Source organism: Rhinoraja longicauda, chromosome 1 (genome assembly GCF_053455715.1).
Source record: "Rhinoraja longicauda isolate Sanriku21f chromosome 1, sRhiLon1.1, whole genome shotgun sequence".
Lineage (NCBI taxonomy): Eukaryota > Metazoa > Chordata > Chondrichthyes > Rajiformes > Arhynchobatidae > Rhinoraja > Rhinoraja longicauda.
The window spans coordinates 19641683-19785861 of NC_135953.1; the positions used below are offsets into that span (position 1 = coordinate 19641683).

General features: G+C 41.9%; 1 protein-coding gene across 5 annotated transcripts; it reads right to left on the reverse strand.

Moving 5' to 3' along the window:
• Positions 1 to 27335: 27335 nt before the first annotated feature.
• LOC144598767 (protein FAM53A-like) lies at positions 27336 to 118268 on the reverse strand. Of its 5 annotated transcripts, none has more exons than XM_078409165.1 (5): positions 118216 to 118268; positions 99388 to 99641; positions 85349 to 85403; positions 81763 to 82559; positions 27336 to 28346 (listed from the first exon to the last, which is right to left on the reverse strand). In XM_078409165.1, exons 2-5 carry the CDS (start codon positions 99538 to 99540, stop codon positions 28011 to 28013), a joined length of 1341 nt encoding a protein of 446 aa, XP_078265291.1. In that variant the 5' UTR covers positions 99541 to 99641; positions 118216 to 118268; the 3' UTR covers positions 27336 to 28010. The 5 variants fall into 5 exon arrangements, with proteins under 5 accessions (XP_078265291.1, XP_078265299.1, XP_078265306.1 ...); XM_078409173.1 differs by having other exon boundaries at positions 118021 to 118262; XM_078409180.1 differs by having other exon boundaries at positions 118008 to 118262.
• Positions 118269 to 144179: the final 25911 nt, after the last annotated feature.

A 144179-nucleotide genomic window follows, 5' to 3' on the forward strand; every position in this document is an offset into this window, starting at 1 on the left:
CTCTCTCTCTCCATTTATCCCCACTCTTTACTTCCTGTCTGCCAACCAATTCTCTATCCACATCAATACCCTATCCCCAATACCATGTGTTCTAATTTTGCCCACTAATCTCCTGTGAGGGACCTTTCTGAAAGTCCAGATGCACGATCTCCACTGGCTCTGCTTCATCCATTTTACTTGTCACAACATCAAAAAATTTAAACCAGCATCTGCAGGTCTTTCCTACACATGTTACTCACTTTATTCCCTTTATCATGTATCTGTACACTGCATTCATTTTATTGTCTTTCCACTGGCTGGTTGGCACACAACAAATGCTTTTTCACTGCACCTCAGTACATGTCACAATAAACGAATCTAAACGAAAACTAACTTCAGATCTCACAGTAGCAATTTGAGTAAATATTCTCCAAGGTCCTATTCTTTGTGGCGCAGTTTTTGAAGAATATGGGAGATATTCCTGCTGACCCCGATGGCCAGTGCTTAACACAGAACATTTTCATCAGAAGCAGATGATCTGGTCAACTTCTCAATGGTATTTTTTTTTTGCCGTTCCATTTTCCTACTTTAAAATTGTGCACAGGACTTGAAAAGAAACTCATTGCCTGCAAAAGGCTTTGCAGTGTGCTCGGATTATGAATGTCTATAAATAAGGGCAAGCTGTTTCTTTCACACGTATGGGGCGTGTAGCGTTGATGTCTCTGTTGTCACTCTATGTTTCGTTATGAACAAGGAAGGATTGCAAGTGTGATACTCAAGTAACATATACAACATTCCACATTCTGGAATAAATGTGCCCACAAATAGTACGTTACTGGAAGGAGCCAGCGAGTACTACCACTCTATTCCAAGACTGAACATTCATAGCAAAAGTCTATCTTAATGCCTCTTGGGTGGGGATAGGATTGCTGAATTCCAGAGATGAGGTTGACAGTAACTTCCTTTGGCCTTGGCAGCACTTGATTGTGGGATCAAGGGAGCTCTTGATAAAGCAGATGTCAAAGGGAATCATCTCCACTGGCATAGGTTGGTTCTGCTTATTGGAGCTCAGCCCAACCCTGGAACACCACTGCAGGAGCTGGTCAGGACGGTGTCCTTTAGCTTAGTTTAGTTTAGTTTAGAGATGCAGCACGGAAATAGGCTCTTTCGGCCCACCGGGTCCGTGCTGACCAGCGATCCCAGCACATTAACACTGTCCTACACACACTAGGGACAATTTTTACATTTACCAAGCCAATTAACCTACAAACTTGCACGTCTTTGGAGTGTGGGAGGAAACCGAAGGTCTCGAAGAAAGCCCACGCAGGTCACGGGGAGAACGTACAGACAGCACCCGTAGTCGGGATCAAACCCGGATCTCCGGCGCTGCATTCGCTGTAGGGCAGCAACTCTACCACTGCGCCACTGTGCCGCCCAGTAATATAAAAACTGCATTGATATCCATCTCATCTACTCAGTGACTGAGACTAAGACTAACCCTCTTGAGTTCAATGGTTCAATTGTGCTTTATTGTCACATGTGCAAAGAGCAAACGCACAGTGAAATTCCTTTCTTACAAACAGTCCCGTAGAGTATCACCATACCATCCCCGATTAGCAATTGTACAAAAATTGTCCACTGAGGCTGCATGCAAGAGGAGCCATGTTTTGGTGCCATTTTCCAAGTCCAGTCCATGCTCCAGTTGTTAGGTAGAGAATTCCAAAGACTCACAACCCTCTGGATTAAAAAAATTCTGCTCATCTCAATCTCGAATGGATGTCCCTTTATACTGAGATCACGATCCCTGGTTTGAATCCCTGTGAGAGTTCTGTATGTTTCAATAAGATAACCTCTCATTGTTCTAAACTCTTGAAAGTATTGGTCCAGTCTTCATTATTTATCCTCAAGGGATGATCGTCCATTCCAGGAATCAACCTGGGAATCCTTGCTACACTCCCTATTCAGGTATATCCTCTCTGTGGTAAGGAGACCTGTTTGCAATTCTCTGGGTGTAGGTCTCACCAAGGCACTATATCATTGCAATGAGATGTCTTCTGATCTCTTCGGAAGCAACGCGGTTCAATAGCTGGCAAACTCCAACGTTGAACCCTGATAGAAATTGTTGTAATATATAAGACAAGGGGGATGTTGTGATATTGCTGGGACTACTTTGTGTATCCAAGAACTACTTTGTATGGCTGTGTATATAAGTGATGGGTGTGATTAGGCGGTCACTCTGGATCCAGGCGGCCTTGGAATAAACAGCCTGGAGTACAAGCTGCACCATGATAACATCTTAAACATGTGCACTCGTGGTCCGTCCAGAGTCACAACAAAGGTACAACAGGTACCGGACCACAAAGAACAACATGGTGGCAGCGGTTTGGGTGTTTAGCCTAGAAAAGGAAAACAACAAAAACCCCAAGAAAAAAAGTTAACAAGTGCGTAAGAAAGAAAAGAAAAAAAGAAGGTTAACAAAAAGGAACCCAGCAAAAAGGTTAACAGGAAGATAAGATAGAGCCCTGAAGAACGAAAAAAGTTTCCCGCTCGGTAAGGGGCCAATATATGTAGGTATACTTACCTGCTCAGTAGTCAGCGGCGAGCTGCCGACGTGACGTTGCAAGCTGCTGAGGGCGGTGTGTGAAGGCCCACATCGCGCCCCAGCACCTGTGCAGGCCCGAGATTGGGAGCCTGCGACTGCTTCGCGGGGGAGAGACCGGAGGCGACCGGGAGACCCGGCACCCACGGAGGTGTGCGGTGACCGGGGAAGACTGACACCCACGGAGGTGTGCGGCGACCGGAGGCGACCGGGAGACCCGACACCCACGGAGGTGTGCGGCGACCGGGGAAGACCGACACCCACGGATGTGTGCGGCGACCGGTAAGACCGACACCCACGGAGGTGTGCGGCGTCCGGGGGAGGCCGACACCCATGGAGGTGTGCGGCGACCGGGAGAGCCCTGGAGGAGACCAACACCCATGGAGGTGTGCGGCGACCGGGAGAGCCCTGGAAGAGACCGACACCCACGGAGGTGTGCGGCGACCGGAGGGGGTCGGCGACCGGAGGGACCGACCATCCGCGGAGGTGCGGCGGCCTGTAAGGCCGAGGCACTACATACTCACCCAGGCGCGTCGACGGTAGAGTCGGGACGGCCCTGGGCCCGAGGCAGCGGCAGCGTGTTGGAATTGCGCGGCAGCTGCCGGTAGCACCTGTGGGCGGGGCCGGGAAGCACCTGTGGGTGGGGCCAGTGCACCGCGGCAGCGCGTTCGAAAAGTTGAGTGGCAGCTGCCGTGGAGCACCTGTGGGCGGGGCCAGTGCACCGCGATTACAGCAGTGGCAGCCCAGCAGTGGCAGCCCAGCAGTGGCAGCCCAAATCATGGTGGTGGAGCATCTAGAGCCTACACTACGTTTGATCTACACAGCACGTCTTCTTGAGGGGAAGATATGGAACAAAATGAATATTTTGTGTTTAATGACCTGTGTAGTGATCTGTGTAATGAAAGCTTAATGTATTATATTTGATGCTTTTGTATATGTATATATCTGTGGAGTGACCACACGGAGTGAGTGACCACACGGAGATGAGTGACCACACGGAGTGAGTGACCACACGGAGTGAGTGACCACACGGAGTGAGTGACCACACGGAGTGAGTGACCACACGGAGTGAGTGACCACACGGAGTGAGTGACCACACGGAGTGAGTGACCACACGGAGATGAGTGACCACACGGAGTGAGTGACCACACGGAGTGAGTGACCACACGGAGTGAGTGACCACACGGAGATGAGTGACCACACGGAGTGAGTGACAACACGGAGATGAGTGAAATTCCGCAGAGGAGTGACCACCATGATGGCGAAAAAAGCAATTGTGTTTAATTGTGTTTAGTTGTGCTATTGGTTTTGTTTGCAAAAAGCAATGGTGTTTTGGTTTTGTTTGTTAAATATATTTTAGCCCTCGAATGGTAAATAAAACAATTTTATATAAGACAAGGGGGATGTTGTAATATATAAGTCAAGGGGGATAATGTTGTGATATTGCTGGGACTACTTTGTGTATCCAAGAACTACTTTGTATGGCTGTGTATATAAGTGATGGGTGTGATTAGGCGGTCACTCTGGATGCAGGTGGACACGGAATAAACAGCCTGGAGTTGAGCTCCAGCATTGTAACCTTTTATACACGTGTACTTGTGGTCCGTCCAGAGTCACTAAAGGTACAACAGGTACCGGACCACGAAGTACAACAGAAATGATCTAAAGGTGGGCGGCACAGTGGCACAACTCATAGAGCTGCTGCCTCATAGTGCCAGAGACCCGGGTTCAATCCTGACCTTGGGTGCTGTCTCTGTGGAGCTTGCACATTCTCCCTGTGACTGTGTGAGGCTTCCTCCGGGTGCTCTGGTTTCTTCCCATGTCCCATAGATGTGCCAGTTTGTAGATTAATTACCCCTAGTGTGTGGGGTGAGTGTGTGCGAAAATAGGATAACATAGAACTAGTGTGAACAGGGGATCAATGGTCGGCGTGGACTCGGTGGGGATCTGTTGCATCTCTAAATGGCTCTGTTGCATCTCTAAACTAAACTAATATCTGAGGCTGATGGCGTAGTGGGTGGGGAAGAGCAAATGAAGAGTCAATTACTTACCTTAACTGCTCATTTAGCGCAGCTAAACCTCTTAGTGCACTGCACTCAGCCTGCGAACTTGATTCAAAGTGGCTTAGTGATAGAGTTGCTGCCTTACAGTGCCGGGGACCCAGATACGATCCTAGCTATGGGTGCTGTCTGTACAGAGTTTGTGCGTTCTCCCCGTGACCGCGTGGGTTTTCCCCGGTTTCCTCCCACGTTTGAAATTGCCCCTCGTGTGTAGGATAGTGTTAGTGTATGGGGATCGCTGGTCGGCCCGGACTCGATGGGGCGATGGGCTTGTTTCCACGCTGTATATCTAAACCGAATCTTCCAGAGCAGATTCTCTTCCTGCACCATGCCTAGCACATCTTCAACCCACATTATACCTCCATGTTAAAACGAGCTCATCAGCTTGAAGTCATGCAAGCTAGTTTAAATGGAAGTAAACCTCTCTTGATGTGGCCCTCTTGTTCATGCCCCAGCCGATGAGCAACATGGTTTTGTAGCCCTCAGCTGCAGAAACCATTGAAGTCAATCAGCAGCAAATGTTGATGTATCACTTGCATTGCCATCAGTAGGTGTGAGCTGGTGGGCATAGAGTGAATGTGGAGAGGATGTTTCCACTGGTGGGAGAGTCTAGGACCAGAGGCCTTAGCCTCAGAATAAAATGATGCTCTTTTAGAAAGGAGATGAGAAGGAATTTATTTTAGATTTAGATTTAGAGATACAGCGCGGAAACAGGCACTTCGGCCCACCGAGTCCGTGCCGCCCAGCGATCCCCGCACATTAACACACTAGGGACAATTTTTACACTTGCCCAGTCAATTAACCTACATACCTGTACGTCTTTGGAGTGTGGGAGGAAACCGAAGATCTCGGAGAAAACCCACACAGGTCACGGGGAGAACGTACAAACTCCGTACAGACGGCGCCCGTAGTCAGGATCGAACCTGAGTCTCCGGTGCTGCATTCGCTGTAAGGCAGCAACTCTACCGCTGCGTCACCGTGCCGCCGTTTGGCAGAGGGTGGTGAATCTGTGGAATTCATTGCCACAGACGGCTATGAATGCCAAGTCAATGGATACTTTTAAGGCTGAGATTGACAATTTTTTGATTAGTACGGGTTATGGGGCGAAGGCAGGAGAATGGGGTTGAGAGGGAAAGATAGATCAGCCATGATTGAATGGTGGTGTACACTTGATTGGCTGACTGGCCTTATTCTGCTCCTAGAACCTATGAACTTATGAGCTAATCCTCTCTCCACAGTTAGGCTCCCGAGTTTCTAAAGTAGACCAAATTTATTTTCAAAACAGTATCAGTGCCTCTCATTAGGAAGTGAGCCCAAATCCGTTCATTTCAGTAAAAAGTGTTTGACAGATCATTCCACTCGTAAAGCTGGCAGTGAGCTCACTGTGGATCAACATGTGCTCCTCTAACACAGAGCACAAAATAATCTCTTGCCAACACCTGCATCAGTTAGACTTCAGGCTGGGAACGAATTCTCTGATAACCCCTGATGGTTACACTAACACAGCGCTGTCTAAAAATACCACATGATTATAATTTTCCATTTTCCACTGAGTTAATGGGCACCTTGTTGTATAGAATTGACAATATTACAACTGGTTTCTTTAAAGATTTTGCAGAATATGGTGGTAAAACAAGGTTTACTGTTTCTGACCCGGAAAGTTATAATTGCTATTTTCCCAGCCCTCGATCCTATCGACGTATATTTGTTTGAAAGTTTGAATTTCTTGACTCAGTGCATGGGTATTTGTTTATTAATGAAATGCACGTAGGTTTGTTTAAACTCACTAAAAACCTTCCTAACATTTCTGTGTTTGAATGATTTTCAAGAACAGGGTGGCACAGCGGTAGAGTTGCTGCCTTACAGCGAATGCAGCACCGGAGACCCGGGTTCGATCCCGACTACAGATGCTGTTTGTACAGAGTTTGTACGTTTTCCCCGTGACCTGCGTGGGTTTTCTCTGAGATCTTCGTTTTCCTCCCTCATTCCAAAGACGTACAGGTTTGCAGGTTAATTGGCTTGGTAAATGTAAAAAATTGTCCCTAGTGTGTGTAGGATAGTGTTAATGTGCGGGGATCGCTGGTCAGCGCGGACTCGGTGGGCCGAAAGGCCTGTTTCCGCGCTGTATCTCTAAAACTAAAAAAAAAACTAAAGTCAAGGTGATCCTGAGTGATATTAGCAGAACAGTAGGCCAAGGTTAAACAACTTGCTCAGGTCTGGTTCCAGAGTGACCACCTAATCACACCAATCTCATATACACATTACTCCACAGGCAAACAAAGTAGTCCTTGGAATACAACAAAGTAGTCCCAGCAATATCACAACAGATGCCTGACCTGCTGACTTCCTCCAGCACCTTGTGTTTTGCTCAAGATTCCAGCACCAATTTATAATTACTCTAATCAACTTCTTTACATCCATTACTTCAATGTCTAAATTTATGTTCCTCGGACCATTTACCAATGTTTAGCTTAGTTTAGTTTGGTTTACTTTAGTTCAGTTTAGTTTATTGTCACGTGTTCCGAGGTGCAGTGAAAAGCTTCCCAGTTGGGAAGCAGCTCCCCTGCCCAATTCTCTCGAAGTGTTGAGCACCTTCTCCTCATCTTCTAAGGATGGCGCCACGGTGGCGCAGCGGTAGAGTTGCTGCCTTACAACGAATGCAGCGCCTGAGACTCAGGTTCGATCCTGACTACGGGCGCCGTCTGTATGGAGTTTGTACGTTCTCCCCGTGACCTGCGTGGGTTTTCTCCGAGATCTTCGGTTTCCTCCCACACTCCAAAGACATACAGGTTTGTAGGTTAATTGACTGGGTAAAATGTTAAAAAAGAATTGTCCCTAGTGTGTGTAGGATAGTGTTAAAGTGCGGGGATCGCTGGGTGGCGCGGACTCGGTGGGCCGAAGGGCCTGTTCCCCAGTCCAGTGAGGCTATGCTTTGAATGAGAGATTGAACTGAGAAGCTCTCTCAAGTGAATGTAAACTTAGAGCACTTAGCTTAGTAACTTAGAGCAAGAAAGTGCCCCCTGTTGTGAAGGGCAATAATTAGAACTGAATCAACATTAAAAAAAGCAGGTTATCTAGTCAGAATCACATTTTGTCGAAAACATTGGTGTACCCACATTGACTATCATTTTTTCTGACAGTAAAATAATGACAACACTTCGAAGGTGCTTAATTAGGTCAAAGTGCTTTGAGCCATCCTAAAAGAAACACAAAAAATGTGATATAATGCAAGATTTTCCACTCTTTCAAAAAATCCTTAATATTTAACAAATTCACAAGTCATGCTAAAGATACAGCGTGGAAACAGGCCTTCAGCCTTCAGCCTGCTGACCAGTGACCACCCCTGCACATTAACACTATCCTGCACACCAGCGACAATTTATAATTTCTACTGAAGCCAATTAACCTACAAACCTGTACATTTTGGGAATGTGGGAGGAAATCAGAGACAACCCATATGGTCACAGGGAGAACATACAAACTCTGTACAGACAGCACCCGTGGTCAGGATCGAACCTGAGACTCTGGTGCTGTAAGGCAGCAACTCTACCGCTGCACCACTGTGCCGCCCTTTCTCCTTCACTGGATTTACCTTTCCTCATTTTAGTTTTTAGTTTTAGTGGTACAGCATGGAAACAGGCCCTTCGGCCCACCTAGACCACCCTGAGCATCGATCACTCGTTCACACTGGTTCCATGTTATCCCACCTTCTCATCCATTCCCTACCCAGTAGGGGTCAGATTACAGAGGCCAATTAACCTGCAAACCCACCCATGTCTTTGGGATGCGGGAGGAAACCGGAGCACCCAGGGAAAACCCACGTGGTCACAGGTGGAACGTACAGACAGTACCTGAGATCAGGATCGTACCTGGGTCTCCGGCGCTGTGAGGCAGCAGCTCTACCAGCTGCGCCACTGTGCTGCCAACTGTGCCAAATAAGCTCTCATTTCATCTGCCCTTGCCATGCCTCATGCTAAAAAACTGAGCTGCTGATAAACTTGTCAGCTTGTTTATTTTTGGTTCTCAATTTCTTCACTTCCCAAGTTAACGATTTCTGCTCTGTTTCTCACCCACTCCATGTGTTGCTTTGATCAGTTCCGAGTGCAACAAGACTCATCTGATGCCAAGGGATCGAGATAGATTGGGTTTAGAAACAACATTCAACTTCATGCCAACAAAAGCAAAGTTGATTAGCCTGAATCAAGTAGAATGTTTGGAAACCATAAAGATTTCGTGGAAACCTGAGGGGTAACTTTTCCACACAAAGGGTGGTGGGTGTTTGGAACGAGCTTCCGGGGGAGGTAGTTGAGGCTGGGACTATCACAACATTTGAGAAACATTTAAACAGGTAACATTTTGCTTTATGTTATTAATCTGCGTGGAAAAGAACAGAACGAGAATGTGAGGAGACTGAGGAAAGACCTAGCACATTACCTCAGGATTCAACTCACATTTAACAATTTCAGATAGATTAGCATTGAGCCCACATTTCCACTATTCATTTTGTGTGGGAAGGAAGTGCAGATGCTGGTTTAAACAGAAGATAGACACAAAATGCTGGAGTCGCTCAGCGGGACAGGCAGCATCTCTGAAGAGAAGGAATGGTTGACGTTTCCTTCCCTCCAGAGATGCTGCCTGTCCCGCTGAGTTACTCCAGCATTTTGCGTCAGTCTTCTACTATTCATTTCAGTCATTTTCCTTTACTGTTACTTCAGATTTCATCTCTCTCCTCCTACATGTACTTCCTCTAGACAAAATGGATCATCTTCTTTCATCCAGGACCGTCACTTGCGACAGTCAATCTCCCCTGTTCTCCATCCTATCACCAGGTCTTCTTGCCCCTGCTGCCCTTCATCCCTGCCAGAAAAAGTAGCATACCAGAGGACTGGGAGAAATTCAGAGTCCAGCAGAGGAGGACAAAGGGCTTAATTAGGAAAGGGAAAATAGATTATGAGGGAAAACTGGCAAGGAACATAAAAACAGGCTGCAAAAGCTTTTATAGATATGTCAAGAGAAAAAGATTAGTTAAGGCAAATGTAGGTCCCTTGCAGTCGGAAACAGGTGAATTGATCATAAGGAACAAGGAGATGGCAGACCAATTGAACAAATACTTTGGTTCTGTCTTCACTAAGGAAGACATAAACCGTCTGCCGGAAATAGCGGGGGACCGGGGGTCTAAAGAGATGGAGGAACTGAGGGAAATCCAGGTTAGTCGGGAAGTGGTGTTAGGTAAATTAAATGGATTAAAGGCAGATAAATCCCCAGGACCAGATAGGCTGCATCCCAGAGTGCTTAAGGAAGTAGCCTCAGAAATAGTGGATGCATTAGTGATAATTTTTCAAAACTCTTTAGATTATGGAGTAGTTCCTGAGGACTGGAGGGTAGCTAATGTAACCCCACTTTTTAAAAAGGGAGGGAGAGAGAAAACGGGGAATTATAGACCAGTTAGCCTAACATCGGTAGTGGGGAAAATGCTAGAGTCAGTTATTAAAGATGGGATATCATTACATTTGGAAAGTGGTGAAATCATCGGACAAAGTCAGCATGGATTTACCAAAGGCAAATCATGTCTGACGAATCTTATAGAATCTTATAGAATTTTTCGAGGATGTAACTAGTAGAGTGGATAAGGGAGAACCAGTCGAGGTGTTATATCTGGACTTTCAGAAGGCCTTCGACAAGGTCCCACATAGGAGATTGGTGTACAAACTTAAAGCACACGGTATTGAGGGTTCAGTGTTGAGGTGGATAGAAAATTGGTTGGCGGACAGGAAGCAAAGAGTAGGAATAAACGGGTCCTTTTCGGAATGGCAGGCAGTGACTAGTGGGGTACCGCAAGGCTCAGTGCTGGGACCCCAGTTATTTACAGTGCATATTAATGATTTGGACGAGGGAATTGAATGCAACATCTCTAAGTTTGCGGATGACACGAAGCTGGGTGGCAGTGTTAGCTGCGAGGAGGATGCTAGGAGGCTGCAGAGTGACTTGGATAGATTAGGCAAGTGGGCAAATGCATGGCAGATGCAATATAATGTGGATAAATGTGAGGTTATCCACTTTGGCGGCAAGAACAGGAAAGCAGAGTATTACCTGAATGGTGACCGATTGGGAGAATGGGAGATGCAACGTGACCTGGGTGTCATGGTGCACCAGTCATTGAAAGCAAGCATGCAGGTGCAGCAGGCAGTGAAGAAAGCGAATGGTATGTTGGCATTCATAGCAAGAGGATTTGAGTTTAGGAGCAGGGAGTTTCTGCTGCAGTTGTACAGGGCCTTGGTGAGACCGCACCTGGAGTACTGTGTGCAGTTTTGGTCTCCTAACCTGAGGAAAGACGTTCTTGCCTTAGAGGGAGTACAGAGAAGGTTCACCAGATTGATCCCTGGGATGGCGGGACTTACATACGAGGAAAGACTAGATAGACTGGGCTTGTACTCGCTGGAATTTAGAAGACTGAGGGGGGATCTTATAGAAACATATAAAATTCTTAAGGGGTTGGAGAGGCTAGATGCGGGAAGATTGTTCCCGATGTTGGGGGAGTCCAGAACCAGGGTTCACAGCTTAAGGATAAGGGGGAAGTCTTTTAGGACCGAGATGAGAAAACATTTCTTCACACAGAGAGTGGTGAGTCTGTGGAATTCTCTGCCACAGAAGGTAGTTGAGGCCAGTTCATTGGCTATATTTAAGAGGGAGTTAGATGTGGCCCTTTTTGCTTAAGGGATCAGGGGGTATGGAGAGAAGGCAGGTACAGGCTACTGAGCTGAATGAAAGATGTACAGGTATGTAGGTTAATTGGCTGGGTAAATGTAAAAATTGTCCCTAGTGGGTGTAGGATAGTGTTAATGTACGGGGATCGCTGGGCGGCACGGACTTGGAGGGCCGAAAAGGCCTGTTTCCGGCTGTATATATATGATATGATATGATATTGAATGGCGGTGCAGGCTCGAAGGGCCGAATGGCCTACTCCTGCACCTATTTTCTATGTTTCTATGTTTCTAACTTAACATCTGTCACATGTCTAACTTCTGCTAGATCTGATGGAAGGTCATTGATCTGAAATATTACGTCTGAGTTTCCCCCTCCATAGGTGCTGCTTGGCCTGCCGAATATTTTCAGTATTTTCTGCAAATTTCCAGCTTCAATAAATTTGGGCGGCACGGTGGCACAGCGGTAGAGTTGTTGCCTTACACCGCCAGGGACCCGGGTTCGATCTTGACTACAGGTACTGTCTGTACGGAATTTGTATATTCTCCTCGTGACCTGCGTGGGATTTCCCCCTGGATTTCCGGTTTCCTCCCACACGCCCAGATGTACAAGTTTGTAGGCTAATTGGCTTGGTCAAATTGTAAATTGTCCCCAGTGGGTAGGATAGTACAGTATATGGGGACTGCTAGTCGATGCAGACTTGGTGGGCCAAAGAGCCAGTTTCCACGTGGTATCTCTAAACAAATCTAAACTAAACTAAATTCCTTCAAAGTATCCTGTTGGCCAACCCCAGGAAAACATTACATTGCTGAAATCCAGAAGGTTAGGCAAATAAAGGTTATTTTTTGAGGATCAGATATTGATATCAAAACATAACAATGGGGGAATAATTCACAGTGCATCCAATGCAAAATGTTTTGGTCTGAAGAAGGGTTTCGACCCGAAACATCACCCATTCCTTCTCTCCAGAGATGCTGCCTGACCCGCTGAGTTACTCCAGCTTTTTGTGTCAACCTTCAATGCAAAATGTTCCTCGATTGACCATTGGAAATGATGGCACCTCTATTAATAAACACTTTGCTGAAAGGTCAAGATTTTCTGTTGAAACCTCCTTGTTTTTTTTCTTTGTATTTGCTGGGAACTATTAAGTTTTTTTTTTGTCCTTATTGCTACTGAGGCAGCAGCCCCTATCAAATAAAAAGGGACACAACTTTTACCTGAAGCAGGGTCCCGACCCAAAACGTTACCCATCCATTTTTTCTCCAGAGATGCTGCCTGACAGAGATACTCCAGCGCTTTGTGTCTGTCAATTTTTATCAAAGTTGTGATCAAAATAATATGCCTGCATATCTGTTTGCAAGTCATCAAGATTTTTCTGACAGTACTGACAGTACAGTACCTCCCACCACCATGACCTTTACATCAAAAACAAAAGCACCAATTCATTGCAGCAAAGATATTGCCAAATTACACACTGTGTAGGAAGGAACAGCAGATGCTGGTTTACACCACAGGGAAACACAAAATGCTGGAGTAACTCAGCGGGACAGGCAGCATCTCTGGAGAGAAGGAAGGGGTGACGTTTCGGGTCGAGACCCTTCTTCAGACCCAAATACACACTGTTGTGATGAGCATGTAATCTGCCATTCCTTAAGGTCATAAGGTCATAAGGGATAGGAGTAGAATTAGGCCATTCAGCCCATCAAGTCTACTCCGTCATTCAATCATACCTCTCCCTCCTAATTCCATTCTCCTGCCTTCTCCCCGTAACCTCTGACACCCGTACTAATCAAAAATCTATCTCTCTCTCTTAAATACCCTGGAACCCCTGAGCACCACAGTAATCCTGGGATAGGGCACAACAGCATAGTCCCAGCCTTACTAGAGTTCAGCTATCAATGTCAAAGACTGCAATGCGCTACAATGCTGAGAATTATATCCTGCACTCTTTATCCTCCCCATTCCTCTATTGTACTTGAGTTTGAACTGATATTATCTATGTATGGTATATCTGTACCTCGGTACATGCAACTAAATCAGCTGAGCCAGATGGGGACCCACTGTGAAGTGATTCATATGTAGAGTTCAACGCAGGAAACCATTGCATTAAAAGTTTCAGATGCACATAAGGTCATAAGGTCATAAGTAATAGGAGCAGAATTAGGCCCATCCGCCCATCAAGTCTGCTCCACCATTCAATCATGGCTGATCTATCTCTCCCTTCTAAACCCATTCTCCTGCCTTCTCCCCATAACCCCTGACACCCGTACTAATCAAGGATCTATCTATCTCTGCTTTTAAAATATCCATTGAATTGGCCTCCACAGCCTTCTGTGGCAAATAATTCCACAGATTCACCACCCTCTGACTAAAGTAATTCCTTCTCATCTCCTTCCTAATCACAATCACAATAAAACTTTATTAGCCAAGTATGTTTTGCAACATACGAGGAATTTCATTTGCCATACAGTCATAACAGTAAAAAGCAGCAGGACACACAAAATACATTTTAACATGAACATCCACCACAGTGACTCCTCCACATCCCTCACTGTGATAGAAGGTGAAAAACAGTTCAATCTCTCCCTTCTAAAGGAACGTCCTTTAATTCTGAGGCAATGACCTCGAGTCCTAAACTCTTCCACTAGTGGAACTATCCTCTCCACATCTACTATATCCAAGCCTTTCACTATTCGGTACGTCATTACCGGTGGACAACATGTAGCTTAAATATCGTTAGTCACTTGGAAATGACCATAACTTACAATTGGGCAGGTGGACAGGGAAGTTGTGTTTTTGTGAATCCAGTCAAGATTACTGGGATAGACACAAGATGCTGGAGTAACTCAGTGGGTCAAGCAGCATCTCTGAAGAACATGGATTGGTGACTTTTCGAGTCGGGACCCATCTTCAGCAGACCAGGTTACCCAAGTTGGTCTGCAGAAGGCTCCCAACTCAAAACGTCACCTGTGCATTTTCTCCAGCGAAGTTGCCTGACCCATTAACTCCAGCATTTTGTGTCTACCTTTGGTATAAACCAGCATCTGCAGCTCCTTGTTATTACCAAGATCACTGGGCATTGATCACAGCCAGGGTGCCAGACATGGGTGCCAAATAAAGTACCATTGTAAACATGTAGCATACTTAACTCATCGATCCTCTAGTTTCCTTACTCATGAACACTGAGTGCTAGGCTATAAGATAACACACTCACTCCCCTGAGCAATCCAGCAGGACCAGTAACTTGACCTTGAGTAAGCGGCCAGGTGGTGCAACAGTAGAGTTGCCTTACAACACCAGAGACCCGAGTTCGATCCTGACCATGGGTGCTGTCTGTGTGGAGTTTGTACATTCTCCCTGAGACCGCGGTGGTTTTCGCCAGGTGCTCCGATTTCCTCCCACACTCCAAAGACGTACAGGTTTTTAGATTAATTGGATTCTTTGAAAATGTAAATTTCCCCCAGTGTGTGGAATAGTCCTAGTGTATAGGATGATCGCTAGTCGGCGTGGACTCACTCGGTGGGCCGGAGGGCCTGTTTCCACGCTGTATCTCTAGTCTAAACTAAAGTCTAAGCATCAATTGTGAATGTCAGTGGGAACAGGGACACTGGTGATGTGGGATTCTGCGGATGAAATTCCAGAGCTGTCAGAATGGATTGTGCCATGCCCACTCACAGATACTTTGATGACTTGGGTAAACAACCAGTGATAAGAAGACAGTCCGCTTTTGGAATTTAATCCCAAATACTAAGATAAGTCCTGAGAATGAAAATGTCATCTGAGAATCAGAAAAACCTCATAAAACAAAAACCATCTCATCCCCCCTGCAAGTGAGTCATTTTATCATTTCTCTCCGGTGATTTCCCAATTAAACGCGGCAGCTAGTATCATTTCTAAAAAAAAAACTTGAGGGGGAAGGATAGAAGTCAGTGGGCTGTAATCACACAAGGATGTTAGTGACGAGCTGAGATGAAATTCTTCTGCACATTGAAATAACTAAAGCGTTTAACTCCTTGCAGCCAGACCATATGTCAATGCAGTCAAAATTCAGAGCCGAGAGCTAACATTGCCTATCAGAGTCATGGAGCCATGCAGCATGGAAACAGGCCCGCCGGCCCAATTGTCCAGGCCGATCAAGTTACCCGAGTTAGTCTCACTCGCCTGTGCCTGGTGCACACCCCTCCAAACCCCATCCCCTCCCCTTCAATCCCCGCCTCCCCATGCACGGACCTGTCAGATGTATTCAAGGGCGAGTTAGATATAGCTCTTGGGGCTAACGGAATCAGGGGACATGGGGAGAAAGCAGGAACGGGGTACTGAATTTGAATGATCAGCCATGTTTATATTGAATGGCGGTGCTGGCTCGTAGGGCCGAATGGCCAATTTCTGCACCCTATTTTCTATAATATAAGGGCAGCATAGGTTGGGTTTTCTCCGGGAACTCCGGTTTACTCCAAAGACATACAGGTTTGTAGGTTAATTGTCTTGGTAAAATTGTAAATTGTCCCTATTGTGTGTAGGATAGTGTTAGTGTGCGGGGATCGCTGGTCGGCGTGAACTCGGTGGGCCGAAGGGCATGTTTCCGTTGTATCTCTAAAATAAACTAAACTAAATAAGCACATTGTTAAACAAATAGTCCCTTTATTCTGTGATCTTCAGATGATAAACACAAGTCGAAACCTATTGTTATTATTCCTTAGTAATGCAGCAAGAAAATTTCAGTAACACTTGCGGAATAATAAAAAGTAAACATAAGTAAAGTATGATTTCATTGGTGTTTATGACCATCTTCTTTGAAGCAGGGCTGACTCTCACTGTTGGAAACCAATAATGTCGGCCTGGTTGAACCACCCGCTGGATTTTCTTTGCCAAGCTGAGGAAGACCAGGTGCATCTCTACAGCCAAATGACCCATAACACCAGCTTGAAGCTTTGCCAGTGAGCTGATCGCAATCCCAACAGTGCCATATTTACACCGAGCTCTAGTACCGGGCAGCAATGCTGTTTGCAGGGCACGGTCGGTGCGGAGGTACCGTTTGGCTACTGTGGTGTCTCGGCCGGGGTCTGACATTGCCTTCCCCTGGCACTCATGCCCAGCCAACCTCCAGCAGGTACAGGGCAGCTTAGTGGATTTTACCCCGCTCCAGCTCAGGAGCGCAGATGTCAATAATAAGTGTCCTTGCATGGCTGCTTTCAGTCCAGCTGAGATAAGCTTGCTCAAGTAATTAGGAAAGCAAATGGAAGGTTGAGTGTTATTGCAAAGGGACTGGTGAGCAAGGGCAGCTGTGGAGTACATTGGTAAAAGCGTGCTCCTGGAGTCGTGTTCTACATTCTCCCCACCACCTTGCTGCTACTGAAAACGAACTTGTTTTCTCCCTTTCCCATTTCCCAAGAAGAGTCCAGGAGCTGAAATTATTATTCTTTCCTCTTTCCACAGATGATGTCTGAGCGTTGAATGTGTCCAGCAATTTCAGACATCCACCATCTTCAGATTAAAAAAAAGATTTAATGGGTTTTGAAAGAAAATAACTGCAGATGCTGGTACAAATCGAAGGTATTTATTCACAAAATGCTGGAGTAACTCAGCAGGTCAGGCAGCATCTCAGGAGAACTCTGAGATGCTGCCTGACCTGCTGAGTTACTCCAGCATTTTGTGAATAAATAATGGGTTTTGAAGATTGAATAATTTGAAGATTATGGCTGCAAGGCCAGGCAGTAAAGTTGAGGCCAAAGGCCAGGTCATCTGTGAACCTGTGCCCCACCATAGCCATTCTTCTTATGATCTCTGCCAGACCTGGAAACAATATAAAACAGAACAGCACAGGAAGAGGCTCTTTCGCCCACAAACTCTGAGCCGAACATGACGTCAGGTTCTTCTCTGTCTACACGTGATCCACATCCCGACATATCCATGTGCCTATCTGAAAGCCTCTTAAATGCTAATGTCGTATCTGCCACCATCGCCTCCCTTGACAGCGCGTTTCAGACACTAACCACCCTTTGGGCATAAAAGTTGCCCTGCACATCTCCTTTAAATTTTGCCTCTGCTTAAAGCTATGCCCTCCAGATTCTGACTGTGAGAATCGAGCCTGGAAGATCCATGAACAGCCACGGCATGAAGCCATCAACCATTTACTTTCATTTAATCTTAAGTACAGTCACCACTCTAAGCTTGTTTTTTGTTTAAATTGTGGACATAAATTTACTTTAGACTTTCTACATACAGCGTAGAAACAGGCCCTTCGGCCCACCGAGTCCGCGCCAACCAGCAATCACCCCGTACACTAGCACTATCCTACAAACTAGGGACAATTTACAATAGCAAACCTGCACATCTTTGGAATGTGGGAGGAAACTGGAGCACCCAGAGAAAACCCAAGCTGTCAAAGGAAAAGCATACAAACTCCATACAGACAGCACCCGTAGTCAGGATCAAATCTGGGTCTCTGGCGCTGTAGGGCAACAATTCTACCACTGCACCACCGATTGGAAGAGATTCAAAGAGGAACTTCCCTGTCAAGCCCCGGGAATGGTAGCAAGCCAACAATTTGAAATGTAAAGAAGGGTCCCCACCCGAAATGTCACCCATCCACGTTTTCAGGGATGCTGCCTGACCCGCTGAGTTACTCCAGCACTTGGTGTTTTCCAACATTATAACGTCTTGATTGGCTTGAAAACCATACTTATGTTCTCAGGTATCATGGTGGCAATACCAACTTTGAGGTAGCAATTAGGAAATATTAATAATAATAATCCTTTATTCGTCCCACAACAGGGGAATTTGCAGGGTTACAGCAGCAAAGTGGATAGCAAAAATAAATAAGCATTCAATAAAAAATAAAATAACGGTAATTATCTTTATTTACTGGTCTGCTGGGAGCAGTGCTGGTTGTGCAGTCTGGCGGCAGCAGGAAGGAAGGACCTTCGATATCTCTCCTTCACACACTTGGGGTGAAGAAGTCTGTCACTGAAGGAGCTGCTCAGCACAGTGACAGTGTCCTGCATGGGGTGGGAGGAGTCGTCCAGCAGTGATGATAGCTTTGCCATCACCCTCCTCTCTCCCACCACCTGCACTGAGTCGATTTAGCAATATATCTTACTTTGAATGCTTATGAGACCAATGTAAAATTGAGACTTCTCTATACAATGGTGTGCCATAAAGGTCAGTTCTCGCTAATGGTTTCTGACTTTCAATCATGCTACAGTTCCTGTCCATCTTTTGAGAAGCGTCTTGCATGGTAAACCAAACAGCATCACTTGTGAAATGCACCCTGCCATCCCTCTAATGTGGACGAGCACTGATTATTGTGCCAGTGCTTGGTGCAAACTGTATCGGAGCTGTCTAGAATTCTGAATTGGAGGATGACTCATCTCTGCAAGCTACTAACTGCAATTCAAATTGTCTTTCTAAGCTTTTTACTTTCATTTCTGTCAAAAAGAAAATGAAGAAACACAAAAATCAATCAAATGATAAACTCAGTTGCTAATATTGAAAATCTTACATATGTATTTATTTTCTGGGACATGGGTGATATTGGTGAGTCTGGCATCTATTTCCCCATCATAAAAGACCACAGGTTCTGGGAAGATACTCCCATGGTGCTGCTGTGAGGGGAATTCTAGGATTTAGGCCAACTGGGCAGCACAGTGGAGCAGCGGTAGAGTTGCCACCCGACAGCACCGGAGACCCGGGTTCCATCCTGGGTGCTCGTCTCTACGGAGTTTGTACGTTCTCCCCTTGACAATGTGTGGGATTTCTCCGGGACTTCCAGTTTCCTCCCACACTCCAAGGACGTACAGGTTTGTATGTTAATTGGTTAGTATAATTGTAAATTATCCCTAGTGTGTGTAGGATAGTGTAAGTGTGTGTGGATCACTGGTCGGCGCAGACTCAGTGGGCCAAAAGGCCTGCTTCTCTAAACTAAACTAAACTGACAGTGAAGGAAGAGCAATGCACTTCCAAGACAACATGGTGTGCAAATTGGTGGGGGGGAACTACAGGTGGTGGTGTTGCTGAACAACTGCTGCACATCTAACCTGGTTCAGTTTAGTTTATTATTTGGCACATGTACCGAGGTAGAGTAAAACACTTTCCATTGCATACTATCCAGTCAAAGAAAAGATTACATGGTTGCAATCAAGCCATCCACCGTCTGCAGACACAGATAAAGGGTATAACATTTAGTGCAAGATAACGTCCAATTAAAATTAGTTCAAAGGTCTCCATTGAGTTAGATGGGAGGTCAGAATTGCATTCTAGCTGGTGAGAGGACGGTTCAGTTGCCCGATAACAGCTGGGGATAACCTGCCCCTGAATCAGGAGGTGCGCGTTTTCAAACTTCTGTACCTTTCACCTGATGATAGAGGGGAGAAGAGGGAGTGACCAGGGTGAGACTGGTCTGTGATTATGCTGACGGCCGTGCCAAAACTGCATGAAGAGTAGATGGAGTCCAATGTATGATGGTTTAGGTTGTGTCTACAACTCTACAATTTCTTGCGGTCTTGGACGAAGTTGCTCCCAAGCCTGGGCTGCGATGCATCCTGATAAATTGTTTTCTATGGCACATCTGTAGAAGTTGACGAGAGTTGTTGGGGACATGTCTAACTCTCTGAGGCATCTAAGTAGAGGCGTTGGTGAGCTTTCTTGGCCATTGCTTCGATGTGGCTGGTCCAGGACAAATTGCTGATATTTATTCCTAAGAACCTGAAGTGTTGACCATCTCTACTTCTGTGTCCTCAATGTAATGTACTAGGGTGTGTGGTGGGAGAAGCTCATGATGGTCGTCTTTGTTTTTTGGGGGGTGGGGGGGCGGGGGGTTCGCTGTTATTGGAAGCAACTGAGTAACCCCAGTGCATTTTGTGAATGTCCACTACTCTAAACTCATTGCATTGGCGGTAGAGGAGGGTGTGAATGAAGCTGCCCTTTTTACCCCGAATATTGGCATCTTGAGTGTTGTTGACACTTCAATTCAATTCTTGATTCAATTTGAGGTACTAGCTACCAAGACAGATGTGTATAGCAATTCATTCTTCCCTCACACAATTAAAGCATGGAATAGTCTTCACCCTACTATAGTTATTCAACAAGACGCAACTAAATTTAAGGTAGGTCTTCTTCTCCAAGAAGCCCTTCTTGCTTAAATCCATACTCCACCACCTCCAGTTTAGATTCCATTTGGAACATTTTGGAGGACCAAGAACCAAGAAGGTGCATGCATCCCTGGTAAGAATTATATTCCATCATCCTCTTGACTGGTGCCTTATAGAAGATGGAAAGCCTTGTGTCCAGGGTTATGGGGACAAGGCTTGAGAATGGGGTTGAGAGGGAATGATAGATCAGCCATGATTAAATGGTGGTGTAGACTTTATGGGCTGAATGCCCTAATTCTGCTCCTAGAACATATTAACTTTTGGGTTTCAGGTACTGAGTCACTTGCCAGATGGTAGTCAACCTGTGATTAATTCTTGTTGCCAGTGTTATGGCATAAGGTCATAAGTGACAGGAGTAAAATTAGGCCATTCAGTTTAAGTCTACTCTGCCATTCAATCATGGCTCTCTCTCCCTCCTCACCCCATTCTCCTGCCTTCTCCCCATAACCTCTGATACCTCTACTAATCAAAAATCTATCTGTCTCTGCCTGTTAAGTTTCTTGTTAACAGTGACCCACAAGGATGTCAATACAGGGAATTGGGATGCCTTGCATTTTAAGAGCATTTGGTTAGACAGTTAGTAAAGATGACCATCACAAGGCATTTGTATGGCATGAATACCACTATGTAGCCTCTGCCCAACTGGCGATGAAGAACAGATTCATTGGCTCAAGAAATGCAACTGGATGATAATCCAGTCATCAGAAATCAGAGCTACCTCTGACAAGCTATTGAGGTAAGCAAGTAACCAGAGAGTGAAAAACAACTTCCATCACTTAGAGGGTTGAATGTAGAAGAGTTAAAAGCCAGATTGGAATGGTCCCAATTTCGTGTGTAGGATAAATATGGGCTATTTTCTCTGTTGTAATCATACAGAAACGATAAGGCTCCAACCAACGTTAGTTCTGGAGTGCATAATCTTCAGCATAGCTGAAATATGAAATGTGGTATGATGTTTTCCCTTATTATTAAATGGCCATCACGCAATTCAGAAAACCAATGAAGTCTGCCAACTGTCTTCTCAATGCATTTATTAGATATGATATGTTACTCAGGGTAGTAAGGACAGAAACCATGGATATCGAGGCAAAACGTAATCTGCAGCTATGCAAGCTGCTGAACGTTGACCTGTTTGCATTATTCAAGAATTGAATTATATATCTCCTACAGCACATTAGCACCAAGTCTTGTTAACAGTGAACAAAAACAACTGGTGCACTGTAAAAAGCACCATTATAGACAAGAAGGAGCATATTATCTTAAAGCTTTATCTGAGCAAGTTTCTTTAGTTATCGTCATATAATATGGAAAGAGGCCCTTCAGCTCAAGTTGTCCATGCCAACCAAGTTGTCTTCCTGACGGTGTCCAATTTGCCTGCATTTGGCCCATATATCCCTCTAAACCTCTCCCATCCACAAAAATGACAAATGTCTTTTCAACGTTGCAATTTTATTTGCCTGTTTTCTGACAACTCATTTCATATACCTACCACTTAAAAAGTTGTCTCTCAGGTCCACCTTAAATCTTTCCCCACTCACCTTCAGCCTGTACCCTCACGTTTAAGACTCCCCTACACTGGGGAAAAAAGATTGTGACCATCCACCTTGTCGATGTACCTCATGATTTTATAACATTTCAAGGTCACTCTTCAGCCTCCTATTCTCCAGGAAAAACCAGTCCCATCCTGTTTAGTGTCTCCCCCATGATTCAAGCCCTGCAGTCCCGGCAGCATTCTTGCAAACCTTTTGAACTCTGGACGAATCACATCCTTCCTAAAGTATGGTGTCCAAAACTGCACACAATATTCCAGGTACGATCACAGTAATGTCCTATCATGATGTACCAACTCCTGTACTCGATATCCTGTCTGACGAAGGCAAACATGCCATATGCGTTCGTCATTGTTGTTTCTACATGTGTTGCCACTTTCAGGAAACTACGTGTTTGCATCCTCGCTCTCATTATTCTACAATCCTCCTCAGGGGCCTGTCATTTATCATCCAAGTACTGCCCTAATTTAACTTCTCAAATTGGATCAGTTCATATTTGTCTGCATTTAATTCCATCTACCATTTCTTTGCGCACTTTCCAGTTGATCTCGATCCTGGTGCAACTCTATAACAACCTCCTTCATAGTCAAGCACATCATCAATTTTAATATTATCTGCAAATACTTTTTACCTCATAAATTTGTTCTGACAATGAATAAATAGGATTAATGCAGGATTAATGTAAACATTAGGTTGATGATCAGCTCAGAGTTGGTTGAATGAAGGGCTTGTTCCAATCCTGTATCTCTCTGTGACCTTAAAGAATGATGTTCCAAGCAGTTGTAGTTATTAGCACCCTCACACCAGATCTGAGAAATTACGCACAGATTAAATATTTTATGTCTGTATGACTGATATTGTAAAGTAATACTGAACAAACATTGATACTTCAAATGAACGCAATGGCCGCTCAATCTATAATGCATAATTTAATTGCACTGATATAGATTTTACTGGTTCATTTATAGCTTATCCTTTGCCATGCTCCATGTCAACGGCATATTTACAGTGTTGAAAGGACATAGCATGACGTGACCCCTCTGCTTTCTCGTGTTTTCTTCCAAGACATACATGAGACTGTTCTTCCTGAAGCCCAGAGATGCTATGCTAAACTGGGTGTTCACTGATATCTATTTTCCATTGCTCATATTTAAATATAGGCCACCAATTGCTCAGAATTGCTCCAGTTGACCAATTTCAACCGCTGACTAATTGAGACGTGCGTATATTGCCATTAAAAGTACAAGCTTCCACTGTTCACCGCAATCATTTTACTGCTCCATAACACCAAGCCCAGTTCATGAGGTGAGAAATCTTGATTCAACTCAAATCAAATTTTAGTACAAAGATTCTGGAGTATAAAAGTTGTGTCGTTTGTAAACTTCTCCATGTGGAATTCTGTAACATTGTGGAATTGAAGGATGCAAATTAAATCAAAAGGAAAAATTATTCCTACCATCAAATGATAAAACTAAGGCAAAGATGCACAATCTGAAATATGTGATCACTGTTCACCTTAGGCTAAATGGGCACATTCATTATGTGCAGTGTTTGTGAATTAGAACATTCAGCCCACATCTGTGTCGATTATGTCCATTTAAACTAATCCCTTCTGCCTGCATTAGCTCCGTATCGCTCCATCCTCTCCATTCTACCCAAAGGCTTGTTACAATGTTACCTAGGCCTTCATAATAACTTTGCAACTCCATTACAAATGATGCACATAAGTAACCACAGATTAATACCCAAAAGAACAAAGGTTTTATAAAAAACCAACACAACTGTCAATAATATCAATAACGTAAAATAATCAACATCAAATAACCTCGACTATCTCACTCCTGTGGTTCGGCTATTGCCTGGAATTTTGAACATTCTTCTCCTGTTCCTTTCCAATTGTTCATTTTATCTTTATCCTACTCCAAGCCATACTTGACACTTGGTCTGATCTTCCGACTCCAACCTCTTATGTAATTATCTCTTTTCAACGCACCACTGATGATCTGCTTTCAACAATCTAGGTCAGTGTTTTGGATTCAGGCACTGATTGCAGAAATTGAAGAGTGGATAGAAACATAGAAAATAGGTTCAAGAGGAGGCCATTTGGCCCTTCGAGCCAGCACCCCCCTTTATTGTGATCATGGCTGATCATCCACAATCAGTATCCCGTGCCTGCCTTCTCACCATATCCCTTGATTCCGCTAGCCCCTAGAGAACTCTAACTCTCTTTTAAATTCATCCAGTGAATTGGCCTCCACAGCCTTCTGTGACAGTGAATTCCACAAATTCACAACTCTCTGGGTGAATTTTTTTTTTCTCGCCTCAGTTTTAAATGGCTTCCCTTTTATTCGTAGACTGTGCCCCCTGGTTCTGGACTCCCCCAACATTGGGAACATTTTTCCTGCACCTAGCTTGTCCAGTCCTTTTATAATTTTATACATTTCTTTAATGGGATGGCACCCATATGTCCATTGTCTCCCCGCCAAACTAAGAACCGCTCAGTCATTCGACCTCCATCTCTCACTAGGATCCTGCATGATGAGGTACATCAAATGCAAGTACATTTTTTAATGACAGTTTCCCACCTCCTCACCAATTTGAATGACTATTTTTCCAACTCCCCTCAGATTACATTAAATCTATATTCACTTGTTATTGCCCACTCTGAAGGGAAATTAATCCATCCTTGCTCCCATTTGAGGCTCTAAATACCTCAATTAATTCAATTCCCAGCCTCCATTATTCTAAAAACACTCCCTGTCTAATCAGGCTTTCCTCAGATCCACACTTCTGGAAACAATGTTCCATCGAATACTATCCTTCCTGTAACATAACATGAGCTGTACTAAAGCTGAGAGTCACTCAGTTCTCTCATCTTTCACTCTGTTTCAGCATCACCCACTATCCTTTCCTTACACCTCAGGCAATGAAATAAAGTGTCTTGAATGCCTCGTTAACTTCAGAGGATACTGTTCCTCTACAATTCTCAGCATCCTATTAATTATCATGCATACCTTACCCTTTTTTGCCACTTTCAAATGAACCTCTCTCCTCACCAGACTGAAGTATATTTACTTTTGTCTCTCTTCCCTTTCAGATATCAGAGATTGCAAACTTTGATAACTTGAATTCTAATACTCTGGACCTTTTCAAAACATTTTTTTTTTCCCATCTCCATCTTTCTCCCAATATTATCCCTTGCCATATTTTCACTGTTCTTTCTAATCTTCCCTTTTCTGAATCCAAATTACATCTTCAACTTTATCCCCCATTTCAATGAAGCCCAAATACAACAGGATGCTAAGCTCTTCTGCAAACGTCACCTCTGCCCATTTCTCTGGTCAGAAGTCTTCAACACAATCTGTGGATCTTATCTCCTCCCATCAGAGACCCTGTTCAGCTGGACGCTGTCCCATCTATAGCTACTTGTCCCTTCATCAATTTATTGCTAACCACTGATGTGAAATTACTATCTCAATTTTTCCACGGCCCTTATTCACACTAACCTATCCTGTCTCCTCCCCCCGCCCCCTCGCTTTACATTAACTATCTATCTCCATTCTCAATCCACGGTTTTGACTCAAAACGTCGACCATTCTTTTCCATCCACAGATGCTGCTCAACCTGCTGAGTTCCTCAGACAGATTGCTCATTGCAGTCTAATGTGTCTCCTGTTTCTTGGATTTAATAGAATCCCCAATTTTTCCAGCTAGCCAATGTTACATTATGTTACCTGCTGAATTTCTGCTTTAATGGAATATACTGTTTTTTTGCAAATGATGCATTCTTTAATGCTGAAAATACAATCATTTAGAAAGTATGACTAGAGTATATTCCAATTGCTTCACATAAGTACCTCTTAATAAATGGTTAGTTTAGTTTATTGTCACGTGTACCAAAGTATAGCGAAAAGCTTTAAAATGGCTGTTAAAATGAGTCATAGAATGGCCTAATTCTGCTCCTAGGACTTATGAACGTATGAATTGTACAGCACAAGCACTGCCAAGTGCACACCAGACATCAATCACACATTGCACTAATCCCACAGTTCACTATTCCCACTGAAGCCTTATTTTTATACCCCCCCACATTCCCATCAACCCCCGTCAGGCTCCACCCCTCATCCAAACGAAGGATCATTTACAATAGCCAAATACTAACCTGTCCAATAACATTCCCGCACATTTAATCATTTTACAAGTGCTTTTGTGGTCGGATATCATTGCAATGTGGGGAATATGGTGATCCAACAGCATTCGGCAAAGTCATATCAGCAGCAATGAAAAACATCAGTTAACAAGCATCTCCTGTAGGCCAAATGTGTCAGAACTGCAGATCCTGGTTTAAATCGGTGATAGACACAAAATGCTTGAGTAACTCAGCAGGACAGGCAGCATCTCTGGAGAGAAGGAATGGATTTCGTTCCGGGTCGAGTCAATCCAGTGGATTGGAGTGGAATCAATGAAGGTGTTCGACCCATTCCTTCTCTCCAGAGATGCAGCCTGTCCCATTGAGTTACTCCAGCCTTTTGTGTCTATCTCCTGTAGGCCAATGGATATTATCTGGATTGAGGATAGACAAAATGCTGGAGTAACTCAGCGGGACAAGCAGCATCTCTGGATAAAAGGAATGGGTAACGTTTCGGGTCGAGACCCTTCTTCATCGACTCCACTCCGATCCACTGGATTGACTCCACTGTTCTTCATAGAATACCAAAGTATCCGTTGCTTCCACCTGGCTGGATGAGGCTTTGATACCACCTTCAAAAAGATAGCAAAAAATAAATCAACAATTCTACAAAACTATCAAGGCTATGTGTCCAAGACTCTAGGAGTGTGGCTTCAACTTTGACTTCAAAGACAAAGATACTAACAGCATAAACCTTCAACTCAAAACTGTGTTCATAACATGCCAAAAATCTACTTTAAAAAAATCGGTATCATTCCTTCTCTCTAATAGAAATCATTCATTCCCCTTAATTTGATCTAGTTAAAATAAATACCATCTAGATATCTCAATGGTCTGTTTGTCAATGGGTTGTATAGTTCTTTCATATTTTTAGCAAGTCCAGAGACTGATCATAACTCTTGGTTCAAAAAAAACATTAAACTCAATACATAAATTAATTTAAGAAATTCCGGCAACTTACTTAAAAGAAAATCAGCCTCAAATACCTTTGCTTGTGAAGATTTTTTTTGCATATGGTGATTTACAAAAACTGTATAGGTCAATAAATGGTAATGCCAGGAAATAAAGAATGCACACTGCAGGAGGAAATGCAAAGCAAAAATCCATTTTATTTCATTTAAAGACTATAAGTCTTCCTTCTAGTATTGCTGAGGTTTCTGTCTTCTGGGAAATTGATCACAACAGGCAATCACAGTCTCTTTCCAAAGCTCAAATGCATTCCTGTGACGTTATTAGAGATGTCCATTGTGTCTATTTGGCCATTTAAAGTTTATCTAGGTCATTACTTTTCTTTTAAAAAGTACAACATCAATTTGATTTGTTGGAACACTGACTTCTTTCCCCCAACCCCCACCCCCCCCCCCAAAAAAAGCAGCACTATTCCTGCACCAACACCACCGTGGTTAAATCTGTGTAATTTAATGTAGAATGCCCTTTTAAAAAAATCATTGTAGAGGTCAGCTTTACCCACCATTTCAAAAACTACAGACTGCAAAATATCGTCAAAGCAGAAGGATTTGTAGAAAATTTCTTCCTCCGAAAGGTTTCTAAAACCCCTCACAACCAGTAACCCTGTGCATTTCAGATAAAGTTACTGAACACTACCGTCTCCTGTGCACAAAATGGACTACTGGTGCTTTATACAAAAAACCTTCAAGCAGCCCAGAATAACCAATGGATTTTTTTTTTTTTTTAAATGGACACGAGTTATGTAAAGTAATTCTCTACTACAACAAAAAAAGTATAAAAACAACCAGTCTGATCTAGGGCACCGCTGCTGCATTCAGTTGTTTTCTATTTGTTCTAGATCCAGATCGCCATAGTCCAGCGGAAATATTCCTTCCTCAGTGCTTTCACAATCACTTGTATCTTCCTCACTTTCACTCACAGGGACTTCTTTCCCAAAATTTCTTGGGCGGCAAACATCTCGGCCCCCTGGGACATGATACCTGACAGAGTCATGCTCTTTCAGTGGGCTGGTGCCTGGAGTGATGATATTCATTAAAAGGTCATTTGAGTCACATGGTGATGAGACAATAGTCTTCATATGGTGATCATCTTCATCATCGTCATCTTCTTCGTAGTCGAGAGAGCAAAGGCTTTTTGAGTTCTTTAATGTCTAAAATTAAAAAGACAGTTTGTGTTAATAAACAACTTAAAAGTTCTCTGAAGCCAAAAGGTGTAATATGGTTAAATGGCAAGGTTATACAAAGGTAGGAGGCCTTAAGACTAAAGCTTTATGGCCCCTTGTGGGTCCCTGCTGTTTAAAGCACTTACATTGGGAATCTTCAACTGTAAATTGCCTCCCTCGACTTCTTTATTTCTATTCCAAAATCACTCATTTCCATCACTTTTCTATCCTAACGTCTCATGTAACAGTGCATTTTAGTCCAACACAAGTAAACTTAATTCAGAGAGAGGAGAACTTCTTCAAAGTGGGCCTACCTTGAGGAGATTTCGCAGTTGGGCAGTCAAAATTAGGGACAAGGTACAGCAGATGCTGGTCAATACAAAGAAAAGACAAACTGCTGGAGTACTCAGCAAGTCGGGCAGCATCTCTGTTTAGTTTAATTTATTATTGTCATGTGTACCAAGGTAAGGTGAAAAGATATTGTTTGCAAGCTGTCCAGTAACAAAAAGTATGTAAACTTCCACAGTGCACAGGTAAAGGATGCATTTAGTGCAAGATAAAGTCTGATTAAAGATAGATCTAAGATCTCCAAAGTTAGATTCGAGGTCAGGACTACACTCTAACTAATGAGAGCACCGATAGTGTCATAGATTGATACAGTGTGAAAACAGGCCCTTCGGCCCAACTTGCCCACACTGGCCAACAATATCCCAGCTACACTAGTCCTACCTGCCTGTGCTTGGTTCATATCTCTCCAAATCTATCCCATCCATGTACCTGTCTAACTGTTTCTTAAACGTTGCGAATAGTCCCAGCCTCAACTAAATCCTCTGGCAGCTTGTTCCATACACCCACCACCCTTTGGGTGAAAAAGTTATCTCTCAGATTCCTATTAAATCTTTTCCCCTTCACCTTGAACCTATGTCCTGTGGTCCTCGATTCCCCAACTCTGGGCAAGAGACTGTGCATCTACCCGATCTATTCCTCTCATGATTTTATACACCTCTATAAGATCATCCCTCATCCACCTGCACTCCAAGGAATAGAGACCCAGCCTACTCAACCTCTCCCTGCAGCTCACACACTTTATTCTTGGCAACATCCTCATTGACTAATTAACAGCTGGGAAGAAACTGTTCCTGAATCTGGAGGCACACATTTTCTTGCATAATGGGCGAGGGGAGGTACAGAAATTTTAAAACGCATACCTCCAGATTCAGGCAGTTTGTTTCCAGCTGTTATCAGGCAACTGACAAGCTAGAGTGCTCTCACCAGCTAGAGTGTGGCCCTGACCTTCCATCCACCACATTGGAGAACTTTAAACTATCGTGGATAGGTGACGTTATGTGTCAAGACCTTCAGAATGATTGTAGTCTGAAGAAAGGTCTCGTCCCGAAACATCACCTCTCCACATTCTCCAGAGATGATGCCTGACCTACTGATTTACTCCAGAACTTTGTGTCCTTTTGTTTAAACTCAATTGGTAGCTGATATTCAATGGGCTTTGCATGAAAGGAGACAGTGAAAACCCAGAACCACACATTTCACAAAATTACCAATAAGGTAATACTTACACAATAGTGTGAAGGAAATCAACCCACTGCAATTTGTTAACTGACTCAAAGAGTGATGTTTTTCATATCAACCCGAAAAGATTGGCCAAGAATGAATGTTTTCAGGTGTCTGAAAAGTACTTCAGTTACAAATATTTTTCACCACTCTGTAGATTTAATCTGACAGTAAATTTGAAACTGATCAAATTGAGATAAGGAAAATTAAATGACTCAATCCTATTTTAAGGCTTCCAATGTATTTCTCGCTATTGATAAACAAGCTGGAGCTATCAATATCTTCTTTTAGCACAGCAGCGTTGTACTAAACTGCAAAGAACCACAAAAGCAAATTTTCTACAGCTGTCTCAGAGATAATTGATAAACATACCAGCTACAATTTGAGTACAAATTCGAAGGAAGCCATCTCCCTTTCACCACATTTAGCTCGAGATCATCTTATCAATGGCAACACCCAAGTTGCTATTCATTGACTACCACTCAGCCTTCAACACCATTACAAAGAATAAGCTAACCTCTAAACTCTTGGAACCCGGGGGAATCCATCTGGTTTCTGGTCTTCTTGACAAACAGAGCTCCATTGATTAGAACTGGTCACAGTATTTCCTCTACCCTGACCCTCAAGACTGGCGTCCCCCAGGATTGTATGCTCAGTCCCCGTTCTACTTCCCGAACACCCATGACTGTGGGGCTAAAAGTCATGCTAATTCAATCTTTAAAATCGCTGATGATACTACTGTTGTCTCTGTTGACAGATAAATAACGATGAGATGGAAGCCAGGAAAGAGATCAGGAAGTACGACTACACATGTATGGTCAATTTGCCCGGACAGCATACAAAACAAAGTTCTTTATCTACATCGTCTATATCTCACGTTTCCCTTTCACGTGACTTAGTCTGAAGAAGGGTCTCGACCCGAAACGTCACCCATTCCTTCTCCCCAGAGATGCTGCCTGTCCCGCTGAGTTACTCCTGTATTTTGTGTCTATCTTCGGTTTAAACCAGCATCTGCAGTTCCTTCCTCCAAGCTATTTACTGTATCTCCGTATCTGTGACTATAATAAACCAATGCAAACAATCAGAAAGACAAAGTAGAACATAGATCTAAGGATGCAGGGTGATGGACAAAACCCTAATTTAATCAGAGCTGCTGTACAGGTAGTTCACCTCTAGTTCCTTGCAAACAAGGAAATTCATTGTACCCTGATGTATATGACAATAAACTAGTCAGAATCGGATTTAGAGATTCCTAAAGTTAGAGTTTAAATATATTTAACAGGGAAATAGTTATTCTGATTTAGAAGTCCATGACAGAGGTCACTAATTTCAAACAACCACTCAGACCACAAACTGAGCCAGGCATTTTATTTAAAATGTTACGTTATTAACCTCTGAAATGATTTCTCACATGCTCCAAGGGAATAGCGTGAAAACAAAATTGTACTAGATTAGGAGCCAGGGTGAAAAAGAGCAACACAACAGAATTGATCTGACACTTCGTAACCAACTGCATGCTGACTTAGATATGATTGACCAAATAAGTTATATGCTGCAATGTTATGCAGTGATTAAGCTGAACTTAAAAGATATTTTAAGTTCGAATATTTCACTGAGGGCCTCATAGGACCGAAGCAGCATTCATTTCAAAACATTCATCAAAAAGGTTAAACTTGTCCATGAACAAATGGAATTCAATTTTGATTTTCGTTTTAAAGCAAAGCACCTTACATTGCAGATTACAACGCAGAATGTTGCAATAAATAAAAACTTAACTGACAATTAACACAGTCTAAAATTCAAAGGAAACAGTCAATTTGGGAAATTGAATGCCTTTGTTTAGTTCAGAGGTACAGCAGGGAAACAGGGCCCCACAGACCATCGAGTTCATGCTGGCCATTGATCAGCCGTTCACGAGTTCCAATGTTATCTCACATTTGCACCCACTCCCCACACAAGTGTCAATTTACAGGAGATAGACACAAAATGATGGAGTAACGCAGTGGGACAGACAGCATCTCTGGATAGAAGGAATGGGTGACGCTTCGGGTCGACCCTTCTTCAGTTTACAGAGTCAATTTACAAAGGTCAATTAACCTACAAACTGCACGTCTTTGGGTTGTGGGAGGAAACCTACGCAGTCACAGGAAGAATGTGCAAACTCCAGACAGACAGCACACAAGGTAAATATCGAGCCCGGGTCTCTGGCGCTGTGAGGCAGCAGCTCTCACGGCTACATCACTGTATGAAATATCAAGTTGTGACAATATCTTGCAAGAATAATCTGAGCAAGCAGGAACTGGACTCAACTTTGCTAAACAGCCATTGAGGTTAAACTGCATTTATCTACAAACTGCAATCACTTTATAATTAATGAGGAATCTTTGATTTAACAGCAGCTATAAAAGTGCACATCCAGCAGTGAGTTCTAATGAGCATCTCAGCAAAAGTGGACCTGAACATTTTAACAGTCAGACAGGAAATAGGTTCATTCCATTTCACTGTCAGCCATTATAATACAATCAGTTTAATTAGTTTAGTTTATTGTCACGTGTACCGAGGTACAGTGAAAAGCTTTTGTTGCGTGCTAACCAGTCAGCGGAAAGACAACACATGATTACAATCAATCCATTTACAGTGTATAGATACATAAGGGAATATTGTTTAGTGCAAGGTAAAGCCAGCAAAGTCCGATAAAGGATAGTCCCAGGGTCACCAATGAGGTAGATCTATCCCACTGAAGTTTGAAATATTACTGGTACCTCATCTGTAAATTGTAAGGATTTTTTCAGTGCAGAAGGGAATGGACGTTTTGTCTTTTGAAGCACATTCAAAGCTGGGATCAGCAGGTTTGACAACACCATGAAAATCAGGGACAATGGTGAATGGGAGACAGGTTCCAGCCATGATGCCGCCAAAAGGCAGACAGGGATGATGAGCTGTGGTGACCATTTTGTTTTTTTGCTTTTTACGAATCTCTGCTGTTAGCCTGACCAAAGACAGAATATTTTAAAAAGAAAATGCCATAAACTGCAGATGGCTTTCAATGAATACAAACAGCCATTATTATAATTTTGAATACAGAGAATGGCAGATGCTGATTTACAAAAAAAGACAAAGTGCTGGTGTAACTCAGCGGGTCAGGCAGCCACTCTGGAGAACATGATTTTCGGTTCGGGATCCCTCTACAGAGATGCCGCCTCACCCATTGAATTTCTCCAGCACTTTGACTTTTAATGATCAAATATCAATGTAGTTGATCCAAAGAACCTCCCCTCCCAAATCTGGCCTTCACCCCAATGAAACCACACCATCCTTCTTCAATTTTACCAGGAACAAACAAATCCCATAAACTGGTGTTGGCTTTCAATGAATACAAATTGCCATTATTAAAATTTTGGATGCAGGTAACTGCAAATGCTGGTTCCACAAATAAAAGTGCTAAAGTATCTCCACTGATTGCCTGAAATTTACAGTTAGTGGCAAAGTGCTAGCCTTGTCTTGTACCACAGAGAAAGCTTCCCACAGAAATTCTAGTTGCTTTGGTGACATGGGCTTCCCCTTCCCACTATTTGTTGTGGTTATTTCTACAAAAGCCTCGTGCAACTGGAGTGCAGTCAACCATACTAAGAAAGTCTCTCAGACCGTAGACCAATATAGTAAAGGACATTTGACAGACATTTTACAGCACAGGATATAAAGACCGGATTGCATGAGGTCAAGACTGTGGCTCATAATAAATTTAAAAGTAAAATCTTTTGAAATGGAGGAAATTATAGTGCCAGTGAAGGTAATAATGACTTAATATGACATTATTATGCCTCTAAATCTCACTTATATCTCAATACAATACTTATAGGTGACATTTACCTATGTGAACAGTTTATGAAAACCTGATTCATATCAGATAACCGCATTCTGAAAATTTACTGATTTATAGACAATAGACAATAGACAATAGGTGCAGGAGTAGGCCATTCAGCCCTTCGAGCCAGCACCGCCATTCAATGCGATCATGGCTGATCACTCTCAATCAGTACCCCGTTCCTGCCTTCTCCCCATACCCCCTCACTCCGCTATCCTTAAGAGCTCTATCCAGCTCTCTCTTGAAAGCATCCAACGAACTGGCCTCCACTGCCTTCTGAGGCAGAGAATTCCACACCTTCACCACCCTCTGACTGAAAAAGTTCTTCCTCATCTCCGTTCTAAATGGCCTACCCCTTATTCTCAAACTGTGGCCCCTTGTTCTGGACTCCCCCAACATTGGGAACATGTTATCTGCCTCTAATGTGTCCAATCCCCTAATTATCTTATATGTTTCAATAAGATCCCCCCTCATCCTTCTAAATTCCAGTGTATACAAGCCCAATCGCTCCAGCCTTTCAACATACGACAGTCCCGCCATTCCGGGAATTAACCTAGTGAACCTACGCTGCACGCCCTCCATAGCAAGAATATCCTTCCTCAAATTTGGAGACCAAAACTGCACACAGTACTCCAGGTGCGGTCTCACCAGGGCCCGGTACAACTGTAGAAGGACCTCTTTGCTCCTATACTCAACTCCTCTTGTTACGAAGGCCAACATTCCATTGGCTTTCTTCACTGCCTGCTGAACCTGCACGCTTCCTTTCATTGACTGATGCACTAGGACACCCAGATCTCGTTGAACTCCCCCTCCTCCTAACTTGACACCATTCAGATAATAATCTGCCTTTCTATTCTTACTTCCAAAGTGAATAACCTCACACTTACCTACATTAAACTGAAGATTACGATGGGAGAGGCAAAACCCAGCGTATCCTGTTTAGGTACAGGGAATGCTTACAACAATTACCATCTTTAACTATGAATGCACATAATTGAGAAGCTGCCGAAAACTTCATGGGATCGTGATTTCCAATGCTATGTACCCCCAACATTGCAAGGGCAAAATCCAGGTCACAGTTCAATAGACTTTCCACAATATCTTGTAACAACTTGAACGATGGCCTATATTTTAATCCATCAGTCCCAGTTTCAGGACTCACCACTTTGCTTTGATTATGACTCAAACACTGATTAATGTTATCCATACGTTTGCTTCACTCGTGGCCCTTTGTCTCTTTTATGGTTGAAAATAGTACATTTTGGAAGCTAAAAATAATTCTAGATAACTATTTACTGCCGCTTAGATCTATTTCAACTACCGTGCTATATTTTTAAAAAAACAATAGAAAACAATGAAATGAGTGGTGCCTGCCTGCCTCTTAGGCCATTCATCGCTTATATTCAGAATGCTTCTGCACCTCATCCTTCAGAGATAATTGGTTCTTCAATCCTAGTCCACCATTTTTTCTTTACAGATTCAAATTCAAGGATCAGATAAAAGGCTGTTTCTTTTTAGTACAATGATGAAGCTAGGCTGGAAAGTTGAAGTCATTTTTCCAGAATCTGAAAGTAGGAGATAATGTTAAAATAGGGTGGCATAAGACTGGACTGAGTTAGTAATTTTAATTAACGACTGGACAAAGATATAGAAATACATGTGTGATTATGTTGTAGTATGAAGATGACTCATAATTGTTTAACCTGGCGTCATCCTGGGAAAGTGGGGGAGGAGAAACCAAATTCATCCCAATAAGTGTGAATATTACAGAAGATTTTTTTTAATATAAAAAAAAGTTTGGTACAGATTTCTCTCCAAGGCCTTGTTATGGCCATTCTTTAGCCAACCCGTTGTCAAAAACCAAGGGGAGACTATGAATACAGAAGGTTACTTCATTAAAGCTCACTTCAGGCCTAATTTCACTTTGTGATCCCCATGGTGATCTGAAAGCAGCAAAACGCCAGATGCTCTCAGCGCCCGCCACCTTAGCACTGCTCTTTCATTGCAACAAATTCCCCCAGCCTCTATTCATAACTAAGTACACCATCCTGTTATGTGCTGTCACAGGATAAAGCACTGGTTTGTTTGCAGCTCAGTCTTGACAATTGATTATCATCTCCTGGGCCCAGCTATTGCTTTCCTTCTTCTCAAGTCTGCTGGAATTTGAACTTTAAATGGATGCTCTTCTTGGGAACAATGGGTAAAAGCAACGGATTGTTCATGCATTGCTCAGAAAGAAAAGGCCAACATCCATCTTGGGTTTAGCTTGGCTAGAACTCACGCATTAGTTCCATTGTGAAGCACGGTTTTTGCCTGTAGCCACGGCATTCAATTCCATTCAGAAAAAAAAATCCTCACGTTCAATTAATGTTTTCTCTGAATGAACAGGCTTTATTTTGGCACAAGGCCAGTTTTCAAACCTAAACACATGGATCAACACAGAAAAATATGCACACCACAACACACACACATTGTACTCCAGAATCTCTCATCTAAAATTGAGTAAATGTTCAGATTTTCAGAGTCACCAGTATACTCAGGATACAGGAGACCAGTCGTGCCCTTGAGTGAATACAAGCTTCCAATCGAGTTATCTCACAGGTCCCTCTGTTTCCCTGTAGCTGCGCAATTTATTCTCGCTCACATCCCCACCGATTTACCTTTGATGTTAACAAATGAACTTTTTTTTAAAAAAGCAAATTGCTCACTTCACCTGATAGGAGCATTCATCACTTAAGGGGAAAAAAATGGCTTAAGGGAAGGGAAAAGCGAGTGACAGTATTGGTTATTTTTCAAGCTGGAAAATGGTCCCCATGGATTAGTGAGAGAATCACTAATTTTACACATGGAGATTAAAATACACTAGCATTTCCAAATCTGATGACACACAAGAGGTGTAGCAAACGGCAAAATAATACCAATCTACTGCTACAGGATGTAGACAGCAAAGTACGATAGGGAAATGTAATTTAGTACAGAGAAATGTGAGGCAATGATCTTTGGCAGATGGGATGTAAAGAGGCAATAATTAAAGGGACAGTTCTAAACAATGTCTAAACACAAAGGGGTCTCGGGGCTCGTACAGATACATGAAAGGGGCCAGACATTTTGAGAAACCAGTAGGCAAAGCATACAGTTAGACATCATGGAATTTATAAATAAACATTTTGGTGCAACTGCAGAAGTTTTTGCTGAACCTTTATGAAACTGCATTTATAAGCCTCGCTCAACATTACAAAAAACAGTATTTTTGGCCATTGCAGTTATCGTTTGTCACTGCACTTGCCGAATACTTAACAAGTAGCAAAGATTTTGGGGTTATGACAGTAAAAAGCCAAGCTTTTTTTCATGTGGACATATAGACATCAGATAGTCAGCGCTAATGTCAACTTTTGTGGCAATTTATTACAACTGTATTAATAGCTTAAGATTTACATTTAAATGCCAAATTTGGATGAAAAATCATTGAGTACATTTTTTGCTACGGTCACAAAATTACTAGTAATAGGAAATGAAGCCAGAATCAAAGGCCCAGTAGACGTCTGTTCTCCAACCCCCACATCTGTGCCTGCAGGGGGAAATAATTTTTGCCTTTTACTTATAAAAATATAGATGTCATCACCAAAATTACAAAATTAATACCATCTGGTTAAAAATCATTTTTAATAACCAAATATCCTTATTTAAATATATTTATTTCCTAGCTCTTAAAAATGTTTTAAGCACAATGTCATATCTAAAAGTAATTGCTATTTTTGTTACAATTAAATAGCTTGAATCTCAGTGTTAACCAAAATGAACATTAAGCATATCAAAACACTGCTGCCATCATCAGTGTGGAAAGCACCTTATAGCATTAATCCTAACCATTGAGCAATCAGCTTAATCGTCCTGAATGATGCTTTAATATCAATTTTGTCAAATTCATTTTATTGGACATGAGGTTTATTGTGAAGACCAATATTTAACTCTCAACCTTAACTGCCCACCAGAAGGTAACCAAAGAACAGTAAAATATATCTAAGTAAGAGATGGGTGAAGGGGAAATGAAATGCTCCTGATCACTTGCGGCAATTGCTTTTAGTGGTAGAGGTCACAGACTGAGCAACTAAGGCGAGCAACTGCTGTGCATTTTGCAGATTGACAATAGACAATAGAAAATAGGTGCAGGAGAAGGCCATTCAGCCCTTCGAGCCAGCACCGCCATTCAATGTGATCATGGCTGATCATTCTCAATCAGTACCCCGTTCCTGCCTTCTCCCCATACCCCCTGAAGAGCTCTATCTAGCTCTCTCTTGAATGTATTCAGAGAATTGTCCTCCACTGCCCTCTGAGGCAGAGAATTCCACAGATTCACAACTCTCTGACTAAAAAAGTTTTTCCTCATCTCTGTTCTAAATGGATGTTGCCTGGGATGGAGCAGTTCAGTTATGAGAAGAGGCTGGAGAAGCTAGATTTATTCTCCCTAAAGAAAGGTGGTTAAGAGGGGACATTACATGAAATTGAGAGGTATAAACAGTGGAGATTTCAGGACACCTTTCCTAACTGAGGTGGATAAACATAGAGGATATTTGTTGAAGATGAGGGGAAGAGATTTAGAGAGCTACAAGTACCTGGAATGCACTGCCTGAGGGTGGGTGAAGCTGGGTCGCTGAATATTCGAGTCATTTAAGTTTGGAGGAGGGGGGATAATACAATTGTGTACCAAGTATTGGGCGATGGGGTTAATGTGGGGTCAGTGATTATTGGGCCAAATACTGGGCTATTCTATGATTTACTCACCATAGAATACTCAGTCTCTAGCGTGCTCTTGCAATTCGTTTTTCTATGTGACTGGACCATTTGAGTGTCTGGTCCATAGGTATCCCCAGCATGACAGTAATGGTCATACTACTGAATGTATAGGAATGAGACGGTCATTGCCTATTACTTACTAGATCGTGACTGATAATTGTCCCGATCTTGCTGCACATGAGCTGTTCACTTGCTGAAGAGTTGCAATAGGAAGTGAACATTCACTGGTTACACGATATTTAGTCTACTTACTACATTTAGAGCTAATTTAGACTTTTTGATGGAAGGTGAAGTGAAGCAGTCAAGGCTGCCAAGATGGTTGAGCCAAGATAGATAACTGGAGAGGCTCCTGCTGTGCGGCTGGGAGGTTTGATCTCCAAGAAGCATCACTATCTTTGTGCGAGATACAACTTTAACCACAAAAACACTGCTGAGTGATCCCAAAACCAACAGATCAGATCAAAGCACTGCTAGCTGCCACATCTAAGTGCGAATGATGGTGGAACCCACTAAGGGGGGGGGGGAGAAGGCAGGGGAATGGTGGTTGAAAGGACATTCCCATCTTAATAGGCTTTTCATGCTTAGAGTTCAGTTTTTTATTCCCATTTCTTGATGACATATCCATCAAATATTTCCCTGATGTCAGTGCCAGTAATTCTCAGTTTAGCTCTGCAGTTCAAATCTAATCCATGTTTTTGCCAAGGTTGTGATGAGATGTACAGCCGAGTCCAGGCAAGTTTTAGCTTAGGGAAATGCAGCATGGAAACAGGCCCGTCGACCCACATCACCCAACAATCACCCAACGATCACCCACCAACACCAGCCCTTTGTCACCCTAATCTCTCGCCCACTCCCTGTACACTTGGGCAATTAAAAGAGGCCAATTAAACTACAAACCTGCACATCTTTGGGATGCAGGAGGAAACAAGAGCACCTAGGATAAATTCACACTATCACAGGGAGAACATGCAAACTCCACACAGGCAGCACCCGGAGTCAGGATCGAACCCACGTCTCTGGCGCTGTGAAGCAGCAGCTCTACCAGTTTCACCACTGTGGCAATATCCAAACTGGGTACTGGTGAGTCAATTATTAAAGAGTACTTTCCACTTCATAACTATCCTCAATGATTTCCATCATTATTTCCATGCTAATATTTGAGTATATAATGACCGAGTTGTAATTGGCCAGACTGGATTTTCCCAGCTTTTTTCTGAACAGGACTGAACCAAGTGATTTCTTACATTCTCATCCTTCAGGATTGAGAATGACTTGCTTCTGTTCCATTTCTATGCAGTCCTGAGGTGGCTGATGAGGACAATAGGACCTTCAGTCACTGCCACAAATGGAGCAGGAGATGCTTGATGAGGTGGTTAATTAAGATGGGAATATTTTTGGAGTTATATTCACCTCCACTGGATCTGTACACATGTCATCATGTATCTGTACACTGTGAATGGCTCGATTGTAATCATGTATTGTCTTTTCGCTGGCTGGCACACAACACAAGCTTTCATTGTATCTCAGCAGTATCTCAGCATACGTGACAATAAACTAGCTATTTGTCAATCACCTTTCACCATGGCCGAGCTTTGACCTGGTCTATTGCCATCCGTTTTTGCTATCTATTCTGCACGCAGTCCTGTGCTTCAGCGTCATTTAGCATGGCACCTTATTCTTAATAGTGCATAGTGGTGCTCTCAGGCTGCCCTTCTGCCCTCTTCACTGAACCAAGGATTCCCCTCTCCCTCCACATCAAGATTGATTGCAATAGTTAGATCTGCTTTGTGTCTACTAGCACGACTGTCATGCCACACAAGATAGGCGAGAGAATGTTATTTTGGTTCTCACTCCATGGTCGGATTTCACATTCAAGTTGACAATTGGATTCAATGTTTTAAAAAGGCCGGTGGTTCACTGCAGTACTCTAGATGTGATTATCACAAGTATTTAAACTAGATACCGTACTCCAGTTGAGGTGAATAGGCTTAAAGAGGGTAGTGTTTGGATACATTTTAAATACCTCTACTCTCCCTCATTGAAGAAAAAGGAGTTTGTTATACTTCATTTGCAAACATGGAATGTGGCTTGAACAAAATGCTCACATTATCTGTTGATATAACAGTGCTCACCGAATTCCCAAAGTAAACGTGGCATCACTGACGAGTTGGTAGAATGCCAAACAAATAGTAAGTACTTGAATTTAGTTTTATTTTAGAAGCTTAAACAAAACAAAATCAATGGTCTTTTATTGTGGCATCATTTAATCAGGTATTATCCTTGTGCTGTGGTACTCACATTGACTGACCCAGTTGATAATAAACCTAAAGCCCAATAAATAACAAAACCTAGTATTAACTCCAACGATTTCTGAGCGTCAAGCTAGATCACTCCAACCATCAATAATTGGACCTGAACAGTCACCATTTAGTTTAAATCCCACATTTACTGTGAATTTATGAGTTGAGTGCAGACTGCAGCTTAGGATGGATTAATGAGACATGGATCAGAAGGCAAATCGTACTATTGCTAAATCTGCCTTCACAAGGAAACGACTGCAAAATAAATGTGGACTTTGGACATCTGTGCATAAGAAGTGACATATTTTCAAAAGTAATTCAATCACTTACTGGCATTGAGAAAATGATACGGTTAAACACAGCACATGTTCAGAAAGACCATTATATTCTTTTATCACCCAGAATAACAGAAACAGAGCACAGTAACGAGCCCTACAGTCCGTCCATGTCAACCAGGACACTTATGAATCCCATATGCCCCTCAATAACATCACCTCTGTCTCCTACATTCTAGTGAGAATAAATCCAACCTATATAATCTCTATAAGTAAAGCCCTCCATTCCAGAACTCTTAAGATCATAATCAAAGAGATTATAGGTGAATAATTTATAAATTACAATATGAATAAGCTGATATTTTCCTGCTTAAGGTATCTGCTTTACCCTAATCCACCCATTGTTGAATGCCATAGAATTTGAGTCACACAAGATGGAAACAACCCCTTTGACACAATGTGTCTATGCCGACCAAGATGTCCCATTTGCCTGCAATTGCCCCAAATCCTATGAACCTTTCCTATGCATGTTCCTATCAAACGTCAATACTTCAAGTACAGCCTCACCATTGTCTTGTGCAACTGTAGTATAATGTCCCAACTTCATATTCAATTCCTGACTGAAAGAAGGCCCGTGTGCCAAGTCTTCTTCACTACCCGATCTACCTGCGATGCCACTTTCAGGAAGCAATGTAGTTGTGCTCCGAGATTCCTTTGTTCTGCTATTAATTCTACTGCACAAACATACGTGAGTTATAAATATTATTATCTTTGCCTCAACTACCTACTCTGACAGATCGTTTAGTTGATTATTGTCATGTGTACTGAGGTACAGTGAAAAAAAGCTTTACTGAGGTTCAGTGAAAAGTTCCAAAAACCTTCACCCTATGCGGAAAAAGTCACCCCTTCAGTTCCTTTTAAATCTTTCCCCTTTCATCTGAGACATATGCCACCCAGTTCTTGATTCTTTTACCCTGTGACAAAGACCATGGTGCAATCACCCCCATCGATTCCCCTCATGATTTTATACACCTCCAAAGAGCACCTTTCAGCTTCCTGTACTCCAAGGAAGTCTAGCCTGCCAATCTCTACCCCTTGCTGAAGCCCTCGAGTCCTGGCGTCATCCTTGTAAATCTTATCTGCACTCTTTCCAGCTTAGCGGCGTCTAATAACAGGGTGGACACAAAATGCTGGAGTAATTCAGCGGGTCAGGCAGCATCTCTGGAGAGAAGGAATGGGTGACGTTTCAGGTCGAGACCCTTCTTCAGGCAGGGTGATCAAAACTGAACACTTTACTCAAGTGCAGCCTCACCAACATCTTGTACAACAGTAACATAACATCCCAACCTCCATACTCAATTCCGAACTGTTGAAGGCCAGCTTGCAAGAGCCTTCACCACCCTATCTACCTGCGACACCACTTTCAGGGAATTATTTACTTGCATCCCTCTGCTCAGCCATCAATTACATTGTACAACCTATTGTTCTAGGTTGTACAACTTATACATATTAACTCAACAGAATTGATGCTAAATGGTCAATACTCGTGTACTGCCTCAGTATAATCTATTATTCTTGCATTCTTGTGCTGGGTGTGATTGTCCTCTGGTATAGCAAGATTTTACTGAGCTGCATACAAAAAGTAGGTACAGGTGACAATAACGTAGAGTTCAAGCTCGGAGTGTGCTCTTCCAATGAGCTGATTTCCTAGTTAGACGATTATCCCAGTAGTTTTCTCTTTGTATATGCTCTCAATTGATTCACGCGACAAGTTCTAGAGAATCTTTTTACTTGTGGCCCTTTTACTGACAATTCTAAACAACTGAATCAATATATGTTCCTTGCAATATTTCAGCCTTTGAATTAGATCCATCGCTATCCAAATCTACTATTTAAAAACAAAAATGGTGGACAATAAATCGCCGATCTGCAGGAAGGTAACACCGACGCAGAAATACTCATTAACTGCAATAAGCCAGCTGAAAACAATCATTGCTGGCAGCTTCATCCAGGAGCTACTTGCCAAGTCTCAAGCTCATTAAAGCTAATGATATTTTGTAACAAGTTCACTCTGTTAGACCAAACTAAATTACAGAGGGGGAAATGCAAAGTGGAAGCAGCTGCTGCCAGCCTTTCTCTTCCCTCAGCAGACAACGCCAACGTGAGGAGCTGCAGCTGCCACCCGAGTGCCCGGCCCCAAGAGCCTCCAAATTAACTCTTCTCACCACCACCGCCCGGCAGCGTGACGCGCTTCACAACTAAGGTGCTTCCGCACACAGCAAGATACTCGCTCAGCAAAAGGCGCTCCAGTTCGGGTAATGGTTTTCATATTCCAATAGAGACCAGGGACAAAACTTCCTTCAGAGATTTTCAAGTGGCCCTAGGAATTAAGAACACTGCACCTCACCGCACTACCAAGGATCTCAATAAGTTTCAATAAGTTATTGCCTATTAAGAGACTTTTTAAAATTAAAACTGCTCCACCACACAGCATACTCATTTAAAGATAAATCAACACATTTGATGTTGGGAGTAAGGCTACGAGTCAAAACTATATCATTTCTCTTCATACTATAATGCTTCAGTATCAAGGGTCAATATCATTATCTTCAACACATCGATTTACAGTTGTGTACATTGTGCAACAGTTGAAGTATATTCAAGCCAGATCGAAAGATTTTCACATAAAGGATAGGGGTTCGTGCAACAATGAGACACTTAAATATAAGATCAGCCATGAGCGTATAGAGGCTGGAATAGCCTACTCTTGATTCCATTTATGTTCAATCCCATAAGAGGATAATTTTCTGATATTTAACTAGTCCATTGCCCCATAATTTATTTTTTATGATTATTAAGACATCATTGTTGACTTTTTAATGAAACATACGCAGGTGATAATTTCCAGAACTGTAGTGCTATCCACCTGAAGTTGATCTTCACAGATTTTACCATCATCTCGCCCCAAGTGTTTATATGCATTGAAAAGTAAAAACAAAAGCATACAAATTTACATTGTAGGTGCAGTAAACAAGCACACAAAGGTGCTGGCTGCTCCACAATCAGTGTTCCTGCTCAATCTCCATAATGTATAAATAATCTCAACAATCAATATGTTTATACCAGAATCACTATGTGTCTCATTCTAGTAATTTATTTGATAAATTATCTCACAGAAAAGCTCCTTACAAGATCCTCCACTGTTACTGAAAACAGTAACCGAACAGATAAGAGGCAATTTTCCCTGTAGATTTAATCTCAGAATCAATTATGAAAGGGTGGAATACAAAACATTACAAATCAGAGTTTCCTCAACTAAAGCACAAATCTCACATTGTAGTATAGCAGCAAAGCAAATCTGCAAACAGAAGCCGACTCCCACAGTATCAGGACCATACCAGCTTGTCAGTGGGAATAAGATTCATCGTTAGGTTAAGAGAGTAATTGTACAACTCACAAAAACGAAGTCACAGCATTTCCAGACCAGTCTTACGTTTTCAAAATCTTTGAATATACTTATCTATGTGACACAGGTAATTATGATTTGGATGTGCAAGTTATCAGAGATAAATTAATAATAACTGTGAGAAAATGTGGGTCCCATATCTGAGGAAGGGTGTGCTGGATCTGGAGAGGGTCCAGAGAAGGTTTACAAGAATGATTCCAGGAATGATTGGGTTAGCATATGAGCATTTGACAGCACTGGGCCTCTACTCACTGGAGTTTAGAAGGTTGATGGGGCACCTCATTGAAACTTACAGAAAAATGAAAAGCATAGAGTGGATGTGGAAAGGATGTTTCCACTGGTGGGAGAGTCGAGGTCCAGAGGTTATAGCCTCAGAATTAAAGGGCGATCTTTTAGAAAGGAGGAACTTCTTTAGTCAGAGGGTAGTTAATCTGTTGAACTCATCGCTACAGAGGGCTGTGGAGGCCAAGTCCTTGGATATTTTTAATGCAGAGATAGACAAACTCTTGATTAGAATGGGTGTCAAGGGTTATGGGTAGAAGGCTGGAAAATGGGATTAGGAGGCAGAGATTAGCCATGATTGAATGGCAGAGTAGACTCGATGCCCCTACCCACAAGTACAAGAGGGAGAAGCACGTTTGTCTGATTATGGCCTTGGGATGGAAAGAGAAATTGAGGGAGAGCAGGGAACAACCTAATGATACCGAATAAGCTCATCCCTAAACCTTTGGACCTTGGCGTGGGACACCCAACTAACTGGCTTCTGGACTTCTTGACTACAGACTCAGTTAGAATTGGGCACATTTCCTCCATCCTGACCCTGGCCACTGGTGCCCTTCAGGGTCATGTGATCAGTCCCTTACTACGCTCCTTGTACATTCCATGACTATGTCAAGTACAACTGTACCTTGATCTTTAAGTTTGCCGTTGACACCGGTTTTACAACAGTGAGCCATTGTGCAGGAAGGAGATCAATAAGTTTGTGTCATACTGTCAGACACCAACTTAGACCCTTAAAGTTAGCATGACGAAAGAGTTGGTTGTCAGCCTAAAGATGCGTGGGGTAAACACAACACTTATGTTATAACAGTTTTGCTGAAAGCTATGTAGAGATGTCTTGGTCAAAACAGTGAAGTATTAAAATAACTAACATTTGCAATCAACATTAATTGCATCTGCAGTCACTTGCATGAGGTTAATGGTACTTGCAAGTTAGCAAATCCTGAAAAATTGAAACCTATGTGCATCACAGCATTCTAAAGAGATGTGCTTTAATCAGAAAGTCAATAGACAGCAATATCCTCAATGGGTTTCAATTTGTATATATTATTGTCACAAGTACCGAGATATAGTAAAAAGCTACATTTGCTAGTCAAATCATATCATGCATACGTTCAATCAAGTCATACACAAGTACAAATAGTGCAAAGAGAAAAATACCAGAGTGCAGAATATCCTGTTATAGTATATAAGCATTAGTTAGAGAAAGTACAGATTATTAAAAAGTGCAAGCCCCACAATGAGGCAGGTTGAGAGATCGGAACTAGCTTATGGGAGGACTATTTAATAGTCTGGTAACAGTGGGGTAGAAACTGTTCCCAAATTTAGGCTCAGAAACCTTATCAAGATATTGGCTATGTCAGGCATTTTGGAAATTTAAACATGGCAAGTACTGTCCTGAAGCTTCAGGGAGTTGAAGTCATGGGATTTTAAACAGTTAATTGAACAATAATGTTTCTGTACTGATGCAAAATGGTTATTATTCTGCTCAAAATACAACTTGATAACTTAATTTTGAAGAATTTGTCAGTGAAATTTTGCTGTTAAGGCGGATCTGTCGGTTCCTCACTGCCATCAGCGTTCAGGTGCCATTCAGCGGTTAATACGGAACTGTAGTACATTCATAGTGGCCTGTTTTGCTTCGCAGTTTCAGCAGAGTGAGCCAGAATATGCTGGCACACGCTTGCATTAACAATGGCAAACCAGGACCAGCAAAGTGAACTGCTGTATAAAAGGTTTGGCAACACTAAATAGTGCTTGTTAAAATAGAGCTTTAAAACCGAGATAGGAGGTCCAGTTTACTGCACCACAAGATAAGATCTGTCACGAAGAAATTTAAGGGCTTAGTTTAGTTTAGTTTATTGGACTGGAAGAAATTTAAGGGAAAAGGGAACGACAGACACCAAAACCACCCACAAAATTCATATCTGAAATATTCTATAAATTCATAAGCAAAGGAACACAATTGGCCTGAAAAATACAATTTAACGGATCGCATTGCTTTTACTTTTCCACGGTCTTCTGGAGACATGGTTTTATTAGTCGGCAAACTAGTTTTTCTTTTTAAAACAATGTAAAAAGAGGTTAACCGTTGGATCACCTTAAAGTACATTTGGATGTTAAACAGATGTAAAGCTAGTTTTATTTGCAAGGACCAGAGGGGAGATAGTTGACAGTTCAGCTATGCCAACTCTAAGCAACATGGTAGTATAATAGAGTCTCTCTCTCCAGTTCCTCAATAGATGTCCATAGGCTGTAAAATCTTTTTATAGACCTTTCTGAAATCCTAGAACACATTTCTTATTCAGTGTACTTCATAAATCACTCCGCCTGAATTCAGCACGGACTTCTAAGAGTGCATTCGTAGTACGTTAAAAGGCCGATGACTAATACCAGAGGTAGCTACATAAACCATTTTCTCAATACTTTCACAATGACTATACTCTTCTTCCAGCATTTCAGGCAGTTGTGTCGTTGGCTGTTACAACAAAACTGTCCCTTATGATAAAGTAAGCAAGCAGATGAATAAAAATCACAGGGTAGCTTTTGCATTCTTATGGAAATATCCTCCAAAATACTGCATGGAATCACTTTCACTAAGAGATATTCACCTTGTAATGAGAAAATATAGTAAAACAACACTATTTACAAAGTTCACTTTGCTTTGATTAGGGCCATCTAATTGACCCCCCGTGTCTCTAGGAGGTCTCATGCCAGCTGCTTCACTTGTTGGCCTCACCATGTTAGAGCTGCTTGGTGTTGCTTTCAAAAGAGCAGGATGTAGGTCAGTCGTTGCTTTCTATTTCATTCCCAGCCCAATTTTGCAGCCATCATTCTTCGCAACCAATCCAGTGTCTGGCCTCGCACTCAATTAACCCAGCTGGGCTCATTCTTAGCACTCCAGGGGTTAGAACAATGAACTGTGGGCTGTGTGAACCTGCCAGCACTGACACTGGAGGCCCCATTGGTATGCACCTTTTAAAATGCAAAACATCAAAATTCCACAGCCTGCACTGGACTGGTATTAATTCACCTATGTTGGGCTTTGAAATGTTATCCTGTAACCTTCGAAGGTTTGGCATTAATTTGGTTTGTAGGAAAGCCATTCTGTATAAAAGCCCACAAAAACAGCACAAACATCCCAAAACAAAGATTTAAATTTGAAAAAGCTGCCTGTGAACTTAGTTTCTTTACGGCTTCAGCACAGGCTTTTCTAGTTTTGCTTAGCAAAGGTTTTGCTGAGCCAATATCAAGCTGAACTTTGAAACCACAATGATATGAAATGCAAGATCCTGAAACAAAAGCCACAACACTGCAAAGAGAAGGGTTTGGTTAAAACGACAGCTGTATAATTTGAATGGAAACCAAGGAGAATAAATATTAAAACTTTCCACTACAGCGAATAGTACCAGTGGAAACCCACCCCTGGATCTGTGCCATGAAGTCAAAGGTCAATGCAAAACGAATGTAAATCAAAAATACACATCTAAATAGATGACTGATAGCTCTTCACGATTACCTTCTGAAGTGATATTTAAATTGCAGACTTAAACGCCACACCAAACTGCTATTTAAGCACCTATGTTTTTACTTTCCAAACTTAGAATTGTGACGAGAATCCAAAAATAGTCAGGTAAAATTAAACTATTAGTGGTGTGCAATTATTATAATATTTGCTGCAGGTTTTTTCAAGCGCATTGATAAGCAAGGGAGCAGTGTAGAGAGACATTTTAAGAGATTCAAATCTTTAGCCACTGGTTGAGTGGACAAGATTCTCTCAACACAGGTTTGGTTGTGTAAAAACAGAATCAATTATGCAGTGCTATTGACTTCTAACATAGATAGTTCAATACATGTAATTCTGACAATCACCAAGCAGTTTATTGCAAGTTCATTGACCTGGAAAACAAACCATTCTTGAATGCTGTTTGACCTGCTTACTGTTTGTGTTTTTTGTTATTGTTTCAGATTTTTAGCACTCAGTATTTTTCTTATAAATATTTAATCAAGGTCTTTTGATTTCTGGAATAGATGTGATGCATTTTCACATTCAGAAAACTTTAGATAAGGCCCATGGTTGGTGTATAATACTAAAGAACATAGGATTGGGTTAATATACTGGAACGGGAATAAGAACTAGTTGAGAGCCAAGAGACAAATAAAAATAAACAGGTATTTTTCCCCATATGGCAGACAGCACCACATTGCTTGGGCCCCAGCTAGTTTCAATGATTTGGGATGGGAAATTGACAAAGAACATTTTATTAAACTGTTTTAACAAATGAAATTTCTATCGCCCTGGTGTTATCAATGTCAGCAGTAACTTAGTGGCATTTGTTATCTAAATCAGAGTTGTGCATTCAAGTCCCACTCAGTTTTGAGAATGGATGCCAAGATTGTCCAAATGAATGAATGGCCATTGCACTGTTGAAAGTGCTGCCTTTCCATGAGGTTAACCAAGTCTCTTTCCTCTTTCTGGCTCACAGAGATCCCATATCATTTTCTTTTCAATGAGGTCAGTATTAACCCTTCAATCAACGTTACTGAAACCAAACTATTTGGTCACGCTCACATTGTTGTTTGTGAGGACTGGCCGTGTGCTTATTGACTGCTGTTTTTACTACATTTCAAATAACTTTAAATGGACTTCCTGCGTTGAGTCTGACGAAGGTCTAAAGAAGTGTCCCCACCCAAAACGTCACCGATTCCTTCTCTCCAGAAGATGAGTTACTCCAGCATTCTGTGTCTTTCTTCGGTCTAAACTAGCATCTGCAGTTCCTTTCTGCAAATTCCTTAGATAAGTGCTTTGGGGTGCACCAAAAAGAGAGGTTAAAGCTTAAATAATATATATATATATATACATAAAGGTATCTTGATTATATTTTCAATTAAACAATGTCGATTGCAACAATTGTCATGCAGAGCTTTTGTTTTAATATTTTTACTCTGAGTACTCCTTCATCAGGCAATATCCTTGTGATGCCCTCTCACTGTCACTACAATTGTTATGGCTTGAAGTGTGTCTCAATTGCATAGCCCAGCATGCTATAAGAGAATGAAGCATATCACAACTAAATGGATGCAGATGTCGTTTAATAGCCACACAGTGGACTTCAAGTTGGCGTACTTAAAATTAAAACAAGCATAGAGAGATTTCCTCCCCTGCCAGCATTCCTCATCGCAATATACAACCCCTCCCATATCACCCGAAGAAAAGAATCGCTGAAACGAACTGGACGGCAGTGATTTGCCCCAAGTGAAATCGTCCAAAGTTAGAGACTTAAAAGATGCAACTTTTCTTGTCTGCCTCCCCTCCTAAAATGGGCATTCTGTCCCAGGACCTTCACTAAAATCAGCATTTATTAGAATTAAATGGATGAAAGAAAAAAATCAATATTCAGTCTTAAAAAAATACTGCCCAACATTAGTAGTGAAGAGAGAAATAAGGAACTGCAGATGCTGGTTTACAAAAGAGGACAAAGTGCTGGAGTAACTCGGCGAATCAGCCGAGTTACAAAACGTCACCTGTCCATGTGCTCCAAGATGCTGCCTGACCTGCTGAGTTTCTCCGGTACTTAGCTTCTTTATTAGTCGCGTAGATTTGGAATTAGGTAAACCTGCTGTAAACTGAATGTTTAAAGTAACTGTTAGTGTTTCTTTGGAAAGGCAGCTTTGCTATTAAATAAATGGAAGTATTCCAACGGTAAATTTGGGCTGAAGTTAAAAGATCATAACATCCCATAAACTCCTATACATATGGAAATGTTAAAAGCAGACAAGAGTTTAGATTCACACAGCCCTTTTATAAACAAAAATGATCCAAGCAAGTTTGAAGGGAGCAATATCAAATTAAGTTTGACAACAAGCTACAAGATAATAAGAGTTGATGATCAAAAGCGAGGCCAAAGAGGTAGATTCTAAGGAGTGCCTAAAGGAGAAGAGTTATGAAGGTGGAGGATTTATTGATAAATTGGTTTAAGTTTATCAATAATAGAAGTTTATTATCAATAATAGAATAATAGAAGTCCATTATCTTGGTAATAGAAGTTACAGCCACCAAAGGTAACATGTTTAAAATTGGGAATAATCAAGCTGATAGGATTGTAGAAGGGGAAGTAACTTGGTGGGCTAGAGGTGGTTACAGAGCATATTGATCAAGAACAACGAAGGCTAATTGACCTTCATCACAATCACATGGATGTCATTTGTATCTTTTGCCTGTGGCATGTGCAGAAACTTGATTGCTACAGAATCAATTAAGGAATTTGGAAATGAGGATGGGAATGTCACTGTGAATAGAAGCCAATTCTGGTAAAATGAAGTTCAAAACAATTGGATACTTCAGGTGCAATGTAAAGATGTATATAAAGCAAGTTATTAGCACAGATTATTATTAACAATTATACTTCTATCCAAACAGTTTACATAAGGCTGTTTTTAATTGCATAACCAAAAGTTCAACCAACAGCCTAGTCAAGTCAAGTCAAGTCAATTTTATTTGTATAGCACATTTAAAAACAACCCACGTTGACCAAAGTGCTGCACATCTGATTAGGAAACCACGTCAACAGCATATATAAGCAATTTGACAGACGCTAGTGGTCAACTGCAATTTCTATATACCGCTGTTACTCGTTTGTTCTCATAGGCAGACCATCCGTTGTGGTAGGCCAGACTGCTGATGGGTGCAGTCTGATACTCAGCTGAGGTGCTTACTTGCACAAATTAGACTCCTACATCTTTCACTGTACCATGCTGCAACTACAGGAAGATTAGATGCAATGTTGTGGTACTGTACTGCAAATTGCACTACAGAATTATTTCTGTTCCAGAAACAATGCTAGAGAGAAATTTTGGTGAAGAAAAATACTTCTCATTAATAGTATGACCTATGAGCATAATTAATGGCATGACCCTTGGCAGCATGATGTACAGATGTATCTGGAGTATAATGTACAGTTCTGGTAGTCCCATTACTGGAAAGATGGAAACTTTGGAAAGGATGGTTTACCGGAATGACGCCTGGATTAGGGTGTATAGCTACAGGGAGAGGTTGGACAGACTTGGAGTGTTTTCTCTGGAATGTCAGAGGTTGCAGGGAGATCTGATAGAAGAGTATAAAATTGTGGGTGGCATAGATAGGGTGGACAGAATATTATTACTCATTGTGGAAAAATCAAATTGTGGGCATATTTTAAGGTGAGAGAAGAATTTAATGGAGATGTGTTTGTTTTTTTACACAGAAGGTTGCGAGTGCCTGGAATGGGCTGCCGGGGTTGGTGATTGAAGCAGATATGTTATGGCCTCCTCCTGCACCTATGTTCTATGTTTCTAGGTCCACTGCACATTAAATTAATTAAACTGGATATTTTACAATTTGGATCCTATTCCAATGCATCATAACTTGGTTTGGCAATTGCTCTGCCCAAAACCGCAAGCAAATGCAGAGTTGCGGGCATAGCCCAGTCCATGACACAAACCAGCTTGTTCTCCCACTCACCTTATCTACACCACGCTACTTTGGAAAAGCAGCCAACATAATCAAGGACCACTTGCATCCCAGTTATTACCTCTTTTCCCCTCTACCATTAGGCATGAGGTACAAAAGCTTGAAAGCACATATCATATTTATGAATAGCTTCTTCCTGCTATTATTAGACTATTGAATACAAGTTTCATAAACTACGGGTGTAGTCCAGATCTCCCAGCCTAGCTTGTGAGGCCATTTAATTTTTTTTTTATCTGCACTTTGTCTGTGGCTGTAACACTTTCTTTTGCAGTATTCATTTTTATTTTTCCACTGCGTATGGTTTGACTGTATTCAATTATGGTATGATTTCACTGGATAGCACGCAAAACAAAGTTTTTCACTGTATCCCAGTATATGTGACAATAATAAATCAATACCAATACCAAAGGTTCCTTCATTTGATCATTACCAATGACGCAAACAATGTTTACATGGTTACCAAACTTCATATTTCACTGCATTTACAAAATAAATTAACAAAAAGTTGGCCCTCAGGCAAGCTTCATCGTCCATTAATATGGTTTATCCAGTCGTGGTCTCAACACCATCTTATTTTTTTTCCCCCACAGCCTTTAAATTCCTCCCTCAGCCTCCATCGCTCCAGAGAAAACAATCCCAAGTTTATCTAACCTCTCCTTACAGGTAATATTTCCAATCCAGGCAATGTGGTGAACCTCTCCAAAGCCTCCGCATTCCTCCTGTAATGCAATGACCAGAACTGTATGCAAAACTCCAAATATAGTCTAACCAAAGTTTTATCCAGTTGCAATATAACTTCCCAACTTTTATAATCAAACTTAATGATAAAGTCGTATGAGGAGTTCAAATGATGAGCTCCTGACCAAGTATGGGATGAAGAGGAAGAACCCTTTAAAAAAAGCACCTGAAAAACATTGGGACGTCTTGAACAGGAAAAGTCTTTGAGGGGCTTATTGTGAAAACTGTCTCACCAGTCACCAAGGAATGCACATAACTCCCATAATACATTGGGCGTTGGATAGAGGAGCAATCTGAGGAGTCTGAGGAGAAAGCATTGTATATTTATTCATCCTAACCACACAGATATGGAACTCAAATTCCTGACAGCACACTGGAGGTAGTAAGGTACATAAACCAAAATCTTTAATCTCAACAGTCCACAAAGATATCGTTTCTACTGGCAATAGGTATTATAGAGAACTGTGATGACTAACTCAGCCGAAGAGGAAGCCTTTTTCCCACCCGGAACCTTATGGTGAACAAGATAAAATAAAGTCTATTAATGGCAGTTTGATTGTGCATCCAAGGCAAATTTGTCATTAGTATTGCCTATCCATTTATTATTACATACCAAACTAGCACTAATAAAGCTTTATGAAAGCCTAGAACATGCAAATGAGCGCTTGCCAAAATTAAACTGATACTGATTGAATACTGCAATGTTCACATTAGCTTAAACACACGGCTGCATGATTGATGTCCAACTTCCACATGTAATCTAATGTTGCCTGCCTTTTAAATATGCTAAACAGGCAGCTGGTCAGGGTTTAAATAAATCCACTACAATATATTATTGAGGGGAGGATAGAGGGGGGAAGTGGCCCACACGAAGAAAATTAATCACTTGTTGATTGATATGATAAGATAATAACTTTCGTGTGATATTAAAACATAAGAAAGACAGGTTCATGAGCCATGCATTAACATTTTCAGGAAAGATATGAAGCAAGGACAAAAGGATGATCAAGGACATTGTTTTTTGCTGCCTCTCTCCAGTCATGAGAGGGGCTTTTTTAAGACCACAAATTGCATTTTTGTTTTGTATATAGCTTTAAAGTGCATTGTTAAAATGGGTTTAGATACCCTTCATTTGGTTTCCTTTTCCTTGCAAGGAAAAGCTTGAAAATTACAAACCAGTTAGCCTAACATCTGTGGTAGATAAGTTACGGGAGAGGATTCTGAAGGATATACACATTTGCAGAGACACGGGCTGATTAAGGATAGACAACATGGTTTTGTACATGAGAGGTTTTCTCTTACGAATTTGATCGAAGAGGTAACCAAAAAGGGTAGCAAGGGCAAGGATGTAGGCATTGTTCATATGGACTTTACCAAGGCCTTTGATGAGGTTCCACATGGTAGACTGCTCTTGATGGCATGGGAACCAGGGAGAGCTAGCTAACTGGATACAGATTTGGCTTCATGGAAGGAAACAGAGGGTGGTAGAAGGGTGTTTTATAGACTGAAGGCCAATGCCGTGAGGTAAGACTCAGAGCTCGCTTGTGGTTTATATCAATGTTTCATATGAGAATGTACAAGGCATGATTAGTAAGTTTACAGATCACTCTAAAATGGATGGCATCATAGATAGTGAAGATGGTTATCAAACATTACAACAGATTCTTGATCAGCTGTGCAAGTAGGCTGAGGAATGGCTAATGGTGTTTATGGCAGATAAGTGCAAGGTGTTGCATTTTGAGAAGTCAAACCAGGACAGAATCTTCACAATGAATGGTAAGATTCTGGGGGAGTATTCTAGAGTAGAGCGATCTAGAAGTACAGGTACATTATTTCCCGAAAGTAACATGACAGGTTGGGCAGGCTAGGACTTTATTCCCTGGAGCGCAGGACGCTGAGGGGTGATCTTATGGAGGTCTATAAAACCATGAGGGGAATAGATAGGGCGAATGCACACAGTGTAGGAGAACCAAGAACCAGAGGACATCGTTTTAAAGTGAAAGGGAAACATTTAATAGGAATCTGAGGTGCAACCTTTTCCACAAATGGTGTGGTGGATAGAGGGAATAAGCTGCCAAAGGAGGTAGAGGAGACAAGCACTTTAACATTTAAAAGACATCTGGACAATTACATGGATAAGCAGGTTTATTGAACCCACAATCCTCACCCCATATTCCCCTCCAATACACTTCCAGTCCTCCCATTTTTTATCCCTTTTCGTTACACCCACTCGTTGCTTGTCAGCTCGTTCAATTCACCCACCACCCTTTGTGTAAAACTTGACTGTTTCCATTCTACAAGATATTGGCAGTATGAAGTTTCAAGGCAGAATATCTAAAGCTAATGTCCCAAAGTGGTGCTGAATCTAGGTCTGCAATCTAAAAACTCCATTTACACTGGTTTCAACACCATCTCTGCTTGATTCCTGAAGCAAACTCAAAGCCATTTACTTCAGCAGGAAGCTGCTGCAATGATATCTGCTGAATCTGTTTGAATGAAACTCAGGCTGAGCGGTCTGGCTAATTGCCAAGCCCGTGTCATCCAGGACAACTCATCCATCCATCTAATCGGGGTTTCAATTCAATGTATGCAGCCAGATATGTGGATCAAGTATTGGGTTAATCTCTGATTAGTGCTCGTGCAAAAGGGAGGTTCATTGGGCGATTTAACAAGAGGTCCCATTATCCCTACCTAAACTAGCACCTTACCTACACTTATTTACCCTTGCCCAAAAATTATTTCGGAAGTGGTATCCCATAACTGCTCTTACAAACTCAGGATAAATCAAAGATGATCAATAAACTACTTCAATCTGCAGAGTTTAATGTACAACTCTTAGTCGAAAGAGCAACTGAGGACTGTTATATTTTTGAAACAAGTCAGTGAATGAAACATTACGCAAGGCAGAGGTATGATGCATGATAAATTATTAATATCACGTATGCCATCGATGGGCTTGAGGGGAATTTGGCAAATTTATAAGTTTGCACTTACAAATTTTGGCTGAAGGTAACTAGTACAGGTATATGCAGCATCACACCTTCCTTCACGAGGTCAATGTTGACAGCATGCAAAACATTCAGTGCATGGTCTAAGTAGTCACCATCGTCTCCAAATGAAAAAGTGAAATGTACCTGAAAACTGCCAAATAATTTTTCATTGCCTCTCATTATGAAGCAACAGATATTTCATCAGGAAATTCAGAATTGTATAACAGTTGCTGAGAACTGGATAATGCACAGATATTGAATGCATTCTGCCATTTTGTTATGAAGACTCATGCAATACAACACATGCATAATTATGCATAATTATGACTCATGCATAATTATCTACAGTGAAATAGGCCAAGATTTTGTCCCTTCAATTTACACGTGGTCAGTTCAATGGAAAACCTAAGCACGAGAGTTATTGAGAGTATTGGAGCTTTCATAGTGAGCAAAACAGAAGTTAAAACAACAGCCCGCTGAGAGCAATAAAAGAGAAAAACAATAGCGAGGCAATATTGAGGTTATGCGGGTTTTGTTAATAAAATTCTGCAGATGTGCCAGAATGCACCCAGCAATTCTACATGCATTATCTGAATCTCTAGAGTGCACTCTTTCTGGATCCGTGGAGACAGCTATAAATATCTGACAGGTTTGGAATAGATTGTTAATTGTGGAAATGCATTAAGTGTTCTTAGAAAAAAGGCTAGGCATATATATTCCCAATGCCAGACTTCCTCATTTTATAAAAATGGATAAAAACGTAACCATGTTTGTAGGTCTTTCTATAACCATCTGACTACTTTGAGACAGTCATCTTTATCCAATACTATTTTGGATTTTATGTAAATTGGGGTTAGAAAATGCATAAAATATTCTCCAACTTTGGATTGTAAACATCAACTTGTATATCAGCATTGTTTGCCGCTGCCTTTATAATTTGCATCATCAAGTGCCACGCTCATTATTGATCAACAGTAGTGCAGCTGGCAAAGTTGCTGCCTCGTGGCGTGACAGACTATTTCGATCCCAACCTCTGGTGCTGTCTGTGTAGAGTTTGCACATTCTCTCTGATTGTGTGGATTTCCTCCAGGTTTCTTCCCACCTCCCAAAGACGAGTGACTTTGTAGGTTAATTGTCCTCTTGTAAAAATTGCCCTTAACGTGCAGGGAGTGGATGAGGAAGTGGGATAAGATAGAACTTGTATGAATGGGTGACCAATGGTCGACATGGATTAGGTTGGCCATGTGTCCATGCTGTATCTCTAAAACGAAGAAAAAACCATAAAACCTTTGGCCGTTTCAAATTTCTAGAAAATCCTTTCAAAATTTAACTCTGACTAAAAGTGTTTGATTCTAATGACAGTACTCTTATTTATGCCATGCCAATTTTTGTTATTATTCTGTCAAGCATCATTGGACTTCTCCCACTTTAGAAGCACTATGCAAAAATAAGTCACAGCTAGTCACGCACGGACAGCTGCAAGACCCAAAATCAACTGTCCATGTCAAGAAAATTAAGATTAAAGGGCAGGCATGGTATGGGAAACAAGCAGTCATAGTAGCGGTCAAATTGTTCACCTTGCACCCCACCACCCCCCAAATAGTACCTTTTCTGGAATTTAAGCATATAATTTAAGAACACAGCATTTCAGAGCACAAAAGAAGAACTGCATGGTCAGACATGGTGGCCTTTAGATAAGATATTAACTTAATTTCCAACCGTTTAGATGAATGTTAAGACCTCACTGCTCAGCAAAATATCGGGAACATGCAAGACTCCGAATAGCAAACAAGACTAACAAATGTATGGTTTGAAGATGCCACATGTACATCTTAACTTTGCGTGCTTTCTATCCCATACCAATGAATTGAGGTGTCATTACATTTGTGATAATCAAAGATAAGAGAGCCATACATCAAAGATAAGAGAGCCACAGATCCAGCCACTGTTAAAATGTCAATAAGGCTTCACTCAAAAAGCGACATACACCCATTCAATGTGGTCAACTGTGTGAGCAGCACATTTCTGCCCAAAACCTCATGTTCACTGAAGATTATCTATGTTCAGAGAGTGGCCTGTCAGCATGGAACTTTTACTTCAAAATATCATTTGCACAAAACAATTACCTTTAATGTCAAGCTTAATCTTTGAATCAGAAATTGATGTAGCAATGGACAATTTCAACACATACTTTGTTGAACAAATGACAGGAAAGATATTGCATTATCAGTTGTTGGAATGTGATGTCATGCTTCTGCAAAACTATTATAAAATCTAAACGACACGAATAATTGCAGTTATGTTCACTGCTGATCAATACAAAGCTTCTGCCATTTTGGAAAAAACGGAATCACTAAAAGGAAGAATTTAATACGAGGTCAGCAAATTACAAAATCAAAGAAAACAAAGGACGTGTGTCTCATTTTTATCCTTTCCATGTTTGGATGGTCAGGAAATATTCTAACAGTCTGGCAACAGTTGTTCACTAATTGATCTCACAGCAGGATAACAGCGGGAAATGTTGGAAGTGGAACTCTGCCACAGAAGGCAGTGGAGACCAATTCACTGGATGTTTTCAAGAGAGAGTTAGATATAGCTCTTAGGGCTAACAGAATCAAGGGATATGGGGAGAAAGCAGGAACAGGGTACTGATTTTGGATGATCAGCCGTGATTATATTGAATTACGGTGCTGGCTCGAAGGGCCGAATGGCCTACTCCTGCACCTATTTTCTATGTTTCTAAAAACAGCTTAGATTCACTATCCAGATTATTGTTGGTCTTTGAAGAGAATTGTGCGTTTTCCCTCTCCCCTAAAAACCCACAAACGTAAAACCTTGGGTATCTGAAAATCAGAAGCACGGGCACCAATGAGTCCAGAAACCGGGGACACAGTCCAAGAATAAAAGGGGGGGAGCATGTAAAACTGAGGTGAGAAGAAACTTTTTCACCCAGAGTTATGAATTTGTGGAATTTGCAGCCACAGAAGGCAGTGGAGGCCAATTCACTGGATGAATTTAAAAGCGAGTTAGAGCTCTGGCGGCTAGTGGAATCAAGGGATATGGGGAGAAGGCAGGCACAGGTTACTAATTGTAGATGATCAGCCATGATCACAATGAATGCCGGTGCTGGCTCTAAGGGCCAAATGCAACTTCCCAACATTTGATTATACAAATTCAGAATTTTGATGTCCAAAATTCAGAATTTTACATCAAAATTCATAATATGGCACGTAATGCAACTTTTCAGCAAAAAAAAGTATACACGCCAAATTCGTGTACGCGTTGCGCTACATTCACGTGTGAAAACGACTATTATTTCCAACAGTCTGTAGTTCTTGGACTACATGTACAATGTCAGGCCTATCATGAGTATATTCTACTATAATAGAAAGGTTATTGAACAGAAATACTTATTACAACAAAAAAATTGTTTTGTTTTGTTTTTTCTATTTGGCTTTTTCCTTACATATCCCAATTCTCTTGGCATTGAATAAAAGAACAATGGTCATAAAATGTAAGACTAAGTTATGAAGAAAGAGTTTCATTTAAAAAACTGCACATACCTAATTTAATTGAAGACATATAGTTGCTCCAGTGGTCTTCAACAGCAAATCACAACGGTCCATGTCCCCCCCAACCCTCCACCTACTCCCCCTCCCCCCCTTTCCCCCCAAATCCACTCCCCCATTCCCCTCCCACCCCCACTCTCCCCTCCTCCACCCCCCCCCGACCCCCACTCCCTCCTCCCACTCAACTGCACCCACTCAACTGCACCCCCCACCCCCATCCCCTCTCAACATCAACAGGCCTCACGCTCCACAGCGAGGCTAGGCCAGCGGCGAGGGGCAGGGCGAGACATGTGTTTTGCGGAAAAATGTGAGGTGAAATCGGAAATGGCGGAAATGAAATAAGAAAGCGGAAACTTTCCGCCAAATTCAGAAGGGCTGGGAGGTCTGCTAAAGGTAAAGCTGTCATTAACTTTACCAAAGGCACATCAACCTGCAGTAAGGTCATAATGCACATATGTATGCAAAGAAAATATTGGTGCTCTTGTTAAGAGTGAATTGAAACTCTGGACTCACAGGCAAAAAAATCCTGAAATATTTACAAGAGGAAACTGCCTGGTGCAGGTTCTTGTAATTTATGGAAAGCCACAATTTTTTTTAAAGAATGTCTCCAGAACCATCCATTCCAAATTACCGGTGTGGGCAAGTTGGGATGATGGGTCTGTTTCCAAACTGTATGATCTGTGACTCAGCTGCATAATCTATTCAGATAGATAGAATGTGTTGCCCACCTTGTAATTGTAGATATTTGCGATTTATTTGAAATGCTATCACTGTGAAGGTCAGACCCTTCAACATGTAACTGAGCTGTGTGTGCTGTTATCCAGCCAGACCTGGTTAGAGAGATCTGCATCGGAAACAAGTGTTTTAATGCCAGTGTGCAGTAAAAGGAAAAAACAAGCAATGATATAGGTCAGTAAAAACAGCGAACATAATCTGTTGCAATTAGGATATAGTTTGAAAGTAATAAGGGTTTGGGAGGTTAAAGTTCAAGGCAGACAACAACCAAGACAATATTAAATAGACGTCTGAAAGCAACAAAATGCATACTTGGTATACTAGTGTAAAAATTGCAACAAATACTTTATGAATTGGAAAAACACATTGCAGTGAATATGCTGCAACCACAGACTTGTAAAGGCGAGACATATGCACCAATTTTTAATTCAGTTGCTGCAACAATGGGAAACAGCAATTTGCAGTTGTCGTGTTGTGCAATCTCACCAATAAGCCTCGAAACACTGGTTTTCAGTTTGTAGAAACCAAAATATATAACCATGACTTTGTATTTGAACCAAGCCGACAGGTGCCACAAACCATTAGTAATTACAATTGCCATCAGAGTGTCTGTGCAATTCTAGAATTAACCAAATACATTATTAGCACTCAATCTTTCTGCTTGTGCCAGAGAATCAAGCAGCACAGAAACCTACCATAAGGTCTATTCTCTCAAAATGTCCTTATTCTCACTAACTTGCACATTTCTACAAGTAACTTTGCAAGTTTGTTTTCTAACTCTCCCCGTCCCTTACTTCATTTGGGTCAACTTTTACGTGGAAACCAGTTCTCATCATGGCTTGCACTGGGACAAAAACAAATTCTCCAACTGAAGTTTAAATGGAAAACTTTCAATTTTAAATCTATTTGCCTCAAGTGCTTGCTTGAAGGAAAGTCCAGAATGGATTATTGCAATTCAACATTTAAGTTTTTGGGGATACAAATAAGTAAAGCATGCCACACGGGTTTTCAAAACTGACATTTTGCTATCTAGCATTAACTTATCTTCTCTGATATCAGGAGGGTATCAAACATTCTAAGCAATAAATGTTAATACATGGCTGATCAGTAAATGTTAATAGGAAACCAGCATTTGAAGGCATCAACTCAAAGGAAAACCTACTACTGAATATATGCAAAGCAGTTTTAAGGCTCCCAATCTGCATTCAGTTACAAAATTCAGCCAAAGTGCTGAGTGTTACTATTAGATGTAGTATATTTTGCAGTAAGGTTACCGAAATATCAACGGAATTTCCTGTTGTTCCTGCTCTCGCACCTACAGTGATCACTGCCTGAAGATTTCCACCCATGAATACAGTCAAGATAAGACTTTAATGCCCTTATGCAGCAAAACATGTCCATCTACATCCATGGCTCGATTCCAAAATATAAAAAGGTCACCTGGCTTAAACGTTGCCAGCAGATGCCAAGCACTGCAGGAAGTGAAAACGGCTGATTCTTTAAAAGCAACACTTTAAGCCTTAAAGAAAAAGACTCATCAATTATTATCTCCCGTAGTACTGGCCACAGACGTCTGTCCAACTCTTACTCTCAACCTTTCCACCAAGGTACTATATATCAAACTAAACTAGATTTCTGCTGTACAGTAAGATAGCATTCAGAACATTAATACCATTGGGGTTCAAACCAGTTTATTCATACACACTAAGTTTGATAAACCGCTTTCTGAATAGTCATTTTTCGTATGACTACAAGGCCACCTTGGCATGCTACTAATGACTTGTTGCAGGACAACGGCTGTGAGATGAGGAACATGCACATTTTGTTGAGGGCGGCCAATTACAACAGTATTACACAAGAACTGGGGAGAGCAGTGTGGGGAAGGAGTGGGGGGGAAGGGGGTTAAATCCACATCTGGCATGTGGGAGTCTTTTAAAAGCCAGCTGATTAGAGTTTAGGAGCAGCATACAACTGGGAGAATGAAAGATAATGATGGCAAGGTTCAGGAACCTTGGATGACAAGAGATATTGTAAGCTTAGTCAAAAAGGAAAAGGATGTATGTTTTAGGCTTAGGAAGCTGAAATCAGACAAGATCATTGAGGAACAGAGCAGGAAAGAACTTAAAGGAATTTGTAAGGCTAAAAAGGGCCTTGAAATATCATTGGCAAGTAGTATTAAGGAGAATCCCAAAGGCCTTTTATAAGTGTATTAAAATAGGATAGCTAGGGGAAAGGTTCGGTCTATTTATTAACAAAGATAGGAATTAATACATAGAGCTACAGGAAGTGAGTGAGGTCCTATACGAGATCCTAAAGGTGACTGATGAAAGATTCCTCATGGCAGGCTGGCCCAGGAGATTAAATCACACGAGACTCACATTGAGTTGGTGAATTGTTTACAAATTTTACTTGGTTATTGAAGATAGCGGGAAGAAGTAAAGGGGTGTTATTCTGATTGTCTGTGGCCTGTAGTGTTCGGAGAGAATTAGTGCTGGGTTCTCTTTGCAATGATATGGATGAAAATGTAGGTGGTCTCATGAGTAAGCTTGCAGAGACAAAAAATTGTTTGAGTTGGAAGATAGTGAGGAAGGTTGTCAAAGGACACAGCAGGATAGAGACCAGTTGAAAATTGGTATAGAGAAAAGGAGATGGAGTTTAATCCAGGCAAATGTGAGGTGACGCATTTTGAGAGTTCAAATGAAAAAGTATACAATGGCAGTACCCCAGTTCCATGTTAGAACCAGTGTTGCATCCTACACACTAGGCAATTTACAAACCTACAAACCTGCACATCTTTGGTCTATGGGTGGAAACTAGAGCACCCAGAGAAACCTATTTGGTCACAAAGTGAACGTACAACTCCGAACAGACAGCACCCCTAGTCAGGATCGAACCGTGTGTGTGGCGCTGTAAGGCAGCAGCCCTACCGCTGCACCATTGGGCTGTCCCAATTTAAATAAGCACCTGAACAGGAAGGAAGGAGAGGAGCATGAGGGCAGATGGGATTCATTAGATTGGAAATATGGTTGGCACAGTCAGATATGGTGGGCTGAAGGGCCTGTTTTAGTACTTTACTATTATGTTCTAAGACCTAAATATATACATCATCAAATTCAAGTAGAGCAGCAAGGGTGTTGGCATATTGCCACAGTACAAAATTGCTGTAATCAAATGTGCTCATTTAAAATGCTCAGCAACAACAAGGCAAACTAATGTTTTGAAATCTTTTAATTACACAAGCAATGGTTGCAGCTCAAACTAACTCAAGTTCAGCATCCATTTGAGAAGTGGAATGAGAGATACCAAGGCTGGCAATGTAACAAATGACTGGGTACCAAAATAATCTCCTTTGGGAACGAATGGGCTCCCAGCTTTTCAGAAGCTCGAGAGAAATAAGGGAAGCCCTTGGTGATGTAGGAGACTTTCCAGACATGTTCTCAAAGACCATGGGGAACAGAAAGTAGTTGATGCTTGAACTCAAGCTCAATGATAGCAGGAAGTTCATTGAACTTGCACATATTATTGAGGTCAATGAATAAATCTTGAAAAACGTTATCCCAAAACCACTTCACCACCTTCACTGGTCAATCAGCTCAACAGCAATCAATTCACACATTTGCATAGGTTCCCACTGCAACCTCAATATGCTTAGCACAGCAGTGAGCCTTACGTCAACATCTCGGCTTCAAAACATTGTTGGGTGCCCACCCATGATAATGACACTGCAAACCAACTGCACAGCAGTCCATGACATGCACCATTCCCTCTTGCAGGATAGTGACATGCAAACTGAGGCAGCAGGAGGAAACTAAAAAGAGGAAGAACTGGGGTTTGACAAATCCATCTGCATCTCCTCAGCTTCATGCAAGAGATGGTGGTGGCTATTATTACAAAGTCAGATTATCTGTGAGTGAGACTGTGTACAAGTTCTGCTGCATGCAGACAATTCAACATTGATGGGCCAGACTACAGAGGGAATTCGACTGGTATGCATAATGAAAATGCTTGGTGGTTTGAGTGGCATGCATTTATCCTTCAAGCTAGAAAAATTCTGGCACAAATAGTATAGGTTTTTATTTGCAAAGGTAGACCTCACCCTTTTTATTGCAGAAGTTGCAATCAACATTTAAGTGCAAAGAAGCCTCTGGTGCCCAATATTTCAATTTTCATCGTATACAAGCAGCAGTTTTCAGTATCTAAATGCTGCAGTGGAACCTCTCAGACTGCTGTCACGCTAGCTAACACACAGCAGTGAACTATAGTTGAAGGAATTTGAAAGCTACTTCAGAAAGACAACATTCATCATCCTAACTTGCAATTCTGCTGCCTGCACATCTAATAAGTCAAAAAGAAAAAGGAAGCTTATGCAAGGTTTAGGGAGCTGAAATCAGACAGGGCCCTGAAGGAATATAAAGACAGGAATCAGGAATGCCTTAAGGGTGCCATGAAATGTCCTTTGTAAACAGGAAAAATGGAAAATCCAATGGCATTTTATATACATATATTAAAAACAAGTGGGTAGCTAGGAAGATGATAGAATGAGTCAAGAACAAAGGCGGGGATTTATGTCTGGAACCAGAAGTAGTACTAAGGAACCAAGGTACTAACTAAATAAATCTTATCAGTATTCACTCAGGATTAGAGGGTATTAGCGGGCAGGAGAGGTTAGACAAATTTGGGATTGTTTTTTCTGGAATATTGGAGGCTGAGAGGTAACCTGACAGAATTACGAGAAGCTTGGACAAGGCATAGAGTCTTTGTCCCATTGACAGTGGAAAGGTCAAAAACAAGAGAGCTAGTGTTTAAGGTGAGATGTTTAAAGATTTACAAGGCATGTTTTTTTACACTGGAAGTGGTAGGTGCTTGGAATCCACTGCCGTGCATACAATAGTAATATTTAAGAGAAATTTAGACAGGCACATGAACATACAGGTTATGATGGGATATGGATCATGTGTAGGTAGATAGGGTTAGTTTAACTTATTATCACATTCAGCACACACATCGTGGTTGAAAGGGCATGTTCCTGTGTTGCACTATTCCATGTTCTATCTGGGTAGCTGCCTTCTACGCCAAGATGGTTCAGATCTAGTTGAAGTCATCCTCCAAGGCCACGTGTATCTCCTCCATGAATAGTCAGCAACCTTCCACTAGCTACTTAACAGTCAATGACACGCCAAAATGTGAAGTCATTGATAACATGCACTATGTTGCAAAACAGCAATCAATCCAAATCTTCCTGCTGACTTTGCCTATTTACCTCTGGCAAAACAGTGTGAATTGAACAATGAACTTCCCCTGCAGTGAGTAGGAACTTGAGATATTGCAAAAATCTTCCTCAGACCCCTATTCGTAGACTCAGACCCTCCACCACCCCCGGTCACAGACTCAGACCCCTATTCACTGGTTCTAACTCTGCTTTCCATACCATTAACTCATCTCCAAACTCGAAGTCAGCACTCCCCTCCGCAACTGAATCCTCGACTACCTGACCAACAGATCACAATCAGTGAGGATAGGTGACAAATCTTCCTCTACAATAATCAACACGGTTCCTGCAAGGATGCGTTCTCAGCCTCCTGCACCAACTAACTGCACCAAAGAATAAGAGTTGAGGTAAGACTGCCAGTAACTCAAGTATGGCAATGAAAGGAAGATCAGGATATTTTAATTATTTATTTTGACATTTAATAGGCTGAAACTGAAATTTCCCCTCCTTTTTTATTGCTATCACTGGCTTCCTAAACATCATACTGTTGAAATAAATGTCCAGTAAAAATTGCATGGTTCCTGGAACACATACTGCAACAGTTTTCCAGTGGCAATATGATATTCTCGGATTTCTAAAGGGGATTAATGAAAATACTCTTAAATTCTTGTGACAATGGATCAATTATACACACAATTCATTTCAGTTTACTACTTTAAAAACTGATGCAAATATCACTTGCTCAATTTAAAATTTCGCAACTATAACGAAAATGTACATAAAACCCAATTGAGATTAAAATATAGGCTTCACCACTCTGCATCATGGCTATTACAAGGTTGCCATTTCAGTCAGTAGCTTGTTCACAATATCGTGAGTGCAATGAAGCATGAACAGGGTATGACCTACACACAATAGAACCTCAACCACCTACCTGTTGTCAATACAGCTGTTTTAATTCATTAAGATTCAAATGACAGGGCGCAAGGTCCTTGTGAACGCAATGTCTCATTAGTTCAGTTTATTGTCACTTGTATAGAGGTAGTGAAAAGCTTTTCTTACGTGCTAACCAGTCAGTGGAAAGACCATACAGGTGCTCCTCAACTTACGATGGGGTCACGTTCCGAGAAACCCATCGGAAACCGAAAATATCGTAAATCAAAATGCATTTAATACACCTGATCATGTGGCTGGAAGCGAGCTGCAGCTCGCTATGGGTTGCTGCCGTGTGCACCATCGCAACGTCGAAATATTGTAAGTCGAGGAGCATCTGCACATGATTACAATTGACGCATCCACAGTGTACAGATACATAATAACTTGAATAATGTTTAGTGCACGACAATGCCAGTAAAGTTCAATCAAAGATAGTCCGAGGGTTTCCCATGAGGTGGATAGTAGTTCAGGACTGCTCTCTCGTTGTGGTAGGATGGTTCGGTTGCCTGATAACAGCTGGGAAGAAACTGTCCCTGAACCTAGAGTGCATTTTCATTTGGTTGTGGCAAGTCTCTGGCTGTGTGCAACAGATTTGCAATAGATCTAGCAGCCTAAAAACTTTTGGACAACTAACATGTGCAATAAAATCTGAACATTTCTAACTCAGTGCGACGACCCTTATTTCTCAACCTCAGTTATGCTAGAAAACCAACAAGGGTTCAATGCATGGTGTTTCAAAGCACACCAAATGTAACACGCGACAAGTCTCAAAACAAGGTCAGTCAGAATCAGTTGCATTTTGCCTGTGCCAATGTCAGATTTATCAATCTATTACCAAATATTGTTCATCATTGTGAAAGTCAATTATTAATTTAGTGCATTTTAAAAATGTCATCTATTTCACACAATTTATTAAGCTTTTGCATCTTGCTGAAGAGTGGTGAGTCACTAAAGATTTTCTTTTTTTTAAAATTGATTTTCACGCATATTGAAGAATTTATTAAACATCTATTGACTTGTACATGAACTAAGGGGTTGTGTGCTTTGTGTTGCAATGCCATTGTTTGCATTTGAAACATAGTGAACGTAGTTGAGTGATAGGAGTGCACCATATCCAAGCATAATTTAAAAAGAAAACACAATTTCTTTGCCTTTCTCTCCATCATCTGTCAAAGTATTGCACCATATCCACTTACAACGTTGTCAAGTCCTACATCAGCACAAGTGAGCTGGAAGCTAAACAGGTTACTGACAGTTTATATTAGACAGTTCATGGTTTGAATGTCCACAGCTTGAGGCAGATACATCCCTCATCACAACATACATTAGTCATCTTTCACTGGAATCTTAGCCACAACTCAAATCAGCAACACGTTTAGAAGAGCCAGCCATTTTGTGCTTAGTAACAAGCAATTCCCCTCAGCCTGAAGTCTTGATTCACAATATTGTGAGTGCAATGAAGCATTCGCAGGTCGCGTGCATACATTCAGCAACATTCAAAGAATCCAGCATTTAAGACAGGCAAGTCAGCTGATCAATATCTGTGCACTGAGTTCACAATGATTTTCACATCAGTGCAAAAGGGAAAAGCCGAAGCATTTGCAAGAATCTTCAGCCAAAAGTGCCGAGGGGGGGTCATCTTGGCCTCCTCCAGATTTCCAGCATGATGGATGGTGGTCTTCAGCCGGACTGATTCATTCCAAGTTATCAAGAAAAGGCCATGGGCCCTGACAACATTCTGACAACAGCACTCCAGAAATTGCCATAATCTGGGCCGAACTGCTTCTGTACTGGTACAACTTTGGCATTTACCTAACAATGTGGAAAAATCCCCCAGTACTTCCTATCCAGATGAAAGGGGACAAATGCAACCCAGCCAATTGCCACCCCACATGTTGAGCAACCACCCCACTTTTGATTAAAGTGATGGAAGGGATAATTGATGATGCTATCAAGTAGCACACGCTTATCAATAACATGCTCAAAGCAGCTCACTTCAGGTACCACCAAAGTCCCTCGCCTCTTAACCTCATTGCAGCCTTGCTCCAAACATGGACCAAAGAGTTGAACTCCAGAAGTGAAGTGAGAGCAACTGCCCTCGACATAAAGGCAAATTAATTGAGGTATGGCATCAAGGAACCCGAGTTAATCTGAAGTCAATGGGAAATCAGGGGATCCTCTGCCAGTTGGAATCACATTGAGCACAAAGGGATGGTTGACGTGGTTGGAGTTCAATCATTTTAGTCACAGAACGTCTCTGAAAGAGCTCCTTAGTTGTGGTCCAGACCAAACCATTTTCAGCTACTTTATTAATAATCTTCCTGCAATCGTACAGTCAGGAGTACAACGTTCATTGATGATTGCACAATATTCATATGAGCATGTGATTCCTCAGATAATGAAGTAGTCCACATCCAAAAGCAGCAAAACCTGGACAATATCCAGGCCTGGACCGATCGGTGGCAAGCAATACTCATGCCGCACAAATGAATATCCAACAAAAGATCCAACTATTGCCTGTGGACATTCAATGACATTACCATCACGAAATTCCCCATTAACAATATCCTGGGGATTACCATTGACCAGAAGCTGAACTGGAGCAGCCACACATACAATGCGGCTACCAGAGCAGGCCAGAGACTGGAATTCCTCCAGTGATCAACTCAACTCCCAACTACCCAAAGCCTGCCCGTCTCCAAGGCTGAAGTCCTAGTGTGATGGAATTCTTGCATCAGCCGAATTAATGCAACTTTAACATTCAAGAAAAATAACAGCCTGCTTGATATGCACCCTGCCCACAACCATAAACTCTCTCCACCACAAACATACTGTAGCAGCAGTTTATACTACACACTGAGTTCTCCTCAGTGCCTTCCAAACACTTAGCTTTGACCAGCTAGTAGTACAAGGGCAGCAAGAGCCTAGGAACACCACCATCCAAGATGCCTTCCATGATGCAGACCTGACTTGGAAATGTATCTTCGTTCCTTCACCCACCGTTGAGCCAAAAGCCTGGAACTATCTTCCTATCAGCATTGCGGAATATCCACACCGCTAAGTACTGTTCAAGACAACAGCTTACCACCACCTTCAGGGGCAATTAAGGAGGGGCAACTAACTGCTAGCTCAGCCTGTGAAGCCCTTGAATGAACCAGTGGGCTCCGTCTTCTCTCAGCCTACAGCACGGCTCTGATTACACAATGAACTCCTGAGGTCAGGCTGCATCATACACATGCCTGACCCAAGGCTTGTGAAACAGGCATTCCACACGAGCTCCATCATAGCATGGCATTTTCCAGGTTTGAAAAAATGCTTCAATGACATCCTGTTTCATTGGAAACAAAAGGATGTGTAGGAAAATAACTGCAGATGCTGGTTCAAATTGAAGGTAGACACAAAATGGGTGACGTTTCGGGTCGAGACCCTTCTTCAGACTGACGTCAGGGGAGGGGGCGGGACAAAGAGAGGATGTAGTAGGAGACAGGAAGACTGTGGGAGAATTGGGAAGGGGGAGGGGAAAGAGAGGGACAGAGGAACTATCTGAAGTTGGAGCAGTCTTTCCAGGTGAGGCAGTGGTTCTCCTTCTACCTCATCTATTGTATCCGCTGTTCCAGATGTCAACTTCTTTACGTCGGCGAGACCAAATGCAGGCTCGGCGATCGTTTCGCTCAACACCTTCACTCAGTCCGCCTTAACCAACCTGATCTCCCGATGGCTCTGCACTTCAACTCCCCCTCCCACTCCCAGTCTGATCTTTCTGTCATGCGCCTCCTCCATTGTCATAGTGAGGCCCAGCGCAAATTGGAGGAACAGCATCTCATATTTCGCTTGGACAGTTTACATCCCAGCGGTATGAACATTGACGTCTCCAACTTCAGATAGTTCCTCTGTCTCCCACTGTCTTCCTGTCTCCTACTACATCCTATCTTTGTCCCATCACCTCCCCTGACATCAGTCTGATGAAGGGTCTCGACCCGAAACGTCACCCATTCCTTCTCACCTGAGATGCTGCCTGACCCGCTGTGTTATTCCAGCATTTTGTGTCTACCTTCAAAGGCCAAAAGATGGTTACTGTGGTTTATCTGGTGGCACCCACCAAGTTAGAAGCATGTTGACTCAAGTCTTAACAGAGCTGAGCCCCATCCTCTTACCTGAGAGGCAGCATCTCTGGAGAGAATTGTGTGATGTTTCGGGTCGAGACCCTTCTTCAGACTTGCATTTTGCACATGCCCGATACTTATAACATTTCAAACCTTTCCTATCGATACCTGTCCAAGTTTCTTTTAAATGGTGCATTTGTACCTACCTCTTCCACTTCCTATGGCAGCTCGACTCATACATACACCACCCTCGGGAAAAAATTACCCCCAAGTCCCTTTTAAATCTTACTCCTCTCATCTTTAAACTATACCCTCTAGTTTTAGACTCTTATCCTGGGAAAAAAGACTGTGGCTATTCAATTTATCTTTGCCCCTCATGATTTTATAAATCCCTTTTAGGTAATCTCTCCAACAGTCCAGGATAAAAAGACAGCTTATCCAGCCACTCCTTATAACTCAAACCTTTCGCATCCAGTAACATCTATGTAAATCTTTTGTGCACCCTTTCAATTTTAATGACATCCAATCCTGCAGCTCCATCAAAAGATATACCATGATGTTGCTTCAAAAAGGAGTTATTGTTCCACATGCCCAGGCCAATATTTATCCCCTAATCAATATATTTAAAGCACATATACAGTTATTGCACAATTACACTCAACACAAATTAATGGTTACATTTCCTATCTTCAAAAGTGACTACACTTAGTTTTTTTGTGGTTTTTAAGGGTCTGAGGGGTTTAGTTTGGAGATGGAAATAGGCCCTTCAGACAAACCAAATCCATGGCGACCATCAATTTTCACACGAGAACTGTATTATCCCATTCTTTCATCCACCCTACACATTAGGGGCAATTTTATAGGACAATTAACCTATAAATTTGTTCATCTTTGGGATGCAGGAGGAAAACAGCACCATGTGGTCGCAGGGAGAATGTGCAAAGACAGCACCGAAAGTCAGGAGCAACCTAGGTCTTTGGCACTGAGGCAGCATCTATCTCTACCACTGTGTCAACCTTCACACAATAAGAGTTGTGAACATTACTATGCAAAAGTAGTCTGCTTGACTTCCTTTGCACATCACAAGAGTAGAATTTTTGGTAAATAACTTCCGTAGTGTAGAAAAAATGCACTTCTTGGAGGACCTGGAGTTGCCATAAACTGGATATAGAAACCACTCGTAATAGCCAGAGAACTAAGATTCAAGAATTTAAGGATCTCCCTAAAACTACTACTTACAAAATAAAACAGATTCCTGGAGAGTGAAAGGTATCTTACAATTGTCACCAGCAAACATCAATTTTCATTTAGACTCATCCAAGGCAGCTGTAAAACTTTAAATTCTGAAAACTGAGATTCCTTTTCCCCCCACAAAGTAACACAAGGAAGAATGTGCTGCAAAGCAGCTGCTCTTTGAAACCAGTAAGGCTGCCTTTATTCAGCTTTGAACCAAGATATATGCTGAAAGTTATTCAGTGGAAAACCAATTTGCTTGCGATCGGTGTCAACCCTCTTTCTAACAAGCACTTGTCTTCAAAAACTAAAACCTTATAGAACACATCAGCTCAAAAAATCCGTGAAAACATTTGATTCAGCTAATTTCTTACCTTTTGCCTCATTAGTGGATAGCAATCATTTGTGACATGCTGAATATAAAATGAAGTTTTTCCCAATTGCATGTTATTTCATGCTAGTTTTAAGATAATTTGTGCAATGCATTGTAAAGGTACTCGTGAAACTTGATTTATTGGTTTATTATTGTGTACTGTGTACACGTGTACTGAGATAGTGAAAACGTTCTTGTTTGCCTGCTCTCTAGTCAAATCAAACTAATCACAAGTACAAAAGGTAGTGCAAAGAGAAAAGTACCAGAGTGCAGACTTTTTAAGGGCATTGTCCCATCACAGAGAAAAAGTCCAATGTTTCCAATGAGGTAGGCTGGAAGATCAAGCCTATACCCTAGCTTCTGGGAGGACTGTTCAGAAGTCAGATATCAGAAGGGAAGAAGCCGTTTCTGAATTGGGTAGTTCCTGCTTACATGCTTTTGAATCTTCTGCCCGATGGGAGTGGGGAGAAGAGGGAATGACCAGGGTGAAAAGGTCCTCGATTATGTTAGCTGCATTCCCAAAGCAGCGTGAAGTGCAGACACAGTCTACGGAGGGGAGGTTGGTCTGTGAGATAAACTGAGCTACATGCACAACTCTGCAATTCTTGCAGCCTTGGACAGAGCTGTTCCCAAACCAAGCTGTGATTCTACCCAACAGTATGCATTTTATGGTTCATCTGAAGAGTTGAGAGTTGTTGAAGATGCATTAAATTTCCAGTCTTCTCAAGTGGAGATGTCAGTGTGCTTTTTGGCTGTGGCTTCAGAGGTTGGTCAAGGACAGATTGTTGGTGATATTTACATTTAGGAGCATGAAGCTCTTGGCGATTTCCACTTCGGCACCATTGGTGCTGATTGGGGCATGTACTCCGCATTGCTTCCTGAAGTCAATAATTAGCTCCTTCATCTTTCTGACATTAAGGCAGAGGGAGTCATCTTGGCGCCATGTTACTAAGCACTATCTCCCCTTTGCACTCCTTATCATTGTTCAAGATCATGTCCACTACCGTGGTGCCATCTACAACTTGTAGACAGAGTTGGAGCGGAATTTGGCTGCACATTGGTGAGTGTATAGGGTGTATAGTAAGAGACCAAGAATACATCCTTGCGGGGCACCGGTGTTGAGAATTAATGTGGAGGATATTTTGTCGCCTGTGAGAGATGACGTCTGCTGTAGACTCGTTGTGACAGTAAGCAAACAGCAGTGGATCAACGGTGTTTGAGGGGCTGGGTTGATGCGCGCCATGACCAGCCTCCTGAAGCATTTAATGACTGTGGATGCCAGACCCACTGGATGGTAGTCATTGAGGCATTCTACCTTGCTGGCATCAGGATAATAATCTTCTTAAAGCAGGTGGGAACCTCAGAGCAAGGAGAAAGCCAAGTAGGACATTAAAGTATTTTGTGATTACTCCTGCCAGCTTGTCAGTGCAGATCCTGTGGACACGGACGGGAACTCCATCTGGGCCAGTTGCTTTCCGCTCTCCCAGGAAGGCCAATTTGACATCTGCTACAGTGACCGTACAAACAGGCATATCCAAAGCAGTCAGGGTTGATGTTATTCCACAGACCTTCTGTTGAAGGCGACCATAGTATATATCAGTCATCAGGAATGGACATGTTGATGCCAGAAATACTGTGCGACAACACTTTGCAGCACATTACAGCGTTCAAGTCTTAGCACAATCGTCAGGTGTCCATACGGTTATCTCAAGACTCTAGCATGGTTCAGAATTCCCCTCTTGGCATCCTTGATGGTTTTGTGGAGGATAAATAAATAAAGATATCTTCCACCATTGGGGATCATTTGACTTGAACACTACAAACTTGGACCTTCGTGGTTCATCCATGGTTTCTGATTGGGGACACTATTGTCGTCTTTGGCATACATGCTACACAGCCACACATTTGCTGATGAGGTCCATGATGGCAGTGGATTATTCATTTGACCAGAGTTCTAGAATATGGACCAGTCCATTGACCCAATGCAGTCACAAAAGACCTCATACGTTTCCTCCCACCAGCACTGCATGACTTTCTGCATCGGTCATTGCCCTTCAGGTTCTGCTTGTAAGCAGAAAGTAGAATCACAACTAGGTGGTCAGAGTTTCTAAGGGGTGGTTGGTGGATGAAGCAGTAGACGTCTTTGATGGTTGTGTTGTAGTGGTCAAGGGTGTTTGCACTTTGGAAGGACAGGTGATGTGCTGATCGTACTTGGGTAGCACGTTCTTGAGCTATACCTACTCGAAGTCCTCAGCTATTACGAACTAGGCCTTGCAGTTCTTCATTTCAGGGCTAAAGTTTATTGTGTCTGTAGGTCTGTAGTTTATTGTGTGCAAGTTTATCACCAGCATGGGGTGGGATGTGGACTGCTGTAAGGATGGCCAAAGTAAATTCCAGTGACAGGTAGTTAAAACGCCACCACTTAGGTATTCCAGGTCCAGGGAGCAGGAGCTCGACAGGACGGTCACATCCAAGCATGATGAGTTAATTAGGAAGCAGTCCCCTCCATCCGTAACCTTGCTTAAGGAGGCTGCATGGTCCATCTCGTGATGCGAGATATGGCATAACTTGAGCAATAAAGGGTAAAATGGATCTGAGCAACAGAAATGATTTAGTTTACAACTTCAATTTTTATTTACCAGTCAAGTACTCATTTCAGTGGATTGAAATGCAGTACTGAATAGCAGTAAAAAATACTGCATATTGGAATCTTAGGCAAACCTGACATTTATTACCCATTCCTGGTGCCCTGAACCTCAGTTTTATTGGATGTAGTTTTGGTCCAGTATCAATCAAGGATTAATGCAATATTACAGCCAGAATAGTGTCCAATCTGCAAGTGACGAGGATTCCTCTACCCTCGTCTTTGACAGTGCACATTTGGCAGAGATTTAAGTACATTTGTTCCCACGTCGTAGTGGAAAAGGACAGATTCAATTATGCTGTCGGCTTTGCCCTGTACAATGTTGAGCCTCGAGTGTTAATGCAGCTTTTCCCATCCTGACAAATACAAGTACTTCATTCTGACACAAGGGTTAAAATGGTATTTTCTGTGCCTTTAACTTGTGTTCTGCAGATAGAGGAAGGGGATTTGGTTAAATTGCATGCTGCAGAATCCCTCAGCCTATGAATAGATGCATGGTTCTTGCACAATTGAGTGCTGGTCAATGACAATCCCAAATTGATTAAACCGACACGAGGCTTCATTCATTTGAGGAGAGATGGTCAACTTTCATTTTGCTGGAGAATAGCCTAAGCCAAGCCTAAATATCTCTACTTCCACCACATGCATATGGAGGACTGGGTCTGGAATGCTGCCTCAGGGCCACCGTTCAGTACTAGAAACATAGAAAATAGGTGGAGGCCATTTGGCCCTTTGAGTCAGCACCGCCAGTCATTGTGATCATGGCTGATCATCCACAATCAGTAACCCGCGCCTGCCTTCTCCCCATATCCCTTGATTCCGCTAGCCCCTAGAGCTATATCTAACTCTCTTTTAAATTCATCCAGTGAATTGGCCTCTACTGCTTTCTGCAGCAGAAAATTCCACAAATTCTCATCTCAGTTTAAATGGTCTCCCCTTTATTCTTAGACTGTGGTCCCTGGTTCTGGACTCCCCCAACATTGGGAGCATTTTTCCTGCATCCAGCTGGACTAACAACTGCAGTCATTTCCTGATATGCACTGCAACTTCAAACAGCTAGTTTACCTCCTTAATCTCAGTAACTTGGAGTTCATTGGAACTCAGTATCACACAATGGCAAAAACAATGCCTGGTGACAATTGCAGTCAGCATCATCTTAGTTTGGTTTGCTTTAGTGTGGTCAGTAGTGGTTCTCAGTGTGGTTCTGAGTAGTTCTGAGTTTGGAAATCCAATTCCTCCATCTATTTTTGACCCAGGCTGCCATGCAATTCGCAGAGTGGACCTTAATAATGACAAAGCAGATTAGCGGTGGGTCAGAACATCTCTACATTGTTAATAACTTGATATATCAATTTCCATAGATGGTAGTTTCAGAGGACAAGTCTTTGAGCTAGGCTAAACTACCACCTTTATTCTCCATATCCTTCCTATCATGTTTCAGCAAATCCCATTCATCCACTTATTTTCCCTTCAGGTATTTTAAGTGACAGTAAGCAGTCCAGCCTAAACTTGGAATAGCTACATTTGAAGCAGCCCAGAAGCTACAAGTAGAATGTTGGATCAAAGTTAAGAACGCAAGAATAGCAACAACAACAAAAAAATAACATGGACAGGAACAAAGTGCCCGGGCCTCTGGCAAGGAGTCCGGCCCTGTTGCTCAGAAGGGTAAGGAAAGGAAGAGGAGAGCAGTAGTAATAGGGGACTCTATAGTGAGGGGGTCAGATAGGCGTTTCTGTGGACGCAGTCGGGAGACCCGGATGGTGGTTTGCCTCCCTGGTGCCGGTGTCCGGGATGTGTCTGAGCGTGTCCAGGATATCCTGAAAGGGGAGGGAGAGGAGCCAGAGGTCGTGGTACATATAGGTACCAACAATATAGGTAGGATAAGGGAAGAGGTCCTGAAAGGAGAATTCAGGGGGCTAGGAAGAGAGTTAAAAAAAAGGACTTCCAAAGTAATAATCTCAGGCTTACTGCCTGTGCCACGCGATAGTGAGAATAGGAATGGAGTGAGGTGGAGGATAAATACGTGGCTGAGGAACTGGTGCAGGGAGCAGGGTTTCAAGTTTCTGGATCATTGGGACCTCTTCTGGGGGAAGTATGACCTGTACAAAAAGGACGGGTTGCATCTGAACCCGAGGGGAACCAATATCCTGGCGGGGAGATTTGCTAAAATAACTGCGGAGACTTTAAACTAGTACGGTTGGGGGGAGGGACTCAAACACAGATAGCTAATAGGCAGTGTGTGAGGCAGGAGGCAGAAAAGGGAAACACTCAGACCCAATATGTAGGAGAGAAAGAAGGGAAAAGAAATAAACTGAGAATAAGAAATGATGGGTCCCTTAAATGTGTATATTTTAATGCTAGGAGCATTGTAAGAAAGGTGGATGAGCTTAGAGCCTGGATTGACATCTGGAAGTATGATGTTGTGGCGATCAGTGAAACATGGTTGCAGGAGGGTTGCGATTGGCAATTAAATATTCTAGGATTTCATTGTTTCAGATGTGATAGAATCGGAGGGGCAAGAGGTGGGGGTGTTGCATTGCTTGTCAGGGAGGATATCACAGCAGTGCTTTGGCAGGACAGACTAGAAGGCTCGATTAAGGAGGCTGTTTGGGTGGAACTCAGAAATGAGAAAGGTTTAGCAACACTTATAGGGGTGTATTATAGACCGCCAAATAGGGAACGAGAATTGGAAGAGCAAATATGTAAGGAGATAGCAGATATTAGTAGTAAGCACAGAGTGGTGATTGTGGGTGATTTCAATTTTCCATATATAGACTGGGAATCACATTCTGTTAAAGGGCTGGATGGTTTGGAGTTTGTAAAATGTGTGCAGGATAGTTTTTTGCAGCAATACGTAGAGGTGCCTACCAGAGAAGGAGCAGTGTTGGACCTCCTGTTAGGAAATGAGATGGGTCAGGTGACGGAGGTATGTGTTGAGGAGCACTTTGGGTCTAGTGATCATAATGCCATTAGTTTCAATATCATTATGGAGAAGGTCAAATCTGGACCAAGGGTTGAGATTTTGGATTGGAGAAAGGCTAATTTTGAGGAGATGAGAAAGGATTTAAAAGGAGTGAAATGGAAATTGTTGTTTTATGAAAAGGATATAATAGAGAAATGGAGGATATTTAAAGGTGAAATTTTGAGAGTACAGAGTCTTTATGTCCCTGTTCGGTGGAAAGGAAAGAATAATAATTTGAAAGAGCCGTGGTTTTCCAGGGAAATTGGACACTTGGTTCGGAAAAAGAGGGAGATATACAATAAATATAAGCGGCAGGGAGTAAATGAGGTTCTTGAGGAATATAAAGAATGTAAAAGGAATCTTAAGAAGGAAATTAGAAAAGCGAAAAAAAGATATGAGGCTGCTTTGGCAAGTAATGTAAAAGTAAACCCCAAGGGGTTCTACAGATATGTCAATAGCAAAAGGATAGTGAGGGATAAAATTGGTCCATTAGAGAGTCAGAGTGGACAGCTATGTGCTGAGCCGGAAGAAATGGGGGAGATATTAAACAATTTCTTTTCTTCGGTATTTACCGAGGAGAAGGATATTGAATTATGTGAGGTAAGCGAAACAAGTAGAGTAGTGATGGAAATTAGGAGGATTAAAGAAGAGGAGGTACGGACACTTTTGAAGAATATAAAAGTGGATAAGTCTCCAGGTCCTGATAGGATATTCCCTAGGACATTGAGGGAAGTTAGTGCAGAAATAGCAGGGGCTATGACGGAAATATTTCAAACGTCATTAGAAACAGGGATGGTGCCGGAAGATTGGCGCATTGCGCATGTTGTGCCGTTGTTTAAAAAAGGTTCTAAAAGTAAACCTAGCAATTATAGACCTATTAGTTTGACGTCTGTGGTGGGAAAATTAATGGAAAAGATACTTAGGGACAATATATATAATTATTTGGATAATCAAGGCCTGATTAGAAACAGTCAACATGGATTTGTGCCTGGAAGGTCATGTTTGACTAATCTTCTTGAATTTTTTGAAGAGGTTACCAGGGAAATTGATAAGGGCAAGGCTGTGGATGTTGTCTATATGGACTTCAGTAAGGCATTTGACAAGGTTCCACATGGAAGGTTGATTAAGAAGGTTAAATCGTTGGGTATTAATAGTGAGGTTGCAAGATGGATTCAACAATGGCTGAATGGGAGATACCAGAGGGTAACGGTTGACAATTGTATGTCAGGTTGGAGGCCAGTGTCTAGTGGAGTGCCCCAAGGATCTGTGTTGGGTCCACTGTTGTTTGTCATTTACATTAATGATCTGGATGATGGTGTGGCAAATTGGATTAGTAAATATGCAGATGATACTAAGATAGGTGGAGTAGTTGATAGTGAGGTAGATTTTCAAAGTCTACAGAGAGACTTGGGCCTTTTGGAAGGGTGGGCTGAAAGATGGCAGATGGAGTTTAATGCTGATAAGTGTGAGGTGCTGCATTTTGGTAGGACAAATCAAAATAGGACGTACAGGGTAAATGGTAGGGAATTGAGGAATGCAGTGGAACAGAGGGATCTGGGAATAACTGTGCATTGTTCCCTGAAGGTGGAATCTCATGTGGATAGGGTGGTGAAGAAGGCGTTTGGTATGCTTGCCTTTATAAATCAGAGCATCGAGTATAGAAGTTGGGATGTAATGTTGAAATTGTACAGGGCATTGGTGAGGCCGAATCTGGAGTATGGTGTGCAGTTCTGGTCGCCAAATTATAGGAAGGATGTCGACAAAATGGAGAGGGTACAGAGGAGATTTACTAGAATGTTGCCTGGGTTTCAGCACTTAGGCTACAGAGAGAGGTTGAACAGGTTGGGTCTTTATTCTTTGGAGCGTAGAAGGTTGAGGGGGGACTTGATAGAGGTTTTTAAAATTTTGAGAGGGACGGACAGAGTTGACGTGGGTAGGCTTTTCCCTTTGAGAGTGGGGAAGATTCCAACAAGGGGACATAGCTTCAGAATTGAGGGACAAAGGTTTAGGGGTAACATGAGGGGGAACTTCTTTACTCAGAGGGTTGTGGCTGTATGGAATGGACTTCCGGTGGAAGTGGTGGAGGCTGGCTCGATTTTATTATTTAAGAGTAAATTGGATAGGTATATGGATAGGAGGGGATTGGAGGGTTATGGTCTGAGTGCAGGTAGATGAGACTAGGTCAGGGAGAATGGTCGGCGTGGACTGGTAGGGCCGGACAGGCCTGTTTCCATGCTGTAGTTGTTATATGTTATATGTTATATGTTAAAAAGGGAAAATATGGGGAAAAACACTTTAAATGAATTCAGGGAGCAGGAAGGGAAACTTATATTCCACTTTTGCCAGCAACAGCTGAAATAATTTAGCCTTTCCTTAAGCCCCATTGGAGTATTTTTGGTAAGGCTGACAACCTTAAATAACTTGTAGTCCTTACCTTTCCCCTGTTGTGAAATTATATGCTTGTAAATAACCACAATAGAAAGTCTGGCAAATATTTCATCCAAATTTGTAGAAAGTTTATCCAAATGCAAAAATAAACCAATTTTATAACAGATCAAGAGGAGAAATGTAAGAAAATAACTGCAGATGCTGGTACAAATCAAAGGTATTTATTTCACAAAATGCTGGAGTAACTCAGCAGGTCAGGCAGCATCTCAGGAGAGAAGGAATGGATGACATTTCGGGTCGAGGCCCTTCTTCAGACAGAAATGGGCTCCTTTTTTTTTTTTAAAAAGGACATGCATTCACAATGAGATAAGTGTTCAATTTAGTCATTGTTGCTTAGTTGCAGAATATTACATTCTAACAGTTAAATGCTTCCTATCATCTGCTGATAAAGAAGCATATTAAACAATGAGTACAGGTTTGAGACCAACAAACTCTGAAACATCTATTGGTACTGCCAACAAAATGGCTTCCCAAACCTATGCACAAAATTGAGAGAAAACCTACTGAGAAAATCTGAGATATCTTCCATGTTTTTAAATCTATTTGAAATGTGCTTTGTTCTTAACTCCTCTGGGGCCTTATGTAGATCATGCTACCAATCACCTCTACAGAAGACAGTCATTATGGTGCATGATTTAAGATCGAACTATTCCCACAGACAAGAACATCTTGCCTCATTACCTCACCGAAAGATGCCTGGTTTCAGGTCCCATGCACCCCTGGCTCAAACAGTGTGGTATGGTGTTTAGCAAGTAACACCTGGAGATTCAGAACAGACCTGCTGTGAAGCTGAGGAGCATTTTATCTATTGAATGGCTGCACATTTCATTCTCGTTTACCAGAAAGATTTTGCAAATTGCATACCGACAACTCCTAGACAGAATGACTGAAACAAAGAATGCCTACAAATTTGTGGCAAATAAGAATTGTCATTCAGCTTACCATGCTTGTCATAGCTGTCTCAAACTCAGTGACGATTTTCTTCTTTGACATAGCCGATAGCCTTAATTAGCACTTACAGTCAACATCATTGTTGCACAATTGCGAGTTTGTACATAACTGCATCATAAAACATTCCTCTATCAAAGCGTTAAAAAGCTCGGGCCAGAGCACCAGGGCATGGAGCAGAACAAAAAACTTTGCAATATCATTTCAAACTGAATGTTGATGGCCAGACCCTGGAAAAATAAGTGCAGATTATATAAAGTGCGTTAATTAGACTAGAGTGCTAAAATGCACCTTTGACAAGCTCAGCTGTAACTCGGAACCGTGTCGTTTAAAATGCTAACTTACTACACCTTGCATAGTTCTGGCAAATAAACTATTGACACACCATTTCAGCCGAAATGTAAACTATGATGTCAGCATTTATCAGTATTATCGGAAAAAGACATTTCCCTACTTACTCTCGTCATCTTTAGGAAATCTAAAGAGGGCCTTGTCCACCTGACATCTTCCTCCCGCCTGCGTTTTAGCCCACATTTCCTTTCATTCAGCACGCAAGGCTGGGAGCGGCATCGCAGCAATCCCTGCCGGCGGCTCAGCTCTGGCGTGGAGGTGGGCGAGCTGCTCGCTGAAGGCAAGAGATTTGCCGTCTCTGTAATGTGCTCCTGCGAAAGTGACAGCCGCCGCCTTGGGTTAAAATCAAAGGGTCCTGTAGAGTTCCAACGAACACTTGACGTGCTTCCCTCGCTGCTGTCTACAAAACCGCTGCTGGCAGAGGAGGGCCTTGGTACTGGTGAAGTATTGAAGCTGGTGATATTAAATATACTGTTGTTGAGAGAAAGAGTGTGTTTACTGGTATGCTGGAGCATATTGATGCTTGTGCTTCGTTGCAATGTGGCACTTCCATGGCTGTTGCAGCGTTGCAAAGTTGCACTGCCACCACTGTTGCACCGACGTTTCGACACAGGAGTCCAGACCTTGGAGCTACAGGGTTTCCATGGGGATCGGCATCGGGACAATTCATCAGGCTCCGAGAGAGACCTGCAATGCCGTTTTGTGGGAGGGGCCAAGGGAACACTCGAGTTCTCATTGAGATTCAGCTCACTGATCCAGCCAGAGACAGAGGTTTTATTCATGCCGATCTGCCATTGTAACCCAACGTGGTCAGCTAGGCACGTTGAAAAAGGAAAAGCCACATTACGGTTTGTTTCAGCTTTAATCGGACAAGTCCTATTAACTAGTGCCCATGGACTTCCTTCTGTTAGAGAAAAGGGAAAACATGGTTAATAATTTCTCATGTCTCTTCATGAACAATTTGCAATGGGCAATGGATACATCCATGATTATTCATACATACAACACATGGTCCAATGACACCTTATTCTGGAATGTCATTAACTAATAAAACGCTAAATCAACAAGGCCATCTGATCAGTCAACCTTTATTTTTATCTTAATTAGGATGTGGAAAAAGGGAGACAAAGCATCTTGTTCCAATTAGTCGTGCACACCGTACATCCTTGACCAGCACATGCAAATACTGTATTGTACACATTTTAAGCATACTGGATGAAATAAATTCTCTTTCCGGATTAAGATTGTCACAATTCAAGTTTCACATTATAATTTAAATGTCACTGAAGAATAAGGGCACTGAAGCACTACAAGAATGCCACGGGTAATATGGCAACTGGCCTATTCTTTTCTATGAAGTATTATCCACTTTTAGAAAGGCAAGGATGAGGTACAGTTAAAAAAAAAATGGACACAAACTTAAACAATTTGGCTACGTAAAACTGGCTCTGTGATCCGCTGCCTTTTTAGAGTTAAGGTGAACCTTCAATCAAACTCAAGCAAAATGTTAATTATCCCAATTTGAGCAGAAGAAAAAGTTTACACTTTACATTTCTGCTCAACCCAAAATAATGTGCACATAATTTTGGATTGCAAGTTAATCCAAGCAGAGCACATTTTATGATGAAACATCAACATTAATTTAAGGAGAGAATACTAGGCTGAGGATTTCACAGAAGTGGTAATGATTAATACACCTTTCTTTAGTATGGTATTACTGTACATCACTGTCACTGGGCAGTATTTGGCCCAATGCACCATTTAGCCAAGTTAATATTTTAACAATTTTCAGTTAGTGACAGATCCAAGGAATTGCCCATTATCCTGAGCCAATTAACTGCGTTAGTTCCCCACCCTGAATAAAATGTAACCAGAAACATTTTAATAGGAACCATGTTGGTAGTAATTCTTTTGAACAAAAAGTTTTATTCTTCACTTTTACTTGCCGGACACTACGTTTCCCCGATTTTTAGATTAGCCTTCATTTCGCTCTTTCAACAAAAACTCTCTTTTTTCCTTATTTTTTCTTAAATCTTGCCCTTCTTCTTTCCTCCACTGTAGATTAAAAAGCTGCAAGGTGGCTTTTCCCTGGCTGACACTCAAAGGCTGAAAGCCCAGATTGCAAAAAATTACATCAACACTTGCAAAGTTGATTTAGTTATTTTCACAATAAGCACTTCACTATTCTTGCAAGTGGTTCGTGACTTCCGCTAACTAACAAGGTCAAAGTTAAAAAAAATATTCTCAAGACATGGAAAAAGCTTGGTAAGACTTGTGCATTGCAATAGCGGGAGAAAGTACCAGCAGTTCACACAAGTTCCATGACACAATATGGATGTTTTTTTCTTTTGTGTATTGTGGGCAACTATTGCCTGTCCTTTGAGTAGTTTACAGGCCTTTCAAGTCAGCCACATTGCAGAGTATTTAATTGCATTATAGACTACCTAAGAAGACTGAAGGGTCTCAACCCAAAACTTCACCCATTCCTTCTATCCAGAGATGCTGCCTGACCTCCTGAGTCACTCCAGCATTTTGAGTATCTTTTCAGTGTAAACCAGCATCTGCAGTTCCTTCCTATACATGCCCAAGAAGTTTGTTCCATTGAAAGATAATTAAAGTTAATTAACCAGATTAGTTTGTTTTTTTAAACATTAATTAAATGGCCAGCATTACTAATGCCTGCCTTTAAATTTCAAATAATTTAATGACGTTTAAACTTCCCAGAGATTCCCGGTGAGATCTTTGGTCACAACCATAGACCATTATATCATGCCTCAGGATTAACAGTCCTGAGGATTAATCCTCAGGATTAATAGTACCTGTTCTTCTAGCATTTGGAAAATTACCTCAAATCTATTTTGCGCAGGCAGGTGACAAAAAGGTTGCATTTCACCTGGCCATTCTACACAATCCGATGCTCATGAAAGCCTGCGTAACAAAAGCTTTGTAGGAAGGAACTGCAGATGCTGGTTTACACTGAAGACCCAAAAAGCAGGTGTAACTCAGCGCGAGGGTAGCATCTCTGGATAGAAGGAATGGGCGACGTTTCGGGTTGTGACCTTTCTTCAGACTGGTCTCGACCCAAAACGTCACCCATTCTTCTATCCAGAGATGCAGCTTATCCCCGCTGAGGTACTCCAGCATTGTGTCTGGAGTGTCTGCAAGCATCTTCGTACCAAAAGCTTTCTTCACTACCCTATCTACGTGTTACACCACTTTCAGGGAATCATTTGTACTCCAAGATCCTTCTGCTACACAATAATCCACAGGGTCCTTCTGTTCACTGTGAAACTCTTGCCCACGGTTTGACTTCCCAAAATGCAACATCTTACACATCTGAATTAATTTTTTTTTGCCTTTCACTGGCCCACTTATCGAGCTGATCAAAATACCACTAATTCTTGATAACCATCCTCACTGTCTACGATACCACCTAATTTAGGTGTCTTCTGCAAACTTACTAATCATGCCTTATACACACTCATCCAGATTATTGATATAGATTACAAGCAGCAATTCTGCCAAAGGATATGGACAAAAGTGGGTAACTGACATACATATGATCAAGCTAAATGCTGAAATACGTTCAGTTTCCTATGGAATTCACTGTATTCTGGTACTTCTCACTGAAAGGTTGCAATACTTTTTACGCTGTAGCATTTTACTGGGGAGAAAAATGAAAGAGAAACTTACCATCAATTTCATATGGAAACAAGCTGCCACTTTCATTCAGTTTGTCAGTTGAGTGCTAAAAGGAACCAAAGAGAAAAACAATTGAACACTGCAGAAATATAAATGGTGGAGTCAGCAGTTATAATGACTATGCAATCAAGGGGAGATTTGGGCCAGGAATTAGCTTTATAAATTCTTGTTTGCCATAATGCCAAGGTCTTTTAATATGCTCTTTTTGGACAAATGTATACTACACAAAACTTAAACCTCAGTAAGCTCAATCTGAAAAGCACTCTGAATCACAAAAGTTATGGCAAAAGATTGTTAACTTAGGGCAGCACGGTGGCACAGCAGTAAAGTTGCTGCCTTGCAGTACCAGAAATCTGGTCCCGGGTTTGATTTATGACCATGGGTGCTTGTCCATACAGAGTTAGTACGTTCTCCCCATGACCTGCGTGGGTTCTCTCCAAGATAGAAACATAGAAAATAGGTGAAGGAGTAGGCCATTCGGCCCTTTGAGCCAGCACCACTATTTAATGTGATCATGGCTAATCATCCACAATCAGTACCCCGTTCCTGTCTTCTCCCCATATCCCTTGACTCCGCTAGTTCTAAGATATCTATCTAACTCTCTTTTGAATGCATCCAGTGAATCGGCCTCCACTGCCTTCTGAGGCAGAGAATTCCACAAATTCACAACTCTCTGGATGAAAAAGTTTTTCCTCATCTCAGTTCCAAGTGGCTTACCCCTTATTCTTAAACTGCTGCCCCTGATTCTGGACTCCCCCAACATCGGGAACATGTTTCCTGCATCTAGCTTGTCCAATCCCTTAATAATTTTATATGTTTCTATAAGATTCCCTCTCATCCTTCTAAATTCCAGTGAATACAAGCCCAGTCGTTCCATTCTTTCGTCATACGAGTCTGGCCATCCCAGGAATTAATAATAATAATAATAATGCATTACATTTATATAGCGCTTTTCATACACTCAAAGACGCTTTACAGGGATTTAAAGAACATAGGGAAGTGAATAAATAGATAAATAAGTAAACGAACAGAGAAAGGAGACAGAAGGTGAGGTGACCTTCAGTGGTTGAAGGCAGTACTGAACAGGTGAGACTTCAGTGATGTTTTGAATGTGGTGAGTGAGGAGGAGTAGGTGTGAACCTACACTGCACTCCCTCAATAGCAAGAATGTCTTCCTCAAATTAGGAGACCAAAACTGCACACAATACTCCAGGTGTGGTCTCACCAGGGCCCTGTACAACTGCAGAAGGACCTCTTTGCTCCTATACTCAAATCCTCTCATTATGAAGGCCAACATGCCATTAGCTTTCTTCACTGCCTGCTGTACCGTCGGTTTATATCTTCAGATTCCTCCTACACTCCAACGACGTACAAGTTTGTGGGTTAATTGGCTTGTTATAAATGTAAATTTTCCCCCAGTGTGTGTAGTGTAGCGTTAATGTGCAGGAATAGCTGGTCGGCAAGGACTCGGTGGGCCCGTTTCCATGCTGTATCTCTAAACTGAACGATCATTTCAGTGAGGAAACATTCATCTGCCCTAGCTGGAAGAGCATATCGAGTGTTTAATAGTCAGTTGTTCAACTAATATAGAAAAATCTATCTATACTTCTTGAAGGTTACCAACATATTCTGTAACATTATCATTTAAGAACATTGTCGAAGATATAGCAATACCTAACGAACATCACAAAAATATTTTAACATTAATTGATACCATCTCTTGTAAAGAGTCTAGATCATCAAAAACATGCATCAAATACAATTGCACACACAAAATGAACCTTGGACCCATTTTACATAATCATGGCAAGCTTACCCCAAGTACAAACTAAGCAGAACCTAAATTATACGAAACTAGCAAACCATCGTGTTTATCAAAATATTCTTCATATCTTTAAAACAGAAATAAAAGCAGACTAGGGCAGCAGTGACACAGCAATGGAGCTTCTCCCTCACAGCACCGGGTTCAGTCCTGACTACGGGTGCTGTCTGTGTAGAACTTGTACGTCACCCCTATGATTGCGTGGGTTTTCTCCAGGCGCTCCGGACTCCCCCACATTGCAAAGACGTGCAGGTTTGTAGGTTAATTGCCTTCAGTAAATTGCCCCTACTGTGTGGGACATAGAACTAGTGTATGGGTGATCGATGGTCAGCATGGAATTGGTGAGCCGAAGGGCTAGTTTCTATGCCTAATCTCTACACTAAACTAAATACATTGCTAAGCATTATCCTCTTGCACAGATGTGTTGTGGTTAAGCATCAATGTGCAATACTGCTAATAATGCAGACCATCCAAATGTATGAGATCCTGGAGTTCTAAATGCATACATTTATCAGCTTCCTTAAAAACTCCAATGGCACTTATTTACACAATAGGATTTTTATTGCAGCCTGCAAGCACAAGCTAAGCACTAACCCAACAAAATCTGCAAATCACCCAGTCTATTTCTCTGCCAAAATGAAGTACATAAAATCTGTAAAGAATAGAGGTGGAGCAGTGGACTCACTGAGCATTTGACTCCATGTTCAAAGAAAAATGGGCACCATTAATTCAGTCAGTTGTGCCAAAAGCAATATTTCAGTATTTCAGCTACCAATTTGTATCCACCCAACTGTTTTTATTATAGTACTGCATAAAATAACTGATTTATATTTTTTGATGAGCCAAAGAATAGAAAGGATGAGTGATGCACAAAACATGTTGCACATAGACTAGCAGAAAGCTTTTCAGAAGGTGACAAGCAATAGGCTTATCAGCAAAAACAAGTGCTGGAGAAACTCAACAGGTCAGGTAGCATCCCGGAAGAACGTGGATAGGCGACGTTTCAGGCCCAGGCTAAAACTGCAGTTAATTGAAACTTCACCTATCCCTTTTCTCTAGAGATGCTGCGCGATCCGCTGAGTAGTAACTTTTTGTCTTTCTTTTTGTAAACCAGCATCTGCAGATCTTCGTGTCGAAAGGAACTGCAGATGCTGTTTACACTGAAGTTAGACACAAAATGCTGGCGAAACTCAACGGGAAAGGCAGCATCTCTGGAGAGAAAGAATGGGCAATGTTTTGGGTTGAGACCCTTCTTTATTTCTACATCTAGGCTTATCAGCAAAGCTGGAGCATTTGACACAAAGGGCATTGATAGCATTGAATACAAAAATGGCTGAGTAAAAAAGTGTTATTGTGAAGCACTGTTTTAGAAAATGGAGGAAGGTGAATGGTGGCCTTTCCTGGAGACCAGTAATGGGATCATTTGTTTTAAATTTTCTATTAATGACTGAGACTTGGGAGTTCAAGCAACAATGTCGACATTTGCAGATAACCCAAGATTTCAAATTGTTCTCAACTGTCAGGAAGGATAGTGATGAATTGCAGCAGCAAAGTAATGGAAGTGCTAATCAATAGTGCTATCAAGTGGCACTTGCTGAGCAACGTGCTCACAGAAGCTCAATTTGGGTTTCAAAGACACTTGGCTCCTGACCTCATTCTCGCCTTGGCCCAAATAACAGAGCTGAACTTCAGAGGTGGAGTAAACTGTCCTTGTCATAAAGGTACCATTTAATTGAGCAGGGCATCAAGAAGCCCCGACTAAAATTCTAGTTAATTGAAATCAGAGGGAAAACTCTCCACTGGTTGGAATCATATTTAGCGTAAATGACGTTGGTTGCGATGGCTGGATGTCAAATCATCTCAGGACCAAGAAAACTTTGCAGGACCAAGAAAGCTCAGCCTTCAATAATGACCTTGCTTGATTGTAATGTAAAATGGGGATGGTCACTGATGATTGAATAATGTTCAGCATCATTTTCAACTCAAATAATGAAACAGTCCACATTTAGTGCAGCAAGATGCTGAAAGGTAGCAAGTAACAGTCAAACCACATAAATGCCAGACAATAACAATAACCAAGAGAAATTCAATGGCATTACCATCAATATCCGAGAGGTTACACTGACCAAAAACAGAGCTGCACAAGCGATGTACTAAAAGAGCAGATCAGAGGCAAGAAATTGTGCAACATACAACTCACCCAATGGGCATCACAGTGGCGCAGTGGCAGTTACTGCCTGACAGTGTCCGAAACCGAAGTTTGATTCTGACTACGGGTGCCATCGGTATGGAGATTGCACGCTTTCCCTGTGACCAGTAGGATTTCTTCCGGGTGTTCGGGTTTGCTCCCACATTCCAAAGACATGCAGGTTAATTGGCTTCTGTAAATTGTCCCTCGTGTGTAGGATAGAACTAGTGAACGGGCCTGTTTCCATGCTGTATCACTGAACTAAACCAATAAGCTTGAAAGCCACCATCGACATAGCTCAAGTCATGTGATGGAATACTCTCCCGTTGCCTGGATGAGTACAGCTTCAACAAAACTGAAGTAGCTCATCAAAACTCAGCACGCTCAAAAGGTACCCCATCCACAACCAATCTCTCACTCCACTACTGTTACAGCATTTTGTACTCTCAACACGGATGCACTGCAAGAACTCACCAAGGCTCCTCAGACAGCATCTTCCAAACCCAAGTCCCTCTACCAGCTAGATAGACAAGGGTAACAAAAGTACAGATCACTACTATTTGCCCTCCAAATCACACACACCATCCTGACTTGGAAATATTTTACCATTCCTTCAGTGCTCCTGGGACTAAATCCTGGAACTCCTTCCCTTACAGCACTGTGGGTAAATCCACACCTCCAGGGCTGCAGCAGTTCAAGGTAGCCGCTGACACCATCTTTTCATGGGTAACCATGATCTGCAATTAAATTATGGTTCAGCCTGTATAGCCCACATTCCTTGAATGCATACAAGATATTGGCAAGCTGGTGGAACGGGCTGGCTCATGGTAGATGCTTTAACGTAGATAAATGTAAAGGTTTGCGTCTTGATAGAAAGAATGAAAGGCAACGTATAATTAAAGACACATTCTCGAAGAGGTGCAAGAGCAAAGTGACCTGGAGTTACATGTGCACGAATCATTGAAAGCGACAGGGCAGGTTGGAAAAAAGGGTTAATAAGCTAAGCATAATTCTGGGGTTTCTCTATAGGTACACCGGGTATAAAAGCAGCACAATCAAGAATCAAAGGTCTCTGGGACCTTTACAAAGTAGTGGGAGAGAAAACAAAGGCTGGAATACTGAATTTCAAGAAATCAAAATTTTGGCAGTGCAAAGTTCAAAACACATGATTCTTAACTCGTGGTTCCTGGATCCATGTTAGGAAAGAACCTAGATGATAAAACTAAAATACTGTTGGCATTGTATTATTAGAAATAAAGGCAGCAAATCATGGAAAAACTCAGCAATCACATCATGTGCGGAGAGAGACAGCTAATGCTTTAGGCCAACACAGCTTCATTTGAACCCCAAGACAAATGTAATGTAAATTGAGGTTTAATATTCTTCAAATGTGGGAGAAGGCATCTGAACAATTCTGGATACAGTTACTGAACAGTAGTCATACTATTTAAAATCTCTGATTATCAATAACATGAGGTGAGTGTTTGCAGGAATACAACAAAATAGATAAGAATCTTTCAGAAGCTCAGGAATATCAGTTTGCCTGAATCGGTGACTGCTCTAAATAACAAATTTTGCCATGGGTAGTAACTTCTAATTAACTAATTTAAGTACCAATTCCTAAACACTTAATTGAATGGCATGCAATTAAACATATGATTTCTTGCAATTCCCTACAGAGCTACAGTTAAAACTTGTCAAAAACCAACCCGAAGCAGATGCATTGCATAGAACAATGTTCGGCTCTTTTACAGAATGGCAGGTGTCAAAAGAAAATTGTTTATGACAGACGCTAATTGCATTGTCAAGAGGCGGAAAAACCTAGTTTTGCAAAGCTCAAGAATCGCCTTAAACTCCAGATAGTCCAATAGTTTAGGGAAAAAAAAAATCAATAACCAGCGATATTACAAAAGGGAAAAGTAGTCTCTTTAAAAGTAGAATTGGTGTCCAGCTAAACTCTTCAATTCAACCTTAGTGAAAAATAGTCAACCTCCACGAGAGTATTTTACAAGCTTCAAGAGATTTAACAACATACTGTAAATTCTGAGCAAACCCATGATCACACTACCAGTATTTCTTGGACTAATATTTTAAGTTCTGGGCGCCAGTAAAATCCTCGGAGGTTTTTACATTTGTTGCTGGGAATGTAATTTTAAAGATGAAATTCCCACTTGAGCAGAATGAAACCTGGATGTTCTTCTCGAAAGATGGGTTTGCAAGTCACAGCCAATTTTTCCGCACGTAACATTGGACATTAAGTCTCATTATATGTCATATGTTCAACGGTAAAAGGAGCAGAATTGGGCCATTCGGACCATCAAGTCTTCTCCACCATTCAATCATGGCTGATCTATCTCTCCCACATAACCCCATTCTCCTGCCTTCTCCCCATAACACCGACATCCCTACAAATTATCTTACTAAAAGTTTAGTATTATTCACTCTGGTGCAGATAGTTATGGAAGATTACATATTGTATTTGTGGTAAGTCTAAACAAGAATGTGCTATGAGATTTTAAATATTTTGGGTGCCAAGTCAAAATTAATGCCAAATTTCTTTTGGAAAATAAAACATTGAAATAAGCTTGAGAAAGTAAACCAGCTAAAAAGCGTAATTTTATCTGGCAGCCGTTTATCAGTCCGCACTGTGTGATTTATGATTGAATGAGTTTAAGTAAAGGGGATTGAAGCATATTAGGCATACGGAGCCAAAAAGCAATGGAAACAGCTTTTTTAAATTAATGGTCCTTTCAAAAACCTAGCTGCCAGCTTTAGGGAAGCAAATCTAACCTTGACTCTGGATGTGCAACTGAAAAAAATGCAATGTAAACAAAAGGGAAACGATTTGTTATACAAGGAGCAATTGCCAACCTTCTTTAGGGCACTTTTCTGGAAACAGATTAAAATAGATAACATAACATATAATATAACATAACATAACAACACTTTATTGTCATTCGGCACAACACCGAACGAAATTTCAGCAGTCACAAAAGAAAAGAACACAGGACACCCGACCCCAACACAAACATCCATCACAGTGACTCCAAACACCCCCTCACTGTGAAGGAGGCAACAAAACTTCCCCTCTCTTTCCCTCGCACCCACGGACAGGCAGAGAACAGAAATTTGACAAAATCTAAAAAGACCCGAAACCTTGAAAAGCAAGCTGGAGGCAAGGGTAGACAAGGAAAACTGGTTTATACTGCAATATTTGGAAGTGGTCTCCTTGTTCATGGAATAGTTTTCCTCTTTAATCAAAAAGGGTGAAAGGTGATTCAATAGATTCAGCTCCTCGAACTCACCATTTTTTTTTTAACTGAGCAAGCAAATGAACGTGCCCAGTGGCCAAACTCAACATCTTAGAATTTTAACAACAACAGCCAAGACGGCTTTCACATCAACAAATCAATGGACCACTGTCAAAAATGCTTTGGGCAAATTCCAATATTGAGGAAGAAAATATTTTGAAAATTCAACTGAATCTCTATGGTCGCATTAATATAGCTATCTGCTTTTAAAGCAAAGCAAGCAAACTTTTCACAAGTGCTCAATCTTCTGAACACCCTCAATTTCCACAACCCAACAACACATTATCTGTCTACTTCAGTCAAGGCGATGGTTGTGTGGCAACGTCAAAATGTCAAAACCCTAAAAGCCAAGTTTCTAACTTCCACCCTGTTCATATGCACTACATTTCACAGTCCGCATTTGCAGTAAATGACCACGTAGAAATGATGCAGTCAACTGAATTAACACTTCAGAAAATGCTCAACACCAACCCCCATCTGAAAAGTACTCTAGATTTCTTAAATTCAGCTTCTTACTTCATAAAAGATGTAATTCACAGACAAAACAATTTACTCAAGAGAAAAAACTAATTTGACAAAGGATGAATCTGATTAGCTCAATTGAAAAGTTTCAAGGTAACTGCAGATTTACTCTGTATTGGTCATGACCTTTCAAAATTCCCAACATTTTGAAAAGATCCCAGTGGAACAACAAAAATAAAAGCCTTATTCGATAAGGAGGGAGGGAGATAATCTAGGCCAGTGAACCAGACATATTTCATTACTGGAATCCATTATTAATATATAGCAGCAGAAAATTATAAATGCATATCAGCTCTAAGTAATTGTATGGAAAGGAAATCAAGTTTGACAAATTCAGAAAGTGGAATGGCCAGGGCAAATAGAAGGGAATCAATAGTGGAAATATGCAATTCAAAAGGTCATTTGATAAGTGGAATATAAAGATTACTGCCCAAGATAAGGAAGGGCACAAGACTGAGGATAGATCTTAGCAAGGGCAGAGGATCAGCAAACTAATAGTAAACAGCCAGAAAAAAGTACATTGTTTTCTTATTACCAGTGAGATTACGTTCCACCGATATCTTCAACTACTCTAAGTGTAGACGGTATCCCCATGAAGGTATCCCCTAACGGCAGCGGCTGACTAGCAGTCTGTCCGTCTTTTTTTTTGTTGTGTGTCGGTGTTGGGATGGTTTTTATATCTATTTTTTTGGTTGTGTATGTGTGGGAGGGGGTGGTGGTGTGGGTGGGTGTGGGGGGGGGGGGGGGGGGAACTTTTCTCTTCCTCACGGCGCAGGGTGCGGCTCGGCTGCGGGGCCTAACATCGCCCGCTGCGGCTCGGCCGCTGGACTTTACATCCCGGTGCGGCTTGGCCGCTGGACTTTACATCCCGGTGCGGCTTGGCCGCTGGACTTTACATCCCGGTGCGGCTTGGCCGCTGGACTTTACATCCCGGTGCGGCTTGGCCGCTGGACTTTACATCCCGGTGCGGCTTGGCCGCTGGACTTAACAGTGCCCGGTGCAGCTCGGCTGCGGGGCTTAACATCACCCGGTGCAGCTCGGCTGCGGGGCTTAACATCGCCCGGTGCAGCTCGACTGCGGGGCTTTTCATTGCTGGTGCGGCTCGACTGCGGACTTGACATCGCCCGGTGCGGCTCGACCACGGGACTTAGCTGCGCAAGGCTTGGTCGCGGGCCTTTCATCGCCCGGTTCGGCCGCGGGACGTTTCAGCGCCCAGTGCGGGGACTGTGCGGGTCGGTCGGGGACGAGCTGTCTGTCCGTGGGCGTGGGGAAGAGAGTGGAAGTTTTGTTGCCTCCATCACAGTGAGGGGGTGTTTGGAGTCACTGTGATGGACGTTTGTGTTGGGGTTATGTGTCTTGTGTTCTTTTTTTTTCTATGTAGTTTCATTCGGTACTTCGGTACCGAACGACAAATAAAGCTCTGTTATACCTGTTATACTTGTTATAATCTGCTATGTAGTTTCATTCGGTACTTCGGTACCGAACGACAAATAAAGCTCTGTTATACCTGTTATACTTGTTATAATCTGCAACCATGAACAAACCATGATTATGCTTCCAAGTCAGTATGATTTGCAATTTGAAGCAAAAAAAGTGATATTCATAGCATTAAACATCTTTGATATTCTGAGCAGTATGTTCAAGTGATCATACAGATTATCCAGTCAATGCCAGATGGTTCTTTGCGGGCAAAGGAACGAAGGGCAGGATGAGCTCAGCTGGTCAATGAGCATCTGTGGAGGGAAATAAATGACGTTTTGGATCAGGGCCTTTCAGACTGATCTATTAGACGAGAGATAGCTGCAGAAAATGGCAAGGGGGAAAAGGGTGGGTCAAGAGCTGACAAGTGATAGGTGGATCCAGATAAGGAAGGGATGATACAGGTGGGAGAAAGGAGTCAGGCAAGTCAGGTGGGGTAGAGAAGTGTGGAGATACCAATTAAGACTGGAGGTGATAGGTGGAGAAGACAAAAGGGTGTAAATTGTAGAATCTAATAAGGATGGTGGGACGTGAAATGTAGTATCAGAGAAATGGAGGGGAAAGGATCTGGTGACGAAGACGACTTCTTTCAGTGGGGGAGAAGGGAGAAGGTTGCTTAGATAAGAAGGGTGGGGAGGGGGGTACTTATGGGATCTTGCTGTGTGATAATTAGACACTAGGATTCCAAATTACAACAGACATGATAATGTTGCAATGTTCCTCTGTACAGTATAATGCACTCTTTTTCAATATCAACAAGACCCAACCCCATAGGAAAATCCCATATTGCACCAATATTCATTGCTGCGTGAACAGTACAATCTTCTGCCATGCAATGCCTTTACTCCCAAGAGCAAACAGATAATGATATATTAATCTGATCGTTTGACATTTACAATCCTATACTCATTATGTAGTGTCATTCCTTCAGATAAGGCATGATCAAAGCAGCTTCCCTTGAGATTAATGACAGGAATCAGTACTTGTTCAATCTACATGTGCCACCAAAAAAAACAAAGCTATATATACACACTTGCATTCAATGGAACGTGTTAAATCAAAAGGCTGTAGATTCAAAAGCCACTGCAGATCAAGCTGAGGAAGCAATTCTGCACACATGCACACAAAACTGATAAACAAATAGCCCACAGACAAACCTTGTATGTTCCACTTGATAGTTTGGTTCATAATAAAGACACATCGTTTCCACACAGCACAATGCAATTAGCTAGTAAAATAAAACAGCCCACAAGTACCATCACATTAGCTTAAGGACAGAGAATGGAATTTTTATCCCAACACTAAATGTGTTTAGTTTGGAGATACAGTGCGGAAACAAGCCCTTTGGCCCACCACATCTGTGCTGACCAGCAATCCCTGCACATTAACACTATCCTACACACACTAGGGACAATTTATAATTATACCAAGCCTATCAGCCTACAAACCTGTACGTCTTTGGAGTGTGGGAAGAAACCGGAGCTCCCAGATGCAGGACACGGGGAGAAAGTACAAACTCCATACAGACAAGCACCCATAGTCATGATTGAATTCGGGTCTCTGGCATTGTAAGGCAGCAACTCCACCGCTGCGCCACCGAGTGCCCTTGTATAGATAGTTACACTATTGCGGGAAAAAAATCACACTGAAAATAGTACAGGACAAACCTCTGCAATGTTTGCTTGCATAAAAGCCAATACATTTCAAAAGTATTGTGGCACTAATGATATAATAAATTAAATATAAAACCAATTCTTTTCTCATAAGTAGTGAAAATATAGTAATAGGGTTGGCCTTGAATAGCAGGAACACCAAAGATCAGCCTTGAAAGTGTTTGGAAGAGAATTGTGTCTTCCTTAATATGTAATATAATACAATGAAGTGACAAACATGCTTTCACATTCCTCAAGCTATTTTGTGTTTACCAACTTAACATGATTTTGTGGTACGAACATCATCAGTGGCCTCTACATCCTGTTATTGTGGAATAAAGTGTTCAGCACATGCACAGTTAAACACAAATTAAGAATTCGATTTTTTTCATTAAAGTGCATGAAGGGCATTACTCATTAGATATCCCTAAATGGTAAAGAAAATGTTAGGCCTAGTCGGTTCACAAATTTAAAAAATTTAAATGGCAAGTCATGTTTACAACCAAAATTGACTTCTAGCAATGAAAAATTGCTTTTCCAGTGCGTCGTTTATTCTTTTGGATATTTATTACTGCTGGATCTTTAAATCTAGAATTAATCTTCGATTACTTTTATCTTTGGCTCATACACCTCTCTCAATCTCATTTTTCTTGGTTCTGTGATTTTACTTTAAATTAATTATTTTGCCTCGCTTCTGGTTCGGACACTAATCTCAGAGGATTCGTAAATCTGAATGGTTGAAGAGATGCACCTTGCTTGGTTCACATAGAATTTCCTGAAAGTGAATTATTGTTTAGTTAAACTCAAAACCTCAGAACCTGCCAGAAGTTTGTGGGCAGTTATAAATACAATGAGCAACAAGTGCCACTCATCCACTGCAAACCATTAAATTCAAGTCAATAATTTAGGTAAAGAAATGTGATCAAATATCTGTGAATATTTAACCTTTAGTGGATTCCCTGATGTGCACTACCCATGTGAAGATGTCAAATGTTAACTCGACAATCAATAGACCTTCCCTTTTTTTAATTAAATGATTATCTCAGCATGGATACTACCTTCAAAGGCAATAAAACAAAGGTACATTTTTGACCTTCTTTAAAAGTTATCAGTATATCCAGTAAATAAGAATGTCAATAACCTACCACTCCCAGTTTTCAGGATAGCACCCTGATAAACTTTTCTGATTAAAAGTTAATCTCCCATTAAAACATTTACAAGCATCAACTGACACAGCATGGCTACAGGTTCACGTCTTGCTTTGAATTCTGTGACTAGCAAGCTTAGTCAGTTTAAGCAAAAGGTATGCATTTCTGTCAGGTAGGAGATAAAATGGATCAAATTCTTACTTAATGGTACTGACAGAAGCAGTGCACAGACAGCCTAGTTCCATTGGAAAGAAATTATTTTTGGCAAATAGGTAAAAGCTTATAAAGCACAAGACCTAACAACAAATTAAGAATCTTTGAAAGCTACAAAACTCTAGATGGCAGGACAAAGCCAATTTTTAAAAAATCAGGACTTTAAAGAATCAGATTCATACAGCATGGAGACAGGCCCTTCAGCCCACCCGTGCACACTGACTACTGGTACCCACAATTAACCACATCTTCCCTTCATTCCCATCAACTCCCTACAAAGCCACACATGTTACCTGGATCAGAGAGAGATCATGCAAAATAGACGCAGGAGGCTTATGATGGGTTTCGAAAGATCCAATATTCCAAAATATTGTTTGTCAAAACACAAATATTAAGATTATTTTACCACTGGTTGTGAATCTAAGACTCTAGACAAAAGCTTTGGGAGAAGAGGTTGGCATTAAAGATTGCGACAAGGAGAAATTTATTTATGCAAAACTGTGAAACCTTTGGATGCTTTACGCAAGAAGGTTTTATGTGCTTAGCTATTAAAATTGGTGATCGTGGGTACAGAGTCAATCAAGGGATGCGAGGATCAGGTAGGAAACTTGTGAAGAACAAGATCAACCATGGTGTTATCGAATAGCAGAGCAGAACCTCCTGCGGCTTGGAGCTTCCTGACATCAGTCTCTACCCGAGACTGCAAGCTCCTCGATGTTGAAATCCGCAGGCCGCGGTTGGAGCGTCGATCCCAGGCAAGGGATCGCAGGCTCCAATGGCAAGTCCATGGCCCCACGGTGGGGCTCACCGTCAGTCTCCAGCAAGGTCGCCAGCTCCATGATGTTAGGCCGCAGAGCAACCGGAGATACGATCTGGTAAAATATCGCATCTCCGGCAAGATAAGAGATTGGAAAAAGTTTCCCTCGACCCCCCCCCCCCCCCACTACATAGAACAAACCAGAGAACATTAACACATACTTTTAAAAACACACTAAAAATAACAAAAAAGGCGAAAAGACAGACAAACTGTAGGCGAGACTGCCATCGCTGATGACGCCACCCGGTGATCTACTCAAGAGTCATAATGTCACAGGAGCCCAAGTGGAACCATCCAGTCAAATGCTTTTCCTGCTTCATTCCTGCAATCAGTCATTCAAAAAGTTCTCATATTCTAATCTCACACCAATATTCCTGCCCCAAACTTAAATCTGTCCTTAATTCTTTATTAAAAAAAAAGCTAAGAAAATAGCCTTTTTTCCCCCCAATTTATCCAGATCAAGATTGTGCATCTCTCTTAAATTTTTCAATGAACATTTCATATTCCTTAAGGCTTCATTGCCAACCTGTGTAAAATGGAAAGAGTTATCATTCATAAAATATCTCCACATGAAAATCTAAACCTCAAATGTCAGAAGTTCTGATCCCCAACTAGTCACACTATTAGATGGAACATTCCAATGCAATTGTCTGCCCTTCCAAAATGGAAACATGATAAAAGCGAGCAGACTATCGGGACTCTTATTCAAGGGACAGATGTTAAACTCAGCAATGGAAGTGCTAATACAATTGGTAATTCAAAGTCCCTTGGTAAGCTTTTCCTGATGAAAGACGAGAGCAACCAGAATTAGCACAAAGGATATGTTAAATTGCACGAATCACAGCTAGTTATCCGAGAAAGATTTTTGAAACTCTTACCAGATTAATGCCGTAGGCTTGGCTCGTCATATCCTGCAGGCTTTGGTTCTGCAACTTTTCTGTGATTAGTGTTACCATGGTAGTTGTCTCTTTTCCACTGCTCACACTGGCAAGCATTGGAGGCTTTTTATGTACTGTGTCAATATTCCCCATGCACTCCCTGGTTGTCGCACTGCATCCCTGTTCTTATTCATAGGCCTCCATGGCAGCTGCAGCTTTCACGAACCAATATAACCTTCAGTACATTCAATTACCTGTCAAATTACAAATGCAACAAGAATATAAAATTTTTGTTGCCAAATGCATTCATAGTAAATTTAAATGAAAAGCAATAAAAAATAAAGTATTGTTGAAACTTTACTAAAATTTTACTAAACACTGTCAACATTTAATTTGGTGCTCGTCTTGATTAAAATGACTGGGTGGAACGTGCTCATTCCTCATTAATAAATAACTGCTCATCAATTAGTGATGCCCACACAATATTGGAAATTTTAATTCTAAATACTTTGCTTGGAATTGGTTTTATTAAGGCATGCCCATATGGCTCCAACCAAAGTAGGTAAATGACAAAATTATACCTGCATCTAATGATGCTGTCAAAGTTGTAACCTTGAAAACAAAACCTTAGTTCACAAAATACTTTGGCAGTGAAAGTAATTTCTACCATCCCAGATTATCTTATCACGTGGTTGTCAAACATATTTCCCTACACGTACACTGGAAGCCCCTACTCCTCAAAACCCATGAGACAAATGCATTGCTGACAATGAACTCTTATTCAGGAGATCTATTTCAGCTTGGTCCTGTATCTACCCCAGGCCTAGCTGTTTGTAAGCACAGATGGGTTTTGCAGAGGAGCTATGATTAAAAGTGAACATTGTGAGATTGGCGACAAACATACCTCACTTCTGATCATATGACAGACGGAAACTAATTGATGGAGCATCTCTAACAAACAGAAACATCCCTTTTTTGTGCAAGGAACAACTCCAACTACTTTTTCTGTTTTAGCAAAGTTTGTTGATGTCTCATTCAGTCGAGTGTTACTCTCGCGCACTTCTGAAAATCAGGTTTATGACCCATGTTTGGTCCATGAGTTTAATGAGATCAAGATTCAATTTGCCCTGGCAAAACACAATGAGTGTTGGTGATTAAGTGCCACTTGATGACACTTGCCAACACCTTATCATTAACAAAGAGACGGCAATTATGTGGACTGGATGTGATATGCCTTTCGTAGACAGATGTACCACATCTGCTGGTTGTTGATGACAATGTAATAACAGTGCTAGAACCACTTGACTTCAGGTACTGTTAATTCTGGAATGTCAAAAGTGCTGCCCTGTCATGTTCTCAGCTATTTCTTTCCAACACGTGGAATAATGCATAGTGAAATTCATTTTTTTAACTTTTTACTGAACTGTATGCAAAATAATTTCTCTGTACCTAGGTACATGTGACAATAAAGTACCATTAATTGAACCATTGAACTAAAATACTGGCTTCTGTGATGGTGGGGATTTGAAGAGGAAGATGGGTCGTCCCATTCAACATTTCTGGCTGAAATCAGTTAAATGCTCATTCTTAGCCACTCATGCTCGGAGCCCTGCAGTCATTAAGGATGTGGAAAGATGACATCAGGCCATTCACCAACTATTCTGTAGAACTGCTTTCCTAATAAAGACACCAATTCCTAGATGCTATGAAGGACTTTGCAAGGTCATCTAGGTTGAGAAACTTTGCCAACTCTAGATTTAGTACCCATGCCAATAACCAGGTCAATTTTGTTTTTGCATTTTAAAAATACATGGCTATTTTGATAAAAGTGAAAGTCTTGCAGGCTATTACGCTGAAGATCCAAAGCCACATTTCAGCCAAACTAGACAATAGTGGAACATTTTCTCTCCATACAGCAATGCACCTCACTGAATAAAATTTAAATTAAATTGCCTATATCCGTTGTGTGAGCAGCTTGTGGTATAGCTAGATTAATGGGAATGTTAGTTAAATTTCATATATTCATGATATGCACCCACAGGTGCACAGTGTCGTAAAGAATAATCATTCTTGTATTAGAATTCAAGAATACCTTTGAAAAATAAATCCTAAAGCATGAGAATGCAGTCCATCAAAATAGACATATAATAATCCATGGGAAGCTCCAGGTAATGAGAACTGTGGGAATGAAGGGCTCAATTGCACAGAAAACAAAGGGGTCCAATCAATATGGCAGATAAAGCCTACAAAATTAGCCAGGAAAATGAGTACCAAATCATTTCAAACAGTGTTTGCAGATGCATCAATACTGGGATGTAATGGATATGCTACTCAAAGGTTAATTTATATTCCAAAAGTAAAACCCCAAAATGTACCTCAAATCACAATTTATATTTACAAATAAGACAGCAGGAATCGCAGATCAGGATGCAATCACAAGACAGTAAAAACCAAAATGGTGCAATAATGGTCCTCAGGAAAGAAAATTGTCTGTCCTATTACAGCCTAGATGCTATTCCATTTTATTCACAATTCTTAACTGCTCTAAAATCACCAAGCAAACCCACTCTAAGGCCACTCACAATAGACAATAAACACAAGCCTAGCCAGCCACAGCCAGTCCTAAAATTATGTTCGAGTCCACATTTTTAACATCCAAAATGATCAAAACTCTTCAATGAAATCCTGCTCAAGGCGAGCAAATGTGTAAGCAAGATTAAACTTTATTGCTTGCAAATGTCAACAGAAGTGGCAGATGAAAGGAAATAAATTATGAAATTTAATGGCAGATTAACACAAACTTTACAAAACACAATGAACACGATTGAAACATGAACTGTGCTGTGACAAAGTTTGCCTTCTTAACTACAGATTGAAAATGAAGACTTGAGGTGCTTCACTTTTATTTAAGATGGCAGATGTCTATCGTATAAAACTATTTGCTACAGCAATCTGAATTAATCGATGAAGATCAAAGAGTCAGAAATAGCCGAAGAGAAAAGTGAAGAACTGAAAGATAATCTCTTCAACCACTGGCGTCCATGCTGAGCTGTGAAAGTCTCAAATAGTCATGATGACATGACTAGCCAAGAATACAAAAGTACAGCAAGATAATTTCCAAGAATTAAGTGTCATCTTGGCCTTATTAAGGTAGACCTATAGTGAGAATCTGAATGGCAAGCAATGCATCTGGTTACTAAAAACTATTGGTGATTTAATTGCTGATTAGAGTCTCTGATTTGTCCTAGCAACTAGTGCACAGTGTAAAACCAATAGGTTAATTTTGGTTGAAAGGGATGCGAAGACAAGACAAAAGTTGGAATAGGCAAAACTAGTCAAACAAAGCTTTAGATAATGACAGGTTTCTAATGGTTAGAATTGATATTCACAAAGGAGCACAAACTTGAGACCAGAGAGGATTTCTTTAAAAAGTAATTAAATAAGTGGTGGGTGAAATATTCGGCTAACCCGCTTTTGAAATGGTTTGACTATCTGATTTTTTGCTCAGTTAAGTTGTCCCTGGATTTTAAGATTATTCAGTTATAAATCGATTAATCTTAAAACCCAGGGGAAACCCAACTAGTTGTCAAGGATTCCAATCATGCAAATCCACATTTTTGTACCTATTTTGCTGTTTCGAAGCGATGAAGTGATGGAAAATATTCTATCAGGGTAAAATGAGCTTGAAATGGCCTGCCACAGCTCAATTTAAAAAACATGGAAAGGCTATGAAAGCAAGTGTCCTCAAGGCTCACCTTTATATCAATTTCACTCAGTCATCAACAGATCACAAAAATTAATAAATGGATATTCAGCCAACTTCAGAAGCATCCTGTGCAACAGCTTGAATGGCCAAAGGTTTTTTTATAATAAAATCCTCAGATCGAGCCAGTATATGCCACATAATGGAAAATTACATCGATGTGTGTTTTCAATAAATCTTAAATGCAACTGAATATTTTTTGCATAGTTTACCTAAAGTCAAGCTGTTAGATTCAAAACTCTAAGCTCAGGCAGCTATTTTAAAAATGAAACCGATCTAAATTATAGAACTATGCAGTAAAATAAGACTACTTCACTTTTTTTTTTTTAAAAGAAAAGGAAAACCACAGATCAGGGTAATTATTAATGCCTTTAATAAAATATGGCTGCTGAACTTTAGTTCCCTTGAAACCATCTTTTGCTGATTGGAAATTGAGAGATTATTGATAATTTTACCTTCACGCTAAAGTGAAAAACAGCAGGAACCATGTCAGATTCAATTCTCAACAACTTATTCTCAACAACTACAGTAATCATAGAATAATTCTGACAATCACAATTTGGTTTACCAAAAGTCTGGAAAAACAAACATGAAATGCTGGAAATACTCAGATCAGTCATTATCTATGGAAAAAGAAACAAATCCAATGTTTCATCTTGATGACCTTTCTTCACTTGAGTATTTTCAGAAATCTGTTTTTATGAAAAAGTTTTCTTTCAAGATGCCACCAAGTTACCATTTGTCCTTGAATCTCTCTATATACCCAAATAGGACCCACAATGTACCCAAATAGCAAAATATCATCACAGGACAACCTCTGTGCAATTATGAAAATTGAAACCACTCAAAAAAAGTTTGTGTAAAAACAGCTATTTCACGATTCACTGAAGATGCTATAATGCTGAAATATACACCGATGAGCCAAGACATTATGACCACTGACAGGTGAAGTGAATAACATTGATTATCTGGTTACTATGGCACCTGTCAAGGGGTGGGATATATTAGGCAGCAAGTGAACAATCAGTTCTTGAAGTTGATGTGTTGGATGCAGGAGAAATAGGCAGGAGTAAAGACCTAAGCGACTTTGACAAGGGCCAAATTGTTATGGCCAGATGACTGGGTCAGAGCATCTCTGAAATGGCAAGGCTTGTGGGGTGCTCCCAGTCAGTAGTGGCGAGTACCCACCGACAGTGGTCTGAGGAGGGACAAACCACTATCCGGCGACAGGGTGTTGGGCACCCAAGGCTCATCAATGCACAAGGGCAACGAAGGCTATCCCATCTGGTCCGAACTGACAGGTCTACTGTGGCACAAGTCACCGAAAATTTTAATGGTGGTCACGGGAGGAATGTGTCACAATACACAGCGCATCGCACCCTGCTGCGTATGGGGCTGCGTAGCCGCAGACCGGTCAGAGTGCCCATGATGACCCCTGTTCACCGTCGAAAGCGCCTACATTGGGCATGCGAACTTGACCTTGGAGCAACGGAAGGTCGCCTGGTCGGATGAGTCCCATTTTCTTTTAGATCACGTGGATGGCCGTGTACGTGTGCGCCATTTACCTGGGGAAGTGATGGCACCAGGATGCACTGTGGGAAGACGACAAACCGGTGGAGGGAGTATGATGCTCTAGGCAATGTTCTGCTGGGAAACCCTGGGTCCGGCCATTCATTTGGACGTCAATTTGACACGTGTCACCTACCTAAACATCGTTGCAGACCAAGTACACCCCTTCGTGGCAATGGTATTCCCTGATGGCAGTAGCCTCTTTCAGCAGGATAATGCGCCCTGCCAGTGCACACATTGTTCGGGAATGGTTTGAGGAACATGATGAAGTGTTCACGGTGTTTCCCTGGCCTCCAAATTCTCCAGATCTCAATTGAGCATCTGTGGGATGTGCTGGATTGACAAGTCCGACACGACGGCTCCACCTCGCAACTTACAGGACTTGAAGGATCTGCTGCTAATGTTTTGGTGCCAGATACCACAGGACACCTTCAGGGGTCTTGTAGAGTCCGTGCCTCGGCATGTTGGCGCTGTTTTGGCCGCACACAGAGGACCAACAGCATATTAGGGAGGTGGTCATAATGTTTTGGCTCATCAGTGTATACCAAAATGTTGAAAACACTCAGTAATGTTTCAGTTTTATAATGCTTTGTCAAAAACATTAAGATTTTTTGGTAAGAAACTTAATACCTTGGGCATGACAAGAAACATCAAGTGTATAGTTTAATCATCAAGATATTTGTTTTATTTATACTTTGTTATATATTGTTTGATACCACCAGGACACCTTTATTGAAACAGTGCAAGTGTCAAGAGTGCCAAGCACAGACAATGTTATCTATTGGCATTGGATTACTCATCAGGCATTTGCAGAAGTGACCACAATAGAATAATTGTTCAAACCTTAAACCATCTGGCCAAACAATTTTGAAACGGAATAACCTATATAACTAATTATTTAGTGACACCAGCCAACTAACAATTTCCAATTCAGTGCATATCTCTTGAATGAAGCGATAAATGTGTCAAAAATAGATAGCAATTATTTGGGGAAAAACATTACACATTCTTTTAGCTTTTGGCCTATTATTGCTTTACTTGGTTAAACTTACACCAAAACTCAACCATCTGCATGTTTCACACTAACCTAACTTTGGAAAATCTCCTGTATTCATTGCCACTGCCCAAATCCTGGCACTCTGCCTGACAGCACCTTGGAGCAGTCACCAGATGAGCCACCAACATTTGAAGGGCAATCATGGAAGTATAAACTCTGGTCTGAAGAAGGGTCTCGACCCAAAACGTCACCCATTCCTTCTCTCCAGAGATGCTGCCTGACCCGCTGAGTTACTCCAGCTTTGTGTCTACCTTCGATTTAACCCAGCATCTGCAGGTTTTTTTCCCAAGAGGTCTTGCCAACAATGTCCACATTCCATAAAACAAAAAGTTTAAATGTTTTCAGTGAAATTAAAATTAAGATTTAGCTTTAATTTTACAATTAAACTTTTCATATTTGTGCATACTTAAATATTTAAACAGGAAACATTAAATATAATTACATTATTTTCAATGCATGATGTTGCCAATAACCTCAATTGAATGGATAGAATTTAGATAAAGTTTTAAAATGATCCAAAGCTACGATAGTTTTGCATTTTCAACACATCCCTGCATTTCTTTTGACTTCATGCCCATTTTTTTCTTCTATGAGTAGATATTCTCATTAGGAAATGGTTTCCAAGCAGAGGTCAACCTCCAGAATCTTGCATAAGAGTACTCATTCTTACATTAATCTGGGCACTGACTGTAAGCAGCTTATTGATGTACACAATGTAATTCAAGCCTGCCTTATGGCCACAGATGCCAAATACCTTCATAAAATGTGCACTTTTCTTTGCTCTGCTTGGTAATACTACTACCAATGCTATTTCATTCAGCCAAACAAGCTTGTGCATTTATCCAGATATGTCAACAGCTATGAGAGTGTATCCCTTTACAAATCATATTTCCGATCCCCTGGATGCCCAACATGGTACAAGAATAGCGAGTCGTTATTTTTAAGCATGTGCATTGAAAATTGCCATGTACCCGACTAATTCACAAATTTGGCAACGTTAGTTGACGCATGTATGTTGGGGTACAATAACTCTTACTTTCAAAATAATCTTCCATCTTCCTTATTCACCAAAACAGGAAGACTGGGCCATAATTCAGAGTCTATTTTGAAAGATTGTCTACACTATCTATGCCTCTCATAATTTTATATTATTCTGTCATAGATGTCTACAAGGCATAGATAGTGTAGACAGTCAGAACCTTTATCCCCAGGGTGGCAATGTCCAACACCAGAGGGCATAGCTATAAGGTGGGAGGAATAAATTTTAATGGAGCTGCCAGGCAGGGGTTTTTTTTTTTGACACAGTATGGTGGGGTTTTGAGATGCATTGCCAGAGGTAGTGGATGAAATGCAATAATGGTGTTTAAGAAGCTTTTGGATGCGCAAGGGATATGGATTACGTACAGGCAGATAAGAACAGTTTCACTTGACATCACGTTCAGCACAAACATTGTGCGCAAATGGGCCCTTTCCTGTGCTGTACTGTTCAATGTTCTATGAGAGGATCAACACCACTCCTACACCAGATTTGTCAGCTTGGATGGTGTATTCAAGTGAAGCTTGAACCCACACTTTCCAACCCACAAGCTAAAACAGGCGCAAATAGTTTTAAAAGGAAACAATTCCCAGACCACATCTCAGTCACAACTCAATAACTTTCAATCTTTGTTAATGCTTCAATATTTCCGCAAACATTGGGGAACAGAAATTTTAGTCAGGATGAAAAAATTTGACATCAATAACCTTCAGATTGTTAAAATGCAATTTTTATACCAGTAACTATATAAAGAAAACTTCAATCATTCAAAGAATATAGAACCGTACAGCACAAGAGCAGGCCCATCGGCCTGCAATGTCTGTGCCAAGCATGATACCGACCAACTTTTCTGTGCCTGCACATAAACCATATCCCTCCATATACCTGTCCAAAAGTCCCTTAAATGCCACCACCATATCTGCCTCAACCACCACTCCCAGCAGCGTGTTCCGGGCTGTGTAAAATAACTTGCCCCAAACATCTTTAAACTTTGCCCCTCTCACCTTAAAGCTATGCCATCTAGTATTTGATTTTTCCACCTGGGATAAAGATTCTGACTGTTTATCCTATCCACGCCTCTCATTATTGCATGTACTTGTATCATGTCTCCCCTCAACCTCTAACATTCCAGAGAAAACAAGTTTGTCCAAACACTCCCTGTGGCTAATCCCCCTAATCCAGGCATAATTCTTGGAAATCTCATCTGCACCCTTCCCAAAGCCTCCATATCCTTCCTGTAAGTGGGCAACCAAAACTGCAAGTATTACTCCAAAAGCAGCCCAACAAAAGTCATATAAAGCTGCATCATGACTTCCTGACTTTTATATTCAATGCCCCAACTTATGAAAACAAACCATATGCCTGCTTGTGTTCCAGGGAGTTATGGACACGGACCCCAAGATCCCTCTGTACATCACTGCTGTTAAGGATCATGACATTAATTGCATATTTTCCTCCTTACATTTGACTCTCAAAGGACAACACTCACACTAGCTCAGATTAAAATTCACCTGCCATTTCTCCACCCATTTCTGTAGCTGATATATATCCTGCTGTATAGTTTGACAGCCTTCCTGATAGTCTACCACCACAGCAATCTTGGTGTCATCTGCAAACTTACTAACAAACCAGCTACATTTACATTCAAGACATATCTCAAACAGCAGAGGTCCCAGCACAGAACCCTGTGGCACCCCATTGATCACAGACCTCCAACCTTAATATTATCTTTCCACCACAACCCTCTGTTTATAATTTTATATGTCTCTATAAGATCCACTCTCATCCTTCTAAACTCCAGTGAATACAAGCCTAGTCTTTTCAATCTTTCCTCATATGACAGTCCCACCATCTCAGGGATCAACCTTGTGAACTTATGCTGCGCTGCCTCAATTACAAGGATGTCCTTCCTCAAATTAGGAGATCAAAACTGTACACAATACTCCAGATGTGCTCTTACCAGGGCCCTATACAACTGCAGTATAGGAGTAAAGAGGTTCTTCTGCAGTTGTATAGAGAGTTTAGAGAGATACAGCGCAAACAAGCCCTTCGGCCCACCGCGCCGACCAGTGATCCCCGAACTCTGGTTCTATCCTACACACGAGACAATGCGTCTTTGGAGCTCAGAGGAAATCCACGCGGTCACGGGGAGAACGTACAAACTCCATACAGACAGCACCAGTACTCAGGATCAAACCCGGATCTCTGTTGCTGTAAGGCAACTCCACTCCGCGGTAATGCCCCCAAAGTAATAGTCTTTAAAACTACTTTCACAATAACTTTGAATTTAAGTTTCCTCAGTATATTATGCAGCAATACCTGTGCAAATTGCACAAAATTATTTCAAAAGATTTCAGTTTAAACATCTGTGCCTGACATTTTCAAGCGGGAAGCAACAATTGCCACGTGTTACGCAATGTTATAAAACATGAAACAGATAGTATTTTTTTTAATCAAAGAATAATTAACAGGACTGTTATCTTCTAGTCTTTACTACTTGGCCACAAGGGTACATAATTTTCTTTCCATGGCATGCCAATTAACTTTTAAATTCAATTGCACGTCCGTTCCTGTCTAGGAAGTCTTATTCGTAGAACTCAAGACAAAAAGTATGCAAACATTTGTTCTTCCTTTGAAGCAGCCCCATTTATTGCATATCTTTAAGTGCCTTGAAGGAATTAAAATCAAATACACATCTTGTCAGATAGGAGTAGCAGGTTTTCATCCCCAACCATATAAACCAGTCACTGAAGATTTACAGAATCCTTGAATTGGAACACGCAATTATTACTGGTACCATTACACAAAAACTACTGGGTCCATCTGTGGAATGTGACACATTTTCCTCACAAAGGCCCTTGGTAGAACAGCGCCATGTACATTTTCTTTAGGTAGCATACCAGCATACACAGGTTATCATCCCAAACAAAAAAGTACTTAGACTGGGCAGATTTAATGGGATATGGACCAAAAGCAGGCAAATGGGGCCAGCTTAGTTGAGCCATCTTGTTTGGTATAGACGAGTGGGCCAAAGAGCCTGTTTCCATGCTGTACGACTATGACTGTAATCATTATCATTTAGTCCTCACGAAATTGGCTAAATGCAAGGGAAGAACTACTCAGTGCAGTTATTATATGACAGCTGTTCTATTCTTTTGACCTGCATGGCCATATTTAATGACTGTCCCATTCAGGTGATCCAGGTACATATTAAAATCTTATCAAATTTCATCAGATCAGCAGCATGCTATCGGGATAATTAACATTTTCCATCAAAAACTAAAAAAAGTTACCAAAGCAAAATTTATGCTTCTGATCTTGGCTTAGAGGGGGATATAAAGGAAATTTCAGTTTCATGTGTGTACATGGTGTTAAATGTGTTGAGGGTTCTTCCAATCTATAAAGTGTACCACTGCCCTCAAGCTCATTCTATTCAGTGTTTGGGAAAATACGCCCACTCGCCCTAAGTTCTTGTGAAAGCATAGCTCTGAATAAATATAGCATTTGCAATGTTGTTGATGCTCACAGTTGCCTTTATTTCTCCAATGCATATCATTTTAAAAAGTAGATAAACATAGAAAGTAATCATTATCAAATTAATAATTGCTGAGATATAGTCTTAATGTAGTAGATTAAATACCCTTTTGTGAAGATTCAAATTTGAGGGGAATAAATTTAGTCAGAAAAAAATTGCAGGCTGCACAGTTTATGTTTAAAAGAAATGGCTTGGACATTTGTTGACAATTTTTTTGTAAGATTTGTGGCTGCAACAGTAACTTTAGAAAATGCTTTAGCAGCATCCACACAGGTTAACAAAGTACTGTAGGAAACACCAAGACAGCATGTAGATATAGTAAATAATTGAGAACACAAATGAGCATTGATTGGCCTTTATGGTAAAACAGGAGTAGAAAAGGATTTTTAGTTTAGAGGCAGCGCAGAAACAAGCCCTTCAACCCACTGATTTTGCACCAACCAACAATAGTTCTACCCTACATGCTGGGGACAATTTACAGAAGCCAATTAACCTACAAACATGCACATCTTTGGAATGTGGGAAGCACCCAGGGAAAACCCACACGGTCACAGGGAAAACATACAAACTCCGTACAGACAGCATCCGAAGTCAGGGTCAAACCCGAGTCTGTTGCACTGTTAGGCAGTAACTCTACCATTACGCCACTGTGCTGCCCTGTCTTGCCTCAGCTATACAAAACATTGGTAAGGATACAATCCAAACAAATTTATAAGGTATTCTTGCATTAGAAAGTTCAACTCATGAAAGCTGGAATAAAGGAACTGTCCTTTATCAAGCCAAGGTAATGGTTATTGGAGTTTATTAGAGTAGATCTTAAGGAAACATACAAGTTTCTGAGGGGAATTGACGAGATAAATGCTGAGATGAACTATAAACCAGAACAAAGGTACTGTTTTAGAATGAGGAGTTGCTTACTTAAGATAGAAGTGAAGAGAAATTTAGTTAAGCATTATATGGATTGGGCAGGAAATCGTTGAGGAATTGCTTCTGAGGAATTCAAATCTTTGGAATTCTCAACTATAGCAAGGTCAGGAGCTTGACTCAATAAGTAAATTTGAGGCTGACAGAGAGATTGGAGCTATAAATAAGTTGAGCATTAGACAGATTGGGCAGGAAAGCATCAAGGTCAAGATCATATCAGCCACGATCTAACTGGATGGCACAACAGGCTCTACAGGCCTTATTACCGCCTTCTGCTCTGGTCTTGTATTTTTTTATCAATACATTTGTCACATGATATACTCGTTCGATTCTATCAAGATCACCAGTTCTCTGAAAAGCTATGCAACTCTCCACTAGTTTCCTTAATGATAGACGGAAAATGACTAATTTAGCAAAGTTTCAGTATCATTTTCAGCAATTTGTAGGTTTGGTTAGCATCCATACGATATGGATAAATTACTTTGTCAGATTAAAAAAACTGACTGACCTAACCACATCCATTTAAATGATCAGTCTGAAGGGTCTCGACCCGACGATCTGCATCTGCAGATCTTTCCTACACATCCATTTAAACACTTTTTACATAAGCTGTTAAAATTCTACATTTTGGATTATCTGTTTTGCTGGAACAGAGGTCACGGTCTTGGAAACAGATCTGCTGGTCCAGCGAGGCTGGAGTTCCAGAGCCCTGGTAGCAGGCAGCAAATTCAACCCACCAGTCAGCCGCAGAAGTCGACCATGGGAACAGATCTGCCGTATCCGGCGACAGGGGGCATATTCGACTTGCTGATTGGCAGGGAAGTACCGATGAGGTCAAGATCAGCTGCCTCACCCGACCTAGGTGCCACAATTTCAGGGGAATTCCATTAAGGATTTTGCCCAGACTGGAGGGACCATGCCACCAATTGCCAGAAAATACCATGATGGATCTGTACAACCAACAGATTGAACCTCTGCAAGCCACTTAAATGGGTCCAAGACGGCAGCCAGTTTAAGTATGAACTAATTGCACACATCTCAGCTGTTGATGACAAATGATTTGGGATAAATGGCAAGGGCTTGCTGAAATAGAATGTCAAAAGGAAGCCAGGGAAAACTGGAGCCCAAAGGTAGTTCTTTAGCAACTTCTAGGATTAATATGGTAATTTCAGAATTTAAGGTATGACCTGCATAGGAAGAAGGGATTAAAATATGGGGATCCACAAAAGGCTAGAATTTGGAGGCCCACAGAAATGTTAAAGCTTGTAAACTTAAGTAGATTACAAAGGTAGGCCATGAACGGATTTGGAATGAAGGCTTTTAAGATTGAGATGCAGTCTAACGGAAACCTAAATAGAATATACTTTGTGCTTGACTGTAGTTCTTTAATGGAGATCAAAAATTTCAGTAAAATTTATCGTTGACTATTAACAGCGTAAGACTTTACAGTAAAACAATATTTATTGTCTAAAAACCACATTCTTGGCCCACTGTATAGAATTGTTTGCTTTTAATATTATAATCTTCTCACCTTTAAAAATCAATAGCAATCTTAATTACACAGCTGTTAACTATCCAACTTACCATTCTAACAATGTCACTGAAGGCAAAATTTGCTAAAGATTTTTACAAATATTATCCATTTGGGAATGATGACGGAAGTTTAACAATCAATAATTTGGTTTGACCTAAACCATGGGTTCAAACCACTGAAATGGTTCTAATTAGCTTTAGTTGCTAAGTGATCGAGGCACACACCCGCAAACACATTTTATTTTAAAAGATTAGGAGTTGCTGATCCTGCCAGAGCTTGTTTCAAATCTTAGCAAAGGAATATATAACATTCCCAGGCTCAAACTAATACCTAACAATGATCAGAAGTGCCGCATGCAAAGGCCACACCAACTTAAACCATAAGATCTAGGAGCAGAATTAGGTCATTCGACTCATCAAGTCTGCTCTGTATTCAATCATGGCTGATTCTTTTTCCCTCTCAACCCCATTCTCCTACCTTCTCCCCGTAACCTTTGAGTCCCTAACTGATCACAAGCCAAAGTTCAACAGATCCTAACCAATACTTATTCAGCATTGCAATTATAGTCTGTGCATCTATTAATGGATGGATTAAGGAATTTAGATGTGTGACCCATTTTTCTTCATTAATCTCCATGGGAAAGATAAGGGTATGAGTGTAAACTAGCCAAACCAACTTACAAATTGACCTGCAAAATTAGGTAAACTTTGCTTCTTAAATAAACATCTACTCCAAAACAAAAAAGAAAACAGCTTTGTGTAAAATTAATAAACTTATAATTCATTTCCTGCTGGATCTAGATAACAAATTTACATCAGGCATAAGTTCATTTCATGTGCAGTAACATAATACTTTCAATGGTAATTTATTGTCACCTATACTTAAGTGCAGTGAAATTCTTTTTTGCATACAGTTCAGTGATAAGGGGGAAGAAGCAAGTTTCACAACATTTCAAATCTACCAGCTGCGTAGTTACTTTTTTTTTAGTTTAGTTTATTGTCACGTGTACCTCGGTACAGTGAAAAGCTTTTGTTCCGTGCTAACCAGTCAGCAGAAAGACAATACATGATTACAATCAAGCCATCCACAGTGTACATGCCCCTATATTCATATCCCCGTTCTTATTTTTCTCTATTTATACCCCCACACCACCATAATAGACATTATATCAAGGAAAATCAATTTTTCAGAGCTCATATTCATGCTTTAAATTCCTATCATGTCCACTACTGTCCACTTGTATTCAACTGAATAAATGAAACAATCTGAAGAAGGGTCTCGACCCGAAACGTCACCCATTCCTTCTCTCCCGAGATGCTGCCTGACCTGCTGAGTTACTCCAGCATTTTGTGAATAAATGAAACAATCATTTTTGTGGAGGGGTCCTAGATTTGCAGGGCAAAAACATGAATTTAATGGGATGATTTCAGAACCACTGGAAACAGATTTTTAATTGATGCTCAGCCCAATTCTTTATATAGAAACTGAATACAATGTGTTTGTCATGTCCTTTCATTTCAGAATAGGAATCAGCCCATTTCAAGTGAAGAACATTTAATTGTTTTGTGCCCTGAAAACAAAACAATGAAACAATATAACAATAAAAAATCAAAATCTCAATATTTCGAACACTTGGCCCAACTAAATATTTTAGTGTTAATAGAGCTCACGACAGCACCTATTTGCTCATAACATTATTTCTTAAATCAACAAACAAGGAATTTCTTTGCACCCTTATATAAATGACAATAAACTAATCAAATCTGATTATTTTGTACAATCTCCTCAGGAGCAAAATATTTACCACCTAGCGACATAGATGTACGACACATAAGCACTTTGCCTGTTTTAGACTCAGTTCCTTCTCTGCCTTGTCTATTTAATTGAGGCCTAAGTGTGTTTTAAAAGTAGTAGTTGCGACTGACTCCGTTACCACTTTTGGCAGTGCTTCAGCTATCAACCATTGTGTATTTCCCTCAAATCCCCTTTAAAGCACCTTCCTCTCAGCCTAAATCTATGCACTTTTGTTTTGATACCCCTACCATGAGTAAAAAAGTTTGACTATCTCCACCTATTATCATTCTATATACCATTATCGGGTCATCTGTCAGCCTTCTTCACTCCTGAGAAAACAAATATAGCGTACGCAATCTCTCCCACAAACTGAAGTTCACCAATCAAGGCAACATCCTAGTGAATCTGATGCATTCTGTCACAACCACATCTTTCGTGTACCGTGGCAATCAGAACTGTGTATAAAACTCCAAGTGCTGCCTAATTAGTGTTTTGTAAAGTTGCAACATATTCTAACTTTTTTATATTCTATATCTCAACCTACGAGGACAAGCAGGCCACATGCCTTCTTCACCCACCTTATCTAACCGTGATGTCACTTTTAGAGAACTATGTAGTTGAAGCCCAAGGTCTTTCTTTATAAACACTCCCCACAGCCCAACCATTTACTGTATGTGCCATAGTCTCTATTTGACTGCCTAAAATGCATCACCTCACAGGCAGAATTAAATTCCATCGGTCAATGCTCCACCCAACTTTTCACCTGCATTTACTACCCAAAGCAATGATGACATTGTTTTAAACAAGCTGAATTGGCGTTGCAAAAAACATTGAGTTAGTGTAGTGTTCTCTCAACAGAGCTGATTCTTAACTGGGCAAAGGATAAAATGACTGATCCTAAGAACTACTTCATTTCAACTTCTCCTTACCACAAAGTTAAAGATTCTAGTAATGTTATAGATATTGAAAAATATTTTGAAAATTCTTGCACATAAATCACAATTACTCTCTTTTCAGATTGACACCTACTTTGCATGTGGGTGGATGCAGCACGATTTAACTACAACCTCCCGGCACATCCTTAATTAAAACTATTCAGTAACAAGACGTGTTTAATGCTGTTGGCTGCATGGTGACTGCATTCTCGCCACATGTCATGCATCGTAGAAGATTTTATCTTAGAACCATGTCCAAAAAACCTAGATACGGATGAAAGTGTATGTTTTTTTTAAAACTGCAAAGCAACAATTCAGACCCTATTAACAAACAATAGAAAATGTAACACGCGTAGATAAAAAGCAATAAAACATAAATTAGATTAAGTACACATTAATGATCATTAATCTAGATGCATGTGCCCACCCTGCACTATCGAAAACAAAGGAAACTGTTATTTAAAGTACAATATTTATTGAGTAAAAACCAAGTACATTAAAGGATATTGAATTATATGGAGGAGTTTTTGGAATACATATTGAGAGTATTAACAGGGAGCTGGACATGTCAACAAATTGATTAGAAAAGCCGAAAGGTTGCTTTCCCCTAATAGGCAATGTACAGTTGTGGGAATGTTACTGTAGAACAAGTTAGGCCACAACTTGGGTTCTGTAAACAATTCTGGTCACTGCATGAAAGGAAAGATGTGTTTACACTGGAGAGGAGCAAAGACAAATTATAAACATTTTCCCAAACCTTGTAGCTGTGAGGAAAGACCAGATGAACTGGAGATAATCTCTTTGGGAAGCTGGAAGCACGGCCTTTTCTATGCTGTGGAAAAGGCCTGCTCCACAGCCTATTAAGGGCCTTAGACTCACTAAATCCACTTCGACCATTAAGAAAATCCGTCACACAAACCATTCGCTGATCCTTTTTCTTCCCTTCACATACAAATTGACGCCCCTCACCACTCATCTACTCACCCCAGGCATTTTATGGTAGCCAATTACTCAAGCTACCATTTCAAGGATATAAAATAAATGTGTTTCATTTCATGAAAAAAAACAATCAAGTTAAACCTAAACCTCCATTCCTTCCATGGCAATTTCCTAATTAACCCCCCCCCCCAAATAGTACATATTCATTTTTTCCAAAAAATCAGCAATCCACAGAATCAGAGACTGGCTTAAACATGAAAAGAGGTGATTCAACCCATCAAAGTCTGTGTCACTCTGTGAAAGCTATGCAGCTGCCTCATTCTCCTCTCTTCTCATAACTCTTTAAATCCTTTCTTTCCGGCCAGCTCGTTCTTGAACACTGCAATTGAATCTGCATTCATTACTACAGCCGGCAGTACATTTCAGTTATCACCCACTGGCTAAAGTTTTTGCGGTACTTTTGGTTCTCCTGCTAATCACTTCCATTCCATGTCCTTTGGTTCTTGACTCTCTGCCAATGCAGACATCTATACCCTTCTTGAAATTGACTAACTCTTACGAGATCCCTTTGCAAGGAGAGCAAACCACACAGGCCAATCTAGATAGTGTCCCTCACCTCTGGAATCACTCTAATAAATGTGTAGGAAGGAAGTGCAGATGCTGGTTTAAACCAAAGATAGACACAAAAAGCTGGAGTAACTTGGCAGTTTAGGCAGCACCTCTGGAAAAAAAGGAATAGGTGATGTTTTGGGGTGGAGACCCTTCTTCAGACTGAGAGCTAAGGTAAAGGGAAATAAATAAATCTCTTCTGTGTTTTCTGGAGTCTTTAAAGTATGGCACTGGGAGGAGGAGAGTATTGCATTGAAGTTGGAGCTGTTTGCTATGTATTACATTGTATTGAGGTTGAACTGTCTCAGGGCTTCTCAATAATAAAACTCCAACGATGACAACAGACACAAAATGCTGGAGCAACTCAGCGGGACGGGCAGCATCTGTGGAGAGAAGGAATGGGTGAGGTTTCTTCGGGTCGAGACCCTTGTCCCGCTGAGTTCCAACATAATTATTGTGTCTACCTGCGGTGTGTGTGTGGACAAGCATCTGCAGTTCCTTCCTAAACAAAAAAAATTCCAATCACTGTGTACCCCTTCTGGACCGTCCGTGGAGCAAAGTCAGCACAACTTCCAACTGCTGTTTCCCCCAGGACGTCCTGATTAAGATTGGGTCTGTATACTCCCTCCCTCTCTGTGTACCACCCTGTCCGTGCCCCAAGACCACCTTGTCGGGCGAGCAACTGGTGGGTGGGTGAGCGACCGGCGGCGACGGTGCGCAGGTGGGCGGAGCGGCGGGGCCGTTGGGAGCTGTTGTTTTTCTCAGCCCCTCGCATCGCCGGGCGGGGGGAAGGCTGAGGAGATGGGGAACTACAACTCCCACAACCCCCAGCGCGCACAACAACCCCCCCAACCCCCCCGGCCCTCAGACCCCCGCCCCCTCCTCCCCAAACAGCACCACATTAAAAAAAAAACGTCCGACCCACCAAGAATAGTCACCTGGTGCTCCTTAACCCTACCACGTTCTCCAGCGCACCACATTGTAAAAAAAGAAAAAAATCTCACACACATTTTTTTTTTATATCAAAAAAAAAATTTTTTTTTTAAATTTAAAGCACAATTCCGTGCCGCGTTTGCCTTTTGCATCAGCACGCACGCACACTCTGATCGGTATGAGAAAGGTAAGCTACGTACGAGCTGCCCCAGGGATCCCATTCACAGCTCCGTCCTCCTCCCGTGCGCCGGGAGAACTGAGTGAGCCGCCAGCGCCGCGCCGCCCGCTTTATCACCTCGGGAACCACCATCGGCCCAGCACCCGGGGGGGGGAGTGGTGGTGGGATGCCAGGAAAACATGCCCCGCTCCACAACACACAATCGGCTCAATAGCTTCGCTTCGTCACACTTTTTAACTCTCTTTCAATTCAACTGGAAATATTTTCTCTTGTGCAGTTTGCAAATTACAACTGAGGGAATCCATCCATCCACACACACACAACCGCGCCCCCCCCCTCCCCACACACTCTGCTTCTCACCCTTTCGAGGAATGGAGCAGTCCTGGTCACAGCCCCAGATGATAAACAATGGAACCTCGTGGGAGCTGCTGCTGTTGCAGGTCAATAACTTGGACCAACAAAGCAGAGATAATGCAAATAATTTGTGCTTTATTATCCTCCCCTTTATACCTGTGGATCCCCGCTTACAAGAGGGGCTACAGTAGAGTAGTCTGAACAACATGCATAAAATATTGCATGTATTTTTAAATATTTTTTTTCCAGACATAAATTACAACGCTGGTGTATTTGCCTGAAAAAAAAGTGTCACGTTAATTTTATGCTCCCTGGAAGTTATTTTTTATGATACTTTCAATCAAATGGGGAATGCTTGCTTGCCAAAATGATATAATGTGCTTTATATATTGGCCAAAACATACTCTGCAATAGAAATAATATTTTTTTAATAAATTTCAATGAAAAAACACAATTTATCGAGCCGCAAAATATTGAATCTTATTTATAATAGTCGTTCAAAGTTTATAAATGGAAAATATTTTTCCAGAATTGTTTGGCGTATAATATATATTTAAAATAGTAAAGTACTTAGTACGAGTTTCTCTTTCATTCATGTTATTCACTTGGCATTTTTTTTCATTGTATTAAAGATACACATTACTATGCTCGCTAAGTGCCCATCATCCCCAGGAACAGAGTCCAACAGGTCGGTGATGCCATCTGCTGGATCTATGTGTTCAGCAGCCTGCAAATGGAGATCAAAATCCCCTCTATTACAATTAATAATAGAACCAAGTTCTGTCCAGAGAGGTCTTTAAAGTATAATTTGCAGCCCACTTGTTTCCTTTATATTCACCCAGGAAGAAAAGTGTCCGGCTCGTCATTAATGTCATGTGGTTGCTAGTTTAACAACAACGTTTTGGAACAATAGATAACTGAGGTATTCATCATCATCATCATCATATATATACAGCCGGAAACGCCTTTTCGGCCCACCAAGTCCGTGCCGCCCAACGATCCCCGTACATTAACACTATCCTATACCCACTAGGGACAATTTTTTTATTTATTTTTTTACATTTTACATTTTTACATTTACCCAGCCAATTAACCTACATACCTGTACGTCTTTGCAATAAGTTTAGTGTTGTACCCTTTTCACTATTTTCCCTTCATCTTTTCTCTAAGTCCTTTGCTTGTTTTCCATTTCCTATTTTTTCCTCTGTTAATTTAGGGTTGGGTATATTATTGTCACAGGGCGTCTTTCCAGACTGCAGGACCTAAGCCTTCCTAATCTTTTATCATGGCACGTTTGCAATACACTTGTGTGAAGACTTATTCCTCTCCTCAATACCTTTTATAATTGTCAGTATATATTTTACAATATACAAGGTGCAGCATATAGATATAATTTCATAACCATCTGGCCCAGCTTAGTGCTCAGCTGCAATATCGTCTTGAGGAATGTCCTGCTTGTCAGTCGCCAGGATTTAAAGGAATGGAGGCACTTAAAGGCAAAAAGCCACATGTGGGAACAAAAATATAGTTTGGCATTGTAGCAGTCTGGACTCAACTGTCTTCAGCTGCTTCATCAATGACCTTGTCTACATCATGAGGTCAGAATCTTTGTTGATGATGTGTTCAGTTCTATTCTCAATTCCTCACACATGCAGCAAGATCTAGATGGCATTCATCCTGACTAAATCATACACCATCCTCCGGCATCCAGTTACTCCAGCATTTTGTGTCTATCTTCAGTTAAAGCCAGCATCTGCAGTTCCTTCTTACACATACACCATCCTTGCTTGGGACTATAGTTTCTTTTTTTTCCATTTTGGTTGCACTCGGGAAAATATTTCACCTTCTCAAGATGGCCAATGAGCGCAGGCTTTGCCAGTGACGCATCCTGAAATGTTACTTTTAAGTTGCCTACCTTCTCAGTCCTGTGTTGCTGAGTAGTTCCCAGCAACAACTGATGTCAAAACAAACACGGAGGCAGGGAAACAAGTGACCCAGCTATTAAAATTGACCAGCTGCTATGCGAATGAAAAGACATGATAATTGAGGTCAATATTAAAATAAACACTAACAAATGAAGGAAATGCACATTTAGTCAATCAATAACCGTGGTGCAAAAGACACATTTTCAGGCCTTTTTTTTGGTTTTGTTTATTGTCACATGTCACAGGTACAGTGAAAGCTTTGTTGCGTGCTAACCAGTCAGCGGGTAGACTATACATGATTACAATCGAGCCATCCACAGTGTACAGATACATGATAATGGGAGTAACATGAATAATGTTTAGTACAAGATAAAGTCCAGTAAAGTAAAGTAGCAAGAAAAGTGAATAGTGGGGTGAAGAGTTGAGGGTGGTGTGTAAGAAGCAACTGCAGATGCTGGTTTAAACCGAAGATCGACACAGAAAGCTGGAGTAACTCAACGGGACAGGCAGCATCTGGTCTGATCTGCACAGAGCTGGTCTGGAGAGGCAGAGGAACAACTACAGGGCTGCTTGGAGTCAGTAGACTGGGCAATATTCAAGGGCTCGGCAACAGACCTGAATGAATTCTCCACAGTCGTTACAGACTTCATTAGGGAATGTGTGGAGGACTGTGTCCCTACAAAAACCATCCGAGTGTTTCCTAACCAGAAGCCTTGGATGTACCAGGAGATCCGCAATCTTCTGAGGACCAGATCCGAGGCATTCAGGTCTGGTGACGCAGAGGTCTATAAGAAGTCCAGATACAACCTTGACAAGGCCATCAAAAAGGCCAACAGGGATTTCCACTGAAAGCTGGAGGATGGGGCGGATATTCGGCAACTGTGGCAGGGCTTGAATGCCATCACCTCCCACAAGGCAAAATCAGGAGGCAGCTCAAGCGACAGCAACAGTGTACTATGTTTACATATTGTGTTGTACTGCAGCAAGTAAGAATTTCATTGTTCTATCTGGGACACATGACAATAAAACACTCGTGACTCTTGAGCATCTCTGGAGAGAAGGAATGGGTGACATTTCGGGGTCCAGACCATTCTTCAGACTGAAGGGTCTCGATCTGAAACATCAGCCATTCCTTCTCTCCAGAGATGCTGCCTGTCCCGCTGAGTTACTCCAGCTTTTTGTATCTATCTTCAGAGTTGAGGGTGGGGTGGGTGAAGATTGCCGTGAGAAATGATTCAGCAGATGGGCCTTGCATTTGCAACAAAATGAAAGAGAATCCAAGACCATCTTTTGTTTGTCCTTGTTCGTTATATCCAAAAATGGCCATAGAACAAACTAACATCTAGGCTGCTGGTTATTTAAAAATTGAAAGCCTTCTGCTTACACTAAGACTACTTTCTCTAGGTAGGATATCTCCAGTAAAAAAAATCATTTCTATAGTACCTTTCAGATCCTAAAGATGTTCTAAGCTCATTTTAAATCAATGCAAGGTTTATAATTTACAAACCAGTTGTGCTGCTGCAAGTAAGAATTTCTTTGTTCCATTGATAATGTAAAACTCTTGATGCTTGACAAATGTAATCGCCTTTCCACTGGTTGTTGATGGCACCGCCATACTTGTGGGGAGACAGGGAGGAGTGAGGAGCAGTAGCACACAAGTTCACAGGTTATAGGTGTAGAATTAGGCCATTTGGCCCATCGAGTCTACTCTGCCATTCAATCATGGCTGATCTCTGCCTCCTAATCCTACTTTCTTGCCTTCTCCCCATAATCCTTGACATCCGTTCTAATCAAGAATTTTTCTATCTGCCTTAAAAATATCTACTGATAATCTACTCTAGCTGTAGGAGAGGGGAGTTTCCAAGCAAGCCCCCATTCTAAAGCCCCATTTATTTAAGATGCATTAGATGATGCCAAAGTGTAGCATCTCTTTGCCTGCTCGTCCCAGAGAAGGATCTACAATGGCTGTATTCTCCAGTGTGTAGGAAGGAACTGCAGATGCTGGGTTAAACTGAAGATAGACACAACATGCTGGAGAAACTCAGCGGGTCTGTCAGCATCTCTGGAGAAAAGGAATAGTGGACATAGGAAACGTCAACTGTATTCTGCACTCTGTATCTCCCCCTTCGCTCTATCTATTGGACTTGTGTTTGACTTGATTGCATTTATTTATAGTATTATTTGATCCAACTGGATAGCATGCAAAACAAAGCTTTCACTGTACCTCGGCTCTCTCTCATGACAATAATAAACCTAAACCCAAAGCAAGGCCTCACCATAGTTAGCAGCAGGATCTCGACATAATATTTTTATTCGGATTTATGTGCAGATCCTTTTTACAGTGAACACTGTGTGCCCCCCCCCCCCTCTCACCCAAATCAGTTCAGGTTCCTGAATAATATTTCTACGGTGGCCTTTGAGGATAAAAATACCCCACTATAAATGCTACAGAGGCTTTGGTGGATTATGACTTGGTGCCATGTTCAAAGACATTAAAACACATCTGAGGTCACATGACGGCCAGCCAAAACATCAGAAAGCTAAAGAGAAACTTTTCGTTAAACTAATAAGTCGGGCAATTACGCACAAAAAAAGGTTTCTCTCAATGTCACTGTTTTCACATCCACCCAGCAATGGCTGTTATGTGATTTTAATGGACCATGCCATTCCCTGATACCACACACATTTTCGTGATTGTATCTGGAGACCATGGAAACACTCTTCTATGCTATTTGTTATTCCATTTTTAATGCACATGTGCAAGTAGATAGAGTGTGTCTTTGACCTCCTGGTCGTAATAGGACACCATGCACTAAAGAAGAATGATCTCATTATTTCTTAACCACTGTGTGGAGCATAGAATAATATAGTCATGAACACATAAGGGATATTTTTTTCCATCGGCCCTGCTCCAGAATGGACAACAGAACTGAATAATCTGCTATGATATACACAAAATGCTGGAATAACTCAGCGGGTCAGGCAGATCTCCGGAGAAAAGGAATAGGTGACATTTCGGGTCGAGATCCTTCATCATACTCAGGGCGGCATGGTGGCGCAGCAATAGAGTTGCTGCCTTACAGCGAATGCAGCACCGGAGACTCAGGTTCGATCCTGACTACGGGCGCCGTCTGTACGGAGTTTGTACGTTCTCCCCGTGACCTGCGTGGGTTTTCTCCGAGATCTTCGGTTTCCTCCCACACTCCAAAGACATACAGGTATGTAGGTTAATTGGCTGGGTAAAATTATCCCTAGTGTGTGTAGAATAGTGTTAATGTGCGGGGATCGCTGGGCGGCGCGGACTCGGTGGGCCGAAGGGCCTGTTTCCGCGCTGTATCTCTAAATCTAAATCTAGTGTCTAGAGTCTGATGAAGCGTCTCAACCTGAAAAGTCACCTATTCCTTTTCTCCTGAGATGCTGCCTGACCCGCTGAGTTACTCCAGCATTTTGTGTCTATCTTCAGTGAAACGTGCCATCTGCAGTTTGTTCTTACACACTGAATAGTCTGCTCCCGCATTGTTCCCACCAAGGATATTTGAATTATTGGAGGGGTTTCATGGAAAGGCTCAATCATTTGACTGCAGTGAGGATGGCAATGGAAACCAGCTAACTGCTAGTCCGGGGAGATTAAAGTTATCATGGGGTCACCTTAAATAGAATTTCAAACCCATGTCTAAATAAGCTTGCAGCTAACAGGTTCAGCAAGCTATCAAGAAGGCGAACTGAAAGACCAAGCGCAAGCTCAGCGATTGTTTCGCAGAACACCTCCGCTCAGTCTGCCTAAACCTACCTGATCTCCCGGTTGCTAAACACTTTAACTCCTCCTCCCATTCCCACATTGGCATTTCTGTCCTGGGCCTCCTCCATTGTTAGAGTGAGGCCCAGCGCAAATTGGAGGAACAACACATCATATTTCGCTTGGGCAGCTTACATCCCAGTGATATGACTATTGACTTCTCTAACTTCAAGTAACCTTTGCCGTCCCTCTCTCTCAATCACTACCCCTTCCCAGTTCTCTGACTAGTCTGACTGTCCTCGTTTACATTTTATCTCTGTTTGCTTTGTTGTTAGCTACCAATGATCTATTCTACATTTTCCTTGATCTCCATCCCCTTTGTCTCGTTTTCACATCTTACATTTCCTTATCTCTGTACCTCCCTCTGCCCTGATTCAGTCTGAAGAAGGGTCTCGACCTGAAACGTCACCCATTCCTTCCAGAGATGCTGCCTCCATCATTTTATGTCTCACTTCGATTTAGAACAGAGATTGATCCATTTTTGGTCATTTGGGGAATCATGCGCAATAAAGTGGTTCGGGGACAAAAGATCAGCACGATCTTCTTAAAAGGCACAGCAAACAAAGGGTCAAAGTAGCCAACTCCTCTTCCATTTCTTCCCACACTTGTATTGCTGGCGTCTGCACCCCTTTTCATCAACACAGGAAATGAAAGTAGAAGGCTGAGAAGACCCAAACTGAGAACTATATTCAGAACTCTGTATCTTTCCCTTTGCTCTGCTTACTGGATGGAGCTGAGCTTGGCTTGGTTGTATTTATATATCGTATCATGTGATCTGTTTGGATAGGATGCAAAACAAAACTTTTCACTGCACCTGACGATAATAAACCTGAATCTAATCTGCTTCATGGAATCAGAACGGGGGGCTCAGAAATTAGATAGACACAAAATGCTGGAGTAACTCAGTGGGACAGGCAGCATCTATGGAGAGAAGGAATGGGTGACGTTTCCGGTTGACATCATTCTTCAGACTTCAGATCAGTCTAAAGAAGGGTTTCGACCTGAAAAGTCACCCATTCCTTCTCTCTAGAGATGCTGCCTGTTTCCCGCTGAGTTAATCCAGCATTTTGTGTCTATCTTTGATTTAAACCAGCATCTGCAGTTCTTTCCTGCTCAGAAATTAGAGATGTGTATTAAATGTAACGGACAAAAATAGTTATAGGTGGTAAGTCATGTATTGGTATTGGTTTATTATTATCATCTGTACCAAGATATAGTGCAAAAAATTGTTTGCATGCTGTCCAGTCAAATTATACCATCCATGAATGCAATAGACAATAGACAATAGGTGCAGGAGGAGGCCATTCGGCCTTTTGAGCCAGCACCGCCATTCAATGTGATCATGGCTGATCATTCACAATCAGTACCCCGTTCCTGCTCTCTCTCCATACCCCCTGACTCTGCTATCATCAAGAGCTCTATCTAACTCATAGAGCCGTACCCTAGAATAGCATCAAGCCATACCCTAGAATAGCAGGTAGTGCAAAGAAAGAAAAATAACCAGAATGCAGAATATAGCGTTACAGCAATAGTGTTACAGCTGCAGATAAATGCAGATAAAAACATGCAAAGACCGCATGAAAAATCAGGATTACACCCATAGCTTATGAAAGTAAATAATCACACATATTCTTCAATAATTCCGAAAGAGTAACTTCATCACTTATGGCAACTGCATGGAACAATTGAAATGCATGAAACTGACTTTTGACTTTACATGGCTAGAGGGATCTTGGCATCCAAGTCCATAATCCCCTGGAAGTGGAAACACAAGTAGATAGAGTGATAAATAAGGCATATAGTACTCTTGCTTTCATCGATTGAGTATAGAAACATAGAAAATAGGTGCAGGAGTAGGCCATTCGGCCCTTAGAGCCTGTACCGCCATTCAATATGATCATGGCTGATCATCCAGCTCAGTAACCTGTACCTGCCTTCTCTCCATACCCCCTGATCCCTTTAGCCACAAGGGCCACATCTAACTCCCTCTTAAATATAGCCAATGAACTGGCCTCAACTACCTTCTGTGGCAGTATAAGAGTCAGGAAGTCATGATGCAGTTTTATAGGACTTTGCCACATTTGGAGTCTGGTGTACAGTTCTGATCGCCCCATTATAGGAAGGATATGGAGAAGGTTTACCAGAATGATGCCTGGATTAGGTGTTAGCCATGAGATAGGTTGGACGGACATAGATTGTTTTTTTTAAACCTGTTAAAAGTATACAAAATTATGAGGGACATACTGTACATAGGGTAGATAGTCAGAACTATCAGATAGGGTAGATAGTCATGATAGCATCATGTTGATGCTTTGATTGGTGAGGAGGGCTGTGCTCCTGATGGTCCGGGCTGAGTCCATCACTCTCTGTAGTCTCTTGCATTCCTGTGCATTATATTTTCCAGGCCATGTTGCAACCAGTCGGGATAGTTTCCACCGAAGGTTGAAACAAAATGCTGGAGTAACTCAGCGGGTCAGACAGCATCTAGGGAGAGAAGGAATGGATGACGTTTCGGGTCGAGACCCTTCTTCAGACTGATGTCAGGGGAGGGGGTGGGACAAAGATAGAATGTAGTCGGAGATAGGAAGACTAGTGGGAGAACTGGGAAGGGGGAGGGGATAGAGAGGGAAAGCAGTGACTATCTGAAGTTAGAGAAGTCAATGTTCATGCCGCTGGGGTGTAAACTACCCAAGTGAAATATGAGGTGCAGTTCCGCCAATTTGCACCGGGCCTCACTCTGACAATGGAGGAGGTCCAGGACAGAAAGGTCAGATTGGGAATGGGAGGGGGAGTTGAAGTGCTGAACCACTGGGAGATCAAGTAGGTTAAGACGGACTGAGCGGAGGTGTTCAGCAAAACGATCGCCGAGCCTGCGCTTGGTCTCGCTGATGTAGAGATGTTTCTATGGTGCACTTGTAGAAGATTGTTGGAGTGTTCGGTGGTATGCTGAATCTCTCTAAGCTTCTTAGAAAGTAGAGGGGCTGCTATGCTTTCTTTGTGATTACATCACTGTGCTGAGCCCAGAATAAGTCATTCGACATGTTATTGCCCCAAATTTGAAGCTGCTAACTCTCTCCACCATGATCCCACCAATGAAAACTGCTGCACCGTCTCCAGACTTCCCCATTCTAAAATCAATTATCACTAGGCGATGTTTTGGGTTGGGACCCTTCTTCATACTGAGTCTGAAGCAGGGTCCTAACCCGAAACGTCAACTTTCCATGTTCTCCAGGGATGCTGCCTCACCCGCTGAGTTACTCCAGCACATTGTGCCTTTTTTTCCAAAGGTGGAAGTTATTATTGAGAGACTGTACGGCAGTGTATTAGACCAGGGTGAGAAAACCAATAGATATGTGATGAACAAATAAATAAAAGGATGACAGAGTTTCAGTCTCAAGAAACAAGGCCCAGAACCAGCTTATGCCATTTTGTTAAAAGTCTGAACCTTATAGATGTGCAGCATTATTCTTTGCATTTCTGAAGCACAACATTTATTTTATTTGCTCACCAAAGTAATATTTCCATTGAATCTATGTCAATCAATCTACTATTTATAATAGCAATTTAAACACACCCACTCATTGTTAACATTCATCATGGTTCCAATGACAGGAGAAGTTATCTGTTTTTATTATAACCCTGCTCTAATGTTGGGAAACACCAGGCCAGGGTGGAAGAAGTGGAGCCACAGCTATAAAGCAATGCCGACTTAACCAGATGAACTGGTTTGAGCTGTGAACTCACCAACGTTTACTCTTGTGTTTCCACCCATGGTTCTCAATTGCCGATCCTCTTGTAGGTCAAGTGGAAAGAGCAGAGTGGGGTAATCCACATGGAGGTGCAGCACCAACAGATGGTCGACTGGCTGAGATGAGGTGAGGGATGGAGCGATAGGTGTATTGGATGGCAGTGTAGCTGATACTACTTGGTGAGTTCTTGAAGTTTGCTTGATCATTGCGTAGATTATTTTCTAAATGGAGAGAGAAGCCAGAAATAGGAGATGCAAATGGACTTGGGAGTGCTGGTGCAGGATTCCCAAAAAGTTTAATCTGTAAGTCGAATCAGTAGTCAAGAAAGCAAACGCAGTGCTAGCATTTATTTCGAGAGGGCTTGTATACAAAAATAAGGATGTATTGTTGAGACTCTATAAGGCGCTGATAAGGCCGCATTTGGAATATTATGAGCAATTCTGGGCACCATATCTGAGGAAGAACGCGCTGGCTCTGGAGAGGGTCCAGAGAAGGTTTACAAGAACGATCCCAAGAATGAGTAGGTTAACACATGATGAGCGTCTGATGGCACTGGGCCTGTACTCGCTGGAGTTTAGAAGAATGAGGGGGGACCTCATTGAATTGTACAGAATAATGAAAGGGTTGGAGAGAGTGAATGTGGAGAGGATGTTTCCACTTGTAGGAGAGTCTAGGACTAGAGGTCATAGCCTCAGAATTAAAGGACGCTCTTTGAGGAAGGAAATGAGGAGGAATTTCTTTAATCAGAGGAAGGTGAATCTGTGGAATTCTTTGCCGCAGAAGGCTGTATAGGCCAAGTCACTGGATATTTTTAAGGCAGAGAGATAGATTCTTCATTAGTACGGGGAGAAGGCAGGAGAATGGGGTTAGGAGAGAGCGATAGATCAGCCATGATTGAATGGTGGGCTAGACTTGATGGGCCGAATGGCCTAATTCTGCTTCTGTCACTTATAATCTTATCATCGAAGTCACCAGCGATGTTTAATAAGGTATCAAGGTTCACTGTCTCTAGAATGATGACGGCCGATTTAAATTCGCCCACTGCCACCTTGGCGTTGACTTAGATCGGTAAACAGCGGACACAGTAGTGGAAGTGAATTCCCTCAGCGGATAAATAGATAGCATTTCATTACCAGTTATTCCAGGTCAAGGGAGCAGAACTGAGCTGTATTGTAACGTTAAGTATCTGTGGATCCTAAATACTTGGCATTCCAGCTCTTCATAGGGCCATGGTAAGAAAGATTTACTTTAACAGGGCAGGCCATCAACAATGTGCAGCAGATGGGTCATTTATAAATCAGTTTGTTTTATTTTTTTTACCGCAGTTTCATTTTGCGGCTTCAGACATGGTGCGGTTATAAACAGAGAGGGGAATGGTGATGGGGCAGGAATGATTAGAGAGAGTAAAATGAAAGAGGAAGAGAGACAAAGAGACATTTATTGAGGGAGATTGGCAGACAAAGCATGAGGGAGACTTCATGAAATTCAAATAAAGAGGTAGAGGGAATGAGTGCCCAGGCTGTGAAAAATAATCAGCTGGAGAGAGATGCACAGCTCTCTGTTTGTTTACTGTACTGTATATCATCCAAGCTGCCTTTCCAGACAAGAAGACTTCAGTTATTCAGGCCTCTTTGGCAGGGCTATTTCTTTCAACTCCAGCAATATAAATAGGAACAGTAATTTCCTCAGCCTGTAAATCAGAGAGCAGGGTTCTAGGAACGGCGATCCAAGCCGCTTTGTTATCGTGCTTGGGGCCATTACCTCTCCAGACTTCAGCTGGGCAATTCATGTTTCAGCAGCCTGTCTGGTTGTAAATGTAAACCGTGCAGCAGAGGTCCATTTCATGTGTGTGTGGCCTCTGTTTTATGGGCCACATCGTGCTGTTATTGGCGAGGCCCGGCAATCAGACCGCTCAAAGTTATTCACTGCGGGCGGACTGTTAGCCTGTTACGGTACCGCGATCGGCCGAAGTATCAGTTACCTAATGCAAAGAAAGGAACTGTTGGGGTTTTTCATGAGGTGTGCCTTATTGCTTTATCTTGGCATACCTCAACCATGGGTTCGGCTTCAAGGTCTTTGCATGAAGTTGTAACCAAATGAGTGCCTCGGGGCTGGAGTGTTGCATGTTTGGACAAGCTGTCTGTCACGGCAAGGCCTGCAGTAATTAAGACGAGGGCATTGTGAGGCGTGACCAAACAAATGAGGCCATTGTAAAATCATAACTCTGAAATAAATGACTGAACGTTTAAACTACACCAACAAATTTAGCAAACATTTTATTCATAAGTGCATGTTCATAAATTCTCGGAGCAGAATGAGGCCATGAGGCCCATCAAGTCTACTCCGCCATTCAATCATGGCTGATCTGTACCTTCCTCTCAACCCCATTCTCCTGCCTTCTCCCCATAACCCCGGACACCCTTACTAATCAAGAAATTTCTCAATCACCACCTTAAAAGTATCCATTGACTTGGTCTCCACAGATTCACCACCCTTTCACAAAATAAATTCCTTCTCATCTCCTTTCCAAAGGTACGTCCTTTTACTCTATTCCTCGACTCTCCCATTAGTGGAAACATCCTCTCCACATTCACTCTATCCAGGCCTTTCACTATTCGGTAAGTTTAAATGAGGTCCCCCCCCCATCCTTCTAAATTCTAGCAAGTACAGGCCCAGTGCCTTCAAATGCTCATCATTTGTAAACCCACTCATTCCTGGGATATGGAACCTTTCCAATGCCAGTATATCCTTCCTCGGATATGGGGCCCAAATGTAATCAAGTCAAATCTTATTTTTGAGCCCCATATCTGACAGAGCGCAGCTATAGACCTGTCCACTGTTTTGGGGAGTAGCATTAGAGCATTCACGATAAATCAGTATGACAAATCAAAAGAAATCTGCACTCACTGGAGTTCAGAAGGATGAGGTGGGGGGGGGATTTCATTGAAAACTACCAAATAATGAAAGGCCTAAATAGAGTGGATGTGGAGAGGATGGTTCCAGTAGTGGGAGAGTCTAGGATCAGAGGGCACAGCCTTAGAATAAAAGGACGTACCTTTAGAATGGAGATGAGGAGGAGTTTCTTTAACCAGAGGGTGGTGAATTAGTGGAATTCATTGCCACAGTCAGCAGTGGAAGTCAAGATATTGGGTATTTTTAAAGTGAAGATTCATAGGTTCTTGATTAGTATGGGCATCAAAGGTTATGGGGAGAAGACAGGTGAATGGCATTGAGAGGGAAAAATAGATCAGCCATGATCGAATGGCGGAGCAGACTCAATGGGCCGAATAGCCTAATTCTGCTCCTACGTCTTATGATATCATGATCTTATGAATAGAAATTTTGACAAAGAATGATATGAATGATTTTGTCTGATAGCCAGGGGAAGAAATGGTTACAGCCTCAGGGAAGAAGCTCATCTATCATTGCCAGCAGTAAATTTTAAGGGCGTAGGAAGGAACTGCAGATGCTGGTTTACACCGAAGATAGACACAAAATGCTGGAGTAATTCAGCAGAACCGGCAGCATCTCCGGAGAGAAGGAATGGATGACGTTTCTGGTCGACTCCCTTCTTCAGACTCAGTAAGGGTATTGGCCACCGGTTGCATTTACTTCCTGACCTTCCATTCCATTGCCATGGGGTACCAGCATCAAAACCCAGGACACGTAGAAAACATGCGTAAAGAGAGTTTGGCAGAAGCAGGCATGGAGGAGGCTTTGGGAGATATCCAGCAAGAGGCAAAGAGAAAGTCTCAGAACATAAAGCGGTGAAGATATAAGAATGAGAGCAGTAGAGAGTATAATTAAGACAAGTGTCCGGTTGTTGCAAAGATCAGAAGAAATTGAAATCCGGTTACAGCCAGATGTGCAGAAAGCCAGTTTTACAACCTCCATCGCGTATATAAATCAACTATTGATGGGAAAATTTCCAGCCCACCTTCTTTATCCATGTGAGCCTCAGTAAACCTCCCGTGTGATACCGCACGTTCAAATAGCTTCAGCTTTAGTTTAGCTTACAGATACAGCGTGGAAACAGGCCCTTCTGCCCACCGAGTCCATGCTGACCCTGTACACTAGCACTGTACGACACACTGGGGACAATTTACATGTTTTTTTTTAACATGTTTACACCCTTGAGAGGGGAGGTGAATACCGAATTAAAAGTGCTATATATGAATGCACGAAGTATAAGAAATAATGTGGATGAGGATGAGGCTCAGTTCGAAATTGGTAAGTATGATGTTGTGGAGATTACAGAGACATGGCTGCAAGTGGATCAGAGCTGGGAACTGAATATTCAAGGGTATACGTCCTATCGAAAAGATAGACAGGTGGGCAGAGGGGGTGGGGTAGCTCTGTTGGTAAGGAATGAAATTCAGTCCCGTTCAAGGGGTGACATAGAATCAGAACATGTAGCGTCATTGTGGATAAAACGGAGAAATTGTAAGAGTAAAAAGACCCGAATGGGAGTTATCTACAGGACCCCAAACAGTAGCCTGGATATAGGGTGCAAGTTGCATCAGGAGTTAAAATTGGCATGTAACAAAGGGAATGCTACGGTGGTTATGGGAGATTTCAACATGCAGGTCGACTGGGAAAATCAGGTTGGCACTGGACCCCAAGAAAGGAAGTTTGTGGAGTGCCTCCGAGATGGATTTTTAGAGCAGCTTGTCCTGGAGCCTACCAGGGAGAAGGCAATTTAGGATTTAGTGTTGTGTAACGAACCGGATTTGATAAGGGAACTCAAGGTAAAGGAACCGCTAGGAGGTAGTGACCATGATATGATAGGTTTTAATCTGCAATTTGAGAGTGAAAAGGTAAAATCAGAAGTGTCAGTATTGAAGTTGAACAAAGGGGACTATGGAGGCATGAGGGAGCAGCTGGTCAAAGTGCAAGTTGAATCAGGAGATAAAATTGGCGTGTCAAAAATGTAATGCTACGGTGGTTATGGGAGATTTCAACATGCAGGTAGACTGGGAAAATCAGGTTGGAAATGGACCCCAGGAAAGAGAGTTTGTAGAGTGCCTTCGAGATGGATTCTTAGAACAGCTTGTACTGGAGCCTACCAGGGAGAAGGCAATTCTGGATTTAGTGTTATGTAATGATCCTGATCTGATAAGGGGACTAGAGGTAAAAGAGCCATTAGGAGGCAGTGATCACAACATGATAAGTTTTACTCTGCAAATGGAAAAGCAGAAGGGAAAATCGGAAGTGTCAGTATTACAGTATAGCAAAGGGGATTACAGAGGCATGAGGCAGGAGCTGGCCAAAATTGACTGGAAGGAGGCCCTAGCAGGGAAGACGGTAGAACAGCAATGGCAGGTATTCCTGGGAATAATGCAGAGGTTGCAGGATCAATTTATTCCAAAGAGGTGGAAAGACTCTAAGGGGAGTAAGAGACACCTGTGGCTGACAAGGGAAGCCAGGGACAGCATAAAAATTAAGGAGAGGAAGTATAACATAGCAAAGAAGAGTGGGAAGACAGAGGATTGGGACTCTTTTAAAGAGCAACAAAAGTTAACTAAAAAGGCAATACGGGGAGAAAAGATGAGGTACGAGGGTAAACTAGCCAATAATATAAAGGAGGATAGCAAAAGTTTTTTTAGGTACGTGAAGAGGAAAAAAATAGTCAAGGCAAATGTGGGTCCCTTGAAGACAGAAGCAGGGGAATTTATTATGGGGAGCAAAGAAATGGCAGACGAGTTAAACCGTTACTTTGGATCTGTCTTCACTGAGGAAGATACACACAATCTCCCAAATGTTCTAGGGGCCGGAGAACCTAGGGTGATGGAGGAACTGAAGGAAATCCACATTTTTGTGGATGTAGCAGAGTAACATCCAAATCCCCAGCAACATCTACTCCGGTAAGAGCAAGGGGGGGGGGGGGGGGGTTATGCATTTACGTGCACAACAACTGGTGCACTAACATCCAAATCATGGATAGCCATTGTTCTCCTGATCTGGAGTTCCTGACAGTTAAATGCAGACCTTTTTACCTTCCTCGTGAATTTACAGGGGTTATAGTAACAGCAGTCTACATCCCACCGAATGCTAACGCTAGCACAGCTTTAGGCTACCTGCTCGGTGCAATAAACTCACAACAGAGCACATATCCAGAAGCAGCCCACATCATAGCCGGGGACATCAATCATGCAGACCTAAAGTCAGTTCTCCCAAAACTTGAACAACACATAAGAGGTGCTACCAGGGGGAAAAACACACTAGACAAGGTTTATTCAAATATTAAGAAGGGTTTCAGGTCAGCACCACTACCACACCTGGGGCAGTCAGATCACCTGTCCATATCTTAACTCCAGCATACACCCCACTCAGGAGGAAAGCTCCAGTCACCATAAAGACTGTTAAGACATGGCCTGAAGGAGCTTCCTCGCAGCTGCAGGATTGCTTCGAAAGGACCAACTGGGATATTTTTGAGGATCAGGACTTGGAGGAGTATACATCAACTGTACTCTGCTACATCCAAAACTGTGTTGACAATGTCACCGTCGACAAACGTATCTGGTTGTATCCCAATCAGAAGCCCTGGATGACAAAGGATGTCAGGTCTCTCCTCAAGGACCGTAACACCGCCTTCAGGTCTAGTGATAGAGCTCTATACAGTGCTGCTAGAACCAACCTGAAGAGAGGCATCAAGGATGCCAAAGCGTCCTACAAGAGGAAGATTGAGGACCACTTTACCAACAATGACCCACGGCGGGTATGGCAAGGCATCCAGCACATCACCAACTACAAGACCAGCAACCGCACGACTGCCGACGGCGACGCCTCGCTGGCAGAGGAACTTAACTGTTTCTTTGCTCGTTTCGAGGTGAAAGCTGCAGTGGCAGACATAACACCCTCTCCAGCACCTGACAGCAACACCTTCACTGTGCAGGAGTATGATGTTAAGCGCGTGCTCAGAGCAGTGAATCCCAGGAAAGCTGCAGGCCCCGATGGTGTGACGGGCAGAGTGCTGAGGGAATGTGCAGACCAATTATCTGAGGTCGTCACAAAAATCTTCAACCTGTCCCTTTTAAAATCCACCATCCCTCCCTGCCTGAAGTCCGCCACAATCATCCCACTGCCGAAAAAGTCTGTCATCAGCGGCCTTAACGACTACCGTCCGGTAGCACTCACACCGGTCATCACAAAGTGCTTCGAGAGACTGGTCCTGCAGCACATCAAAGCCAGCCTCCCACCCACCTTCGACCCATACCAGTTTGCCTACAGAGCAAATAGGTCTACAGGGGATGCCATCGACACTGCTCTTCACACTGCACTGACCCACCTTGAACACCAGGGGAGCTATGTGAGGATGCTCTTCCTCGACTTCAGCTCTGCCTTTAACACGGTCATCCCGAGCAGACTGGTCACCAAACTTTCTGACCTTGGATTTTCCCAAACCATCTGCCAATGGATCAAGGACTTCCTGACCAACCGCCCCCAGACCGTCAAAACAGGCCCTCACCTCTCCTCCACCATTACACTGAGCACCGGCTCACCACAGGGCTGTGTGTTGAGCCCCATCCTTTACTCCCTCTACACTCACGACTGCGCCCCCACCCATCCCACCAACACCATCATCAAGTTCGCGGATGACACGACTGTGGTTGGACTCATCTCAGGAGGAGATGAGACAGCCTACAGGGATGAAATCCAAAGGCTGGCAGCATGGTGTTCAGTGAACAATCTTGTCCTGAACTCCTCCAAAACAAAGGAACTTATAATTGACTTCAGGAAAACCAGTGTAGAATACGACCCACTCTACATCAATGGGGTCTTTGTGGAAAGGGTACCCGCTTTCAGGTTCCTGGGTACGCACATCGCAGAGGATCTTACCTGGTCTACCAACACCATCACCACAGTGAAGAAGGCACAGCAGAGACTCCACTTCCTGAGGATCCTCAGGAAAACCAACCTGCAGGAGAAGCTCATGATGTCCTTCTATCGCTGCTCCATCGAGAGTGTGCTGGCATACTGTATAACCACATGGTATGCCAGCTGCTCAGAAAAGGACAGGAAGGCCCTTCAGAGGGTCATCACGACGGCCCAGAAGATCATCGGCTGCTCACTGCCCTCCCTGGAGCACCTGTTCAGCCTACGCTGCCTCAGTAAAGCAGGCAAAATAATAAAAGATCCATCCCACCCCGGCCACCGTCTGTTTGTTCATCTGCCCTCTGGTCGACGTTTCACGTCGATCAAATCCCGAACTTAAGAACAGTTTTTACCCCAGGGCCATACGAGAACTGAACACTACCTTCTGCACTAGGCAACACTGTTAAAAAAATCTTTTGTACTTAATATAATTGTATTTATTTGTTTTTGCATTTATTGCATATATGTTTTTACGCACCGTCAGGATTGGCTATTTTTAAATTTCGTTGTACTCGTTGCAATGACAATAAATGAATATTATTATTATTATTATTAGGCAGGAAATGGTTTTGGGTAGACTGATGGGACTGAAGGCTGATAAATCCCCAGGGCCTGATGGTCTGCATCCCAGGGTACTTAAGGAGGTGGCTCTAGAAATAGTGGAAGCATTGGAGATCATTTTTCAATGTTCTATAGATTCAGGATCAGTTCCTGTGGATTGGAGGAAAGCAAATGTTATCCCACTTTTTACGAAAGGAGGGAGAGAGAAAACGGGTAATTATAGACCAGTTAGTCTGACATCAGTGGTGGGGAAGATGCTGGAGTCAATTATAAAAGAAGAAATTGCTGAGCATTTGGATAGCAGTAACAGGATCATTCCGAGTCAGCATGGATTTACGATGGGGAAATCATGCTTGACAAATCTACTGGAATTTTTTGAGGATGTAACTAGGAAAATTGACAAGGGAGAGTCAGTGGATGTGGTGTACCTCGACTTTCAGAAAGCCTTCGACAAGGTCCCACATAGGAGATTAGTGGGCAAAATTAGGGCACATGGTATTGGGGGTAGGGTACTGACATGGATAGAAAATTGGTTGACAGACAGAAAGCAAAGAGTGGGGATAAATGGGTCCCTTTCGGAATGGCAGGCAGTGACCAGTGGGGTACCGCAAGGTTCGGTGCTGGGACCCCAGCTATTTACGATATACATTAATGACTTAGACGAAGGGATTAAAAGTACCATTAGCAAATTTGCAGATGATACTAAGCTGGGGGGTAGTGTGAATTGTGAGGAAGATGCAATAAGGCTGCAGGGTGACTTGGACAGGTTGTGTGAGTGGGCGGATACATGGCAGATGCAGTTTAATGTAGATAAGTGTGAGGTTATTCACTTTGGAAGTAAGAATAGAAAGGCAGATTATTATCTGAATGGTGTCAAGTTAGGAAGAGGGGACGTTCAACGAGATCTGGGTGTCCTAGTGCATCAGTCACTGAAAGGAAGCATGCAGGTACAGCAGGCAGTGAAGAAAGCCAATGGAATGTTGGCCTTCGTAACAAGAGGAGTTGAGTATAGGAGCAAAAAGGTCCTTCTACAGTTGTACCGGGCCCTGGTGAGACCGCACCTGGAGTACTGTGCGCAGTTTTGGTCTCCAAATTTGAGGAAGGATATTCTTGCTATTGAGGGCGTGCAGCGTAGGTTCGCTAGGTTAATTCCCGGAATGGCGGGACTGTCGTATGTTGAAAGGCTGGAGCAATTAGGCTTGTATACACTGGAATTTAGAAGGATGAGGGGGGATCTTATTGAAACATATAAGATAATTAGGGGATTGGACACATTAGAGGCAGGAAACATGTTCCCAATGTTGGGGGAGTCCAGAACAAGGGGCCACAGTTTAAGAATAAGGGGTAGGCCATTTAGAACGGAGATGAGGAAGAACTTTTTCAGTCAGAGAGTGGTGAAGGTGTGGAATTCTCTGCCTCAGAAGGCAGTGGAGGCCAGTTCGTTGGATGCTTTCAAGAGAGAGCTGGATAGAGCTCTTAAGGATAGCGGAGTGAGGGGGTATGGGGAGAAGGCAGGAACGGGGTACTGATTGAGAGTGATCAGCCATGATCGCATTGAATGGCGGTGCTGGCTCGAAGGGCTGAATGGCCTACTCCTGCACCTATTGTCTATTGTCTATTGTCTATTGACTGGAAAGGGACCCTAGCAGGGATGACGGTGGAACAGCAATGGCAGGTATTTCTGGGAATAATCCAGAAGATGCAGGATCATTTCATTCCAAAGAGGAAGAAAGATTCTAAGTGGAGTAAGAGGCGACCGTGGCTGACAAGGGAAGTCAAGGACAGTATAAAAATAAAAGAGACATATAACATAGCAATGATGAGTGGGAAGCCAGAGGTTGGGAAACGTTTAAAGATCAAAGAAGGTAACCAAAAAGGCAATACGGGGAGAAAAGATGAAGTACGAAGGTAAGCTAGCCAAGAATATAAAGGAGGATAGTAAAAGCTTCTTTAGGTATGTGAAGAGGAAAAAATTAGTTAATACAAATGTGAGTCCCTTGAAGACAGAAACAGGTGAATTTATTATGGAGAACAAGGAAATGACAGATGAGTTGAACAGGTACTTTAGTTTGGGAGACACAAACAATCTCCCAGATGTACTAGGGGACAGAGGACCGAGGGTGACGGAGGAACTGAAGGAAATTCACATTAGGCAAGAAATGGTGTTGGGTAGACTGATGGGACTGAAGGCTGATAAATCCCCAGGGACTGATGGTCTGCATCCCAGGGTACTTAAGGAGGTGGCTTTAGAAATCGAGGACGCATTGGTGATCATTTTCCAATGTTCTATAGATTCTGGATCAGTTCCTGTGGATTGGAGGGTAGCTAATGTTATTCCACTTTTTAAGAAAGGAGGGAGAGAGAAAGCAGGGAATTATAGACCAGTTAGCCTGACATCAGTGGTGGCGAAGATGCTGGAGTTGATTATTAAAGATGTAATAGCGGCACTTTTGGATTACAGTAACAGGATCGGTCCAAGTCAGCATGGATTTACGAAGGGAAAATCATGCTTGACAAATCTTCTGGAATATTTTGAGGATCTAACAAGTAAAATGGACAAGGGAGAGCCAATGGATGTAGTGTACCTAGACTTTCAGAAAACCTTTGATAAGGTCCCACACAGGAGATTAGTGGGCAAAATTAGAGATCATGGTATTGGGGGTAGGGCATTGACATGGATAGAAAATTGGTTCGCAGACATGAAACAAAGATTAGGGATTAACAGGTCCCTTTCAGACTGGCAGGCTGTGACTAGTGGGGTGCAGCAAGGCTCAGTGCTGGAACTGCAGCTATTTTCTATTTATATTAATGATTTGGATGAAGGAATTAAAAGTAACATTAGCAAATTTGCAGATGACACAAAGCTGGGCGGCAGTGTGAAATGAGAAGAGGATGCTATGAGGATGCAGGGTGACTTGGACAGGTTGGGTGAGTGGGCAGATGAAGTATAATGTGGATAAATGTGAGGTCATCCACTTTGGTGGCAAGAACAGGAAGGCAGATTATTATCTGAATGGTGTCAGGTTAGGAAAAGGAAGTTCGAGACCTGGGTGTCCTTGTACATCAGTCACTGAAAGTAAGCATGCAGGTACAGCAGGTAGTGAAGAAAGCTAATGGCATGTTGGCCTTCATAACGAGAGGAGATGAGTAGACAATAGACAATTGGTGCAGGAGGAGGCCATTCGGCCCTTCGAGCCAGCACCACCATTCAATGTGATCATGGCTGATCATTCACAATTAGTACCCCGTTCCTGCCTTCTCCCCATACCCCCTGACTCCGCTATCTTTAAGAGCTCTATCTAGCTCTCTCTTGAAAGCATCCAGAGAATTGGCCTCCACTGCCTTCTGAGGCAGAGAATTCCACAGATTTACAACTCTCTGATTGAAAAAGGAGCAAAGAATAAAGGAGCAAAGAGGACCTTCTGCAGTTGTACAGGGCCCTGGTGAGACCACACCTGGAGTATTGTGTGCAGTTTTGGTCTCCTAAAATGAGGAAGGACATTCTTGCTATTGAGGGAGTGTAGGATAGGTTCATGAGGTTAATTCCCAGGATGGCGGGACTGTCATATGATGAAAGAATGGAGCGTCTGGGCTTGTATTCACTGGAGTTTAGAAGGATGAGAGGGAATCTTATAGAAACATATAAAATTATCAAGGGATTGGACACGCTAGATGCAGGAAACATGTTCCCGATGTTGGGGGAGTCCAGAACCAGGGGCCACAATTTAAGAATAAGGGGTAGGCAATTTAAAACTGAGATGAGGAGAAACTTTTACACACAGCGAGTTGTGAATTCATGGAATTCTCTGCCTCAGAAGGCAGTGGAGGCCGATTCACTGGATGCATTCAAAAGAGAGTTAGATAGAAACATAGAAACATAGAAAATAGGTGGAGGAGGAGGCCATTCGGCCCTTCGAGCCAGCACCACCATTCATTGTGATCATGGCTGATCATCCACAACCAGTAACCTGTGCCCAACCTCTCCCCATATCCCTTGATTCCACTCGCCCCCAGAGCTCTATCTAACTCTCTCTTAAATTCATCCAGTGATTTGGCCTCCACTGCCCTCTGTGGCAGAGAATTCCACAAATTCACAACTCTCTGGGTGAAAAAGTTCCTTCTCACCTCAGTTTTCAATGGCCTCCCCTTTATTCTAAGACGGTGGCCCCTGGTTCTGGACTCCCCCAACATTGGGAACATTTTTTCTGCATCTAGCTTGTCCAGTCCTTTTATAATTTTATATGTCTCTATAAGATCCCCTCTCATCCTTCTAAACTCCAGTGAATTCAAGCCTAGCCTTTTCAATCTTTCCTCATATGACAGTCCCGCCATCCCAGGGATCAATCTCGTGAACCTACACTGCACTCTCTCAATTACAAGAATGTCCTTCCTCATATTAGGAGACCAAAACTGTACACAATACTCCAGATGTGGTCTTACCAGGACCCTATACAACTGCAGAAGAACCTCTTTAATCCTATTCTGAAATCCTCTCGTTATGAAGGCCAACATGCCATTAGCTTTCTTCACTGCCTGCTGTACCTGCACGCCAACTTTCCGTGACTGGTGTACAAGGACACCCAGATCTCGCTGCACTTCCCCCTTACCTCACCTGACACCATTGAGATAATAATCTGCCTCCTTGTTTTTGCTGCCAAAGTGGATAACCTCACATTTATCTATATTATACTGCATCTGCCATGCATCAGCCCACTCACTCAACCTGTCCAGGTCACCCTGCAACCTCCTAACATCCTCTTCGCAGTTCACACTGCCACCCAGCTTAGTGTCATCTGCAAACTTGCTAGTGTTACTTCTAATTCCTTCATCCAAATCTTTAATATGTATGGTAAACAGTTGCGGCCCCAACACCGAGCCTTGCGGCACTCCACTCGCCATTGCATGCCATTCTGAAAAGGACCCGTTTGCTCCTACTCTTTACTTCCTGTCTGCCAACCAATTCTCTATCCATTTCAACACCCTACCATGTGCTCTAATGTTGCACACCAACCTCCCGTGTGGGACCTTATCAAAGGCTTTCTGAAAGTCTAGATACATTACATCCACTGGCTCCCCTTCATCCATTTTACTTGTCACATCCTCTTAAGGCTCTTAGGCTCTTAGAGCTCTTAGGGCTAGCGAAATCAAGGGATATGGGGAAAAGGCAGGAACGGGGTACTGATTGTGGATGACCAGCCATGATCACATTGAATGGTGGTGCTGGTTCGAAGGGTCGAGTGGCCTACTCCTGCTCCTATTGTCTATATATCTATGTATCCCAGCGGTATGAACTGACTTCTCTAACTTCAAGTAGCCCTTGCTTTCCCTCTCTCTCCCACCAGTCTTACTGTCTCAGACTACATTCTATTTTTGTCCCGCCCCCCTCCCCTGACATCAGTCTGAAGAAGGGTCTCGACCCGAAATGTCACCCATTCCTTCTCTCCAGAGATGCTGCCTGTCCCGCTGAGTTACTACAGCATTTTGTGTCAACATACAAACCAATCTGTCTTTGGATTGTGGGAGGAAACCGGAGCACCTGGAGAAAACTCACACGGTCACGGGGAGAACGTACAAACAACGTACAGACAGCACCCGTAGTCAGGATAGAACCCGGGACTCTACTGCTACGCCACCGTGCAGGGATGGGTTGATTTTGCTCCATGAATACGGAACTGAAAATATTTCTCCATTCCAATCCTAAATGCACCCACCCCACCACCATTTTGTTTAAGACTTTGTTGCTATCTGTGTCTGGCAATGGCCAATTTGTACGTTGCAAACCAGGATGCTGGGATGTAATTTTTATCTCACTTTAACCATTTCCAGGTTCTGGGCCAAACAATGCATGTACTCCAGAATGCATTTCAATTGCTAGAATTAATATATTACCTCCCAACGATGATGAGAGGACAAGACCGAGACATAAAACATGGCCCATCCTATTGAACCATTGATCCACTGAGCTTAATAAATAAAACATTTTGTTTATACTGACAACAGTTTGGATGGTGATACTAAGATACAGCCAGAAACAATACTCCCCATTGGAGCCCTTTATAATGTCACTGCTCATATATTCAAGCATACATTTTATAAATATTATATGAAAATAGCCATTAGCGATTCTCATTCTTTTCTTATGGTAGAAGGACTATGAGGTGCACTCATGTGTGTGAATGGATTGTATTAATAAAGAGCAGAGGGGGCGGCAAAGTAGCGCAGTGGTAGAGTTGCTGCCTTGGAGCACCAGAGACCCAGGTTTGATCCTGACTACTATGCTATTCCGTGCTATTCATACGGTATTTGTACGTTCTATATGTTACCGTGTGGGTTTTCTCTGGGTGCTCCGGTTTCCTTCCAAACTCTAAAGACGTTAATTGGCTTCAGTACCAATTGTAAATTGTCCCTAGTGTGTAGGATAGTGCTAGTGTACGAGGTTGATCGTTGGTCGGTGCAGTCTCGGTGGGCCGAATGGCTTGTTTCCACGTCGAAGTATATGCATTGCATTAGCATGTCTCTGTGAGATTGGTCACAGCAAATCAATAGCTGTGCTTTTGCAGAGGTAGGGGTTGGTATTATGGAGATGACATTTGGAGAAATTTATAGATTTCAATGTATAGATTTTCAATGCAATAGCTTGAGAACTCCAGGAAATTGAGAGAAAGTAGAAGTTGTAAAGCTTGCTTTTATATTATATTTTGTAATAGTGGAATGCTTTCATATTATACTTTGTTGCAATGTAGATGGTAGCCATTTGGCCCATTGAGTCTATACTCAATGGCAGGGATGGCACGGTGGCGCAGTGGTAGAGTTGCTGCCTTACAGCTCTTAGAGCACCAAAGTCCTGGGTTCGATCCTGGCTACAGGTGCTGTCTGTACAGAGTTTGTACGTTCTCCCCGTAGCCTGCGTGGGTTTTCTCTGAGATCTTCGATTTCCTCCCACACTCCAAAGACGTGCAGGTTTGTAGGTTAATTGGCTTGGTAAATGTAAAAATTGTCCCTAGTGGGTGTAGGATCGTGTTAATGTGCGGGGATCGCTGGTTGGCGTGGACCCAGTGGGCCGAAGGACCTGTTTCCGCGCTGTATTTCTAAACTAAACTAAACTAAACTCCAAAGACGTACAGGATTGTAGGTTAATTGGCTTGGTATAAATGTAAAAATTGTCCGTCGTGTAGGATTGTGTTAATGTGCGGGGATCGCTGTTCAGTGTGGACTCGGTGGGCCGAAGGGCCTGTTTCCACGCTGTATCTCTAAACTAATCTAAAATATACTCTCAAAGCAATCTCACCAATCCCATTCCTTCAGTTATTTTTGCTGTAACCAGATATCTCTGATGTCTATTAACTGTAGGGCAGAGGAGATCACAGAGGTAGGGAGTGGTGAGACCATGTAAGGATTTCAAAACCATTCCACTACTTAACCCTGAATTAATGTACATCCCAGCAGGCACAGTGGCTATGGGTGGGAGATTATGAATACAAAACACTCAAGTTCCAGACGTTATTGATCATGATTTGGGATCAATTTTACATTACACTTCAATGTCATTGCATTTAAAAAATGTGTTCTACGTGATCGGATTTCTAGGCTAAAAGAATGACAAAAATATCTTGTAAAACCCTAAATATAGTCTCAATGTAAATAGTAACGCACAGGTCTTATAAATCGCACATGGACACAAAGTGCTGGAATAACTCACCGTGTCAGGCAGCATCCCCGGTGAAAA

What these genes read in the sequence shown, in the direction of transcription:
- LOC144598767 (XM_078409165.1), bottom strand. Translation starts at nt 99,540, where the DNA reads ATGGGGAATATTGACACAGTACATAAAAAGCCTCCAATGCTTGCCAGT. An exon ending in AAGCCTACGGCATTAATCTG is followed by an intron (nt 85,404 to 99,387) that starts GTAAGAGTTTCA and finishes GGTTCCTTTTAG; the next exon opens with CACTCAACTGACAAACTGAA. An exon ending in GTTTCCATATGAAATTGATG is followed by an intron (nt 82,560 to 85,348) that starts GTAAGTTTCTCT and finishes TTTCTCTAACAG; the next exon opens with AAGGAAGTCCATGGGCACTA.